General features: G+C 40.4%; 1 protein-coding gene, 3 long non-coding RNA genes and 2 other non-coding genes across 6 annotated transcripts; 3 read left to right on the top strand and 3 right to left on the bottom strand.

The window, feature by feature from the left end:
• Positions 1-10217: 10217 nt before the first annotated feature.
• On the bottom strand, positions 10218-11084 carry LOC131236370 (uncharacterized). The gene is made up of 2 exons (XR_009166714.1): positions 11037-11084; positions 10218-10426 (listed from the first exon to the last, which is right to left on the bottom strand). It is a non-coding gene; the product is annotated as an uncharacterized LOC131236370 (long non-coding RNA).
• Positions 11085-11667: 583 nt separating this feature from the next.
• Positions 11668-13670, bottom strand: LOC131236364 (uncharacterized). Its single transcript, XR_009166708.1, has 2 exons — positions 13379-13670; positions 11668-13230 (listed from the first exon to the last, which is right to left on the bottom strand). It is a non-coding gene; the product is annotated as an uncharacterized LOC131236364 (long non-coding RNA).
• A 65285-nt stretch (positions 13671-78955) lies between these two features.
• Positions 78956-79062, bottom strand: LOC131236371 (small nucleolar RNA R71). Its single transcript, XR_009166715.1, has one exon. It is a non-coding gene; the product is annotated as a small nucleolar RNA R71 (small nucleolar RNA).
• A 14470-nt stretch (positions 79063-93532) lies between these two features.
• LOC131236363 (phenylacetaldehyde reductase-like) lies at positions 93533-123860 on the top strand. The gene is made up of 7 exons (XM_058233489.1): positions 93533-93556; positions 93642-93782; positions 108791-108963; positions 109048-109233; positions 113700-113862; positions 115897-116083; positions 123544-123860. Exons 2-7 carry the CDS (start codon positions 93668-93670, stop codon positions 123683-123685), a joined length of 966 nt encoding a protein of 321 aa, XP_058089472.1. The 5' UTR covers positions 93533-93556; positions 93642-93667; the 3' UTR covers positions 123686-123860.
• A 4584-nt stretch (positions 123861-128444) lies between these two features.
• On the top strand, positions 128445-131050 carry LOC131236367 (uncharacterized). The gene is made up of 3 exons (XR_009166710.1): positions 128445-130029; positions 130258-130340; positions 130470-131050. It is a non-coding gene; the product is annotated as an uncharacterized LOC131236367 (long non-coding RNA).
• Positions 131051-142035: 10985 nt separating this feature from the next.
• Positions 142036-142109, top strand: TRNAN-GUU (transfer RNA asparagine (anticodon GUU)). The gene has a single exon. It is a non-coding gene; the product is annotated as a tRNA-Asn (tRNA).
• Positions 142110-144179: the final 2070 nt, after the last annotated feature.

The following is a 144179-nucleotide window of genomic DNA, read 5'->3' as shown; positions in this document are numbered from 1 at the left end:
GGTATACTTAGGTTATATCCAAATACGGACCGTTCCGGTCCAACGGAGCACTTCTGGTGGCCCCTTTTTCACGTGCGGTCAGACTTAAGCTCCCTGACCATGGATCTAAGTTAGGCTGAGTTTTCTTTCCAATCGGATTTACAAATCAGTCGTGGCGGACCAGTTTCAGTTCAACGGTCACGGTCACTCGATCAGGGCCACAAGTACATCGACATGTGTTGGACATTTCTCCTGATCCGAGGGTGTATTTGGGTCAGATTCTGATGGTCTGAATCCTTATATTTGGCCCACAAGCGCCACGACTTAGATTACTTAAATTCAGATTTTTTATTTCTAAATATTTTCGCGTTTCTTACACACTTTGCTCTGGGCTCAAGTTGTGCATTTCTAGACACAATCAAGACTTGATTTCCGAGAAGGTTGTCAAGTCCAGTAATACGGTCATATCCGTATAGTTTCGGGGTAATCGGACTTTCGATGTGCGGTTTAGATCCGATACGGAGTTTCGGTGTGCTCCCGAGAGCAACCAAGTTTAAGGATAGATTCTAGATTTCAGGGTAATGTAGCGTCAATGATTCTGCACATTTTGGGTCTTGCAGATCATATTTAAAGTGATTAGTGCTAATTTCACAAGCACTCTAGTTTAGCACTTGCTAACATTAACCTAATTTTCTAAAGGCTTTGATCCTGGGTAATTTTTCCCAGAGGGGGTACTCGGTCCTTGTACGGATTTTTCCGAGACGTTACAAATACATACATGCCCGAATCACCTGATGGTCCAATCGGGCTCCCACCTAATTAAAGTATTCTTCCCAAAATGTAGGTGATAGATAAGAGATTGAAAACTTGGATGAGGGAGAGATGGTTGCATGTATCATTGTTCTCACAATCAAAGCTTATTTAGCCACAGTTGGGGAATACTGTCGGGTTTACATGCTTAGACAACTAGCACGTCAGGGGGATGATGGGCAGGCGAGTTTCATCAACTCCATTGTTCATACAAATGATAGGGATTGTGTTACTCAATTGAGAATGACTCGACAATCATTTTTTTGGCTATGCAATGAGGTACAAGAGAAGACATATGGATGCAATATTCGTAACATTAGTCTAGAAGAACAACTAGAAATTTTTCTATACACGATACGACGTAACATGCATAATTAGATAATAGGACACCAAGTCATATTGTAACGCCCCGACTTTTCATGACCCGAGTATTGACCTTAAAGAATGGTCAAATTCAAGTATATAAATTTTTTTTTCTTTCATTAGAGTAAGCAGATGAGCGTAGAATGGACAAGTAAGCATAAAGGGAAATTTTCAAATTTCATTTACAATATACAAAAGGTTGCCCATAATGACTTGTACAAACCAATGTCTCCAAAATTAACAAATACAAGAATTACATGATCCAATACATGAGAAATAGCAGAATGCAAGTAAATTTGAGCCGTGAGACCCCTCAACTTCTCAAGGTAGATACAGTCAAGCAACCCTAGCACTTGAACCCAGCTCCTCATCAGCCCGAACATGAAAATCACTCAAGCCACCTGTGTTACCTTTACGGTTATATTTATTTGATGGATGAGTGGCCAACTTAGTGTGAATTCCCCTTAAGATTACACACCGCCGCATTAGGTAAGCATAGTTATAAAACAAAACATACAAAATAATACATGATGCAGGTTTTAATATGTGCATGGATGTGTGAATACAATCATCGCCCCGGAAATGCTCATCGATGAGGACAGTGGGCTCGTCACCCATGCAATCATCGAATCTGGGAAAATCATCCAGTCGGAACAATACGTACATCATGTACGATAGCAATAGATGCTGGTCTGTGCCATGTATGCATGATTAGTCAATCCGTTATTAATCCAATTACAACAAGTCATTTTAAATAAGTTCAAAGGTCACCATAGGGGCTTGTCACCAGCGTAGGCCGACAGTTCGGGCATAGGTCTCATACTACCATCCCTAGCTCATGAGACTACCATCTTAGGATGTTTAATGAAAACATGTCGACTAGTGACCAATCATATTACAGTATATGGAGCTTACTATCGCATGGTTGCACGGTATAAAACATCAAACCCATATAGGAAAAATACTAGAACAAAGCCACATAAGACGATATCAACAAGCCACATAGGGCAATTATCAAAATAGGCTACATAGGGCGAGTATCAAAATCATGCGATAAAAGACCATCCTTGAAAACCATTGAACACAACAACCCTGGATGGTAGGCCTGCATCAATGGTTAATTTGAACCACCATTCAATAACTACTAAGTCGAAGTCCATTACAATTACAACCAGTCAGATTACATCCTAAGTATGGGTGTACATTTATAGGTGAGGGTTTCCCACTGATGTAACAGTTTAAGTTCCATAAGCAATCCACAAATAATCCACCAGTATGAATAAATATGGAGGATAATATTTAGCATGTAATGTAATAATTCAATTCCAACAATTAACACATATGACTATAAAATGGAGATATCAATTATAAATTGAAATAAAAACTATAACATAAGCTAATGAGAAAATGGAAAGCTCGAGGGGAAGAATCATCACCTTATAGTTTGCATCGCCTACCATCATCGCTCAGGGAATGCGTGTTTTCTTAAAATCAAATCCTACCATAAATCAAGATGTACAATTAGATCTAAGTTCTACACACTACCTAGGGTTTAAGATTATAGCCTAGGGCTTGGATTTACTTATTCTTAGGGTTTTGATGTAGAATTAGGTTTTCATCCTAGAGTTTACTTAAATGCTTAGATTCTAGGACTTGGATCCTAAATTATTATTAATGTTATTATTATTATTATTATTATCGTATAATGGATCAAATAATATTCATAATAGGGTATTAATCCATCAATATTAATGATGATGGTTTATAAGTTCATATTTAAACGTAACGACATTATCCAATATTCTGATAATGACTAATAATTTCTTAAATAATACTAGTAATAATAGTAAAATATTTACTAACGATAATATAATAAGGATTGATACTAATAATTATATTAACATGGACTATACTAATCCCATAAGGAAGATGATAACGTTTTCCAATGATAATAGCCCTAACTATCTATAATGAATCTAGTCATGATAATAAATGCCATGGTCTACCATGAGTTATGAGTTTCTACAATTAGATCCAATTCTCACCCACTATCTAGGTTCAGGGTATTGACCTAGAGTTTAGGTTATTTAGGTCTAGGTTCTTAGGGTTTGAACCTTAGTTGGTTTGCAATTAATTTTAGTGTTAATTTAGTAATTGTAAAATACTTATTAATATTAATGTTATAATTAGTATTAGCTAATGTAGCAAAATAATTATCATGATGGTAATGAATAGTGTGATCTATTATAAATGATAACATCTAGGAATGACAGATAAATACTAATATCTAACATCTAATGGTTGAAATTTGCTGATAATAACTAATGCTAGCATACATAACCTGGTAAGGGCTACGCCTTAATTTGAGATTTGGAAATCTATTAATCGACTAAACTCTAATTTAAAATAAATTGCAAAGTGGGAGGAAAAGACATACCTAGTTGGCTCGAGTTGAACCAATGCAGCTTAGCACCCGAGTTAACTCGGCTGCCACCTCTTCTTTTCCCTATCTTCTTCTTCTTTCTTCTCCTTCTCACTCAGGATGAGCCTGGCTGAGTTTGAACTCAGTCCATCCATGCTCAGCTCAACCTACTACCTGGCCCAACTCGGACCGAGCTCGACCGAGCTGACTCGGCAGCGAGTCAGCTCTCCCTGCCTCTCTCTCTCTCTCTCTCTGCTTCTTCCTTTTCTTCTCCTTTTCTTTCTCTTTTCTTCCCTCTTCTCCTACTGCTGGAAAATCTTAGCAAGGGGACCGACCGATTCAAGTTGGGATTCAAACCGAGTCGAGTCCAGTTGACTCGCCAGCAACCCGACTCAGCTCCCTGCTTTCCTTCCCCTTCTTCCTCTTTTTATTCTCTCCCATCTGCTAGGACTCCAGTGAGGTCTGGAGCAGACCCCAGCCAACTCAACCCAGCTGGCTCGACCTGAACTCGAACTCAACCCATCAGCGATTGGCTCGGTTCGAGTTGGTACAACACACACCACTTCTCTCTCTGTCCATCTATTCTTTTCCTTTCTTCTCTTCTTTTTTTTTTTAATTTTTTCATTCGTTCTCTCTTTCGCTAGCAAGCCCAACAAGGATGCTAGGCTGAAACTTCAGCCAGGAAGACCGTCAACCCGACCTGACTCGGCCCGAACTTGGCTCGGTTCGAGCTGCTGCTGCACCGGGCAGACGCTCCACTTCTCTATCGCCCTTCTTCTCTTTCATTTCTCTGCTCTCTTTCTTCTTCTCCTGCTATCTCTCCCTTCTGCCATGTCTGACTAACTCAAGACCTAGATTAGCTGAGTCCGAGTGAGTCGGCGGTTTGGAGAAGACGGCATGACCGTCAATGGTGGATTTCCTCCCGCTACTCCTTTCTCCAATCTGGTTTCGTGGGAGGGTCCTTAGAGGTGCAATGGAGCTTGTCGAAACAAGATTTCGAAGCTTGGCCACATAGTTTTCAGTGGGGTTTGAGCTTGAAGTGGCCGGCTGTTCTCCCTCATTCTTTTTCTTTCTTTCCTAAAAACCTAGTATTAGACGGTCAGGATTACCTCCAAGGGACAACTGAGATGGGAGGATACAAGGGCACACGGATTGCCCCGCTGGCGTGTGAGCAGTTTCCATTTTTGGGAACTTTGTGTTTTTAGGACTGTTTGCGTCAGTGTTCGTGTGCACACTCGTGTGTAATATCAGGTGGTGTAACTGTGTTTTTGGTCTTCAACTTCCATCCAACAAGATGGACGGTAAGGATCTCCTAGATGGGTGATCATGGTGGCCCACGGACGTCCCAAACGGACGCTCGTCCGTCGGTTGGCAAAACAGAGGGAGAGAGGAATTTTCTTCTTTTTTGGCTAGGCACGGGTCAGCTCGTGCTGACCGGCCAGGGTCGTCTGGTGCACAGCGGGTGTACAACAGCTGTGTACATGCGGCTCGTCTAGTGGGGCCACCGTGATGTTTGTGATAAATCCACACAGTCCATCCTATTTTTTAGCCCCTGCCATGGCCTTTTACCCAAGGTGAGGCATATCCAAGGTCCAGATGGGCCATAATCTTAGGTTTCATGCCCTAGTGGTGGATTCTCATCAATCTAGTGGTCGGATCACTCCAAAATTGCATGTCGACGGTTAAAAGACCTAAATGGCCCATTTGTGAGGCTTCCATCCTCTATTTCCGACCAATTATTATAAAATTTATTACTATTGTGCATTACTTATAGTTACCTTAATTAAAACAATTTACACCCCTATAAGTATAATTTTAATATTAACATACTACTATTTACCTGCTATTGGCCATACATTTACTAGTGTGTAATTCATGGTATACAATATCATACTATACATATGGATGAATTGGAAACTGTACAACACTATATTTAAAATTGTATTGTTAAGTAATATACAACTTTATTAAATTATCTAATAATTTCTATATACGTATTTATAAAAGATATTTAATACTACACTAATATTTATAATTTAATCATATGTTGTAAAATTATTATTCATTATGTTTATTTATTATAATATTATTTTTATAATATTTTACACACATTAAGTACATACACATCACTCTATTTCAATACATTTTCATACATTATTTGATTTATAATACTTTTGATCTATGTTTGTGTAGAATTTATAATAAATAATAAAAATTAATATATTTATTAAATATTTTTCTGGATGGTTCTATTCATCTATCGAGGTGATCAACGTCCTAACGACGGGTTGTGCTGATGATGTGATGGCTCATCTCGAACGTCAACGGTCGGATGGGTCAACATATGGATGGGGGCTGTAATGTACGTGAATATTTAAGTAGGTTAGGTTTGCATTCATACTAAACTAGATTATATGGTAACACCCAAGCACTGAAAAGTTCAAGGTGTTACAATCTACCTCCCTTAAAGAGAATTTCATCCCTGAAATTCAGTACTCCTATTATGATTGGGGATGACGATAATATTTGTAGTGGTCTTAAATGTTCATTAATTTCCTATATGTACCAACGTATACCACTAGGCACTCGAAACCGAGGCCGTTACAATCTACTCCCCTTAAAGAGAAATAAACAAAATGCTAATATCGAGATTTCATAATGCACGTACCAATTATTAATAGTACAAGTGGTTCATTTATCCTAGAGACGTACCCTATGTCTACGTATGAAATCCCAACGAGTTTTATTTAAGTTTCTCACAACCCGTAAGTTTCTCGTCTAGCAACCAACTAAGGTGTCTAAGCCTTACTAAGGTTAGAAATCATTCTAAATCTAACGGATCGTTCTAATGTTTACCAACGTTAGAATCCTCGATAACATTCCATACATTTCTCTTGATTTTCCTTTTTCCTTTAATGCTAGTTCCCCACTATCTAAGGTATGACACAATCTTCTAGTTTTCAGTGTTCGAGTTATCATGAATAGATGGTCATAATGGGTTTGAGCTCAATATATTGATCCTTTGCCTACGTAGAACAGAGGATTATTTGTCACGACCCAAACTCGGAAACCGGGCTCACAAAATTCCCGATCATCAAATCTAGCGCTGACAGCCTCCATAGTACCCCATTCTCGGCTCCCGGCACCCATACACCAGGTTCTGATCCTGGGATTCTACAAGGAGGATTTCAAATATGATTTTGATTCATAATAAGCATAACTATAAGCATAACCCATGAATAATAACCACAAGAATACCATTACAAAATCCACTATGATTAAAAACTTTGAGTACAATGCGTATGAAGGGAAATACAAGATAATGATAATAACGGAAACTCTTGAAGCTCGACTGTACGCTCCTACTGTGGCGAGGCTACAGCTGTGTCCTTGCGTCACTTGCATGCATCAATCGTGCATAAGCTTATAGAAAGCTTAGATGGTGGTGTAAGTGTGTGTGTAATGTGAACGTGCTAAGAATATAATGTCAGAGTAATGCGGAACATGCTGAGCGGTACATGAATGCAAGCAGCCGTACCAAGGCTATGCGTGCAAGATATGAATGCTATTGGTCATATCAAGACCATGCGATGCGAGATGTAACTCAAGCATGTCAACCCTCATCCAAATTCACATATCAATACAGCTCATCATTAGAGCATCAAATATCAGTACAGTTCTCATTCTGGATAATCACCGGGTTTAGCACACTCCAAATGGCACTACCCCTTTCCCAGGCGCGCAGCCCAAGTGAGCATAAGAAACTTCACTATTCGCCTAGCCAATAGTCTACCAACACCTATCCGGCACGTCGATAGCGGACCCATTCATGAGCTGGTCAAACTTAGCCTAGCAATGCTCCTTATGCTCGGGCGGGTAAGGTTACACCCCTTTCCAACCGACCACGACACAGTGGGAGACGCGACCTCCTGGTATTCGGCCCTTGTGCGCTCATGTATCCACTTGGTCTCGACGTTGGAGTCATCCTCTGGTATCATCGGGTTTAGAGATTTTCACCTAAGGATATATATGGCGCCTCGATGCTAAAAACAATATTTCTAGTATCCAATCTGGCCACCCATGATGTGTCTATGGAGGCCACAGCCCTGATGTCGCTAGGGTGTATAGTAATCACAATCATACAATTGCAAAGTACATGAGTCACGCAGTCCAATCATGCATCAATCCTGCATATACCGTATACTCATGTGGGATAACTCCGCCTATCAGGAAGTCCAATAAACCACTTGCACTATGGCATATGCAATGGCCAATTGCATCTCATAACAAACATACAGATGATGCGTATGGGCATGTATCATGACGCTATGCTGTCACAACTCATAATCGGTAACGGTAGCTGGTATTGGTAATCGCACAACTCATAATCGGTAACGATAGCTGGTATTGGCAATCACACAACTCATAATCGGTAACGGTAGACGATATTGGCAATTGGCACTGATAATCGGCATCGATATCACCCTCGACATAAGGTGGGGTCCATGGATGGACGGTCGATGGTGAACCAATTAAAATCAATGGGGCCCAAGCGTTTCGGTTAACCCACGAGAGAATGATGAGGAAGGGCCTAATAAGGCCTAAGGGAAGGTCACAATGTGGACGTCTAACCATCATTGCCCATCAATGTGGACCTTTAAGCGACATTGCTCCCAAGGAATGATGCTCATAGGGTCATTCGTATAATGGGTCTACGGTCTCGTACAAGGGTCTAATACACATCATCGTGGGCCTCGCTTATGGGGCATATACGCATCACATTGGGCCTCACTCATGGGCCAATATATATATAACATCGGGCCGTATCAAATGGGTCGAATCGAATGGGCCAAATCATTGGGCCGAATCAGATGGGCCGATTCAAGTGGGCCGAATTAAATGGGCCGATTCAAATGGGCCGAATCCATGGGCCGAATCAAATGGGCCAATTCAAATGGGCTGAATCAAATGGGTCGATTCAAATAGACCGATTCAAATGGGCCGAATCAAATGGGCCGAATTAATGGGCCTAATCGAATGGGCCGAGTCGAATGGGCCTAGTCGAATGGGCCGAGTTGAATGAGCCGATTTCAATACACCATTCATCCATTGTTAGAGATCATTATAGGGCATATATAAACAAAATGAATCATATCTAAAGGATCATCTGGACCATACTACAAATGGCGGTGGTGATAATGATTCACACAATTAAAAAAATTTTAGAGGGCCCACCATAGCATTTATTTCCCATCTAGACTTTTCATAAGGTCACAAAGACCTTAACAGTGAGGGAAAACAAATATCATATTGGTTCAAAACTTCTATGACCCCAAAGGGGTTTCAATGGTGGGTGTTCAATCCACTATTTTTTGTAGTGTGGTCCACGTGATACCAGATTTGTCTTATTTTCAGTCTCAAGCCTTGAAACAAGCTCGCCAGATGAATGGACGGTTTGAATGTAACACATACCTCAATGGTGGGGTCCATGTCCCTGGGCAGTGGACGGGGTAGACATAACACATACAGGGTTAGTCCCACCTGTCCAGAAATTTGGACGGTGTGGATAAGCACCATACATCATGTGTGGCCCATCCAGCACCGTCCAGAAGTGGATGGTGCGGATACAACTCAAACGTCAGCGGTGGGTCCCACTTAGATGGGCCACCCTGACTACCCTCTCTCTCTATATAAATTATATTTTATATGCTTATACACACACACACACACACACACGCCAGTCATCCAACGTCGTGGACGGACGATTGGATGTAGGACCAAAGCATCAGGGGCCCACTGTCCTTAACTCATGGACAGTGAGGGTAAATCACATGCATCGTGGTGATGCCACGTGGGTGGGCCACCATGATTGAATCAAGATGATATTCGTGTTTTCCCTCAGTCCAGACCCAGTGTCTGGACGGTCAGGATGACATAAACATCACGTGGGCCCCACATTTCCTTCAAGCTGATATTTGAGTTGCTCTTCAACTGAGCCCGTCCAGATCCACTATCTAGATCCATCTGGATGGTGCCGATCACATGGTTCCTACATGGAAATGGCCCACCATAATGTATTAGGTAATATATTATATTATATACCTAATATAATATAATATAATAACAATCAAGCACCTAGCGTCTAGAGAGTCTGGAAACGCTGGATGGGAGTCTAGTTTCCTGCACCGATGTGGCACCTACAAGAAGAAGGATCTTTACCGGCGCTTTTAAGCGCCCGTAAAAACCCTAAAAGCATCGGCGCTTTCTTTTCCCCGATGCTATGCAAGCGCCGATAAATGGGGGTGTCAGTAAAAGCCTCACCGGCGCTAGCGGCGCTTGTCTAAGCGCTAGCAATTGTATACCCTTTTCCGGCTCTCATTCTGCCTTTACTGACGCTTTTGGTGGGTGCTAGTATTTCTGACAGAAGCGCTGGCATAAGTGTAAAATGCGCCGGCAATATTCTATCCAAGCGCCTGTAAAAGCACTGTTTCTGAATACTTTTTCACAGAAAAGCGCCGATAAAAGTCTACACAAGCATCGGTAAAAGTCTTTGTATAGATTTAAAAGGCCCCGATAGGCCAATAATATTTTTTTATTATATATAATTAATTGAAAAACCTGCATTTTTTTAATATTTGAAACATAAAAAATGATGCAATACAATTAAAACTGAATATTAAATAAAATTTATATTACTTCATAATAAAAAAAATTATAATATTTATTACAATAAATTAAAAATGGTCTCCAATAAATAAAAACAAATCCTCTACATGGTCTACTCGTAGCACGAGTGGCATCAAAAGGCTGAAGTGCTTGTAGGCCTAAATTCAGGCACAATTGATTAAAATCCTGCACACAAGAAAAAAAAAAAAAGAGTCAAAAATTAGCATTCAACAAATTGATGCACGGAAAATAATCAATCATTTAATCGTATCCTTAAAAAGTCAAAAACTATCAAGGCAACAAATGTTGTAACTTGAATTCCATTACATCTATTGGCCCTACATTAATGCATGTGTTTTATCCACGCCTGTCCATCCATATGCACCCTTCACACGTGACATTTAAGTATACACGTGACCAACACCACCAGTGAATCTAGTTCATTAATTACAATTCTATGATCTGCCAAATACCAGTTTTACTTCATTCAATATTTTTTCATAGGAAGAATATGATTTGCATAAAGATTGGATGGTCAAAATACCATAATATTTCCAAACAAGCAATTATTATGCGATAACGGTGTTAATTCCATAAAATTAAAGTTTAGCAGTTCACCCATCACAAATAAACTAACAGGAAGTATCTACATAATGATCACAATAATAGTAGTAAAGGAACAAATTTAGAAAGTTGAGAATCTATTAGCATCTACAACAACTCTTAATTTAATTACACTCTAATATTTAAAAATAAATAAATCAAAGAAAACCATTCCAAAAGATCGAAGCATTACCTCATATATTGTTGGGGTAAATGAAAACCCACGCCTTATTTCTCTGCATAGACAAAGAAACAAGGTTCAAAAACTGAATCTCCAGACAAACCAATGAAAAAGTGAAAAATTGAATTAAATATGCAAGCAGAAATTACACAAGTACCATTGATTTGGGTGGCAAGTTATACTTGAATTAGTTGCGATATTTGGGTGGCAAGTTACACCCGTCCATCCATATGCACCCTTCCCACTTTCACCTGCATTCCAAATGGCCAAGGCTAGCCTCACTTTTGCCTAGCACATACTGGGGACCCAAAAATCTTCATCCAAGAATCCCATCCGTCAATTAGTTGACTCTTCCTGTCGTGTATGGACTGTTTGCCTATGTTTATCCATAACCAAGATGCCATGCACACACATTTAGATGCAATATTAAGACACTCCCACACCACAGAAAGTAGATACACATCCCTTTTTTTGGGAGGATAAACACATCCTTCTTCTGTACAAATGTGAACAAATCCATGCATAAACAATTGCATTCTAAAAAGCGCAGACAAGTTCATGCATCAAAGCACACTGCAAACAACACTATTAAGAAGCGCCGGAGAAAAAAATTGAGGGAACAGTAGAAATTCAAAGGCAACGATTCAAGCAAGCAGAGATGAACCACTAAAACTCATGGCTTGGAGTTGCATCTACTAATACACTAAGAATATCATAACCACAACATGGCTTGGATCAGCACTTTCCAATGACATCATTAAGACATTTATTAGTACCAATCTTTAAAGTGTCATGTAGCAACCAGGAGTGTGTCAGCAAGGGAAAAACACCCAGAAGGCAGAAGTGTCTAGGTAAAACTGTCCATGAGACTACCTCCGATTGTTTTTTAACACACTCACACACACATTCATTCATTCATTCATACATACATACATACATTATATGCATGCATGTATATTCCACAAGCATCCAGTCATCAAATTAAAGGTAGTAAAAGAACTAGAGCAACGACGCTAGCCACACAACCTATCTAGTCCCTCCTTATAAGTGAAGGAATCTTCAAGGTATGGGTTGAGAACCTAGAAAATTTCTAGGATGGTTGGAGTTTGCAAAATCAGAGGAATGTTAGAACTGAAAGGTTATAGCCAAAACAAAGGGCAAAATTTCAGTGGTGGAACAAAAGCACCAGCTGTTCTGATCAACACGTTTTCAAAATGGAAATGCAGGTGCAATGGATGCTAGGATTCCACTTCCTTTGTTTTCATCACCATTACAGCCATTCACTGTAGCATTAGTTGTCAAGCTAGCATCTAAGCCATTCTCATCCAAGCAATGAGTTGGCACACATGGCTCCATGTGTACATGATCATCCATAATATCTGAGTGTATCCAGGTAAGAGACTTAGAAACCTTGTACAGACCATCTTTATCTTAAATACACAAATGTCAAATGTTAGAGCACATAAATAATAAAAAAGGTAGTTACTTTATAAAGAAGTTAAATATCAGATAGAGAACAGGGGTTCAGATGTTTCCAGCTGCTTTGCTATTCTTGGAAGAAGTTACTCATTCACTATACTCTTAAAAATCAAGGAAAAAAATTTAGAGAAAGGAACCTAATTCAAACTTCGGCGAGTAGCATACTTACTTGTATAATGGAGTTAACCTGCATTACAAAGGAAGATGGGAGTAAGAGAATGTTTCTTTAATGTCTGTCATTCCAAAGCTCTATATGAGTTGCAGATAGAAGAGAATGTCATCCGTTAATCATTTTGTTAAAAACAAGAAAGATTACATGAAAGCTAAAAAAATATCCTTGGTTCGATTGGAAATTCCAAGCAAATGGATTCCTTCCCAACTGTCACTTCTTTGAATTTTTTTTTATAAATAGGTACCTACACCATAGAATTCCTTTCAATTCTTTCCCAGTATCTAAACAAATTTTATGGATTCAACAGAATCACATTTCCCATGCCCAAAGGTGACAAATAGAATCTTTCTCCAAGGATTTGGCTTCCTACAAAATCAAGTCTTTATGCCCTTCGAAGAAAAAAAGGTTTGCATCCATACAAAAATGCCACTAAATAGCATTACAATATCCAATTTCAAGATTTATATTTTCAGTAAGCAAGTGATATTGAGAAGAAATGTTTACCTGAGAATGCATATAGCTCATTCCTTGAGTAAAAGAACCCTGATGAGCAATCTAGCAAATTCATTTACCACAGAAACAATCAGAAGACATTATGATAAGCTCATGCAAATAACACTCAAATCTACTATAACCATGTGATGTGAACATCATAATAAATAATAATAATAATAAAAAATCATAAGGGTCTATTAAATTCCACCTAGTTGCTAGGGCCAGGCTACACTGCGATCACATCCTTTTTGCCAAATCCATCGCTAGCCTTGGCAGGTCCTTTAGTATCACCCAATCAAAACTTCCACTTAAAGAATTTTATATATATATATATATATAACCTAAAGCATATACCCAAACCTGTGTATAACCAAAAAAGAAGAAGATGTAAATTTGGTTACCTCCAGCTGCAATGGCAAATCCATCCCCAAAAATCAATACAAAAGAAAACAAAAGGGTGTCAGTTTAAACTCCTAAAACCTCAAAATGCATGTAACTTCTACCAATTAAAAAAAATGAAGACCAATATTACTACTCTTCTCCAATAAAAAATAACATCAGACTTCTTCCCATCGCACACAAGACCATTGGCTATATATTACTTGCAATCGATCATCAATAGGACAATGAAAAAGAGGTGGGGACAACCTGTGTCTTTAAAATTAAAAAAAAAAAAAAAAAAAAAGAGGTGTGGACACCCTGTGTCTTTATTGTGGGTGATTGCGTGTATCCGCAGAGATTAGCCTCACTTCAAAAAAGAGGTGGGGATATCCTGTGTCTTAAAAAAAATAAAAATAAAAAGTAAAAAATAATAAAATAATAAAAATATATATATAGAGACTAAATGTAAAAGAGTCATTGCTCAAAGGGTTATGATATTGCTATATAAGAGTATCTATGTTTTGTTTGTTGCTCATCCAACCATACAAATAGCATGGCTTCATACAAAAAGGGTCTTGGTTGAAGCATTTCTTCAAATGATTAGAGTGCGGATTTGTTATAATACACAGATAGATAATGAGTCCCACAATAAAATAAAACTCCTGCTTGCTGTTTTACAAACTAGCCAGTACAAAGCAATTGGCTTTGTGAATTTGAAAACTACTGAATTCTGTAATCAGTAGGAAATGAGAAAAGATAAATGAAGAATCCTTGAAATCCAAGATAAGAGGCTCAAATTTCAATCTGAGAAATCGAGCATTGTCAAGAGGATGATGAAAGGATGGAGAGGAGAGGAAGTACACTGGATCTGAGCATATTATCAATGGAATCGGAATCCATTGTTGCCTGAAGCGAAAGCCCCTCGACAGCTAGGGTTAGAAGAAGGGGGAAGAAATTGTGACCGAAGGGATCGTTTTCAAGATTGTCGCCTTCATCTACCACCATTATTTGTGGCGATTTCATAGCAGCAGCAGAGATTCACTCTTGTGATGAAAACTTCGGCGGAGAGAGAGAGAGAGAGAGAGAGAGAGAGAGAGAGAGAGAGAGAGGAGTTCCAGTGATCAAACCCTAGCAAAGAGGCGGTCCCATGATCAAACCCTAGAGAGAGAGAGAGAGTCAGGACGGAAAGAGAGAGAGAGAGAGAGTCAGGACGGAAAGAGAGAGAGAGAGAGAGAGAGAGAGAGAGAGAGAGAGAGCGTCGGGGGCGGTGAGAGGGAGAGAGTCAGGAGGGGAGAAAAACAGGGCTAGGGCTTTAGGTACGGATTTATACCCGATTGTTAATCGACCCCCATTTTAATTAGCACCGATAAATTAGCCACATAAATCACTAGCTAATCCAGTTTTTGTTGTAGTGTGGGCCCATCTCCACACGTGCAGCACGTGTGGAGTGGTCCCCACTCCTGCAGTCGTATGATAGAGACGTACATCATGGTGGGGTCCACACGTGTGGCCTACATCAGATCCAGATTAAACTGATACTTGTGTTTTCTCTCATTTAGGCCCGTCCAAACGGACTGCCATGTGGGCCACTCAATGGACGACATAGATAAAATACATACTTCATGGTGGGCCACACACACACACACATAATCATCCATAAGAGAGAGAGAGAAAAAAATGGGAAGGAGAGGGACCCCGCCACTATTGGGCCCTCCCTTAAACAATGCTACATCATGTGGGTCCCGCATCAAGTAGGCCCTAAGATTTTAAATCAACGGTGGATCACCCACCTATATCACTCTTTCTTTAGCTCCTTGGACTCCTACACTCCTTGTATTCTATTTTAATGGAGGTTGATGGAGAATGAATGGTTGAGATGGGAGATGAGAGGGTGGAAAGTGGGCCACACTTGTTTTGGGAGGGAGAGTGTTAACGTTGGAAGCTCTCATGGGAGTTTGGGAGATTGCTTAGAGAATGAGAGAGAAAGAGAGGTGATGGATTGATATGGGTGGGTGGAATGGGTGTTAGGAAGGGGATGGATAGGCATGGGTTTGTTTGAAATTTTGGTAAAAGAGGGATGGATAGGGAGAGAGAGAGTTGACTTGTGGAAAAGAGGGAGTGGGTGTTTATACTTGGGATAGAGTGAGGTGGGATTGGGGTATGGTGGTGTACTTGACTTGATTTGATGTGACGAGTCGTAGAGATTCTCTCAGAATTCGCAACGCACGGCGTTTCTTTGGACGAACATGGGCCCACATCTCCTAACCCGGGTATTGGATCGATGCGCGAATCGCGACGTTGGAACAACGGCGATGGCGCGGTCGCTAGGGTACAAGTTTTAGGTCGAGCTGACTTCAGTATGCAGGATTCGGCTTAGGATCGCGTGCAAACGTCAGATACAGGTCAAGGGTTGCCGGAATCTGACCGAGAAGACTACGGAAGCCTACGGAACGGTACGGTCAAGGGCACGGGTCTTACATTACTAGTATCAATTCATAATCCTACTAAATCTTGATCATTTGCTTGTCAGGGCATTGAGATCATTGAGACTTGTTAGGACTTAGAATTTAGGTCAAACCGCATACCCATCGCATAAACATGATTCCATCAATCCGTGACCCCGATTACTCTAAGCTCATGGGAAATATCATTTGACCATTTATTTTCATAACGAATAAGACTATGTGGCCCATTATGCTTCCAATGCGCACTCTGATTGTCTAAACACCAAACCTTAGGACCAAGGTTTCTTCATGAAATTTAAGTTTGAATTTTTCAAGTTCACCTAGAATTCCAAACCTAGTCCCACTATGCTTAGCTTATGGTTGAAAATTTACTTAAGATTCTATAAGTTCACCCCTAACTAATCTTTACATGCCGATGGCAAATGTTATATCTAAGTAAGAAGACGTATTAGGGAATTCAAACTACATTCATGGTAAGATTTCTTAAGTTTAGGGAGTGCTTATACTCAATCCTATGTACAATCTAGGGGATAAAAAATTTCCTATGAAGTCTAAGTTCGTTCGATTCATTGGTTATCGTGACAACGTTGTTTCTAACTAAGAGATTCTCGAAAAGGTTCAATTTCTAGATACCTAAGGATTGTTCATTGAAAGTCAAGCTTTAGGAATGTTCTAATTCAACCTCAGACACATCATAGTGGGTAGTTGTCCCCCCATAATACACGAGTTTAATTCCTAAATGATAATTCTAATAGCTTTCAAGGGAACTAAGGTTAATGTTCCTAAGTTCAAATGATTGGACTTAAAATGTCCAAGGGTTCTAAATTCATTTCTAGATTCTTAGGTCATCCAAACAAGTTTCTAGCAGCTAAGTCCCTATATCCTCAATTTATCCTAGCTACAGGGGAAATTCATATAAGTTCAAATAGCTATTCTAATAATTTCTAAAGGGACCTAAGTTTATTTCTAAGTTCAAATAGTAGTTTTGGTGGTTTACATGGGAACCAAGGTTTTTGTCCTAAGTTCCGATGTCTAAACTTAAAATCTTCAAGGGGACTTAAGTTTAGGTCTTTATATTCATAATAATTCTCGTGAGTTTAAGGAAATTTCACCTAAGTTTAAATTTCTAGTTTCAAACATCCTAACTTAAGACATTTGAAGTTTGTATAAGATCATTTCCCAAAGCTAAGTTTGTCCAAACTATGCTCTAATACCAACTATAACGCCCCGACTTTTCAGGACCCGAGTATATGATTGTTTCCCAAAAACCCGAGTTTTAACCTTAAAGGATGGTCAAATTCGAGTATATATATATATATATATATATATATATATATATATATATATTCTTTCATCAGAGTAAGCAGATGAGCGTAAAATGGACAAGCAAGCATAAAGGGAAAATTTCAAATTTCATTTAAAATATACAAGACGTTGTCCATAATGACTTATACAAACCAATGTCTCCAAAATTAACAAATACAAGAATTACATAATCCAATACATGAGAAATAGTAGATTGCAACTAAATTTAAGCCGCGAGACCCCTCAGCTTCTCAAGGTAGATACAGTCATGCAACCCTGGCACTTGAACCTGGCTCCTCATCAGCCCAAACCTGAAAATCACTTAAGCTACCTATGCTACCTGTACGGTTATATTTATTTGATGGATGAGTGGCCAACTTAGTGTGAATTTCCCTCAAGATTACACACCACTGCATTAGGTAAGCATAGTTATAAAACAAAACATACAAAATAATACATGACGTAGGTCTTATTATGTGCATGGATGTGTGAATGCAATCATCGCCCCGGGGATGCTCATCCGTGCAGACAGTGGGCTCGTCACCCATGTAATCATCGAACCTGAGAAAAATCATCCAATTGGAATAATACGTATATCACTATGATAGCAATAGATGTTAGTCTGTGCCATATATGCATGATTAGCCAATCCGTTATTAATCCAATTACAACCAGCCATTTTAAATAAGCTCAAAGGTCACTACAGGGGCTTGTCACCAGCGTAGGCCGACAGCTCGGGCATAGGTCCCATACCACCATCCCCAGCTCATGAGACTACCATCTTAGGATGTTTAATGGAAACCTGTAGACTAGTGGCAAATCATATTACAGTATATACGGCTTACTATTGCATGGTTGCACGGTATAAAACATCGAACCCCTATAGGGAAAATACCAGAACAAAGCCACATAGGCCGATATCAACAAGCCACATAGGACAATTATTAAAATAGGCCACATAGGGTGAGTATCAAAACCATGCGATAAAAGACCATCCTTGAAAACTATTGGACACAACAACCTTGGATGGTAAGCCCACATCAATGGTCAATTTGAACCACCATTCAATAACCAGTAAGCCGAAGGTCCATTACAATCACAACTAGTCGGGTTACATCCCAAGTATGGGTGTACATTTATAGGTGGGGTTTTCCACTGATGTACCAGTTTAAGTTCCATAAACAATCCACAAATAATCCACCAGCATGAATAAATATAGAGGATAATATTTAGCATGTAATGTAACAATTCAATTCCAACAATTAACACATATGACTATGAAATGGAGATATCAATTATAAATTGAAATAAAAACTATAAGTTAAGCTAAAGGGAAAATGGAAAGCTCAAGGGGAAGAATCATCACCTTATAATTTGCATCGCTTATCAGCATCGCTCAGGGAATGCGTATTCCCTTAAAATCAAATCCTACCATAAATCAGGATGTACAATTAGATCCAAGTTCTACACACTACCTAGGGTTTAAGATTATAACATAGGGCTTGGATTTACTTATTCTTAGGGTTTTGATGTAGAATTAGGTTTTTATCCTAGAGTTTAGTCAAATGCTTAGATTATAGGACTTGGATCATAAATTATTATTAATGTTATTATTATTATTATTATTATTATTATTATACAATTGATCAAATAATATTTATAATAGGAGTATTAATCCATCAATATTAATGATGATGGTTCATAAGTTCATATTTAAACTTACCGACATTATCCAATATTCTTATAATGACTAATAATTTCTTAAATAATACTAATAATAATAGTAAAATATTTACTAATGATAATATAATAAGGACTAATACTAATAATTATATTAACAGGGACTATACTAATCCCATAAGGAAGATGATGACGTTTTCCAATGATAATAGCCCTAACTATCCATGATGAATCTAGTCATGATAATAAATACCATGGTCTCCTATGAGTTAAGAGTTTCTACAATTAGATCCAATTCTCACCCACTATCTAGGTTCAAGGTATTGACCCAGAGTTTAGGTTACTTAGGTCTAGGTTCTTAGGGTTTGAACCATAGTTGGTGTGCAATTAATTTTAGTGTTAATTTAGTAATTATAAAATACTTATTAATATTAATGTTATAATCAGTATTAGCTAATGTAGCAAAATAATTATCATGATGGTAATGAAGAGTGCGTTGTATTATAAATGATAACATCTAAGAATGGCATATAAATACTAATATCTAACATCTAATGGTTGAAATTTGCTTATAATAACTAATGCTAGCATACATAACCTGCTAATGGTTACGCCTTAATTTGAGATTTGGAAATCTATTAACCGACTAAACTCTAATTTAAAATAAATTGCAAAGTGGGAGGAAAAGACATACCTAGTTGGCTCGAGTTGAACCAATGCAGCTTAGCACCCGAGTTAACTCAGCTGCCACCTCTTCTTTTCCCCATCTTTTTCTTCTTTCTTCTCCTTCTCACTCAGGACGAGCCTGGCTGAGTCTGAACTCAGTCCATCCATGCTCAGCTCAACCGACTGCCTGGCCCAACTTGGACCGAGCTTGACCCAGCTGACTCGGCAGCAAGTCAGCTCTCCCTGCCTCTATTTCTCTCTCTCTCGCTATCCGCTTCTTCCTTTTCTTTTCCTTTTCTTACTCTTTTCTTCCCTCTTCTCCTACTGCTGGAAAATCCCAGCGAGGGGACCGACCGATTCGAGTTGGGATTCAAACCGAGTCGAGTCCAGTTGACTCGCCAGCAACCCGACTCAACTCCCTGCTTTCCTTCCCCTTCTTCCTCTTTCTATTCTCTCCCATCTGCTAGGACTCCAGTGAGGTCTGGAGTAGACCCCAGCCAACTCAACCCAGCTAGCTCGACCTGAACTCGAACTCAACCCATCAGCGAGTCGATCTCGGCTCGGTTCGAGTTGGTACAACGCGCACCACATCTCTCTCTGTCCATCTATTCTTTTCCTTTCTTCTCTTTTTCTTTTTTTTTTCATTCGTTCTCTCTTTCGCTGGCAAGCCCAACAAGGATGCTAGGCTGAAACTTCAGCCAGCATGACCATTAACCCGACCCGACTCGGCCCGAACTTGGCTCGGTTCGAGCTGCTGCCGCACCGGGCAGACGCTCCACTTCTCTATCTCCCTTCTTCTCTTTCATTTCTCTGCTCTCTTTCTTCTTCTCCTGCTATCTCTCCCTTCTGCCATGTCTGACAAACTCAAGACCCAGATTAGCTGAGTCCGAGTGTGTCGGCGGTTTGGAGAAGACGGCATGGCCGTCAATGGTGGAACTCCTCCCGCTGCTCCTTTCTCCAATCCAGCTTCGTGGGAGGGTCCTTAGAGGTGCAATGGAGCTTGTTGAAACAAGATTTCAAAGCTTGACCACATAGTTTTCAGTGGGTTTGAGCTTGAAGCGGCCGGCTGTTCTCCCTCATTCTTTCTCTTTCTTTCCTAAAAACCTAGACTTGGACGGTCAGGATTACCCTCCAAGGGACGACTTATATGGGAGGATGCAAGGGCACGCGGATTGCCCCACTGGCGTGTGAGCAGTTTCCATTTTTGGGAACTTTGTGTTTTTGGGACTGTTTGCGTCAGTGCTCGTGTGCACACCCGTGTGTAATATCAGGTAGGATAGTGTGATTTTTGGTCTTCAACTTCAATCCAACAAGATGGACGGTTCGGATCTCCCAGGTGGGTGATCATGGTGGCCCACGGACGTCCCAAACTGATGCCCGTCCGTCGGTTGGCAAAACAGAGGGAGAGAGGAATTTGCTCCTTTTTTGGCGGGGCACGGGTCAGCTCGTGCTGACCGGCCAGGGTCGTCTGGTGCACAGCGGGTGTGCACCAGCTGTGTACATGCGGCCCGTCAAGTTGGGCCACCGTGATGTTTGTGATAAATCCACACCGTCCATCCTATTTTCTAGCCCCTGCCATGGCCTTTTACCAAAGGTGGGGCATATCGAAGGTCCAGGTGGGCCATACTCTTAGGTTTCATGCCCTAAGGGTGGATTCTCGTCAATCTAGTGGTCGGATCACTCCGAAATTGCACTTCTACGGTTAAAAACCTAAATGACCCATTTCTGAGGATTCCATCCTCTATTTCTGACCAATTATTATAAAATTTATTACTATTGTGCATTACTTATAGTTACCTTAATTAAAACAATTTACACCCTTATAAGTATAATTTTAATATTAACATACTACTATTTACCTGCTATTGGTCATACATTTACTAGTGTATAATTCATGGTATACAATATCATACTATACATATGTATGAATTGAAAATTGTACAACACTATATTTAAAATTGTATTGTTAAGTAATATACAACTTTATTAAATTATCTAATAATTTCTGTATACGTATTTATAAAAGATATTTAATACTACACTAATATTTATAATTCAATCATATGTTGTAAAATTATTATTCATTATATTTATTTATTATAATATTATTTCCATAATATTTTACATACATTAAGTACATACACATCACTCTATTTCAATACATTTTCAAACATTATTTAATTGGTAATTAAATTATTAAAATACATCCATTATCCTTTTGATCTATGTTTGTGTAGAATTTATAATAAATAATAAAAATTAATATATTTATTAAATATTTTTCTGGATGGTTCGATTTATTTATCGAGGTGATCAAAGTCCTAATGACGGGTTGTGCTGATGATGTGATGGCTCGTGTAACGCCCCAACTTTTCAGGACCCGAGTATATGACTCGTTTCCCAAAAACCCGAGTGTTAACCTTAAAGGATGGTCAAATTCGAGTATATATATTTTTTTCTTTCATCAGAGTAAGTAGATGAGCGTAGAATGGACAAGTAAGCATAAAGGAAAATTTTAAATTTCATTTAAAATATACAAGAGGTTGGGCATAATTACTTATACTAACCAATGTCTCCAAAATTATCAAATACAATAATTACATGATCCAATACATGAGAAATAGTAGAATGCAAGTAAATTTGAGCCGCAAGACCCCTCAGCTTCTCAAGGTAGATACATTCATGCAACCCTGGCATTTGAACCGGGCTCCTCATCAGCCCGAACCTAAAAATCACTTAATTCACTTGTGTTACCTATATGGTTATATTTATTTGATGGATAAGCGGCCAACTCAGTGTGAATTCCCCTCAAGATTACACACCGCCGCATTAGGTAAACATAGTTATAAAACAAAACATACAAAATAATACATGATGCAGATCTTATTATGTGCATGGATGCGTGAATGCAATCATCGCCCCGGGGATGCTTATCCGTGCGGACAGTGGGCTCATCACCCATGTAATTATCGAACCTAGGAAAAATCATCCTATCGGAACAATACGTACATCATATACGATAGCAATAGATATTGGTATGTGCCATGTATGCATGATTAGCCAATCCATTATTAATCCAATTAGAACCAACCATTTTAAATAAGCTCAAAAGTCACTACGGGGGCTTGTCATCAGCATAGGCTGACAACTCGAGCATAGGTCCCATACCACCATCCCCGGCACATGAGACTACCATCTTAGGATGTTTAATGGAAACTTGTCGACTAGTAGCCAATTATATTACAGTATATAAGGCTTACTATTGCATGATTACATGGTATAAAACATCGAACCTATATAGGAAAAATACCAGAACAAAGCCACATAGGGCGATATCAAACAAGCCACATAGGAAAATTATCAAAATAGGCTACATAGGGCGAGTATCAAAACCATGTGGTAAAAGTCCATCCTTGAAAACCATGGACACAACAACCCTGTATGGTAGGCCCACATCAATGGTTAATTTAAACTATCATTCAATAACCACTAAGTCGAAGGTCCATTACAATCACAATCAGTCAGGTTACATCCCAAGTATGGGTGTACATTTATAGGTGGGGGTTTTCCACTGATGTACCAGTTTAATTTCCATAAGTAATCCACAAATAATCCACCAGCATGAACAAATATACAGGATGAACATTAAGCATATAATGTAGCAATTAAATTTCAACAATTAACACATATGACTGTGAAATGGAGATATCAATTATAAATGGAAATAAAAATTATAACTTAAGCTAATGGGAAAATGAAAATCTCAAGGGGAAGAATCATCACCTTATACTTTGAATCGCCTTCTAGTGTCGCTAAGTGCTGGCGCCCTTAGAATTGTATCCTACCACAAATCATGAACTTGTACAATTAGGTCTCAGTTCTAATCACTACCTAGGGTTTAAGATCATAGCCTAGGGTCATCTTTTAGGATTTTAGTGTGGAATTAGGGTTTTATCCTAGAGTCTAGCCCCATACTTGGATTTTAGGATTTGAATCCTAATTATTATTAATGTTATTATCATTGTTATTATCATTGTACAATGGGTCAAATAATATTCATTGTAGGAGTATCAATCCACCACTATTAGTAACGCTGGTTTATAAGTTTATATTTAACGTACTGATATTATCTAATATACTCATAGCAACTAATAATCTCTCAGATAATATAAGTCAGAATGATAGGATATTTTCTAATGATAATACAATAAGGACTAATAGTAATAATTATATTAACAAGTATTTGACTAATCCAATAAGGGAAATGATAATATTTTCAAATGATTTTAAATCATAACTATCAATCCCAGTCATAATAATGGATACTATGACCTACCATGAATTTGAAATTTTATAGTTAATCCAATCCTAACACACTATTTAGGGTTAAAGTCTTAACATAGCATTTAGATTACCTAAGTTTTAGGGTTTCGTCCTTGGGTTTAGTTTTAGGCTTAGATTTAGGATTGTGAACTCTAGTTGGGGTACCATTAACTATGATGTAATTTAATAATTACAAAATAATTATTAGCATTAGTGTTATTATTCATGTTGGCTAACATAATAATAATTACTATGATGTTATCTAATATTATGACCTACTATTAATGATAACGTTTAAGAGTGGCAACCAAAGCACTAGGATTTAATAATGGTATTATTATTATCTATCTATCTATCTACAAAAACTATTATTAGTACGGAAGATTTACTAATGGCTATTCATATCTACCACTAATAATCCTAACAATGATATCAACAATGTTAATGGTAATCAAAAGAATCTCAAAATGGAGGAAGACATGGACTCACCTTAGTTGACTTGGTTCGAGTTGAGTTGACTCGGCCCAACACAACACCATCACCCCTACATTCTCTCTCCTTCTTCTTCTCCTTTCCTTTTTCATTTCTGCTTCTGGGAAGTCTAGAGGTCACTGAACTCGACTCAAGGATGGCTCAACTCAACTCAGGTGAGTCGAGTCGACTCGCCAGCTACACAACTCATTCACCCTACTCATTCTCTCCCTTTTTCTCAATCTTTCTTTCTCTCTTCTCTTTCTTTCTCCTGTCAGCTGAAACGTCAAGCAACAGACGTCAGGTCCGGCCCAGGTGCAACCAGCTCAAGCCAAGACTCGGCCTAACTCGAGCGGGGGTGGGACGCTGTGATGTGAGCAGTGGCTGGGTGCAGCAACAGCACTAAAAGCCCTCTCTCCCTCTCTATTTTTCTCCTCTTTTCTTCCCTCCAGTTTCTTCCTTCCTGCCTCTTCCCTGAGAACGACCAGCAACTCACTGGTGCTTTGATCAGTTCAGCGAACTGGTGTGCCCTAAACTGAGCTCGGTTGGAGCTGCTGCCGTACAGGGCAGCCACTCGCCAATCTCCCTTCCCTCTCACTCTCCTTCTCTCCTTTTTCGGGCGTGCTCCGAAAGGTCCGGACAGGGCCAGACAAGGGCTGAAACACCAATGCTCGGGCTGCTTCTTGGTGGAGAATAAGATGGCCATTAATGGCATCTTGAAAATCTCCTCTCTTTCCTCCAATCCACTCCTTTAGGAAGGTTTGTATAGATCCTAAGAAGCTTATAGGTAAGGGTTTTCGAAGCTCAGGAGAGATTTGGGCGGTGGGTTTCAAATGGAGAAGAAACGGCATTTTCTTTCTTTCAGTTGCAAAAACGGCGATGAGAATGGGGAGATGCTCGATCCTCTCCCTCTAATAGTACTGTCCTAATGTTTCTAAGCTGTCAGATTGAGAATGAATGATCTAGATAAGGTTCACTTTGTAGCAGCTCCAAATACTGTCGATGAGATGAAACCGGTAGCTGTTTCGGTTGCTGGTTTTCTATGAAAATCCAAATTTGCGTGAAGGTCGTGATTTTCTTTAGACGAATGGCTAGGATGGGAAATGGAGGGAGTACGAGGATCGCCCTCGTGGCAGCGGTGAAGATTTCTATTTCTGAAAATGGGTGTGTTTGTGGCCTGATTTGAGGCTGACATTGTGTGCACGTGTGTACAATCCAATGGTGGATTGACCATAGTTCTGTTCAGCTTTAGGTCCTCTACAATATGGACGGTTCAGATTATCCGTATGGACAATCATGGTGGGCCATGGTCGGTCGAAAATGGACATTGTCCGCCCGCTCTTTCAAATAAGGAAAAGGAGGGAAATCCCTTCCTGTCACGCCCCAAACTCGGAAACCGGGCTCACAAAATTCCCGATCGCCGAATCCGGCGCCGATAGCCTCCGTAGAACCCCATTCTCGGCTCCCAGCGCCCATTCGCTAGGTTCCGATCCTGGGATGCTACAAGGAGGATTTTCAACATCAGTTTAATTTATAATCAGCATAACCAAAGGCATAACCCACAAACAACAACCAAAAACTCCATCACATTTCCACTATGATAAAAAACTTTACAAGTACAATGAGCATAAAGAGAAATACAATGGTGATAGACCAAAAGCTCCAAAAAGATCTGCTACGCGCCCAAGCCTCAGCGCTGCTGCGATCCCACGTCACCTGCACGCAACGGTCGTGCATAAGCTTATAGAAAGCTTAGAGGGTGGTGAAAGTGTATGCTCAAGGTGGCAATGCAGCCATGCAGTATCAGAGTAATGCGGAACATGCTGATGAAGGCTAAGAATACATAGCCGTACCAAGGCCATGCGATGCAAAGAATGATGTCGGACATAACAAGGCCATGCAATGCGAAATGCAACTCAAGCATGCAAATCCTCATCTAAGTCCACATATCAATACAGCTCAAAATCTGGAATATCACCGGGGTCTAGTACACTCCAAGCCAAATTGCCGCCCCATCGCGCGCAATAAGGTGAGTGGAAAAGACCTCACTATCCGCCTGCCAATATCGGGCTTGGCTCGTCAATAGCGGACCCATTCCTCGAGCTGGTCAGGCTCAGCCTAGCTTTGCCCCTACTCTCGGGCGGGTAAGGCCGCACTCCCTTCCAACCGACCACAACACAGTGGAAAGCGCAACCATCTGGTAATCGGCACTCAGCGCTCATACACCCACTCGGTCTAGAGGTTGGAGCAACCTCTTGGTACCATAAGGGTTTAGGGACTTTCACCCAGGGATATCTATCGCACCCCATGTAGAACAGTATTTTCGGTATCCAATCATGCCAACCACGATACGTCTGTGGAGGCTACGGCCCTGATCTCGCTAAGGCGTACAGTAACCATATCACACAATGCGAATGCATGAATCACACTATCCAGTCATACAGAAATTATGCGCGTATCGTGCGTTCATGTAGGGCAACACCCCCTGTACGGGAGCCCCTAAACAATCTGTCCAAAGGCATATGCTATGATCAGTCATTTCTCATATCAAGCATACGTATGATGCATATGATCATGAACCATGGAATTAAACATGTTATATGGGATGGATGATGTTCATAATGAAGACGGGCCTAGACGGCCTACACATTACACATATGGGCCTAACAATGGGCCCTCGGGAAAGGCATAATGCGGACATTGAACCAACACTATACTTACAATGTGGACGTCAAACCAACATTGCTCCCAAGGCACGACTGTCATAAATATCATTACATAAATAATGTTGGGATCACACATTGCAATGGACCTTAGGTACATCCCATTGGGCCTTAAGTACATCAAATGGACCAAATCACATGGGCCTTATATTCATTAAGTGGGCCACATCAATGGGCCGCACCAATGGGCCTTATGTACATTGCAATGGGCTATAACCCGCAGGCCTTAGAGTGCATCAAATGGGCCTACTCACATGGGCCTTATGTGTATCAAATGGGCCTCGCCAATTGAGCCCCATATGTAAAACAAATAGGCCTCGACCCATTGGCCCCATATGTACATCAAATGGGCCTCAACCCATAGGTCCTAATACATCTTAATGGGCCTTAACCCATGGGCCCCTAACACATCAAATGGGCCTCGACCCATGGGCCCATAACACATCAAATGGGCCTCGACCCATGGGCCTTTAATACATCAATGGGCCTCGACCCATGGGCCTTACATGGATATCAAAGTGGGCCTCAATCATGGGCCACAAGTAATTGAGGTGGGCCTCCCACCACCATTATATTATATATGATATAATATATAATATATATACATTGCATATAATATTATATATCATATAATATTATATATATATATACACACACACACGCATGCACCACACACGCAAACAACACAGTAGGCTCCACCGCTCAAATGTCAGAGTGGGCTCCACCGTCCGCTGGATGGTGGAGGGAAATCACATATCTCACTGTGGGCTTCATGTGGGGCCCACCATAACATTTATTTTCCATCCAGACCGTTGATAAGGTCGCCTGGACCTAGGTGAAGGGCAAAAATAAATTTCATGCTGATCCTAAACTTCTGTGGGCCCAAAATGGGATTTCAATGATAGAGGTTCAATCCCACTATTCCCTACGGTGTGGGCCACCTGAGTCTTAGATCAGGCTGATTTTTGGGGTGGACCCACGTCAGGTAGTGGCCCACCCTATGAACGGATTAGATGGTAAATAAACATCAAGGTGGGGCCCACGGCTACAGCCGTGGGTGGCTGTACGTACGTCCGTCCGCCTGGACGCCGTGCGCAGGCGCTGCCTGCTGCGTCTGACACAGCAGCAGCAGCTGCTGTGTTATCTTTTATTTTTTTTATTTCTGTTTTTCTGAGGATTTTGCAAGTGGGGTCCATATTTTGACAATCCACACCGTCCAATGGCATCCCATGGCTCAGCACGAGCAAAATAAGTCCAATATCGGACATATTTTAGCGTAGAGGAAATCAAGGGAGGTTTCAATGGTGAAAACCGCCATTTGGTATGGTATGGCCCGCCAGGACCTCGGGTTGACACCATCTTTTAGTTCAACGCCTAAAAGAAGGTTGGGAACGGAATGGGCGGCGTGGATTGAAGACATGCATCAAGATGGAGCCTACACAAGTGGACCACCCTCATTGGCTTGGAACCAAGCCATTTGTGTTTTCAAAAAAAAAATGTCCAGCGTCCCTGGACGCTGGACTGTCTGCCGAGCAAGGTGGGCCTCCTCATGTGGGCCACCACTGATGGATGGTGTGGTTCAATACATGCAAAGTGGGCCCCACTTGTAGGTGATTTGGATGGAATACATACCTTGTGGTGGGGTCCATTCAAGTGGGCCACACAACCTCATTATCACAAAAAAATAAAATAAATAAAATAAAAGGGAGAGAGATGGAGAGTGAGACCCGCGTGATGGAGGGACCGCGGCACTATGGGCCCTCCCTTACACTAAATCATACATCAAGTGGGTCCCATTACAGGTGGGTCCATGAAATCGAAATCCAATGGTGGAGATCCCTTCTCCACTAAAATAGACGGTCTAGATGACCCTAAGCATGCAAAGAAATAAACATCATGATGGGGTCCATGGAGAATGACCCCATCATGGAATGATCATGATGATCCAAGTGGGCCATCGGCCACATCTTAGGGTCCAAAGTGAGATCCAAACCATTGATCGGTTGGCCTCACTTGGCCCATCTTAAAAACATCAAAATCTACCCTATCAAAACACCCACCGCTTGATCTTCTTGCTCCCTAGGCTTCCTTAGCTCCTTGTGCTTCTCTTTGATGGAGGAAGATGAGAAATGGATGGTTGAGATGAGAGATCTAAGGATGGAAAGGTGGGCCACACATGAGCATTTTTCTCACCATGGGAGGGCTTGGAGAGGTTCATACGTATGAGATTTTTGCTTATGGGAGAGTTTGAAAGTGAGAGAGACTTGTAAGGGAGAGAGAGAGAGGGAGTGATGGGTGATAGAGTGATGGATGGGAGAGAGGGATGGGAGTGTAAGAGATTTTTGACTTTTTTGGCAAAAGTTGTAAGAAAGGGTATGGGTGGTGGAAGAACTTTTTGACTTTGGGGTTTGCTTGGGAAAGGGTGAAAGGTGATGTGTACTTGACATAATGGGATTGATGGGATTGATTGATTGATGTGACACCTCATAGAGATTCCCTCGAAATTCACACGCGCGGCGTTTTTGTCGCACCGAACACTGGCCCACATCCCCCAACCAGGGTATCTCCTCGGCGCGCAAGTCGCGGCATCGGAACCGCAACGACAACGCGGTCGCTAAGGTACAAGCCCTGGGTTGAGTCGACTCGGGTTGACGGCATGAGAATCCAGGTCGCGCGCAAATACCGATTAAGGGTTGAAGGTTGCCGGAATTCGACCGGGAAGACCGCGGAAGCCTATGGAACGGTACGGTCTAGGATACGGGGCTTACAGCTCTCCCCTCCTAATAGAAATTTCGTCCTCAAACATAATCATCGCAACTAGGCAGAACTCAAGAGGGAGAAGAAACATAACATCACTATATAAAATCAGAGATAACATATAACATACAACACAATCAATCATCAAAAAGATGGGGATAACGCTCTCGAATCTCAGCCTCGCGCTCCCAAGAAGCCTCCTCAACAGAATGGTGACCCCACTGAACCTTCACCAACAGAATGACCTTGGTCCGGAGGACCTGCTCCTTCCGATCAAGGATACGGACTGGTTGCTCGATGTAAGAAGCGTCCTCACGAACCTCTAACGGCTGCCAATCGATAACAGGAACGATGTCTGACCCACACTTCCTCAACATGGAGACATGAAAAACGTTGTGGACGCCAGACAACTGAGATGGCAAGGCAAGCCGATAGGCCACGACACCAACGCGCCCAGTGATCTCAAAAGGTCCTATGAATCTCGGGGCAAGCTTGCCCTTCGCTCCAAATCGCACTACGCCCTTCATGGGCGAGACCTTGAGATACACATGGTCCCCTACATCAAACTCCAAGGGACGACGCCGACGATCAGCAAAACTCTTCTGCCGGCTCTGAGCTGTGCGCATCCTCTGCCTGATAATATCAATAGCCTCTGACGTCTCCTGCACAAGCTCGGGACCTAGGAGACGACGCTCTCCAACCTCGGTCCAACAACTCGGTGATCTGCATGGTCTGTCATATAGTGCCTCAAAGGGGCCATGCCGATGGTCGCCTGATAGCTGTTGTTGTATACGAACTCAGCCAATCGCAGATGCTCATCCCAGCTACCCCCGAAATCAATCACGTAGGCCCGAAGCATATCCTCAAGGATCTGGTTGACCCTCTCGGTCTGGCCATCGGTCTGCAGATGGTACGCGGTGCTGAGTTACAAATCAGTCCCCATCGCTCTGTGGAAGCTCCCCCAAAACTGAGACGTGAACCTCGGGTCTCGGTCAGAAACGATCGAGACTGGAACGCCATGCAGTCTCACAATATCCTCGATGAATAATCTCGCAAGCCGGTCTAAAGGTCAAGTCGCACGTATCGCAATAAAATGTGCCGACTTCGTCAGTCGATCAACGACAACCCAGATGGCGTCATGACCGCGCTGAGTCCTCGGCAAGCCCATAATGAAATCTGTCGACACGTGCTCCCACTTCCACATCGAGACACTCAACGGCTGCAATAGACCAGGGGGTCTCTGATGATCGGCCTTGACACGCTGGCATGTGTCACACTCGGCCACAAAACTGGCGATCTGACGCTTCATCCCCTCCCAAAAATACTGTCGCCTCATATCGTGGTACATCTTCGTCGAGCCAGGATGGATAGAAAACCGCGATCGATGTGCCTCGGTCATAAGATCTCTACGTAGCTCAGGAATATCCGGGACACATAATCGGCCTCTGAAGCGAAGTCCACCATCTGTACCAATCTGCCAATCTGTCTGACTCTCAGATGCTGCCTCTGCTCGGTAATCCTGTAACGACTCGTCTACCTGCTGAGCCTCGATCACCCTTGCGACAAGAGAGAGTTGAATCGACAGGCTCGATAACTGCACAATAGAAGACTGCAAGCCAAACTCAAAGTCGTACTCTGCTATATCCTCGAGCATCCTCCACTCCTGAATCATCATATGCGCCACCAGGCCTCGTGGCTGACGGCTGAGGGCATCCGCCACCACGTTCGCCTTACCCGAGTGGTACTGGAGATCGAAATCATAGTCCTTTAGGAGTTCCATCCAGCGCCTCTGCCTCATGTTCAACTCAGACTGTGAGAAGAGGTACTTCAAGCTCTTGTGGTCAGAAAAGAGCTCGAACCTAACCCCATAGAGATAGTGTCTCCACACTTTCAGTGCGAAGACAACTGCAGCCAACTCTAAATCATGCGTAGGGTAGTTCAGCTCATGGACCTTGAGCTAACGAGACGCGAAGGCTACAGGCCTACCGTGCTGCATCAGGACAGCACCCAAACCAATATGCGAGGCATCGGTAAATACAATAAATCCGTCACTCCCAGAGGGAAGAGTGAGGACAGGAGCGGACGTCAGACGGTCATTTAACTCCGTAAATGCTCGCTCGCAGGCGTCACTCCAAATAAACTCCACGCCCTTCCGAGTCAACCTGGTCAACGGGGCTGTAATACGAGAGAAGCCCTCAATGAAACGCCGGTAGTAGCCCGCTAAACTAAGGAAACTACAGATCTCAGACGCAATCGTGGGCTGACCCCACTGACACACTGCCTCAACCTTCGAGGGGTCCACTGCGACACCCTTCCGTATAACCCCATTCTCGGCTCCCAGCGCCCATTCGCCAGGTTCCGATCCTGGGATGCTACAAGGAGGATTTTCAACATCAGTTTAATTCGTAATCAGCATAACCAAAGGCATAACCCAAAAAAAACTCCATCACATTTTCACTATGATCAAAAACTTTACAAGTACAATGAGCATAAAGGGAAATACAATGGTGATAGACCAAAAGCTCCAAAAAGATCTGCTACGCGCCCAAGCCTCAGCGCTGCTGCGATCCCACGTCACCTGCACGCAACGGTCGTGCATAAGCTTATAGAAAGCTTAGAGGGTGGTGAAAGTGTACGCTCAAGGTGGCAATGCAGCCATGCAGTATCAGAGTAATGCGGAACATGCTGATGAAGGCTAAGAATACATAGCCGTACCAAGGCCATGCGATGCAAAGAATGATGTCGGACATAACAAGGCCATGCAATGCGAAATGCAACTCAAGCATGCAAATCCTCATCTAAGTCCACATATCAATACAGCTCAAAATCTGGAATATCACCGGGGTCTAGTACACTCCAAGCCAGATTGCCGCCCCATCGCGCGCAATAAGGTGAGTGGAAAAGACCTCACTATCCGCCTGCCAATATTGGGCTCGGCTCGTCAATAGCGGACCCATTCCTCGAGCTGGTCAGACTCAGCCTAGCTTTGCCCCCTACTCTCGGGCGGGTAAGGCCGCACCCCCTTCCAACCGACCACAACACAGTGGAAAGCGCAATCATCTGGTAATCGGCACTCAGCGCTCATACACCCACTCGGTCTAGAGGTTGGAGCAACCTCTTGGTACCATAAGAATTTAGGGACTTTCACCCAGGGATATCTATCGCACCCTATGTAGAACAGTATTTTCGGTATCCAATCATGCCAACCACGATACGTCTGTGGAGGCTACGGCCCTGATGTCGCTAGGGCGTACAGTAACCATATCACACAATGCGAATGCATGAATCACACTATCCAGTCATACAGAAATCATGCGCGTATCGTGCGCTCATGTAGGGCAACACCCCCTGTACGGGAGCCCCTAAACAATCTGTCCAAAGGCATATGCTATGATCAGTCATTTCTCATATCAAGCATACGTATGATGCATATGATCATGAACCATGGAATTAAACATGTTATATGGGATGGATGATGTTTATAATGAAGACGGGCCTAGACGGCCTACACATTACACATATGGGCCTAACAATGGGCCCTCGGGAAAGGCATAATGCGGACATTGAACCAACACTATACTTACAATGTGGACGTTAAACCAACATTGCTCCCAAGGCATGACTGTCATAAATATCATTACATAAATAATGTTGGGATCACACATTGCAATGGACCTTAGGTACATCCCATTGGGCCTTAAGTACATCAAATAGACCAAATTACATGGGCCTTATATTCATTAAGTGGGCCACATCAATGGGCCGCACCAATGGGCCTTATGTACATTGCAATGGGCTATAACCCGCAGGCCTTAGAGTGTATCAAATGGGCCTACTCACATGGGCCTTATGTGTATCAAATGGGCCTCGCCAATTAAGCCCCATATGTACAACAAATAGGCCTCGACCCATTGGCCCCATATGTACATCAAATGGGCCTCAACCCATAGGTCCTAATACATCTTAATGGGCCTCGACCCATGCGCCCCTAACACATCAAATGGGCCTCGACCCATGGGCCTCTAATACATCAATGGGCCTCGACCCATGGGCCTTACATGCATATCAAAGTGGGCCTCAATCATGGGCCACAAGTAACTGAGGTGGGCCTCCCACCACCATTATATTATATATGATATAATATATAATATATATACATTACATATAATATTATATATATATATATATATATATATATATATATACACACACACACAGAAGCACACCACACACGCACGCACCACACACGCAAACAACACAGTGGGCTCCACCGCTCACAGTCATCACAGTGGGCTCCACCGTCCAGGCGGACGGTGGACATGAAACACATACATAATTGTGGGCTCCATGTGGGGCCCACCATAACATTTATTTTCCATCCAGACCGTTGATAAGGTCGCTTGGACCTAGGTGAAGGGCAAAAACAAATTTCATGCTGATCCTAAACTTCTGTGGCCCCAAAATGGGATTTCAATGATAGAGGTTCAATCCCACTGTTCCCTACGGTGTGGGCCACCTGAGTCTTGGATCAGGCTGATTTTTGGGGTGGACCCACGTCAGGTAGTGGCCCACCCTATGGTGGGGCCCACGGCTACAGCCGTGGTTGGCTGTACGTACGTCCGTCCGTCCGGACGCCGTGCGCAGGCGCTGCCTGTTGCGTGCTGTGTTATCTTTTATTTTATTTTTTTGATTTCTGTTTTTCTGAGGATTTTGCAGGTGGGGTCCATATTTTGACAATCCACACCGTCCAATGGCATCCCATGGCTCAGCACGAGCAAAATAAGTCCAATATCGGACATATTTTGGCGTATAGGAAATCAGGGGAGGTTTCAATGGTGAAAACCGCCATTTGGTATGGTATGGCCCGCCAGGACCTCGGGTTGACACCATCTTTTAGTTCAACGCCTAAAAGAAGGTTGGGAACGGAATGGGCGGCGTGGATTGAAGACTTGCATCAAGATGGAGCCTACACAAGTGGACCACCCTCATTGGCTTGGAACCAAGCCATTTGTGTTTTTTAAAAAAAAAACGTCCAGCGTCCCTGGACGCTAGACTGTCTGCCGAGCAAGGTGGGCCTCCTCATGTGGGCCACCACTGATGGATGGTGTGGTTCAATACATACAAAGTGGGCCCCACTTGTAAGTTATTTGGATGGAATACATACCTTGTGGTGGGGTCCATTCAAGTGGGCCACACAACCTCATTATCACAAAAAAATAAAATAAATAAAATAAAAGGGAGAGAGATGGAGAGTGAGACCCACATGATGGAGGGACTCCGGCACTATGGGCCCTCCCTTACACTAAATCATACATCAAGTGGGTCCCATTACAGGTGGGTCCATGAAATCGAAATCCAACGGTGGAGATCCCTTCTCCACTAAAATAGACGGTCTAGATGACCCTAAGCATGCAAAGAAATAAACATCATGATGGGGTCCATGGATAATGGCCCCATCATGGAATGATCATGATGATCCAAGTGGGCCATCGGCCACATCTTAGGGTCCAAAGTGAGATCCAAACCATTGATCGGTCGGCCTCACTTGGCCCATCTTAAAAACATCAAAATCTACCCTATCAAAACACCCACCGCTTGATCTTCTTGCTCCCTAGGCTTCCTTAGCTCCTTGTGCTTCTCTTTGATGGAGGAAGATGAGAAATGGATGGTTGAGATGAGAGATCTAAGGATGGAAAGGTGGGCCACACATGAGCATTTTTCTCACCATGGGAGGGCTTGGAGAGGTTCATACGTATGGGATTTTTGCTTATGGGAGAGTTTGAAAGTGAGAGAGACTTGTAAGGGAGAGAGAGAGAGGGAGTGATGGGTGATGGAGTAATGGATGGGAGAGAGGGATGGGAGTGTAAGAGATTTTTGACTTTTTTCGCAAAAGTTGTAAGAAAAGGTATGGGTGGTGCAAGAACTTTTTGACTTTGGAGTTTGCTTGGGAAAGGGTGAAAGGTGATGTGTACTTGACATGATGGGATTGATGGGATTGATTGATTGATGTGACACCTCGTAGAGATTCCCTCAGAATTCGCACGTGCGGCGTTTTTCTCGCACCGAACACTGGCCCACATCTCCCAACCAGGGTATCGCCTCGGCGCGCAAGTCACGGCATCGGAACTGCGACGATGACGCGGTCGCTAAGGTACAAGCCCTGGGTTGAGTCGACTCGGGTTGACGGCATGAGAATCCAGGTCGTGCGCAAATACCGATTAAGGGTCGAAGGTTGCCGGAATTCGACCGGGAAGACCGCGGAAGCCTATGGAACGGTACGGTCTAGGATACGGGGCTTACACTTCCTCTTTGGGTTTTTCATGATCAGACGCAGTAGAAGTGTACTCACTACATAAATGTGGGGTCCACCATGATGTTTGTGATAAATCCACACCATCCATTCTATTTCTAGGTCCCTAATCAAGGTCTTGTTTGACGATCAGGCAGATCTAAGGCCTGAGTGGGCCATACTCTTAAGTTCCTACTTCTAATGATGGGTTTTTTTTTTCGATCTAACGGCTGGATCATCTTGGGGTTGAACGTCAGTGGTTGAAAAGGTCCAAGGGGCCATCTAGGCTAGAATTAAATGGCTAGATTATGGGTTATGCAAACTATTATGATTTTATAACATTAAATAGCATGTTACCATACTTTTAATGATATTATTTACAATTATCATCGTCATCATTATTATTATTATTATTATTATTATTATTATTATTATGTTCCTTATAGATAATTGGCCCACAAAATGATTTAATTAAAATCCCTATTAGTCAATTATAAGTCTTTGAAATCCTACGGTTTTATTGGTTTCAAGTTGTTGGCCCATATAGATCCAATGGTTAGATTGATCCTGACGCGAATATCAATGGCAAGAAGGGCACTAGGGGTTTGTTTGGATGATTAGGACACTCATTGGCTGACTGTTATGTGGGCCATCCCCCACGAATGTCACATTAACAATCCTCGATCTCTTACTCAAATGATCCAATGGTTGGATTGACTAGAATGAACGTGAATGTTCACTTAAGTCAAGCTTTTATTTATACCAATTTAGATTACATGGTAACACTTGAGTACGCAACAGTAAGGGGTGTTACAGCTCGTCTCGAACGTCAACGGTCGAATGGGTCAACATATGGATGGGTACTGTAATGTACGTGAATACTTAAGTAGGTTAGGTTTGCATTCATACTAAACTAGATTATATGGTAACACCCGAGCACTGAAAAGTTCGGGGTGTTACACATGTTCAAGTGAAATTGTTAGTCGTTACTTCCACCAAGTCCTAGATGTAATTGTCTCTATCTACCCGTAAGATATTAAATAGGCTGGGCCAGAAACATCTGCTAAGATTCAATCAAATTCATATCTTGCTACATATTTTCAGGTATCATTTTTAATATAGGGCTTTTTCTATATATGGTTGTTGGCATACTTATATTGCATTAACTTATAAATCAATTTAGTCAATCTCTATATAGGATTGCATTGGGACAATTGATGGGACACACATTCCTACTCACGTACAAGCATCCCACAATGTGAGCTTCTACAAAAAAAAAAAAAAAAAAATCTTATCTCAAAATGTACTTATTGTGTGTTCATTTGATATAATTTTTTTTTATATGTTTTAGTCAGTTATGAAGGTTCTACTTCAGACATAAGGGTCCTACATAACGTTCTAACATGAACTAATTATCCTCTAACTATCCCACGTAGTAATCATTGTGAATTCGTACCACTGTCATTACTTTTCATATAATTTAATATTAAATAACCACTGAAAATATCACTACATAAAATTTGAAGGAAAATAATATCTTGTCAACGTCGGATACACATGGTCATCGAGTTTTATGACGCCCTACTGTGGTGTTCGATACCATTCGCAAGAGTATCAAACTGAGAAAGCTTCGGTGAACATTAAGGAGTTATTCAACTATCGACATGTACAATTGCGAAACATAATTGAGCATTGTTTCAAAGTAATGAAAGGATTGTTCCCGATCTTGAAGACAACAATACATTATCCTTTCGAAACACAAGCAACATTTTGCTTGTTGTATTTTCATAATTTCATACGAATGGAACATAATTCAAACTAAGATCTACATGATCTTGGTATACTTATGGAGGACTTAGAGAGCAACCCAACACCGTATGAGGTATCAGCAAATGATTAGAGACAATGATTGGTTCGAGTTACTCAATGCGAGAAATATGCATGAATGAGAGTGCATTATGAAATTGTCAAATGAATGTGAGCAGACGCCCAAAACAATATATAGCAGGAACAGATAGATATACTCTACTCTACTTTGATGTACTTTGTAAGAATATGGCTTTTTTTTTTTTTTTGCAATAGCAACTATACGTGAATGTAATAATTTTTTGGACAACAAAGTTGGGATGTATCACATCTTTTCAACCAAAGTTCTTTTGATACCACATCTGTCTTGTTTTAAGAAAATTTTACAATATATTCTTTCATAAGTGTCTATTGGATTCATAAGTGGGATGTTGGAAATGTGGACAAATCCTGTAACGACACCAACACAATCATCGGAAGAAACTCTGGTTCTTCCAACTCGATTTTCACCCCGTGAAAAGTCTAACAGATACCTTGTTAAGCCTCCATTTCGAGAACCAAAAATAAAAATGGACTAGACAAATGGATTGAGAATTGTTGGACATGTTGTTTGAGAAAACCATGCTAGGATGCAAAGTTGATAATTGCTTTAAAGGAGAAGCATATCAAGTTGCAGCTAACAAGGTGATAAAATAAACTCATGTGAGCATGACTAGGGAAAACATGCAAAACCATATGAGGTATCAGAAGAAAGAATATAATGACATAAAGGACATGCTCACCACAAGTAGCTTTGCATGAGACAACGAACGAATAGTTGTGATGGCCCCTGATGAGGTTAAGGAAGAATATTCGAGGGTAAGAATATCTCATAACTACTCAAATGGATGTACTTACATGATAGATTATTATTTTTTACTATACTATTTTCATATTACAATCCCTGCTTTCTAATCAGTTACCCACATTGTTTGTTGTAGTCCCATCTGCAACCTGAAAGACTTCGGGGCAAGAGAACAAAGAGAACGAATAATTTAGCAATAATTGTCAATTCTGATCAGGCCATGAGACGTTACATATAAGGGAATAAGAATATGACAATGCCCTCATCTTGTATTCGAAAAGATTTGAACGAAACATGGATGGACCCAGAAGAGGATATCAAAGATATAATGGATCTATCTTTTGAAAATCTAGGGGACTCAATAAGAAATTATTGATTTTCTAGTGAGAGTCAGTTCTGAAAAAATCACTCTTTCCGCAACACTCCTAACTGTATATCTAACTTTGATAACAATAGTGGCGAGAGTAGTTCAAAGAAATGGATGCGACTTGCTTGTCTCTGAGACGTACTTGGCATGTCTCTTAAGAATATAGCCAAGGTAATGCATGATTTTGGACTTAATGAGGTAAACCAAACTAGTAAAAATGTTTGATATCGTTGAAGAGGTACATGGTTTGACCAACACTAAGTTCATTAATGTCGATCAACTCTTTAGTAGAGACGAGAAGCTTACATTCTTCTTTGTTAGTCTTCAAGCAAAACGCCGAGTTGAATGGTTGAAGAAAATTACTCTCCGCAATTCAGAGAGAAATGTAATTGATGATTCTAGTTGATGAATATTGTCTGACATGTCTGTGAAACTTTGAAGCAATTAAAATATTTTGGACAATAAGTTGGTAGGTACCTTCTTATTAGAAGGTCGAAACTCCTTACTTTGCTCATCTTCCTTCTTTCAGATAAGTGTATTTTATGTATATGTAATAACTTTACATTATTTGGTGTATGTGTATCGACATTAGATCTTCTTTTTGTTTCTTCCTTGAAGCTAACATACATTACTTTTGAAGTCGACCATATGTACTAGAGGGCCCCCTATATCTGATATTATGCAAGCACTTTGATATTTCTTTATCGTAACTTTAATCTTTGTTGAATGTCTTCTTTTGATAGACTACTATTTGGTATGTGAATTGACAAACTTATATGTTTATTTCTATCAAGGTCTCTTCTGTAACTTCGTTAAGTATGCAACATGATTTTGTTCATATGTTCTATTATCTATATTCATCTCACAACCATTTCATTCAACCATTGAATTAAGATAAATAAGAGAGAGACGGTAACACAATCAACCTCATTATTTGCAAGTACATTATTATAATGTCATTCATCAAAAAATAATTTAGTATACAGGTATGTGTTTTGTAATTTATCATAATATTTTCATTGTCGATATGTGAACACAAAAGTGTATGGGTAAATATTACGTCGTACTGGTTGACCACCATCTGAGCATATAACTTTTTTTAGGGGGAAAGATTGGAAGTCAAATGATACAATGGTTGTAAACATCGATCCTTCAAAAAATGAAAAGATGCGACTGATTGATGGAATTTTAACCAAACTAATAAGATTGCTCCATTTGTGGGACAACCCATAAGAGTGAAAAATTCTCATGGATTTATAGCCCCATGTTGTGATGAGGTTATGACACCAACCTCACCAAGCTCATCAATTCAACATATGACCCCAACCATGGTTTCTAGGGGTATGTCGATAGAGGAGAGCCCTTTGTTAGTTGGGGATAGAGTGGTCGCAATGGTTGTTGGAATCCTGATTCTTTTTTATTTCGTTTTATATATTGTCATTAACCTCTAGTTCTCCTCATTAAACTCTAGTGTGACTGACCATAGATATAAGTAAAAAAAATAATAATAATAAAATTCATATTAAAATGAATCATAAGATGGTATGTGTAGATGGACTCACCTGTTAATTGGAATAGTTCTGCCTAGAACTATAATTTCATGTCATCTTATTCTGTTTTGTACTGTCATTGGGTTTTTCTCTCAGGTTTTTAGTCTATATATTGTCATTAAACTCTAGTCTCTCTCTCCACAAATATTAGTTAGATAATTCTTCTTAAAATCTATCTTAAGAAAGTACATGTGTTGTTGATGTCTTAAATATGTAAACAACAGGGTCGGTCAATGCCATCAACAGACCACTCGATGCCATCGAGCAGAGGTCGATGCCATCGAAAAAATTTAAAAAAATCTATGTTGGTTGCTGGAACATTTAGGTGTTGCTACTCGATATCACCGAAGGTGTTCGATGCCATCGACAGATCATCGATGCAATTGAAGTCCCATCGAGCGTGCACACAGAGTTGCGTAAGTGCAGGGTTTGTTTCCTATTTCGATTGGGATACTTTATATATCAGGTGTACTCGGGATTTAAGTGTAGTAAAAGAGTTCTAGGGCTTTCTAATTCATATCCTAAGGGTTTTAAGGGCATACCTAGGGCTTGTGAAGTGGATTCAATGCTTTTTCGAATCAGTAACACTATCTCTTGTAATTTCTGTTTTCATAGTGCATACTCGTCGCTTTGTGCCATAGTTTTTTCCCAAACAATTTTTTCCACACAAAATTCTGATTGTTTGTGTTTGGACTTAGTTGTATGATTGTGTGTACTTTGCTTGATTCGTCTCTGTGTACTTCCGCGGTTCCCCAACAACATGTTTATAGACTTAGTCACTTATTACATTAGTTCTGCTTGCAAACTATTTTCATGTCCATTTATTTTGCATACACACTTCACATTGATGCATTATGCCACTTATAGATATTGTGTCAAATTTAGTGGACAAGAATTTTCTTTCATTATGAATTACCTATACTCCTTAATTACTGAGCTTCTATATGTATATGGAAGAACGACAGGTACCTCTTGCACCTTATTTTCTTTCAGCATTTCACATATTTTTGTTTTTATATTTCCAACCAAAGTTACGCTTCTTTGTAATTATTTTGATGGAACATATTTTTACTCATACTTAATGCATTCCCATGCAGTTGCAATAGGTAAAGAGAGGAATGATGTTCAGTAATAGTAGGAATCTATATCTGACGTAATTACGGTATGTGTTGGTTTGAATCTGAGCTATATATGCATATTGAATAATAAATACAACCCACTGCTCCATTGAATGAAGCAAATATATCGTAGGTTGAAGGATTGCAATATTGTGTTAATCCTAGGGAATTTTTCAATATCCTCCTCGCATATACATTGCACGGCATGTATTGACTCCCCCTTCTTCTTTTTCGTTTCCACGTTTCATACATTTTTATTATGTGTTGAGGCATTACCAATGTAGTTGATTTGTGACTCTACGACACACCTTGAGGGTGAACTTCAGGCATTTTATATTCTTGTGCAGGATCTTTAACCATAGAGGGAACTCGTAGCAATACTTGGAACTACTATTCATCTTTGTAGCAATACTTGGAACTACTATTCATCTTTCATTGACACATGAGAGTTGTTATTAATATTCACTATAATTTTTTTTTCCAAGGAAATTTATCCATTTTTCCGGTAATAGTATGTAATTTATGTATTAAAGAGTGGGTTGTATGTTTCATGGTTGAATGGTGCTTTTTTTTTTTTTATTTCAACTCCATTTATTTTATGTTTCAGTCAACGGTACATGTGAACACAGTCTGTGGTTTACAATGATAGACAACCATCTTCGTGTGGCACACTATAAAACCTGCAATTAAATTTATCAGGAAAACGAGCTGGGTAGTGACGTCGCTTAAAGGTGGTTATGTGGTCATTGTTTCGTGGGCCTCAACAAAGCAATTATTTATTTTATCCATTGTCCTTCACTTTTTGCACTTATATCTGTATCTGATCCCAAAAGGCATGATTGAATGTCTACCTAACACAAACCTCAATAGGCTCAACTGTAGTTTATTTTTATCCAACAGGTTTGGAAAGTCATACAGATCAAGGAAATCATGGTGGGTCACATGGTGGGATTATTTGAAACTTCTCGAGCCTATATAGAGTTCTTTATCGTGGGCACTATTTCAACATTGTATTTTGTCATGTTCTCCATTTGTTCAATGGTAATATGTTATTTGTGCATTCATGCCTTGAAACGATGTTTGAGAATGAATGGAAGGCTTGGATGAAACGTAGCTATGTAAATGGTAGGACTATCTAACTAGTCGAGATGTGGACATGATATTAGCCAACTCCCATATTCTCGGGCGAGTTGATGTTGTAAAGGCATTCATCCAACACATATCTACTTCCGTCACTTCCACAATTTAATGCATTTCCAAATAGGAAGTGGTATGGACTCAATGGACACAACCTTCATTCCAAACATGAGATGGAATGCTTTGATGGATTGCACCCACGAACTTCATACATCCAAACATGGCATGGGTTAAGTGGTAATTCAACAAATCCACAACAATCCCTAAGCAATTATTCATTACTATTAGTCAATTTCATCCCACTCAATACCACTTATTTCCATGCATTAAACTGTTTCCTTATAATTCACCCAATTATATGAAGTATGTTGGGGGCCTTGCACAAAACCTTAGGATCTAACCTCCCAAAAATATCAGAATTATGAGATAATAAAGCAATGAAATAAATCAAAGCACAAACCACATGACACAAGAGATTTTTACGTGAAAAACCCTCAAAGAGGTAAAAACCACAGGAACTCGTCCAGATCAACAATCCACTATAAAGTAGAATATTACAACTTTCTTCACTCACGCAGGAGTGGATAAACAATAAGAGAATAAAAGAAAATTGGAGAGATCTCACTGATTACGAGGACGTGAAAGCGCTAAGATATAGAAGATCACCTCTATAAGCATAACCTCCCTTCCACAAGCTTCCTCTCTCTCTTTCTCTCTCTCTCACCTTTGATAGCCCTAAACCCTTTAGCAAACCCTTACAAAACTTTAGGAAACCCTCTTGCATTGCCTAGAAAGGCCTAGGCACCCATATTTATAGATTTGGAAACCCGCTTTCGCACCTCTTGCGAAACTGCCTCCAATTTCCGCGGTCCGCACAAGATCCGGACTCAAATTTGCGTAAGCTCGACTAGTCGAGCAGAGTCCTTGACTAGTCGAGCACTGTTTACTCGACTGGTCGAGCCAGCCCTCGACTGGTCGAGCATTGTTCACTCGACTGGTCGAGCACTGTTCACTAAGCTCACTGGACTTTGAGTCAAGTGACCCTCGACTGGTTGAGCACTGTTCACTTGACTGGTCGAGTAGTGCGGTGAATCCACTGTTTGTGGCATCCAAACCGCACCAGATCTCCTCTGACCTGAGGAGGAAAACTCCATCAAATCTCTCCCTTTCTGACTCAGGAGGAATTCAGCATCTAAGAACTTGCGCGTGAACACATAGTGGTCCGACTCCGTGCTGTCATACCCATGCTTCAACATAAATGAGTCGAACTTCTTGTACTATTGCCGTGGAGCTTGTTTCAGCCCATACAAGCTCTTCCTTAGCCTACACACTATATGCTCTTTGCCAATAACTTCGATGTACTCAGCCTCTGTCATTGATAATGTTACGACCTTCTATAGCTTGTTCTACCAAGAGTCCTCTCCCCTTGCAAACGTGAACATGAACCCTGATGTAAACTTCCTAGACTCTATGTCACCTGCCATTTCTGCATCTATGTAGCCCTCTAACACAGGTTTTTCATCACCACAGTATAGGCTCAACCTGGATGAGCCTCTTAGATACCGCAGTATCCACTTCACCATATCATAGGTGTGGTTCTTATACAAGGATCTCATTTCTTCTTGCATAGCTTTCAATCACTCCCCTTTCTGCTCGTCGGCTAGGGCTTTAGAATAATATTTTATCTCTCCCCCATCAGTGAGCGTAATGTACTCATACGGCGAGTACCTCTTGGACGGCTGTCTATCCCTAGTTGAGCTCCTCACCTGTGGTTCAACAGGTGAATCAAGTGGGGGTTGCTCCCCTGGTCCATCTTCTGAAGGAATTCCCTCGTCCTCTGCACCTTGTTGTACTCCTCCATCATCAGGCACCACGGGATGAATAATCGGATCCATGTCCCATATGAACTAGGCTGGTTCTTCTTTGGCTTACCAATGTCTTCTATACACTAATCTTCAAAGAAAACCACATCTCTGCTCCTGATGAGCTTCTTCTCGGTTGGATCCCACAATCTGTAATCGAACTTTTCATCACCGTACCCCAAGAACACACACTGTCTGATCTTCATATCGAACTTGGACCTCTTGTCCTTGGGTACATGAACAGATGCCCTGTATCCAAACACCCCGAGATGATTGTACAATGGATCCTGTCCAGTCCACACCTTCTCAGGTACTTCTCCATTCAACGGGGCTGATTGAGACCTGTTTATCAGATACACTGCCATGTGCATTGCTTCTCCCCATAACGTCTTGGGCAACTTCACATGCGATAACATGCATCTAATTCTCTCAACAATAGTGCTATTTATTTGCTTAGCTACACCATTATGCTGGGGGGTCTTGGAAACCATTTGTTCATGCCGTATACCCAAGGACTTACAATACTCATGAAAGTCGCCAATGTATTCACCACCATTGTCAGTGTGGATGCACTTCAATGATCTACCTATCTCTCTCTTGACCATAGCATGAAATAATTTAAACACACCAAAGATCTCGTCCTTGGATTTCAAAGTATAAGCCCAAACCCTCCTAGATGCATCATCTATAAAAGTGACCAAATATAATGCCCCACCTAAGGTTTTTGTCTTCATAGGACCACAAACATCAGAATAAACTAAATCTAATGCATGCACTTTATTAACATGAGAAGCAGATTTAATAAATGAAACTCTATGTTGTTTTCCTGATAAACAATCACTACAAGTTTTGAGAGGTGTACCTATCATGTCTGGAAGGAGTCACTTCCTCGCTACTACCTGAAGCCTTTTTTCACTCATGTGGCCTAGACGCTTGTGCCACATGTCAATAGTTGAATCTTCTGCTGCATTCAACCCACCCTTGCACACACTGATACTTGTCTTGTAAAGGGTGTAACATTTTTTTCCTCTGGCTGCGATCAACAAACCCTTGATGAGCGTCCAGCGCCCATCAGCAAACCGGCTTTCATAGCTATCATTGTAAGACCCGTATCTTAGTCCGTACTATTCCGTCGACTCCCATGATCCTTCCCGTCGAATTCCGGCAACCTGTGACCTATAATCGACATTTGCGCATGACCCTAAGTCGTATCCAGTAGATTTGAGTTGGCTTAATCCGAGACTTGTACCATTGCGACCGCACCATCGCCGGAGTTCCGATGCCGCATCTCGCTCACCGATCCGATACCCTGGCCAAGAGATGTGGGCCGACGTTCAGTTCGAGGAAAATACCGCGCATTTGCAATCCCAAGAGAATCTTTACATCATGTCCCATTAATGAATCAATCAATCAACCAATGCTGTTTTTCTCCTCAAGTCAACCAACCCCAAAGTCAATTCTTTCTCACCCTCTCTCTTACACACCCATACATGTCAACTACCCCATCACCTCACATCCATCACTCTTACAACCACCATTCTCTCTCTCTATTTATCAACACATTTTTCAAGCCATTCCAAGAGAGAGAAAAAATGGATGTCCAAGCATCCCAAGTGAGAGAAAAGTGAGTATTATGTGGCCCACTTCTCACCCCAAAATCCTTCATCATCTCTCATCATCTTCCATCAAAGAGAAGCATAAGGAGATCGACGTTCCATCAGACCAAGAAGATCGAACGGTGGGTACTTTATAGGCTAGATTTTCATGTTTTAACAAAGGGCCAAGTGAGGCCTACCGATTGATGGTATGGATCTCATTTTGGACCCTAGGTATGGCCGATGGTCCACCTTGATTCTCATGGTTATTCCATGATTGGGCCATTCTCCATGGACCCCATCATGATGTTTAGTTTCTTTGGATGGATAGAGGTCATCTAGACCGTCCATTTTAGTGGAGAAGGAATCTTCACCATTGAATTTTGATTTAATGGGCCCACATGTATTGGGACCCACTTGATGTATGATTGAATGCAAGGGAGGGCTCATAGTGGCGGAGCCCTCCATCACACATGTCCCTCTTCTCTCTCTCTTCCTCTCTCTTTCTTTTTTTCCTATTAAATGTGAAGATGTGGCCATGTGGCCCACCCGGATGGACCCCACTATGAAGCATGTATTTTATCCAAGCCATTTGTAGGTGGGGCCCACTTAATATATGTGTTGTATCCACACCATCCACCATTTGGTGGCCCACCTAAGCAGGGCCCACCTTAAGCATGTGTTATGCCCAAACCGTCCAGCGTCCAGGGATGTTGGATGTGAATTAAAACAAAAATATCATCTTGGTTCAAGCTTTGGGGTGGCTGCTCATGCAGGCCCCACATTGACGTATGGTTGTAATCCACACCGTCCATCCTATTCTTCAGCTCATTTTAGGCGTTGAACCGAAAAATGAAGCCAATCTGATTATCTAGCGGGCCATAGTAAAGGAAACAATGTCTTTACCATTGAAAACCACCCTGATGTTGCCATACACCAAAATATACCGAATATTGGTCTCATTTAGACTGTCTTAAGCTGTAGGATCGAATGGGTGGGGTGATTCTCCGGATGCGGGCCGTACCACAGAAAAACCTCAGAAAAACCCATCTTTTCAAATATGTGTGTGTGTGTGTGTAAGGTAGCAGGCGCTACTGACATTGCAGTAGCGTCCTGTTGCATTTGATGGACAGACAAGCAGGGACCCACAGTCCCAAGCGTGGGCCCCACCATGATGGGTGTTGATGATCAACACCGTGCATTTGTTGGGTACCCTCTGATCAGTAGGCCACCCCAAAAATCAGATGTAGGTGGGACTCAGGTGGCCCACATCATAGAAAATAGTGGGATTAAACATCTGCCCTTGAAACCCTTTTGGGTTGTCATAGAGGCTCTAGATCATTATGAAATTTGTTTTTCCTATTCATTCGGGTCTGTGCGACCTTATCAACAGATTGGATGGAAAACAAATGTTATGGTGGGCCCTACGTGGGACCCACAATGATGTATGTGTTTTATTCACACCGTCCACAGCATGGGATGATGGAACCCAACATGGTTTATGTGTGTTATCCACACCGTCCTGTTGAGGGTCAAATATTGCATATCAAACCTAGTTATTGCATGGATTTACAATCATTGATACCATTTAATAGCCTGATTTAATCGTGTTTGTGATGCAGAGTGTATTTACAAGCATGAACTGAAAAAGGGTGCTTAAACCATGGATTTGACGCTCTAATGACACCCAAGGTAAGGGACGGACTCCAGGGGACCAAGATCGATGGAATTACACACCAGGGATCCGAGGAAATCAAGCCATTCACGTTAAAGAGGCTCGAAATTGGTGAAAAATGCAAGATCACATAGTTCTCGTCATCTGATTGGTTCAAAACTTTATATATGGCCTGAGGGCCATAAATTAACCGTACATATCAAATTTCAGCCCTCAGATCATTATGGAAGTGCCCCAACTGACAGATCAGCCCATAAACCGTTGATTCTGGGCCCACCTGATATCTGAATCTGCCTCAAATCTGGTCTCAACACCTTAAATAGGGAGATTAATCGAATGAATGGTTTGGATTTTGATAGAACATCACAATGGGTCCCACTTTACGCACGTGCGTGTGCACAGCACACGTAGACTCACGGTGCATCGAACCAACTTAGGCGGGTCAGCCGTGTCTTCTTCCCTAAACGGCAATTTCTGTTTTACGCTGAAGAAACGGATGGACACTGTCCGTTTTTGCGAGCGCTAGTGGGCCCCACACATTGTCCTAGTGGACAATCCAAACCGTCCATCGTATAGAGGGCCTCGACTACTACAAAACCTTGTTGAACTTTTGGACCCATGCAAGCACACGTGCGCGATACAGAGGCCACAAACAGGTGGTCCTGCGACGTTCAAAATAATTTTTGGGGTGATTTCTTCTCTGGGCCGCATCAATGGATGTTCAAAACCACCCATTCTTAACTGAAATTTCATCCTGAATCTAATGGACGGGGTGGATTTCCCTGAAAATACCTCTGTGGGGCCCACCGATCATGTCAGCGCTGGACGTGCGAAAGGCTACGCACGTCCGCGAAATCGGATTTTCCAGGCAATTGTGGCCCATCATCTTTGATCATATGGCAGATCTGAACCGTCCATCGTGTAGGCCATACAAAATACTTCCAAGAGACGCTGATTTTACAGAAATAATGCAAGGAACGCGAGAGTTATGAAGCTCCAAACTTGGTTGCGAAAAGGCTTTCGCTGCGCTTGCGATAGCTTCCCAAATTCGATTTTCACCACTCCAAAAACTATAAAAAGAGTTTCAAACGTGGAGAAGAGGGTGTGCTTGAATAGGGGACGTCAGATAGAGAAAGAGAGGCGGAGAGAAAAGTGTTTGAAATTTTTATGTATTTTTTCTTTATTTTTCTTCTTTTTCCTATGATTATGTTAGGCTAAATCCCTTAGCTAGGGCTAAGAGGTGAAGCTTGTGGTGTGATGGGAGCTTCTATAGGTTTGATTTGAACTGAACTAATTGACTCTGTTTTGATTTAAGAAATTCTTTTAGTCATTAATGGTTTGTTGTGATTTAAATTACAGTAGATCTGTGATGGCTTGAATAATTCCTTTCTTTTTATTTTGATGTTCGGAAACCCTGTTGTTCGCCATCGTCTCATAGACATGGTTGGATGATGGAATCCTTCCTAACACACATACATCTTTTAGTTGGGTATGGATTGGTCTAAGTTCTGTTGTTTACCTTGTTTCTTAGGCATGGATTTGTGATGGAATCATACCTAATTCTTATACCTTTCATCTCTTGAAAACTATATTGAGTAAGTTCAGTATAATATCCATGAAGCAGGCATAAGATCTCCCTGATCTCTACAAGTGGATCCTCTGAATCGCTAGTTCCCTTTCTCTGAATTCTTTAAGTTTAGATTAATATTTCACCATTATTCCTCAAATCACAATTGGTTTAGATTTCATCTTAGCCTAGTTTTAGATCTGGTTATTTTCAGATAACGTACAAGTTTCAGTCCCTGTGGATTCGACCTCGGTTTTACCGAGTTTATTACTACATCACAACCCTGCACTTGGGGTGTGAACAAGTTTTTGGCGCCGTTGCCGGGGACTGACAGTTACGTTTCCTGAGATTAATTAGTTTTAGAATTAGGTTAAGATTAAGATTTTACTAACTTTAGGTTAAAGGTTTTTATTTTATTTTTAGGAACTAACTTGTTTTCCTGTTTTGTAGGATCCTGAAATAACTTCTAAATTGGTAATCCCTTTCTAATTCCTCTACTTTTTCTATTTTTAGAATTAGGGTTGAGTTTTGGAAATTTTCTAATTCTAGTATTTTTCTATTTTTAGGAACTAGTTTTTTTTTTTTAGAAACTAGGTTAGTTATTTCCCTTTTTAGAAATTCTTTCTAATTTTAGAAACTAACTTATCTTTCCTTTATTCTATTTTTTGGAAACTTTCCTTTTTAAGAATTAGTTTATTTTTAGAAACTTTCTAATTTTAGGGTTAGATTTTCTATTTTAGAAACTTTCTAATTCTGAGTCTTTTTTTTTTTTTAGAATTTAACTTAGCTTAGAATTTAAGGAACTTTCCTTTTTTAAAAAAAAAACTAACTTTCTATTTCAATTGTAGGAACTTTCTAACTTTAGACTTTCTATTTTAGAGACTAATCTCTTTTGTTTTCTTTTGCAGGATCTTAACATAGGAACTTCTCATTTGGTAACATCCTTCTAACTTCTCCTCTTACTTTCTGTACTGTTATAGGAATTTTTTTATTTTCTAGGATTAGAATCAGAATTAAGGTTCACCATGGAAGCTTGGGTACGTGTCTATGCTGAGATGGATAAGCAGTTTTGGGGAATGCCTGAGGGTTTTGGAATTCAACGTATACATCAAGATTTTTCTCCATTGAGAACCGACATTGAGAACCGACTAGAACATTATGTTCCATCGGCTAATAGGTTTGTATACGATTATAATTATGGGAATGAGGATTATTATCAACCATCATGTTCTCCCATGTATGATCAGTATGACTATAACCAATGGAACCATCAAAACTGGGAAGATAAACCAACAGCATGTTGTAATGATTATTCTCTTGGATACCCTACCTTTGAGAACCAACCAGAAACGATCCAAGAAAATTCATTTCAGCATAACATGGAGTGTCTTGCTGAAATTAGAAAAGCAATGGAAGCACTCAATTCACGCCTCGATAGGATAGAGGAAGGTCGCTCATCCCAACTACAATCCAATCCAGAAATACAATGCGAGAAAAGTGATCCTCACTCGCTTTTGAAGAAATCTGAAATTTGGAATGAGGAGTTGGATTCCATTAATGAGCATACGGTTCAATTCCCCGATGAGTCGATCTCAATGACTGTTCAAAAGAATGGTGGAGATACATGGGTGTCTTTTAAATATAGTGATGATAACACACCTTCCTTACATGACACACAGGATTTCAATGATGAGGTAAAGGTTAGTTTCGAACCTCAACCAAATTTAGGAATAGAATGTGAGGAAGGTGATCCCACCCCAAATGTGTATTGCACTGAACTAGAATATGATGAATATTGGGACGGCGATCCTGAATGTGCAGCCACAGTTCCCCTGGAATCTATCTCAAGTTTGGTCCAGGTCAATGATCAAGATGTACACAAAGTGGTCGGTCATAATGAGTCACTCCCCTCACCTGACATGTCTGATTTAAAGGTGGAGGATGAGCTCCTTACAACCGACCCTTCTAACTCTTGTGAAACATGTTTGGACCACACCTCTGAATCGAATGATGATGTGATTCAGGAGAAGGACGAGTTGCTCATTACAACCCTGGAATTTGAAACCACTCGATTGAGGCCATCATCTAAGCTGTACACGTTTAACAATTCAACGCCTCGATTGAGTAGTCTCAATAAACAAAGTGATCACATCGATGCTTACCCTATTAATTTTCAATCTGTCTGTATAGGACTGGAGGAAGAAAGCGTACATCTGGCTACTTTCAAGGATGATGGTTTCCTTAGGCAGATCATCGCGAGCTACAATGTGAAAAATAAGTCACACTCGGCTGAACTTCCCAACTCTTTGGATGATTGCTTGGCATACCTTGCAGATTCAAACGATCTCATGTCAAAAGATAAAGTGGATGCCTTGCAAGACGACATCTCGGTAGTCATCACTGACCGAGAGAACCCTTATTCTGAAGCCCCTTCTTTCCCTGATCCTAAATGTCTACCAGTAAAGGAAGATGAGCTGAAAATTGAACCGAAGTTTGGAACTTCAGAATGTGTTGAGACTACATCACTTCTTAAGAAGTTTTCTAAACTTTATTTACTTGTAGTCTTTGATTCACCATGGGATACTAACGTTGAAACTTCTTCTGTCACAGGTGAATCGTATATACTCTGGATACCTCAAGCAATTCAATGAAAAATTTCTTATGAGGTATATAAGTTTCTCTGGAAAGTCATGCCCCAGAGCGTCCAAGCCTATTGCAAAAAGGGCTTTTGGATGATCCTGTTGAGGAACTTACTAAGAAACGTATCAAGATATTGGCTAGAAGAGGAACCTTGCGGTATGATCGAGTAGTTTTTCCCTACATTCATAGGACTAGGGTAGTTTACTTCATGCTGTTCTAAGATAATTTGTTGGCTGGCTGAAGGCTTAAACTTAGCGCTCCTGGGAGGCAACCCAGCTTTTCATTCATTTCATTTTCCTAGTTAGTTAGTTCCATGTTTATGGGTAACATTACTGCAAACCCTCACGAGACTACAACTCGTCTACTAGGGACAACCTAGGGGTTTAAAGGCTTGTTGCATATGCTAAATGCAATCGAGAGCACCTGCGAAAGTGGTATAGGCAGGATCTGTTTTGTGATTTTATTTTTGTTATTTTGCTTTTGTTGATTTCTCTCTTGTGCTGACTCGTTTTTACGTTGATATTTTTGAGAAAGCCTTTTGATTCTTTCGTCCAGGTACTATCTTTCCATCACTCCTCTAATATTTTTGTTGTCCTATGTGCATTGCATGCTTATTTCTTTTACATTGAGGATAATGTAGATTTTAGGTTGGGGGTGGGAGATTAGGTTTCCTAATCAGCATTTTCTTGGTCTTGAGTAAAAATTGTGAAAATTTTTTAATTTTTCTGGACTTTCTTGTGAATTCGAAGGGATTTTGATGGCCATCTAGGGCACTTGAAATTTCAAGATACGTGATGTTGGTAAATTAAGACGCTTGGATTCAATATCTGTTGGATTTTATAGTTAGGTTTGAATTATTAATCCAAAATTAGAAGTTGTAAACATTGATTGAGTTATGATCTCACATGTCACATCTCGCTTTCACATTAAGGTTTCAGTTTGATATTGAAGGATTTACTTGATACTCACTAAGCTTGAAAGGAACCAACCTGAGAAATTGAAAGGATTGGGTGAATGGTCTACACCATAGGTTTGCTCCCTATAGGTGTAGATTTAATTCCCTATGAATGATATGTGAAAATTTGGGTGTACAGTCTATATCATAGGTTTGCTCCCTGTAGGTGAGGATTTGATTCCCCTTCTTAGCGTTACTTTTAATGGAAAAATCAAAAGCTGAAGAAATGAAAAGATGATCTGTGAGGCAAGTTTTGGTTATCATGAATCTTCTTATTGGTTACTAGTGATATCCTGAAATAGAGAAGTGAATTTTAATAATGATAAGCTGAGATTACACTGTACGCTCATAGATCTCAATGATTAGAATTTTTCTAATTAATGGAATAATACTTTGAACTTGATTATGAAGTTTACCGTGCACTTGAGTCTAGGAGAAAGTAATATCCAACATTCATGAATCTGGGAATTCTCATATCTGGATTATTCTACAAAAATCACTCGAGTTTATAGAAATTGTTCTGTAATTCTCAACTTACTTTTCGCATATTTTGCTCGGGACTAGCAAAATGCTGGTTAGAGATTGTGTTGAGGGTCAAATATTGCATATCAGACCCAGTTATTGCATGGATTTACAATCATTGATACCATTTAATAGCCTGATTTAATCGTGTTTGTGATGCAGAGTGTATTTACAAGCATGAACTGAAAAAGGGTGCTTAAACCATGGATTTGACGCTCTAATGACACCCAAGGCAAGGGACGGACTCCAGGGGACCAAGATCGATGGAATTACACACCAGGGATCCGAGGAAATCAAGTCATTCACGTTAAAGAGACCCGAAATTGATGAAAAATGCAAGATCACATAGTTCTCGTCATCTGATTGGTTCAAAACTTTATATATGGCCTGAGGGCCATAAATTAACCGTACATATCAAATTTCAGCCCTCGGATCATTATGGAAGTGCCCCAACTGACAGATCAGCCCATAAACCGTTGATTCTGGGCCCACCTGATATCTGAATCTGCCTCAAATCTGGTCTCAACGCCTTAAATAGGGAGATTAATCGAATGAATGGTTTGGATTTTGATAGAACATCACAATGGGTCCCACTTTACGCACGTGCTTGTGCACAGCACACGTAGACTCACGGTGCATCGAACCAACTTAGGCGGGTCAGCCGCGTCTTCTTCCCTAAACGGCAATTTCTGTTTTACGTTGAAGAAATGGACGGACACTGTCCGTTTTTGCGAACGCTAGTGGGCCCCACACATTGTCCTAGTGGACAATCCAAACCGTCCATCGTATAGAGGGCCTCGACTACTACAAAACCTTGCTGAACTTTTGGACCCATGCAAGCACACGTGCGCGATACAGAGGCCACAAACAGGCGGTCCTGTGACGTTCAAAATGATTTTTGGGGTGATTTCTTCTTTGGGCCGCATCAATGACGTTCAAAACCACCCATTCTTGACTGAAATTTCGTCCTGAATCTAATGGACAGGGTGAATTTCCCTGAAAATACCTCTGTGGGGCCCACCGATCACGTTAGTGCCAGACGTGCGAAAGGCTACGCAAGTCCGCAAAATCAAATTTTTCAGGCAGTTGTGGCCCACCATCTTTGATCATATGGCAGATCTGAACCGTCCATCGTGTAGGCCAGCAAAAATACTTCCAAGAGACGCTGATTTTACAGAAATAATGCAAGGAACGCGAGAGTTATGAAGCTCCAAACTTGGCTGCGAAAAGGCTTTCGCTGCGCTTGCGATAGCTTCCCAAATCCGATTTTCACCACTCCAAAAACTATAAAAAGAGTTTCAAACGTGGAGAAGAGGGTGTGCTTGAATAGGGGACGTCAGATAGAGAAAGAGAGGCGGAGAGAAAAGTGTTTGAAATTTTTATGTATTTTTTCTTTATTTTTCTTCTTTTTCCTATGATTATGTTAGGCTAAATCCCTTAGCTAGGGCTAAGAGGTGAAGCTTGTGGCGTGATGGGAGCTTCTACAGGTTTGATTTGAACTGAACTAATTGACTCTGTTTTGATTTAAGAAATTCTTTTAGTCATTAATGGTTTGTTGTAATTTAAATTACAGTAGATCTGTGATGGCTTGAATAATTCCTTTCTTTTTATTTTGATGTTCGGAAACCCTATTGTTCGCCATCGTCTCATAGACATGGTTGGATGATGGAATCCTTCCTAACACACATACATCTTTTAGTTGGGTATGGATTGGTCTAAGTTCTGTTGTTTACCTTGTTTCTTAGGCATGGATTTGTGATGGAATCATACCTAATTCTTATACCTTTCATCTCTTGAAAACTATATTGAGTAAGTTCAGTATAATATCCATGAAGCGGGCATAAGATCTCCCTGATCTCTACAAGTGGATCCTCTGAATCGCTAGTTCCCTTTCTCTGAATTCTTTAAGTTTAGATTAATATTTCACCATTATTCCTCAAATCACAATTGGTTTAGATTTCATCTTAGCCTAGTTTTAGATCCGGTTATTTTCAGATAACGTACAGGTTTCAGTCCCTGTGGATTCGACCTCGGTCTTACCGAGTTTATTACTACATCACAACCCTGCACTTGGGGTGTAAACACGTCCATCCTTATGAGACCTACCATGATGCATTTGTTGTATCCATACGTCCAACCATTTTGAAAGCTTATTTTAGGACTTGAGACTAAAAATAAGGCAGATCTAGGATTAGGTGGACCACACTATAGAAATCAGTGGGTTTGACCGTCCACCATTAAAACCCCTTTCAGGTCATTGTGACCCTATGATCAGATTGGATGGGAAATAAATGTTATCGTGGGCCTTGGGAATTTTAATGGTGGAAATCATTATCACCACTTATCTTAGGTATGGCCCATTTGATATGCATGAGGCCCAATTGGTGTGGCCCATTTGATATACATATAGCCCATGTGATGTGGCCCATTTGCCATACGAGGGCCCATTGTGATGTATTCAAAGGCTCATGGGATATAGCCCATTGCAATGTACATAAGGCCCATTAATGTAGTCCATTTGATGTATCTGAGGCCCATGGGTCGAGGCCCAATGAGATGTATATAGGACCATTGCAATGTGTAATTTCACCGTGGTATATATAATAATGTTTATGGCAGGTCGTGCCTTGGGAACAATGATGATTTGACGTCCATATTGTAAGAATAATGTTGGTTAAATGTCCACATTATAACTCTTCCTAGGGCCCATTCATAAGCCCGTACTTGTTGTGTGTAGGCCATCTAGGCCCATCTTCATTGTAAGGACAGTTCATCACTTTATAACATGCTTAGTATAGCTCCATGATTCATGCCCATACGCATCATATGTATGCTTGATATGAGGAATATTTAATCATAGCATAAGCCGTTGGGCTGAGACATTTACAGGACTCCTTATGAGACAGAGTGCCCCACATGAGCACAAGGTACGCGCGGGATTGCTGCATGATTTGACGGTGTGACTTATGCATCCGGCATATGTGTGACTTGATCATTGTACGCCCTAACGACATCAGGGTTGTGGCTCCGCAGGTCATCGTGGTTGGCCGTATCAGATACCGAAAATACTTGGTTCTAGCACTGTGGGCACTTAGGATGTCCTTGGGTGAAAATCTCAGAACCTTTTTGGTACCAAGAGATACTCCAACGTCTAGACCGAGTGGATACATGAGCACCTGAGTGTAGAATACCAGTAGGCCACATCACCCACTATGTCGTGGTCAGTTGGAAGGGGGTGTGGCCTTATTTGCCCGAGTGAGGGAGCATAAGCTAGGCTGAGTTTGACCAGCTCGCAAATGAGTCTGCTATCGACAAGTCAGGTAGGTATTGACAGATTACTGGTCAGGCGGATAGTGAGGTCTATTCTGCTCACTAAGCTGTGCGGCTAGGGAGGCGGCAGTCAGTGTGGAGTATACTAGACCCCGGTGATATTTTAGAGAGGAACTGTACTGATATGTGCACTTGATGAGTACTGGCATGCTTGTTTTGCATCTCGCATATGACATTTGGCTACATAGGGCTCGCATCGCATGACCTTGGTATGGCCGATAGCATTCATGCCTTGCATCACATAGCTTGGGTATGCTGATAGCATTCATGCCTTGCATCACATAGCTTTGGTACAGCTGATAGCATTCATGGACTTACTGCACATTTCCGCATTACTCTGATATTGTACACTTGGCGCTTGTCTTGCGCACACACTTACACCACCTCATAAGCTTTTGTAAGCTTATACATGACCATTACGTGCAGGTGGCATTGGATCGCAGCAGCGCTGAGGCAGGAGCACACATCAGATTATTTTGAAGTTTTTGATCACCTTGTATTTCTCTGTTCGCATTGTACTTAAAGTTTTTGATATAGTGGATATGTGGTGATGTTGTTTTGTGACTTGGTTATGCTCCATTACAAAAAAAAATCATACTGAAAATCCTCCTTGTAGGATCCCAGGATCGGAATCTGGCATACAAGTGCCGGGATCCGAGAATGGGGCACTACAGAGGTGGTCGGCGCCGGATTCGGCAATCGGGAATTTTGTGAGCCCGGTTTCTGAGTTTGGGGCGTGAAAATCATCATCCAACCTTCCTGTCGACATCAAGTTGAGGCGAAAGTCTGGGATATGCCCCGCATCCCTGAGAACTAATGTGCAGCCCACATTGGTCTTCACACAAATATCACCGACCCCTATGATCTTCGATACGCTAGAATTTCTCATTTTTATGGTCGCATAGTCACCTGACTTGTAGCTTGTGAAGAAGTCTCCGTGTGGAGTCGCATGAAAAGAGGCTCCCGAGTCTATCACGTAGTCGGTGTCCTGACTCGTAGCCGTGAGACAAACATCATGATCTGCTAAAAGAATAACTACAACGTCATCATCTGAAGCGACCGGAGTGAAATCTGATTCATCTTCCTTCTCCTTTCTTTTTCCTTTTTTGTGGTTCTTATTCTTACGACATTCATGCTTATCGTGGCCCTTCTTACCACAATTTCAGCATGTAACATCCTTCCTAGTACTCGACTTGCTTCTTGATTTATCTCATGTCTTCCTACCTTTCCTGTTCTTTCCTCTCCCCCGTTCCTGTGTCACAAGGACCTCTTGCTGAGTAGACCCCTGAGACTTCCTCCTTGTCTCCTCATTGAAGAGATAACTGGTTACCTGTTCCATGGATACCTTTCCGTCTAGCGTGGAGTTACTTAGAGACACCACCAACGTCTCTCAACTATTAGGCAATGAACTAAGCAATAGCAAAGCCTGCAATTCATCATCCAGGACCATCTTCATAGCGAAGAGCTGGTTCACTATATTGCTGACCTCATTCATGTGCTCAACCACAGAACCACCATCTTTGAACTTGAGATTCACAAGTCTTTGTATCAAGAAAATCTTATTATCGGCTGTCTTCCTCTCATACGAGCCTTCTAATTTCAATCATAGGCTAGCGGCTGAGGTCTCCGTAGACACATGGTGGAACATAGAATCATCCAACCATTGTGTAATAAACCCCACCACCTTCCGGTCCAACTTCTTCCAATTATCGTTAGACATATCCTTGGATTTTGCTGATATGCTTAAAATTAGACAATATAAGTCCTTGCAATAAAGCAAGTCCTCCATCTTAGCCTTCCATATGGTCGAGTTAGAACCATTGAGGCTGATCATCCTTGATGACCCACCTTCCATAATTCAGAACCAATCTCACTCCATTCAATAAACTTAGCTTTGATACCACTTTGTTGGGGGCCTTGCACAAAACCTTAGGATCCAACCTCTCCAAAACACCAGAATTATGGGATAATAAAGCAATGAAATAAATCAAAGTATAAACCACATGACATAAGAGATTTTTACATGGAAAACCCTCAAAGAGGTAAAAACCACGGGATCTCGTCCAAATTAACAATCCACTATGAAGTAGAACGTTACAACCTTCTTCACTCACGCAGGAGTAGATAAACAATAAGAGAATAAAAGAAAAACGGAGAGATCTCACCGATTACGAGGACGTGAAAGTGCTGAGAAATAGTAAATCACCTTTACGAGCATAACCCCCCCTCCACAAGCTTCCTCTCTCTCTCTCTCACCTTTGATAGCCCTAAACCCTTTAGCAAATCCTTGCAAAGCTTTAGGAAACCCTTTTGCATTGCCTAGAAAGGCCCTAGGCACCCATTTTTATAGATTTGAAAATTCCCTTTCGCTCCTCTTACGAAACCGCCTCCAATTTCCACAGTTCGCACAAGATTCGTACTCAAATCTACGTAAGCTTGACTACTCGAGTAGAATTCTCGACTGGTCGAGTACTGTTCACTCGACTGGTCGAGCCGGCCCTCGACTGGTCGAGCACTGTTCACTTGACTGGTCGAGCCGGTTCTCGACTGGTCGAGCACTGTTCATTGAGCTCGCTGGACTTTAAGTCAAGTGACCCTCGACTGGTCGAGCACTGTTCACTCGATTGGTCGAGCAGTGCGGTGATTCCACTATTTGTGGCATCCGAACCGCACCACATCTCCTCTTATCTGAGGAGGAAAACCCCATCAAAGTAAAGATCGCATATTTATGCAGTCAGAGAAGGTGCTTAACACTTTCATTCTCTATCATTATAATCCCTTAGAATCTCAGGCTGCAGATTGGGAGTCATTTAGACAAAGGAATCCCTAGATTTCCTGATTTATAGATTCTACAGGGTATGATTGACCGTAAAAATATGAGTTAATTGTCTCCAAGTCAAGCATCTAATATCCTAAGTCACAACTGGACAACTAGGAAAATTTGAAAAGGCTCCCGTGAGCACGGCCTCCAGTGTCTTAGCGTTCATAATCACATCTTGCTGACTTTACACCGCAACTGTTTTTCTATCACAAGCTGCCATAGCTATTTAATCTTTTTCTCTGCTTAGTTTTATTTTGCTCATATGACCTAAACGAGTATGCTATAAACATGCCGATGTGGATTCCACTACAGACGCTACGGCTCCACCCAATGCGGTATTCTTAATTAGCTAGTAAAGGTTACCACTTCATTACTCTTTCATTACTATGAGTGCTCCCTTTGAAACTTTCAAGACATGATCAAATTCAGTGAACTTGCACCCAAGTGCATTGAGAGCCCTCAAAGATATGCGATTCTTCCTTAGCTTAGGAACGTGTCTCACATTCATCAGGATGCGCTCCATTCTAACAAACATTGTAATTGCACAAATCCGATTCCAACAACCTTATAGGCATAGTCATTGCCCATAAACACTTGGCCACCATCGCACTCACTATAACTAGTGAACTAACTTATATGATAAGTCATATGAAATGAAGCTCCTTAATTCAAAATTCAGTCGTTACTAAGATAACTGGATTTGGATGCGATCAGAACATCACCACCATCCACTTCCTCACTAAATTCTACCACATTGGCTCCTTCAGTGTTTCATCTGATGTTTCTCCTTTCTGGGCCTTATGATTCTGACAATTCTTCTTCATATGCCCCTATCTCTCACAATTTCAACACTTATATTCCCTTTGCCTTTAGACTTAGACCATGAACATGAGTTCCCCTTCTCCCACACAGAATTTCTTTCCTTAACTGCCAATGTATCTGTTGAGGAACCACTGCTATTATCATTCTATCTCAACTACTTCGATTAAAGGGTTGAGTTGATAGTTTTAACATCTATGGTCTCCTTATCGTGGCAATTAGAATTGGAACAGGTTCGGTAGCAGATCACGAATCTTGGCAATCTTCTCTATTTAATGAGTGAGGAGTCCATTTTGAAATCATCCCCCCATCAACACAACTTGTCCTTGATAGAACCGATCTGATTCTCTAAACAATCAAAATTTTGTACTTTTGTTGAATCCTCCATATCTCTTGATCGAGCTTGTGTAGGTAGATGTTCCTGGTAGGGCCGATAGTAGTACACTATGTCGGACGAAGTAAGGGCCCTTCTCACCTCAGTGTCTTCAAAGCTATCATAAGATTATGAAAGAGAGTTCAACAAAATTAGAGCTTGATCTTCCTCATTAATCTTCACTTCCACACATAACTTTGCAAAGTATTTGATTAAACGCAATGATGTGATCGTTAAGATCAGACCCCTCTGTCATCTTTAGATTATACAATTGCTTCTTTAGATATAGATGATTCGATAGTTATTTCATTACGTACAACCTTTCTATCTTTGTCCAAAGTCTTAAGGTGGTGTTTTGATTAAGAACAAAGTTTTGCTATCTCATCTAATTCTTCTCACTCTTCATCACTCATAGATCGCATGATGCTTCGCTACACTAATGAGTACATGCTGCGACCCTTGTTGAACTAAATAGCCTCTCATCTTCACATTTCATAGTTCAAAGTTATTTTATTAGTGAACTTTTCAATTTCATACTTGATTGTATTGTTTTTACATTCTAAGTAATAAAATCAATGATCCATCCTTATTTTTAATTCTTTCCAATTTTATTATATTACTAAGAAACCTAATAAACTATCATTGTTTAAATAAAAGCCCTTGGTTTCAAGGCAAAAATATTACATTATGAAAGACTAACCATCTTCTTCTAAAATCACTTGATAGCTGTAACAATTGGTGGTTGAACAATAGCAAGGCCAAACTTCATAGGTCTGGTCTTAATCTGGCTACTTCGGCACACATTGAGTCACAAGCATTCAATCAATTCAAATACAATTGTAGCATGACCGACATTATTCTTAATCGCATACATTTGGACTCCAATAAGGGTATTTAGCATATTGTTAGTCTAAAATGGAGTAAGCCAGTATGGTAATTCAAAATTTAAATGGGGGCAACTCCAATTAACAAATAGAGGATGTTTGAGAAAAAAAAATTCTCCTACCGAAACAAAGAGGGGGTGGGGCGTGTGTCATACCTGATACATGCACATAAATATTCTCATGCAGTGCAGGCATCCCTCTAATCAAAGTTTTCAGACCGTGGGACCCATTATGCACAAGTGGCAACTGGAAACTCATGATCCTAACTGGATGATTGGAAAACAGCCAATGGATGGTTAAAATTGAACAAAAAATGGACGATCCAAATTCAAGATATAAATTTCCATTAATCTAACCTTAGGTCTAATTGAGCAATCAAATTTCAACACATTCCTCATCAACTCCGAGTCCCACCATTTGGGTAAGTTTAAATTGGCAGTGAATCAGTACCCTCAAGCGTATTATGTAAACTCCACCCTCAAGCGTATTATGTAAACTCCGTGGGGCTACCATGATTTATATCTTTTATTCATTGTACTAGCTCATTGTAGGACATGAGTCCAAAATTGAAACATATTCAAAGCTCAAGTGGTTGTAAATTGATTGCCTATCTTATCAACTCATTTTAGAATGTAAGCCCAAGACTAAAATATATCCACATCTCAAGTAAACCACATCACAGGAAACTGTGTAAATTGATCTCCTATCCTTGTAAAAGCCGTGGGGGTTACAAAAGTCTTAGTTTAAATTAGTATTTGTGTAGGTTAGGTTACATGACATCTAAATATCAGCTTGGGCCTAGGGAAGCTTCAAATGGTGGACATCATTATTCCTGCCGTTTCCTATGGTGTGGTCCACATGAGCTTTGGATATGACAGATGTATGGTAGAGATAATGCACTTACATCCTTGGCCCCACAGAGTTTACTCAGTAAGTGATGTAGAGCAGGTCGCGGAGACTTTCATGTCCAAGATGGAATAGAGAAGGCCCGATCGGAGGCGGAGGTGATCTGGACAGTCAAAACCTTACAATAGATGTATCTTGCAAGCTGTAATGAGCTATTCGACGTACCATATATAATTTTGGGGTAGGAGAAGCTACTTTAGCCAATCAACCTGCCATGTTAGGTTGCCCACATTAAATTTGCGAGATTCCACCAGATCGATGGTCAAAAATCTAATTTATTTCCATTTTTACTATTTATAGTAACTTGTAGTTTGATTATAACTCTTTATCTTTTGAGCTTCAGGAATTGCCTTGGATATGCAAAGTACTTAGAAAAATCAAATAACATGGTTAAGCCATAGAAAATTTAGGAGAAGAACGTGGTTAATCCACATAAGACACTATAAATAGTAATTTTACTATTTATAGTAAGTTAAGAATTTTAAAGAGTTTAAGTTAGAGTTTGATTATGAAACTTCTTTTAATATTTGATATCAATATTTAAAGGTTTGTGCATTCGTTTTTATTATCTATTAATGAAATTTTGAATTTTCAATAATTTATTTTTATTTTCTCATTTTCCCTCATAAATTTTAAGAATCCATGAAAGGAGTCCATAAGATATGTGGATTCGGACTACTTATCCACTCGAGCAAGACCGTCATTGACCTCGTCACGTTCATCTCACGGTCACTACGCAATCCGCTTCCGTTTAAATTGAGATGCATCTATGCTACATGTACACTGGCACGTCTATCAACCACTGCCTCATGCCAGAGTATAAAATAACTGCTTAAAATATCGCGCGCGAGACAGATGGCAGGGAGAGGTGGCCGACAGAGGGCGAGGTGGCGTCCAGACGCAATCCGCTCCCCCCGCAAAGATAAGATATCGTGGGACACTCTTTCGGTGTGCTATCAACAAAAAGTTAACGTGGCTTCAGTGAATCCGCGGATCTATCGAAGTCCGTGGATCCCTAACCCTGGCGCTCACCATGATGTATGTAACCTTAAATCCACGCCGTCCAAACGTTTTTAAAACATATTGTAGAGAATGATCACAAAAAGAAGTAAATCAAAATCTCATCTGGACCACACAATATGAAACAGTTGTGATTGACTATTAAAAACCTGTTCTGGGCCACAAGAGTTTTGGATCAAGATGAAATTTGCGTGGTCCCTTCATCCAGATCTTTGTGAACTTATCAATAAGTTGGATGGAAAATAAACATGCTGGTGGCCCTTAAAGCATTTAATGGTGGGTATTCAATTGCTACTGTCCAGGTCACCTGAGATTTGAATCTACTTCATTTTTGGAATCATGCCTTAAAATGAGCTTTCAAAACGGATGGACGGTGTGGATATAAGAAACATATATCAATATGAGCCTATAGTCAGGGATCTATTGAAGCACCACATCATTTGAGTTGTACATGTAAAATAAATTTTGAGCGAGAAATTTACGACTGTAGACCCCACCTTTTACCCATTGGATATTCTTGAAACAAAACAAACTTAGAATACGCAGTTGGAACTCCTCGTACGGACGACAAATTTCAGGACGAAAATATCCCTCCTTTTCACGGAAACCTCCTTTTCACGGAAACGGATTGGGTACGCCTCCTGCCACCCGCCCATGACGGATAGTCAGTGGTACGTGGGCCTCACCATGATGTTTGCTTTTCATCCATGCCGTCCATATATTTTTTGAGATCATTTTATGGTATGAGACCAAAAATGAGGTATATCCAAGTCTCAAGTGTACCACATTACAGGAAACAGTGTTGAATGAGCGTCAACCATTGGAAACTCAGGTGGAGCCTACTGTGATGTTTGTGAGAAATCCTCCCCATCTAAGTTCATTCATAGGGTCACAAAGACCTGGATGAAGAGGAAAAACAAATTTCAGAATGATCAAAAACTTTTGTAACCCCTGAAAGGGTTTCAATGGTAGACGCTCAATTCCCCACTGCCTTTTACAGTGTGGTCCACTTGATAGCTAGATCTATCTTATTTTTCGTCTCAAGCCTTAATATGAGCTCGCCAAATAGATGAACGGTTTGGATATACCACAAACCTCATGATTGGACCCACACATGCAACACAGTAAAAAAAAAAAAAAAAAACCACAGACAGTCTCGCAGATGTTTTTTTTTTTTTTTTTTTTTTACTGTGAGAACTTTTTCTCCCTTACATTTTTCTCTAATACATAATTATATAAATATGTATATATAAGTATATAAAAATATTTTTTTATCTTTTAATTCATTTCTTTGTCCATGTATTCAACAAGCATATCTCCTAAACTAGAATGATTTGTTTTTTATTTTAACACACACACACACACTCACACTAGTGGAATTTTACCACCTATGGATACTCAAATGCTTGACCGGCTGTTGAAACTCCTAAGAGTCTACCACCCGAGGGAGAGTAAGGATCCAAACTAGAATGATATACTTAACGTACTATATATGATTTTGGGGTAGGAGAAGTTAATTTAGCGGGGCAAGCATGAAATTTAGTGGGGCAAACATGAAATTCAACGGGGCAAACATGAAAATGAGAGGGCAAGCATGAAAATTAGCGAGGCAAACATGAAAATGAGAGGGCCAAACATGAAAATGAGCAAGGCAAGCATGAAAAAGAGCAGGGAAACATGAAAAAGAGCGGGGTAAACTAGAAAAGCAGCGGGGGAAACATGAAAAGCAGCGGGGCAAACTAGAAAAACAGCGGGGCAAACTAAAATATGAGCGGGGCAAACTAGAAAATCAGCGGGGGAAACATGAAAAGAAGCAGGTGAAACATCAAATGCAACGAGGCAAACATGAAATGCAGCGGGGCAAATTAGAAAATCAGTGGGGGAAACATGAAAAGAAGCGGGACAAACTAGAAAATCGGCTGGGCAAACTAAAATAGCGGGGCAAATGAAACATGAGCGGGCAAACTAGAAAAATCAATGATGCCAACTAAAAATCAGGGAAACATTAATGAGTAGGCAAACTAGAAAATCAATGGGAAACATGAAAAGCGGGCTAACTAGAAAAAGCAATGGCAAATCGAAATATGAGTGGGGCAAACTAGAAAATCAACGGAAAAAAAGTGGGGCAAATCGAAATATGAGCGGGCAAACTAGAAAATCGGCGAGGAAAACTGAATAGATTGAGTGTGGATTGTTTGTGTAGAACGTACACTAGTGACGTTGGGTCTCATTTGTCCATGTCATTTCCAAGGACTCAAGCTAACAAGATATGTCGGATTTCTCTCACCCAAATATATTACGTTCTATGCTACATGACTTTTTAAAGGGGTAGTCCTATATTTTAGCTTGATTTTTTAAAGAAAAAAAATGAAGTTCTTTATGATGAATAATCACGTATATAATTAATAAAATCATAGATACAAAAAATAAATCCTATATTGAAATATAATAAACTAATATAATAATGAAAATATTAGCATGAATACACCCGACCAACCCAATCAACCCATCGAGCCCTCTTGTGTTGGGCTTCGGTTGAGAATTCCCAACCCAAGATTGGGTTGGGTTAGGTCAAGGTTTAGGTATAGGAACCTTAGGTTGGGTTAGGGTTGAGCACCAACCCGAACCAACCAGCCCGACTTTCAGCCCTAATTTCATGTTTGCCTTACTCAATTTCATGTTTTGCCTGCTAAATTTCTAGTTTTCCCCACTCAATTTCATGTTTGCCTCACTTAATTTCATGTTTGCCCCGTTGAATTTTTAGTTTGACCACGAAGTGATTGAAATTGACCACAACTGAATGAAATGGATTTTTGACCATCGACCCGATGGAATCTTGGAAAATAACTAGGTTGGTTGGCTAAATTAGCTTCTCCTACTCCAAAATCATATGTGGTATGTTAAGTAAATCATTCTAGTTTAGGAGATATGCTTGTTAAATAAATAGACAAAGAAATGAATTGAAAGATAGAAAAATATTTTTATATACTTATATATACATATTTACTTAATTATATAGCCCACTATGCAGTATGTGTGAAACCACCTCCATCTATTAGGTCAAAACACTTACTTTCACCATTAGCTATAGGGTCCCACTGACCCTAATTCACTAGCTTCTTTTTCTTTTTCTTTTTTCGTTATAATTCCTACGGCATTTTGTGGGTCCCATTATAAGGTACGTGTTATATCCAAACCGTCCATCTATTTGACGAGCTCGTATTAAGGCTTGAGACGAAAAATAAGACAGATCTAGCTATCACCTAGATCCATAGCTCAACTGGCAGACTGAGTGAAAATACCTCGTTTCAACACTTGAGGTCTTGGTATCGATCCTAAGAGCGGGGCAAGCATGAAAATTGAGTGGGCAAACATAAAAATGAGCAAGGTAAGCATGAAATATGAGCGGGCAAACTAGAAAAGCAGTGAGCAAGTATGAGCGGGCAAACTAAAAGCGAGTGAGAGAAACATGAAAAAGCAGTGGGGCAAACTAGAAAAAGTAAGGAAAACATGAAAAACAACGGGAAACTAGAAAAATAGCGGAGCAAAAAAGCAGCTGGACAAACTAGAAAAATAGCGAGGAAACATGAAAAATAACGAGGAAAACATGAAAAGCATTGGGATTGATATTAGAGCTGAAGCCTTGAAAAAGCAGTGGAAACATGAAAAACAATGGGCATGTTTTTCATATTTTTCCCATGTTTTTTCTAGTTTTCCCATTTTTATGTTTCCCATTGTTTTTTCTAGTTTACTATTTTTTCATGTTTCTCCCATTTTTTTCATGTTTCCCATTTTTTTCTAGTTTGCCCATTTTTTCATGTTTCCCATTGTTTTCTAGTTTGCCCCGCTATTTTTCTAGTTTCCCCCGCTGTTTTTCATGTTTCCCCCTCTACTTTTCTAGTTTGCCCCACTGTTTTTCTAGTTTACCCCACTCATACTTCAGTTTGCCCTGCTCATACTTATATGTGGTAAGTTAAGTAAATCATCCTAGTTTAGGAGATATGCTTGTTAAATAAATAGATAAATAAATGAATTAAAAGATAGAAAAATATTTTTATATACTTGTATATACATATTTACATAATTATGTATTAGAGAAAAATGTAAGGGGGAAAAAGATCTCCATGTAAAAAATAAAAAATAAAATTTTTAAAAAAAAAGAGAGAAAAAAGTGTATAGCATTATTGTTATGGCTACGGTTATAATCCGTAGCCATAGGCCGAGCTCTGACCCAGTCGACCGGGTCCCAGCCCGGTCGACCCCAACTCACTGGCTTCTTTTCTTCTTCTTCTTCTTTTTTTTTTCCCTTTTTAATCCCCACTGATTTTTGTGGGTCTCATTATGAGCTATATGTTATATCCAAACCGTTCATCTATTTGACGAACTCATATTAAGGCTTGAGATGAAAAATAAGACAGATCTAGCTAGCAAGGGGACCACAGTGTAAAAGGCAGTGGGGAATTGAACCTCTACCATTGAAACCCTATTAGGGGTTACAGAAGTTTTGGATCATTATGAAATTTTTTTTTTCCTCTCCGTACAGGTCTTTGTGACCCTATGAATGAACTTAGACGGAGAGGATTTCTCACAAACATCACAGTGAGCCCCACCTGAGTTCCCATCGCCCGACTGTCTGTCAGCGCTCGTCTCTGCATGCCTGCACAAGGAAGGCAGGGGTATTTTCGTCCTCAAATTCGGTGTCCGTACGAGGAGGTCTTGGTGCGTATGTTAAGTTTGTATTGCTTCGTAAAAACCACTGGATAAAAGGTGGGGTCCACAGTCGTAAATTTCTCATTTTGAGCGCCCGGGAATAATTTGTCTCAAGAGAAAATGACCACTGTAGACAAAACCTTTTGTCCGGCGGTTTTTATGAAGGAATACAAACCTAAGTTACCAACTTAGACTAGCATGTGCGGACAGCGACTTTGCAGACGCCGTCCTTTTCACTGTGAAGACGAGCGCTGACGCTCCTCCAACGGAGAGTTGTACGAACGGCTTAAAAGAGACCAAAGTTACATGGCCCCACAGCTATGTATTTATTATATCCACAACGTTCATCCATATTTCGAGATCATTTCGGAGCATTATCCAAAAAAAAAAAAACCATATCCAAAGATCAACTGGACCACACCACAAAGAGCAGCGGGGAAATTGATTTTCACCGTTAAAAATGTTGTAGGACCCACCATAACATTTATTTTCCATTCAATCTATTCATAAGGTCACAAAGGCCTGGATGAAGAGGAAAAACAAATTTCATAATGATCCAAAACTTCTATAACCCTCATAAGGTCACAAAAGGCCTGGATGAAGAGGAAAAACAAATTTCATAATGATCCAAAACTTCTGTAACCCCTAAAAGGGTTTCAATGGTAGATGTTCAATTCCCCACTACACCAGTGAAAAAAACCAGCGGCCTATGGCTACGGATTATAACCGTAGCATAACTGTAATGCTATCCACTTTTTTCACTTTTTATTTTTATTTTTTACATGGAGAACTTTATTCTACCTACATTTTTCTCTAATAGATATATATATATATATATATATATATATATATATATATATATATATATATATATATATATATGTATATGTAAATTCTCTCTCTCTCTTTTTTTTTTCATTTCTTTCTTTATTCATATAGCAAGAATATCTTCTAAACTAAAATTAGTTACTTGACGTACCACATATGATTTTGGGGTAGGAGAAGCTACTTTAGCCAACCAACCTAATTATTTTCCAAGATTTCATCAGGTCAATGGTCGAAAATACACTTCATTCACTTCGCGGTCAATTTCAATCACTTCGCAGTCAAACTAGAAATTGAGCGGGGCAAACATGAAATTGAGTGGGCAAATTGAAAATTGAGCAGGGGCAAGGTAGGAATTAAGCGAGGGAACCTAGAAATTGAGTGAGGAAAGGTAGGAGTTCAGCGAGGGAATCTAGAAATTGAGCAAGGGAAGCTAGAAATTGAGCGAGGCAACCTAGAAATTGAGCGAGGCAACGTAAAAAATGAGTGAGGGAACCTACGTTTTGAGCTAGGCAACCTAGGAATTGAGCGAGGGAAGTTAGAAATTGAGCGAGGGAAGCTAGAATTTGAGTGAGAGAACCTACAAATTCAACGAGGCAACTTAGGATTTGAGCGAGGGAAGCTACAAATTGTGCGAGGGAACTTAAAAATTGAGCGAGGCAACCTAGGATTTGAGTAAGGCAACATAGGAATTGAGCGACAGAACTTAGGAAATAAGCAAGGCAACATAGAAATTCAGCAAGGAATCCTAGGAATTGAGTGAGGGAAGCTAGAAATTAAGCGAGGGAATCTAGAAATTCAGCGAGGTAACTTAGGATTTGAGCAAGGGAAGCTAGAAATTAAGCGAGGGAACCTAGAAATTGAGCGAAGCAACCTAGGATTTGAGCGAGGGAAGTTAGAAATTGAGCGAGGGAAGCTAGAATTTGAGCTAGAGAACCCAGAAATTCAGCGAGGCAACCTAAGATTTGAGCGAGGGAAGCTACAAATTAATTAAATTTATTTTTTATTATTTTTTTTACAAGGAGAACTTTTTTCCCCTTACATTTTTCTCTAATATATAATTATGTAAATATGTATATATAAATATATAAAAATATTTTTCTATCTTTTAATTCATTTCTTTATCTATTTATTTAATAAGCATATCTCCTAAACTAAAATTAATTACTTAACGTACAACATATGATATTGGGGTAGGAGAAGCTAATTTAGTCAACCTAGGAATTGAGCGAGGAACGCTACAAATTGAGCAAGGGAACCTAGAAATTGAGCGAGACAACTTATCAATTGAACGAGGCAACTTAGGAATTGAGCGAGGGAAGTTAAAAATTGAGCGAGGGAACCTTGAAATTCAGTGAGGCAACCAATAGATTAAGCGCTAGTTAAATCATCAACAAAGATGAGAACGACTTTTTTTGAGAGACTATCTATCTTCTCGTAAATAGAGGAACAGATAGACCAAAGAAGATCTCTATATCTTTCCTCATAAATATAATATAGAAGAGAGATCCCTCTCATTTTTTATCAAGAGAGAGATCTTTCTTCTCCGAGGGCTTTGGATTCAACAATTTTTAAGAGCAAGACAGAGAAAAGAAGCGTTGAGATAATACCTTTCATCTTAATCTTATCTACTGGAAAAGGGGGCCCTCTTGATCAGCTAAAGAGATTTGTAGGCAGACTTAGCATAATTATGACCGCGAGGATTGAGCTGCCAAATGAGATTATCCTCATTCCTCGGCTGGGGTTCTGAAAGATAAGATTAATGCAATAAAAAAAAGTCTTCTGACTAGAAATTGAGCAAAGCAACCTAGAAATTGAGCAAGGGAACCTAGGAATTGAGTAAGGCAACGTAGAAATTCAGCGAGGCAACCTAGAAATTAAGCAAGGAAAACATGAATTTGAGCGAGGTAAGCTTGAAATTGGGTGAGGCTAACATGAATTGGAATGAACTTTAAATGTAATTGACCTAGCCTAACAATTTGCTCTTTGGTCAATGTGACCGAGCAGTTAATGAAATTGACCAAGCTTTAGAAATTTTCTTCGATGAATTTGACCGAGCAATTAATGAAATTGACCAAGCGGTTCATAAAATTTTTCGTTACATTACATGAATCCATGGAAGTTCCCCATCATGTTTTTATGATATCTCCATCAAATTTATGAATTGCTCTGATACAATTCCTATGTTGCCTCGATCAATTCCTAGCTTCCCTTGCTCAATTTATATGTTGCCTCGCTGAATTTCTATTCCTAGGTCTTCCCACGCTCTATTCCTAGGTTGCCTCGCTCAATTCATAGGTTGCCTCACTGAATATTTACGTTGCCTCGCATAATTGCTAAGTTCCCTCACTCAATTTATATGTTGCCTTGCTCAATTTCTAGTTTCCCTCGCTCAATTCCTAAGTTGTCTAGCTGAATTTCTACGTTGCCTCGCTCAATTACTAGGTTGCCTCGCTCAATTCCTAGGTTCCTTTGCTGAATTTCTAGCTTCCCTTGCTCAATTCCTAGGTTACCTCTCTCAAGCTCAATTCCTAGGTTCCCTCGCTCAATTCTTAGGTTTTCTCGCTCAATTTTTAGGTTGCCTCGCTGAATTTCTAGCTTCCCTCGCTCAATTCTTAGACTGTCTCGCTCAATTCATAGGTTCCCTTGCTGAATTTCTAGCTTTCCTCGCTTAATTTCTAGCTTCCCTCGCTTAATTTGTAGGTCGCCTTGCTGAATTTCTACGTTGCCTCGCTCAATTACTAGGTTGCCTCACTCAATTCCTAGGTTCCTTCGCTCAATTTATATATTGCCTCACTAAATTTCTAGCTTCCCTCGCACAATTTGTAGCTTCCCTCGCTCAAACCCTAGGTTGCCTTGCTAAATTTCTAGGTTCCCTCGCTCAAATTCTAGCTTCCCTCACTGAATTTCTAACTTCCCTAGCTCAATTCCTAAGTTACCTTGCTTAAATCCTAGGTTTCCTCACTGAATTTTTACCTTGCCTCGCTCAATTTCTAGGTTCCCTCACTCAATTTCTAGCTTCTCTCGCTCAAATCCTAGGTTGTCTCGCTGAATTTCTAGGTTCCCTCATTTAATTTCTAGCTTCCCTCACTCAATTTCTACCTTCCCTCGCTCAATTCCTAGGTTACCTTGTTGAATTCCTTCGTTGCCTCACTCAATTCCTAGGTTACCTCGCTCAATTTCTAGGTTCCCTCGCTCAATTTCTAGCTTTCCTTGCTCAAATCCTAGGTTGCCTTACTCAATTTCTAGCTTCCCCCGCTCAATTTCTACCTTCCCTCGTTAAATTCCTAAGTTACCTCGCTCAATTCCTACGTTGCCTCGCTCAATTCCTACGTTGCCTCGCTCAATTTCTAGCTTTCCGCGCTTAAATCCTAGGTTGCCTTGCTTAATTTCTAGCTTCCCTCACTCAATTTCTACCTTCCCTCTCTTAATTCCTAGGTTACCTCGTTGAATTCCTACATTGCCTCGCTCAATTTCTAGCTTCCCTTGCTCAATTTCTACCTTCCCTCGCTCAATTCCTAGGTTGCCTTGCTCAATTCCTATGTTTCCTCACTCAATTTCTAGGTTCCCTCACTCAATTTCTAGCTTTCCTCACTTAAATCCTAGGTTGCCTCGCTCAATTTCTAGCTTCTCTCGCTCAATTTCTACCTTCCCTCACTCAATTCCTAGGTTGCCTCATTCAATTTGTAGGTTGTCTCGCTCAAATCCTATGTTCCCTTGCTCAATTTCTAGCTTCTCTCACTCAATTCCTAGGTTGCCTCGCTCAATTCATAGGTTCCTTCACTCAAATTCTAATTTCCCTCGCTCAATTCGTAAGTTGCCTCGCTCAATTCCTAGGTTCCCTCGCTCAATTTTTAGCTTGCTTCGCTGAATTTTTTGCTTCCCTTGCTCAATTTCTAAGTTGTCTCGCTCAATTGCAAGGTTCCCTCGCTTAATTTTTAACTTGTCTCGCTCAATTTCTAGCTTTCCTCGCTCAATTCCTAGGTTGTCTCGCTCAATTGCGAGGTTCCCTCGCTCAATTTTTATCTTGCCTCGTTCAATTCCTAAGTTGCCTCACTCAATTACTAGGAGTGTGTGGTCCTGATTTTGGATAAGATTTTAAATGCACCTTTGGCTGGGGTATGACCCTTTTGGACTGTTCTAAGCTTTAAGATAATAGTCAATATGCCACGTGGCTTAGTCCAATTCATAGCATGCTTGGAATACTGTTATTTCAGTAATTTTTTAAGGCTATTGCAAACTAAAAGAATGGGTTAAGTTGTTGTGCTAATTTGAACCTAACCTTTTGTTAGAAGGCTACTTCCACCGTGCTGGTTCTGGTTGCACTAACTTTTTGCTGATTATATTGGAATCTGAATTATCTCACAGGTGGATGGTTGCTTATGCCCAACTACTGACTGTTATAAATTTAGGCAGATACATAGTTTTTAACTACCACAAATTAAAAAGCATACTTTAACTAGTACTAAAATACATACTTTGCATGTTGTTGCTCGCATTATTAGTAAATCTTATGTTTCCTTATCTTTCATTTATACAATCTGTATCCATGATCAGCTGGGTTTTCTTATTTTATTTGTTTAGTTGAATGAGTATGCCTATCCTGCCATCAATTCATTTCTTCGGTGTTTCACATGGTTAGTTGGTTTTGATGAAGTGCCTTAGGGGTTGTTTAGATGTGTGGAACTCCCCACTTAAGTTCAATGGAATCTGATGGGGCCCACAGAGCACCGAACACCAGCCATTAGCTGGTGACAGGGGGAGTAGCTAATCCATTTCATGTAGTATATCCACGCCGTCCATCCGTTTTTCTATCTAATTTAAGGGGTTGAGCCCCAAATTGAAGCATATCAAAATATCAAGTGAATCATACCACGGGAAATAGTGGGCATAATGATTTTCTAGTTTGCCCCGCTAATTTCATGTTTGCCTCGCTGATTTTCTAGTTTGCCCTACTTAATTTCATATTTGCCGGAAGTGCATGGGTGGATGTATAGCATACTTTATAATTTTTGTGAATGATGAAATGACTTTGTACTTTGTCCCACTGTATTTTCAGTTTGTCTAACTCAATTTTCAATTTGGCTCACTCAATTTTCAGTTTGTCCCTCTCAATTTTCAGTTTGTCCCGTTCAATTTTCAGTTTGTCCCGTTCAATTTTCAGTTTGTCCCCCTCAATTTCCAGTTTGGCCCGCTCAATTTTCAGTTTGTCCCACTCAATTTCCAGTTTGTCCCACTCAAAATCAATGTTCGTCATCTCATCTGCCAATGATCCGGCCCTTTGGTTGGAAAGAAAATAGCATAATTAGAATTTTCAACAACATTCTCCAAATCCCCGATGTAAGTCGCAGTGACAACATGGATATCTCCAAAGTGTAGAACACATCTAATAAGTATAAAGTAGAAAACATACCTCTCAATGCAATGTGCTTATTGGAACGAATATTTCAGGCATCACTCAAAGCATTCCTCAGAAGATCCACAAAGTATTCTTTTGGGACACCTTTATAGTTTATTAGTGAAATTAAAGTCTTATTTAGGTACGTTTTTCATGCATTTCACAGTCATTTTCCTTCACTTCACGGTCAATCCCGGCGATTCCGTTTCATTTCACGGTCATTTCCATGCATTTCACGGTCAATTTACTTCACTTCACGATCATTTCCATGCATTTCATGGTCAATTCCGACAATTCCGTTTGGATTCACAGTCATTTCCATGCATTTCACGATCAATTCGCTTCACTTCACGGTCATTTCCATGCATTTCATGGTCAATTCCGACAATTCCGTTTGGATTCACAGTCATTTCCATGCATTTTGCGGTCAATTCCCTTCAACTTCACGGTCATTTCCACGCATTTCATTATCAATTCGCTTCACTTCACGGTCATTTCCATGCATTTCACAGTCATTCCCCGCAATTCCATATTGATATTCTTGTTATATGAATAAAGAAAGAAATGAAGAAAAAGAGATAAAAAAAATTTATATGCTTATATATACATATTTATATAAGTATGTGTTAGAGAAAAATGTAGGTAGAATAAAATTCTCCTTGTAAAAATAAATTAAAAAAAATGGTCAGGGATACGGTTATAATTGTTGAGGGTCGAATATTGCATATCAGACCCTAGTTATTGCTAGGATTTACAAACATAGTACTGTTTATCGGCCTGATTTAATCATGTTTGTGATGCAGGGCGTATTCACGAGCCTGGACTGGGAAAGGGTACTAAAAGTATGGATTTAACGGTCTGAAGTCACCAAGGCAAGCGACGGACCCTAGGAGACCAAGATCGACAGATTTGCATGCCAGGGATCCAAGAAAATCGAGAAATTGAAGCTCAAGTGACCTGAAAAGTGTCCAGAATGCAAGATCATAGGGTTCCCACCATCTGATCAGTTCGAAACTCTATATGTGGCCTAAGGACCATAAATTAACCGTACACGTCGAATTTCATCTGTTCAGTACCTCTGGAAGTGTCCCAATGGACAGATCAGCTTATAAATTAGTGAATTAAGGCCCACCTGATATCTGGATGCGCTCCAATTTTGGTTTCAACGGTATACATGAGGTGAAAAAGTGGATGGATGGATTGGATTTTGCATATACATCAGGGCGAGACCCACTCTATGAAGGTGGAGTGCACAGGAGCAGTGCACTCGCCGTGCACGGAGTGAGCCAAGTCGGTCAGCAAGCGCTGACCCGACTCCAGTTTTCTGCTGCGCGAAATCGGGCAACAGGGACCTGCGGTCCAGCCTTGTGGGCCACCATCGTGACTTAAAGGTCCGATCTGGACCATCTATCAGAATCCTATAGGTCCTCTAACCATCGCCTAGGTGGTGGAATCCCGAAAGATGATGGATATTTGATTTCATCTGTTAAAACGGATGATAGACGGTGAAAGAAAAACATCGGTGGACCACACCAAAACTCGACAAAAACCAGCCCATTCTGACCGAAAAATCGAGATAAATCTGGTGGACGGTTTGGATTGATCATTTGAAGCTGATTATGGACCCCACCATCAGACAGCGTAAGTGCGTAACGCATTCTGTTTCGCAGCCGGACGCTGTCTGGCTTTCGCGGCGGGTTGTGCGCTCTTGGGGGCGATCGGATGGCTGATCTGAACCGTTTATCATGTAGGTCTGCCAAAAAACTCCCAGAGGACGTTCTCCTTTTAGAAAGAAAGCAAGAAAAGTGGGAGTAGAGGGCGCTATTTTCTTGACTGCGTAGCAAGATTTACGCAAAGGAGAGTTTTTTCTGTGCAAGGAGTGCGGCTGACTGTATTTTGCGCACAGAGTCCTTCTCCGACTGGACCTCTCCACGCTGCCAGTGGACCGACCTGGGTGGTCTTATAAAAGAAAGACGTGAGAGAGAAAGAAGGAGAGTCAAAGGGAGGAGGCGACGTGGGCTAGAGGTGGCTGGACGTGGGCAGTGAAAGAGAGAGAGTTAGTATTTTTTTCTTCTTTTCTTCTCTTTTTGTCTATTTTGAACTTAGCCTAATCATGTTTGTGACCGGCTAAACCTCTTAGCTAGGGCTAAGAGGTGAAGCTTGTAGCGTGATGGGAGAACTTGATGCATGTACCTTTTGTTTAGATTGAAGGGATTTGTTAATTTAATTTTATTATGGGAATATTTGTAGTTTTTAATGGCCTGTTGTGACTGAAATTACAATGAGTTTGCAATGGCTTTGAGTATTTCTTTTTCCTTATTTTTTATGGCGTCAGGAAGCCCTGTTGTTCGCCATTGCCTCCTGAGCATGGTTGGATGGCGGTGCCCTTCCTAACCTTCATAATCATCTGATTGGTTGGAAATTAGTTTAATTCTGTTGTTGACTTTGTCTCCTGGGCATGGTTTGGTGATGGCATCCATTTTAATTCATATACCTTTCATCCCTTTAAAATTATATCAAAGGAAGTTCAGTTTAAGTTCCATGATTTTTGAAGCAGGTATCAAGATCTCCCTGATCTCTACAAGTGGATTCTCTGAATCCCTAGTTTCCTACCTTTGAATCCTACATATTTTACTATTTCATCATTATTCCTCAAATCCACCTGAATTAGATTTCATCTTTTTTCTAGTTCTAGTTATTTTCAGGTAACGTACAGGTATCAGTCCCTTGGGATTCGACCTCGGTCTTACCGAGTTTATTACTACATCACAAACCTATACTTGGGGAGTGAACAAGTTTTTGGCGCCGTTGCCAGGGACTGACGGTTACGTTTTTTTGAAATTAATTAGTTTTAGAATCAGTTTAAGATTAGGATTTTTCTAACTATTAGTCTAGGTTTTTCTGATTTCTAGAAACTAACCTGCTTTTCTTGTTTTGTAGGATCCTGACATGAGTTTCTAAATTCCTCTACTTTTTCTACTTTTTAGAATTAGGGTTTAAATTTTGAAAATTTTTAATTCTAGTATTTTTCTATTTTTAGGAAGTAGTTTATTTTTAGACACTTTCTTCTTTTAATTTTTTTTCTAATTTTAACTCTTTTAGAATCTAACTTTGTTTCCTAATTTACTTTTAGAAATTTTCTACTTGTGGAATTTCTGTTTAGAAACTAACTTTCCTATTGTGTAGGCCTTTAAGATAGAAATTTCTAATTCGGTAAGTTCTTTCTTTCTCTCTTTTTATTTTTCATATCTCTTTTAGTAATTTACTTTCTAGTTTAGACTTTTCTTATTTTAGAAACTGACTTGTTTGTTTTCTTTTGCAGGTCTTTAACTTAGGGACTTCAAGTTGGTAATTTCTTTCCAACTCTCTCTCCTTCTTTCTAGACTTTCTTTTCCTTTCTTAGAATTAGGTTTCAAATTTGATTGAGGGCTGCGAGTGTTTCATGCCCAAGTGGGCCCGTGATAACACTCGACGTCTCTTGACTGAAGGAGGATTGGTTGAGGGGTTGACTATCCATCGCAGGACTAGACACCACTCAAAATCCCCTGAGTTAATTGAAGTTATGGCTGAAGACCAACCTCCTCTACTTCCACCCAGGGTGGAGGATACCCAAGATGAGAACGAGGTGCATCAAGCACCCCCGCCTCGTACTTTACGCGATTATCTACAACCGGCGGGAGTGAGTACGCCCTCATGCATGATTTTTCCTGAAAACACAGGACAAATGGACATCAAGCCAGGAGTTATCCAACTCCTTCCCAAATTCCATAGACTTGAATCAGAGAGTCCATATTTACATTTGAAAGAGTTCGATGAGATTATAGCTACATTATGTTTTCCTAATGTATCTGAGGATACAATTAGGCTGAAACTCTTTCTTTTTTCCTTAAAAGAGAAAGCTAAGACGTGGTTACATTCACTGCGTCCTAGATCCATTGGCACATGGAACGACATGCAGAGGGAATTCATAAAAAAAATTCTTCCCACATCATAAAACGATTACCCTTAGAAAAGCAATCATGAACTTTGCCCAAAAGGAAGATGAAACATTCTTCCAATGTTGGGAAAGGTTCAAAGATTTGGTCAGTTCATGCCCACAACACGGATTTGAAACGTGGCGCATTACAAATTTTTTCTATGATGGACTGACATCTTCCATGCGCCAAATGGTGGAGACAATGTGTAATGGAGAGTTCATTAATAAAGATGTTGACGGGGTATGGGATTACCTCGATAGTCTTGCTGAAAAAACACAATCATGGGACTATTACCCAAAGTCGAACACCACGTCTAGGCCGACTCAATTAAAGGAGAAAGGTGGATTATATCTCTTGAAAGAAGAGGATGATCTCAAGTGTAAAGTGACTACTCTCATAAGGAAAGTTGAGGTCATGGAAGGAAAGAAGGATAAGGTTAATGAAATTGTTTGCGGCATCTATGATTGCAACATTCATACAACTGAAAATTGTCCTATAATACCCGCCTTTCGAGGAGTGTTGAATGAACAAGCTAATGCTGTAAACAACTATCAAAGACCTTTTACTGGACCTAACTCCAATACGTACAATCCTGGTTGGAAAAATCATCCAAACTTTAGTTGGAGGAATGGACAAATGGCTACCCCTCAAGGTTTCTTCAATCAAAATCCAAATCAAGTGAAACCTCAAGAGGAACTGGTTCAAAATTTCATACAAGTGCTGGCTCAGGTAATGCGGGGAATTACAGATTTTATGCAAAAGATAGATTCTCTTATGACGGTTATAGAAAAGGGGATGCTTTCTGCACAACCTCTCCCCAATCCTAAACCGCAGTAGGAGATCAATGATCCCAGCTCTTCAAATCAGATGGGGCACGCTAAATCCATCACCACTCTTAGGAGTAGAAAGATCATTGATAAAACTCTTCCGGTTAGGCCCGAAAAGCCTCAAGAATCAGAAGAGGACAACAATGATGGATCTAGTGATGCCCCACAAAAATTAGAACCGGAACTTCTAGAGAAGCCAGTTGCTCCATTCCCCCAACGGTTGGTTTCACCAAAACCTCTCTCTAACTCTCAGGATATCTTAGAGGTGTTGAAATAAGTGAAAGTCAACATTCCTCTACTTGATGTCGTGAAACAGATACCTTCATATGCCAAATTCCTGAAAGACCCATGCACGACCAAACGACGGCAAAGTATTCAAAAGAAGATTTTCTTGACCGAGAAAGTGAGTGCCATCCTAAAGCAAGACGTGCCACAGAAATTCAAGGATCCCGGTAGCCCAACCATATCATGTGTAATTGGGGACCATCGAATTGATCATGCACTTCTTGATTTAGGAGCGAGCGTTAATCTGATTCCCTACGCGGTATACAAACAGTTAGGATTGGGTGAATTAAAACCCACCCTAACCACACTACAACTTGCTGATCGCTCTGTTCGTGTACCAAGAGGGATAATTGAGGATGTGTTGGTCCAAGTTGATAGATTTTACTACCCTGTAGATTTTATCATCCTGGACACCGAACCCATCAACAACATAAGCACTCAGATCCCCGTCATTCTTGGCCGCCCATTCCTTGCCACTTCAAATATAATTATCAATTGTAGGAATGGTGTCATGACTATGTCTTTTGAGAATATGACATTAGAGTCAAACATCTTTTTCAATAACGGCAGAAACTTAGAGGAGGATGACAATTTCTACGACATTAACATGATTGACTCTTTAGTGGAAGATACGACACCTCTAACCTTATCCTTTGACTCTCTAGAGACGTGCTTGGCCCACTCCCATGATTTTGATGATGACATGATTAGGGAGACGTGCGCCTTGCTTGATACTGCACCGGTACTTGAAGTTAACCGGTGGAGGCCACAATTTGAAGAATTGCCACAAACCGATGTAGTGCCTCTACCGTCTAATCTCAAGCCGCCGAAGCTTGACCTAAAACCTTTGCCCTTTGATTTGAAATATGCCTATTTAGGTAAAGATGAGACATACCCGGTAGTGATCTCTGCCCACCTGGAGAAAGAACAAGAGAGTATGCTCATTTCTACTCTCATTGAGCATAAAGGAGCCCTGGGATGGATGATAGCAGACCTCAAGGGAATCGATCCCTCGATTTGTACTCACCGCATATATCTTGAGGATAATGCAAAAATCGCTCGGCAACCACAACGTAGACTAAATCCAAACATGAAGGAAGTAGTTAAGGCCGAGGTTCTTAAACTATTGGACGTGGGTATCATATACCCTATATCTGATAGTCAATGGGTGAGTCCAACTCAAGTGGTCCCTAAGAAGTCTGGAATCATCATCGTAGCCAATGCTAATAATGAACTCGTGCCAACTAGAGTCACTACTGGTTGGAGAATGTGCATTGACTACAGGAAGTTGAATACCGTCACGAGGAAAGACCACTTTCCTTTACCATTCATTGATCAAATCCTGGAAAGGTTAGCTGGTCATTCCTATTACAGTTTCCTTGACGGGTATTCGGGCTACAACCAGATAGAGATAGCTCCTGAAGACCAAGAAAAGACCACATTTACATGTCCCTACGGCACCTTTGCCTATCGAAGGATGCCATTCGGACTATGTAATGCCCCTGCCACCTTTCAGCGATGTATGCTTAGTATCTTTTCTGATATGGTGGGGCAATATCTAGAGGTCTTCATGGACGATTTCTCTGTTTACGGTCCATCTTTCAGCAAGTGCTTGGAAAGTCTTAAATGTGTGCTGAAAAGATGTGAAGAAAAGAACTTGGTACTTAATTGGGAGAAGTGTCATTTCATGGTTCAGAAGGGAATTGTCCTTGGGCATATCATCTCGTCCAAAGGAATCGAGGTAGATAAGGCAAAAATCGATCTTATCTCTAACCTACCTCCACCCAAGAACATCAGAGACGTGCGATCCTTCTTAGGACACGCAGGATTTTACAGGCGATTCATAAAGGACTTTAGTCTCCTCTCTCGTCCTTTATGTAATCTTCTTCAAAAGGATGCTCCGTACGAGTGGACTGAGCAATGTCAGGAAGCTTTCACCAAGCTTAAGGGCACGTTAACCACTGCACCTATCATGCAGCCACCTGACTGGAGCCTTCCTTTTGAGCTTATGTGCGACGCTTCTGATTATGCTCTTGGGGCGGTCCTAGGCCAGAGAAAAGATAAGAGGCCTTACGTCATTCATTACGTAAGTAGAACTTTAAATTCTGCCCATGTGAACTACTCGACTACGGAAAGGGAACTCTTAGCTGTAGTGTTCACCTTGGACAAATTTAGGTCCTACCTGATATGATCCAAGATCATTATCTATACAGATCATGCGGCACTGAAGTATCTTCTTTCTAAGAATGATTTTAAGCCCCGTTTGATACGATGGATCCTTCTACTCCAAGAATTTGATTTGAAAATTAAAGATAAAAAGGGAGTAGAGAACGTAGTGGCCGATCACCTTTCTCGCCTTAATACCTCTGATTCCCTTGAGGCGACCCATATCAATGATATGTTCCCTGATGAACAACTGTTTAGAGTCTCTCATTCTCCTTGGTTCGCTGATATTGCTAATTATCTTGCCACAGGTTCCATACCGACACAGTGGACTGCGCAAGATAAGAAGAAATTCTTCACCGAGGTGCACAACTTTTTCTGGGATGATCCTTATTTATTTAAATATTGCCCAGACCAAATCTTAAGGAGATGTGTACCAGACGATGAGCATCAGAGCGTCATCTCCTTCTGTCATTCACAGGCCTGTGGTGGTCACTTTTCTGCTAAAAAGACCACGGCCAAGATTCTGCAGTGTGGCTTTTACTGGCCCACTATGTTTAGGGACACTCATGAGTTTTACAAAGCTTGTGAGCATTGTCAAAAATTGGGAGCATTGTCCCATCGAAATATGATGTCTTTGAATCTCATCCTTATCATTGAAGCATTTGATTGATGGGGCATCGATTTCATGGGACCATTCCCCCAATCGTTTGGAAATCTGTATATTTTGCTCGCTGTGGATTATGTCACTAAATGAGTCGAAGCGATTCCGTGTCGAACTAATGACCATCGCACGGTCATTAAATTCCTAAAAGAAAACATCCTTTCTCGATTCGGAACGCCTCGAGCCATCATTAGTGATGGGGGCTCACACTTTTATAATAAACCATTTGAGAGCTTAATAAAGAAATACGGTATCTCTCATAAGGTGAGCACCCCATACCATCCACAGACAAGTGGGCAAGCCGAGATTTCTAACAGGGAAATTAAACACATTTTGAAAAAAACGGTTAACCCTGATCGTAAGGATTGGTCAATCCGATTGCCTGATGCCTTATGGGCATACCGTACTGCCTTTAAAACCCCTATTGGAATGTCTCCCTTTAGACTTGTCTATGGGAAAGCTTGTCACTTGCCTGTGGAACTGGAACATAAAGCGTACTGGGCGATCAAAAATCTTAATTTCAATCTGGACAACGCTGGCTCGCTACGCAAACTTCAATTGAATGAACTTGAGGAAATCCGGAATGATGCGTACGATAATTCGAGAATTTACAAGGACAAGATGAAAGCATTTCATGATAAACACATTTTTCAAAAATCATTCATGCCTGGTCAAAAGGTCCTTTTGTACAATTCTCGATTACATCTCTTTCCGGGTAAGCTTCGATCTCGTTGGACCGGCCCTTACATTGTTGTTACTGTTTTTCTTCACGAGGCCGTTGAGATAAGAGATCCCGACAATGGCAATGAGTTTAAAGTCAATGGACATCGATTGAAACCATTTGTCGAGAAATTTGATTCAGAGGACATGTCCATGCCCTGACTGCTCCTGTTTACCAGGATTGATCTCCTAGTCTGATGGAGGTATAGGTAGGTTTGTCACTTTCATAGGACTAGGGTAGTTGCTTTATTTGTCTGGCTGAAGATGGTAAACTTAGCGCTCCTAGGAGGCAACCCAGCTCTTCATTTCATTTCGTTTTTATCATTAGTTAGTTCAATGTTTGTGGGTAACATTACTGCAAACCCTCACGAGACTACAACTAATCCACTAGGGGCAACCTAGGGGTTTAAAGGCTTGTTGTATACGCTAAATGCAACCGAAAGCACCTACGAAAGTGGTATAAGTAGGATTTTTTTGTTATTTTTGTGTTGCCTTCTCTCTTGTGCTGACTGACGCCCATGCTGCGATATCTTGGAAAGTGGCTCTCAATTCATCGTCCAGGTACTATCTTCCCATTACTTCATATTTACTTTTCCTTGTCCCAAGTGCAATGCATGCTCATATCTTTTACATTGAGGACAATGTAGATTTTAGGTGGGGGGTGGAAGATTAGGTGACCTAATCAGCATTTTCTTGGTCTTGAACAAAAATTGTGAAAATTTTTAATTTTTCTGGACTTTCTTGTAAATTCGAAGGGATTTTGACAGCCATCTAGGGCACTTGGAATATTCAAGATACATGATGTTGGAAATTTAAGACGCTTGGATTCAGTATCTGTTTGATTGCATAATCAAGTTTGAATTATTAATCCAGAATTAGAAGTTGTAAACATTGATTGAGTTATGATCTCACATGTCACATCTCGCTTTTCATTAAGGTTTCAGTTTGATATTGAAGGATTTACTTGGTACTCACTAAGCATGAAAGGAACCGGCCTGAGAAAATTGAAGGGATCGGGTGAATAATCTTCACCATAGGTTTGCTCCCTATAGGTGAAGGTTCAATTTCCCAAAGTAGCCGGCGGAAAGGGGTGGGCAATGGTCTTCATCATAGGTTCGCTCCCTATAGGTGAAGATTTGATTCCTCCCCTTGGCGGTATTTTAATGAAAAAAAATATATCAAAGGTCGATTAATGGAAAGATGATCTGTGAGGAAAGTTTGAGTTATAATGAATTATCTTAGTGTTTACCGATAATATCATGAAATTAAGAAGTGAACCTTAATGATAAGCCGAGATTACACGATACACCCATGGAACTCAATATTTAGAATCGTTCTAATTAATGAATTAATATTTGAGCTTGATTATGAAGTTTACCGTGAGCTTGATTTCAGGAGAAAGTAATGCCAACATTCATGAATCTTAGAATTCGAGTATCTGAATTGTTTTTCATAAATCTCTTGAGTTTGTAGAAATTGTCCTGTAATTCTCAATTTATTTTTCGCATACCTTGCTCGGGACTAACAAGATGCTGGTTGGGGGTTGTATTGAGGGTCGAATATTGCATATCAGACCCTAGTTATTGCCAGAATTTACAAACATAGTACTGTTTATTGGCCTGATTTAATCATGTTTGTGATGCAGGGCGTATTCACGAGCCTGGACTGGGAAAGGGTACTAAAAGCATGGATTTAATGGTCTGAAGTCACCAAGGCAAGCGACGGACCTTAGGAGACCAAGATCGATAGATTTGCACGCCAGGGATCCAAGCAAATCGAGAAATTGAAGCTCAAGTGGCCTGAAAAGTGTCCAGAATGCAAGATCATAGGGTTCCCACCATCTGATCAGTTCCAAACTCCATACGTGGCCTGAGGACTATAAATTAACCGTACACGTCGAATTTCATCTGTTCAGTACCTCTGGAAGTGTCCCAATGGACAGATCAGCCTATAAATTAGTGAATTAAGGCCCACCTGATATCTGGATGTGCTCTAATTTTGGTTTCAACGGTATACATGAGGTGAAAAAGTGGATGGATGGATTAGATTTTGCATATACATCAGGGCGAGACCCACTCTATGAAGGTGGAGTGCACAGAAGCCGTGCACGGAGTGAGCCAAGTCGGTCAGCAAGCGTTGACCCGACTCCAGTTTTCTGCTGCACGAAATCGGGCAACAGGGACCTGCGGTCCAGCCTTGTGGGCCACCATCGTGACTTAAAGGTCCGATCTGGACCATCTATCAGAATCCTATAGGTCCTCTAACCATCGCCTAGGTGGTGGAATCCCGAAAGATGATGGATATTTGATTTCATCTGTTAAAACGGATAATAGACGGTGAAAGAAAAACATCGGTGGACCACACCAAAACTCGACAAAAGCCAGCCCATTCTGACTGAAAAATCGAGATAAATCCGGTGGACGGCTTGGATTGATCATTTGAAGCTGATTGTGGACCCCACCATCAGACAGCGTAAGTGCGTAACGCATTCTGTTTCGCAGCCGGACGCTGTCTGGCTTTCGCGGCGGGTTGTGCGCTCTTGGGGGCAATCGGACGGCTGATCTGAACCGTTTATCATGTAGGTCTACCAAAAAACTCCCAGAGGACGTTCTCCTTTTAGAAAGAAAGCAAGAAAAGTGGGAGTAGAGGGCGCCATTTTCTTGACTGCGTAGCAAGATTTACACAAAGGAGGGTTTTTTCTGCGCAAGGAGTGCGGCTGACTATATTTTGCGCACAGAGTCCTTCTCCGACTGGACCTCTCCACGCTGCCAGTGGACCGACCTGGGTGGTCTTATAAAAGAAAGACGTGAGAGAGAAAGAAGGAGAGTCAAAGGGAGGAGGCAACGTGGGCTAGAGGTGGCTGGACGTGGGCAGTGAAAGAGAGAGAGTTAGTATTTTTTCTTCTTTTCTTCTCTTTTTGTCTATTTTGAACTTAGCCTAATCATGTTTGTGACCGGCTAAACCTCTTAGCTAGGGCTAAGAGGTAAAGCTTGTAGCGTGATGGGAGAACTTGATGCATGTACCTTTTGTTTAGATTGAAGGGATTTGTTGATTTAATTTTATTATGGGAATATTTGTAGTTTTTAATGGCCTGTTGTGACTGAAATTACAATGGGTTTGCAATGGCTTTGAGTATTTCTTTTTCCTTATTTTTTATGACGTCAGGAAGCCCTGTTGTTTGCCATTGCCTCCTGGGCATGGTTGGATGGCAGTGCCCTTCCTAACCTTCATAATCATCTGATTGGTTGGAAATTAGTTTAATCCTGTTGTTGACTTTGTCTCCTGGGCATGGTTTGGTGATGGCATCCATTCTAATTCATATACCTTTCATCCTTTTAAAATTATATCAGAGGAAGTTCAGTTTAAGTTCCATGATTTTTGAAGCAGGTATCAAGATCTCCCTGATCTCTACAAGTGGATTATCTGAATCCCTAGTTCCCTACCTTTGAATCCTACATATTTTACTATTTCATCATTATTCCTCAAATCCACCTGAATTAGATTTCATCTTTTTTCTAGTTCTAGTTATTTTCAGGTAACGTACAGGTATCAGTCCCTTGGGATTCGACCTCGGTCTTACCGAGTTTATTACTACATCACAACCCTATACTTGGGAAGTGAACAATAATCCGTAGCCATAGATCGAGGGTGGAATCGCGGAATCTGCGATTGATCGCCGATCAGGACAGCGACTTGCGTTGGAATTGCGGGAGTCGTGATTGATCGCCAAGCTACGGTTATTTAAAAGCAAGGCTACACTGTCACGCCCCAAACTCGAAAATTGGGCTCGCAAAATTTTCGATCACCGAATCCAGCGCCGACAGCCTCCGTAGTACCCCATTCTTGGCTCCCAACGCCCATTCGTCAGGCTCCGATCCTGGGATGCTACGAGGAGAATTTTCAACATCAGTTTGATTCGTATTAAGCATAACCAAAGGCATAACTCACAAACAACAACCAAAAACTCCATCACATTTTCACTATGATCAAAAACTTTACAAGTACAATGAGCATAAAGAGAAATATAATGATAATGGACGAAAAGTTCCAAAATAATCTGCTATGCGCTCCTGCCTCAGCACTGCTGCGGTCCAATGTCACTTGCATGCAACGGTCATGCATAAGCTTATAGAAAGCTTAGAGGGTGGTGTAAGTGTGTGCGTAAGGTAGTAATACAAATATGCAGTATCAGAGTAATGCGAAATATGCTGATGAATCCATGAATGCTATTAGCCGTATCAAGGCCATGCGGTGCAAGACATGAAATGATGTCGGTCATCCAAGGCCATGCGGTGCGAAATGCAACTCAAGCATGCAAATTCTCATCTAAGTCCACATATCAATATAGCTCAATTCTGAAATATCATCGAGGTCTAGTACACTCTAAACCAGATTGCCGCCCCATCGCGCGCAATAAGGCGAGTGGAAGAGACCTCACTAACTGCCTGCCAATATCGGGCTCGGCTCGTCGATAGCGGACCGATTCTTCGAGCTGGTCAAACTCAGCCTAGCTTTGCTCCCTCCTCTCAGGTGGGTAAGGTCGCACCCCCTTCCAACCGATCACGACAGTGGAAAGCGAGGCCATCTGGTAATCGGCCCTCGGTGCTCATGCACCTACTCGGTCTACACGTTGGAGCAACCTCTTGGTACCATAAGGGTTTAAGGACTTTCATCTAGGGATATCTATAGCACCCCATGTAAAACAAGATTTTTAATATCCAATTCTGCCAACTACGATATGCCAGTGGAGGCTACGGCCCTGATGTCGATAGGGCGTACAGTAACCATATCACACAATGCGAAATGCATGAATCACACTATCCAATCATGCAGCAATCCTACGCGTATCGTATGCTCATGTAGCACAACACCGCCTAACCAGGAGCCCTTAAACAATCTGCCCGAAGGCATATGTTATAATCAGTCACTTCTCATATCAAGCATATATATGATGCGTATGATCATGAATCATGGAACTATACTAAACATGTTATATGGTAATGGATGTTGTTCATAACGGAGATGGGCCTAGATGGCCTACAAATATAGGCCTAACAATGAGCCCTAGGGAGAATTATAATGCGGACATTTAATCAACATTATTCTTACAATGTGGACGTCAAACCAACATTGCTCCCAAGGCACAATCGTTATAAACATTATTACACAAACCATGGTAGAGTCACACATTGTAATGGACTTGTGTACATCCAATTGGGCTTCGACCCATGGGCCTTAGTTACATCAAATGGGCCTCATAACATGGGCTTCATATATATTAAGGTAGGCCTCAACGGATGGGCCATAACTACATCAAGATGGGCCTAATCATATGGGCCGAGTCGGATGGGCCGAATCAAATGGGCCTCAGGCATACCAAATTAGGCCCACCCTCATATATTTTTGAGATCCAACCTATTCTCAAGCTAACATAGAGATAGATGAAATGAAAACAAATATCAACTTAATTGGAAACTCATGTTGCCCTTAGAAGTTGAGCGATGGATGTCACGGTCCACTATTTAAATGGTGGGGTCCACTTGAACTTTAAATCTGATTCACCCATTCTCCCATGCCATACAACGATCTCATAAATGGTTGGACAGTATGGATGCAACACATGCATCATGGTGGGCCCCACCATCCAAACCGTGGATGGTGTAGATAAGACACGTACATCATGTGGGGCCTGTGGGCTGGCTGCTAACAAGAGGAGCAGCTACATAGCTACTGTGCAAGCAGCTTGCTGCACTCCAAATGGCAGAGGTGGGCCCCCATGTAGGGCCCACTGTTCTATAAACATACAATATGTAATACACTATAATATATATATATATGTATGTATGTATGTGTGTGTGTGTGTAATAGCTGCTGTCACTACAGCTTTACGCAGTAAAAAGGGAGAGGTGGGTAGTTATACACGTAGGGCCCACCCTCTCAAAAGCACATATATAATATATACAATATATATAATATAATAGATATAATATATATCTATATTATATCACCAAGTGACGTCCAGGCCTTTGGACAGCCTGGACAATTACGGTGTGGTCCACACTAGTGGATGGACGGTGAGGATGGGTCCCATGGACCCCACCGTCAGGTCATACTTCGCTGTCGGCCGCCCCCACTAGGAAAACGGTGCCAAGACCTCACGTGTTGAAATGAGGTATCCTTCACTCGGTCTGCCAGTTGAGCTATGGAGCTGGGTGTGCACATGCACCAAAGAGGGCCCCATAGGGACGTGGGTCCCACCGTCTAGACGGTTAGGATATAATACATGCACTAAGGGGGCCCACCAAAATGGATGGATGACGTGGGTGGGTCCCATGGACCCCACCGTCAGGTCACACCCATGTCAGTACACACACACCATGCTAGCCACCTCCACAGGTTCAATACTAAGACCTCAGGTGTTGCAATGAGGCGTCCTCACTCAGTCTGCCAGTTGAGCTAAGTGTTGGGTGGTTCCAGCGTTGAAACGAGGCACCTTTCACTCAGTCCACCACGTGAGCTATGGGGCCCACGTCAGATCACACTTCACTGACAGCCATGCCCCACCGTTAGCCACATCAAGGTGGCCGCCCTAAGGACGGTTGGGATCACATATAAACATCATGGTGTGTCCCATATGGAAGGGGGTTCACCGGTAGGTTTGCATGGATGAAATACACACATTATAGGTGGGCCATGATCATAGAGAGAGAGAAAGAGAGAGAGAGAGAGAGAGACATTGGCGAAGATAGAGGGGCCCCGTCACTATGGGCCCCTCTTTGATACAAAGCCTACATCAAGGTGGGTCCCACCATAAGTGGGCCCTTACATCTCAAAAAGACAAAGAAATGAAGATCCAAGATCACCCACCGGCTTCTTCTTGCACCCTAAGCTTCCTTAGCTCCTTAGCTTTGATTCCAACGAAGGAGATGGGGTTTGGATGGTTGAGATGAGAGATGAAAGGGTAAGAAAGGTGGGCCACACTTGTAGCTTGGAAGAGATGGGGAGAGGCTTGAACGTGTGGTGGTTTTTAGGTTTGCTTAGAATGAGATTTGAAAATGAAGGAGAGAGAGGGTTGTAAAGAGAGAGAAGGAGTGATGGGTGATGGATGTGGTGGTGATGGATGTATAAAAGACTTTTTGACTTTTGTGGTAAATGGTGTAAGAGAAGTATGGGTGTGTAAGAACCTTTTTGACTTTGGGGGTTGCTTGGGGAAGGGTGAGAGGTGATGTGTACTTGACATGTACTTGACATGATGGGATTGATTGATTAATTGATTGAGATGACATCTCGTAGAGATTCTCTTGTCATTCACACGCGCAGCGTTTTTCTCGCACCGAACGCTAGCTCACATCTCCTGGCCAGAGTATCGGATCGGCGCGCGAGTCGCGGCGTCAGAACCGCGGCAACGGTGCGGTCGTCAGGGTACAAGTCTCGGGTTGACGGCGTGTGACGCAGGGTCGCGCGCAAATGCCGGTTAAGAGTCGAAGGTTGCCGAAATTTGACCGGGAAGACCGCGGAAGCTTACGGAATGATACGGTGTAGGATACGGGTCTCACATATGCTATGGCTACGGTTATAATCCGTAGCTATAGAAAACTGTAGCCATAGGTTCTTTTTTTTTTTGTAATCCCCACTGCCTTTTATGGGTCCCATTATGAGGTCTGTGTTATATCCAAACCGTCCATCTATTTGGCAAGCTCACATTAAGCTTGAGACGTAAAATAAGACAGATCTAACTATCAAGTGGACCACACTATAAAAGGCAGTGAGGAATTGAACGTCTACCATTGAAACCCTTTTAAGGGTTATAGAAGTTTTGGATCATTATGAATTTTATTTTTTTTCCCTCTTCATCCAGGCCTTTGCGACCTTATGAATAGATTGGAAGTAAAATAAATTTTATGGTGGGCCTCACAAAATCTTTAACGGTGTAAATCAGTTTTCCTGCTGCTCTTTGTGGTGTGGTCCAGTTGATATTTGGATATGAATTTTTATTTTTTTTTGGATAATGCTCCCAAATGATCTCCAAATATGGATGAACGTTGTGAATATAATAAATACATAGCTGTGGGGCCATGTAACTTTGATCTCTTATGAGCCGTTAGTACAACTCTCGGTTGGAGGAGCGTCAGCGCTCGTCTTCGAAAAGAAGGGAGGGGTATTTTCGTCCTCAACTTCGCTCTCCGCACGTGCTAGTCTAAGTTGGTAACTTAAGTTTGTATTTTCTCATAAAAACCGCTGGATAAAAGGTTCTGTCTACAGTGGTCATTTTCTCCTTAAAAAATAGTGAGTGATTTGAAAAGTAGGGAGCGGATTAGTTGAAACCTAGGATGCACCCAACACAGTGTAGATATTACCGTGGACCCCACCTTTATACATGTATTCCGTATCTATGCCGTCCATCCGTTTTTCTAGATTAAATTTTGGCATTAAACCAAAAACTTAAAAGATCCAATTACCAGGTAGACCATATTGTAGGAAACAGTGGTGATTGACCATTAATGGAGTAAAGAAGTTTTGGATCAAGCTGATATTTATCTTTTCCCTTTATCCAGACTTATTTGATCTTATCAACAGATTGGATTTCAAATAAACAATACAAAAGGATTAAGTTATTCCTAAGAATGTTTTAATGGTAAGGAATTCAATAAAAACTATTTCCTTTGTTGTGACCGACCTGATATTTAGGTCTACTAATACCTAAAATGATCTGAAAAAACGTTTGGACGGCGTGGATACAGAATAAATACATCAAAGTGGGCCCTAATTTAAGTGCCGCACCGTCTTGGGTCAGACCAGTGTCTCACCTAATCTGCTCCTTAAAATATCAGCATTTATTTGGTACTCTGCAAGCGTGTGACGGTTGATACGTAGGCACACGCAAATTGTACACATGAGGTCCGTTAACTCAAATTAAACCGACTAAAATTGTGGAACCCACTGTTGCTTAGTCACAGTTGGAAGCTAAATATTTCTTGAAGAATTCTAACATCCGATTCGTGAACACTTATGTGTTGAAACAGGACCGTTGAATATTTTTCATTTCAGCCGTCCAGTCAATGGTCACTGATCCGATAGTCAGATAATCAAATAATCTTAATTATTAGTTCACAGTACATCTAAACTGGACCCATAATTCAAACAATTTAATTTAACTGATTCGTATGCCACGTATGCAATTTTAAAGTAATTTCTAAGCGCATGCGTATCACCCCAAGGAAGCGGATTGGCTGGTGTACCTCACACCAGCTATACAGCTGCTGTATTGACGTCAGCAAGTTCTGTGGGTCTGATCACGAGGTATGTTTTATATCCAGACCGTCCATCAATTTGGTGAGCTCTTATTAAGGCTTGAGAAGAAAAATAAAACAGATATAATTATAAAATGGACCACACTGCAAAAAGTAGTGGGGGAGTGAACGTCTACCATTGAAACCCTTTTTGGGGTCCCAGAAGTTTTGGATCAATATGAAATTTATTTTTCCTCTTCATTCAGGTCTTTGTGACCTTATGAATATATTAGATGGAAAATAAACATTATGGTGGGCCTTACAAATTTTTTAACAGTGAAAATGATTATCTCCGCTGCTATTTATGGTGTGGTCCAGATGATCTTTAGATATGATTCGTTTTTTGAGAAATACTCTAAAGTGATCTCTAAAATAGATGAACGGTGTAGATATAATAAATACATGACTGTGGGGCCCATAAACTTTGATCTCCTTTGAACCGTTCGTACAACTCGGAGCTCGAGGAGCGTCAGTGCTCCCCTTCGCACGACACGTACCTACAGCAGCTATGTAGCTGGTGTGTGCTACACCAGCCAATCCGCTTCCTCATCCGAACAACTCGGCAACAGTATCAGAGATATTCTTTTCAAAAGGCAGCGAGTCAGTGAAAGCTGAATATCATCCGCACACCTCGGCAAGAGTATCAAGGATTTTCTTTTCAAAAGGCAGGGAGTGAGTGAAAGCTGCATATCATCTGCACATCCTAGCAAGAGTATCAAAGATTTTCATTTCAAAAGGCAGGGAGTGAGTGAAAGATTGAGAGAGAGAGAGAGAGAGAGAGAGAGAGATGGCGGAGAGAGGGAGAGTGTGTGTTACGGGAGCGAGCGGCTTCATCGGTTCCTGGTTAGTTCGTGTCCTCCTCGATCGAGGATACTCCGTCAATGCCACCGTCCAACATCTCGGTACGTTCTTCCTCCCTCTTTTTTTCGCACTCACATCTATGGTCAGATCCCACGTGCAGAGATGGTGTGATGGTATGAACCGTCCATGGGTAATGATAACTGAGCTGTGGTCTATTTACTCGTGTTGGAAGGTTGATCCTCACCATTCAACTAGTTGAGTTGAATATTAGTCATTTACAGATTATCTTAAATCGTAAAGTTTCTTACTTTAGTCTATATATATGAGCATCCAGAACATGGACGGTTCAGATCAATCATCGCTTCAAACAGGCCCAGTGAAGCGACAGATGATAGTGGTTGCCACGTAGACACAAAGGAACTTCAGTTAATCCTAGTAGAGGCTTGCTAGAATATTTTTCTTGGTTCCCAAAATGCACCGATTTTTTTAAATATAAATTTCTGCCGTACAATATAACTTTTAACAAGTGGAGCTTTTCTGACCACTGTGATTTATGTATTAGATCCACACCGTCCATCAATTTTTTCAGATCATTCTAGAGCATGAGTAAAAAAATGAGAGACATTTAGAGCTAACGTTGACCACACCATAGAAAGAAACGGTAATTGAACTACTACCGTGGAAACCTTACTCAGGTCCACCGTGAGGTTTATATGCCATCTAAACTCTTCATACGTTCACACGCACATTGATTGATGAAGGTAAATCACAAATTTCAGCTTGATAAGAGCCTTGGTTCCAGTAATCTTTGGATAACATACCTCCAACTCTCACTGTTTCCTATTGTGTGGCCCATTTGAGCCTTGGATCTACTTGGTTTTTGGTCTTGTGTTTAAAATGATATAGGAAAAATAGATGGACGGTGTCGATTTGATACACAGATCATGATGGGGCTCGAAAGTTTCAGACGTCAACATTTCCGGGTTTTATGCAACACACGGAAGTCCTTGACGAGTGAAATTAGCGTGGCCCATTATAATGCATTTCTTAGATCCAACCGTCCATCTATTATTTTAGATTATTTTAGGAGATCCAACGCTCAAGTGGACCACATCACTAAATAAAAAATAAAAAAATTAACACGTATCTTTGAAAACTTATTGCGACTGCAGAAGCTTTTATCAAGTTAATATTTGTATTTTCCATTCATTCAGGTCCATCATGTGACCTTATAAATAGGTTACATGGCAAATAAGCTTCACGGTTGGCTCTTTCAAGGTTTCAACGGAAGTTTATTTAATCCCCACTGCTTTTTGTAGTGTGGTCCACTTTACTTCAAATGTGCCTCATTTTTTTTATTTATGCTTTGGAATGATCTGAAAAATATTATGGACAGTGTGGATCTAACAAATAAATCATAATGGGCTCAAAGAAGATCCACACATTAAAATTATGTTTGTAGTACGCAATCTATTCAGCCCGAGAGAAAATTGGCATTTTGAGATGAGCTTTTCCCGACCGTATGCCTCACTTCTAACCGACTGTCCTTTCTTTGCCCCCAACAAGCTTTCTTTACCCAAATATGACCCTGTTGCACGGGCACATTTTTACCGAACTAAAATACTCTTGCTTTATAATTTGTATTTCTTTCGTGATCCAGCCGGTCCGGCGGTAGTGCTGCAGCCCCTTATCCTTTTGCACTTATTTGATACTCTGACAGAGTACAGAACTTGATACACAGGCACACGCTAACTCAATTTAAACCGACTAAATTCTGAAATCCACCGTCTTTTATTAAGTCAATCCCCAAAATTAGATTTTGAGCAATTCTAACCCTTGATTTGAGACGCTGTTTGTTGAAGTAGGACTGGAACGTTAGATATTCTTCATTTTCAACCGTCCAATTAACGTCTACTAATATGACAGTCGGATGATCAAATAAGCCTAATTTTTGTTCCTGATACATTTAATCTGGTAACATATTTTGGCTTACTTTCAGCCACGTGTGCAATTTCTAAGCGCCTGCGTATCGCTATCACACTTTGCCAGAGTATCCAAGTTTTTCTCATCCTTGGATGGGGTTATGTGATCCTCGGCCAGATGTATGCACAATATGTCGCGGTACATGTGGGGCCCACGGTTCAATGATCCAAAACCACTACTGGTTACTTGTGACCTAAGGTAGGCAGGTAAGGCTGATAAAATCCCAGCCACCAATCTTGGGAGTTCTCAACCGTTGAAGGTGGAACGTCACTGTATCTCCATGTAATGGCCTTTTCGGAGGCTACAATTTTATGGGTTAGTGTTGTCCCATCAAGGGAGTTTTCTGTAGCATCGTCTATCAGAATTGTGGCCTAACACATCAACGGTCTGGATCACATACAGTGGACCCCACTTGTACAAACTAGTATGCATTTCTTGGGGTCGAGGACCATATATACTTCCTACTAATCCTCAAATATCATATTTTGGAAGTCAAAGTGTCCATGTACAATTACTAGTCACAGCTTAGCATGGAAAATGATGTTTCTAATACACATACAAATCCGGACCAGCAGGATTCCTGCAACCCTAAACTTTGTGGGGGCCACCATGATGTATATATTATATCCACTTCGTTCATCCGTTTTGTAAGCTCATGTTAGGAAACTAACCCAAACATGGCGAAAATCCAACCGTCCAGTGTACCACACCACATGAAAAGTGGGAATATCGATGCCTATAGTTGAAACCTTCCTAAGGCCCACCGTGATGTTTATTTGCCACATAATCCGTTCATAAGGTTACTCCGACATGGATGAAGGGAAAAGGGAACTGTCAGATTGATTGAGGTGGACCATAACAAGGCCCAATAGGAAACGGAGATGATCATTAGAACTTTAAACAGACGTATCTTGCAAACCAAAATGAGTTGTCGGACGTACCCCATATGATTTTGGGGTAGAATAAGCTACTTTAGTGAACCAACATGATACACCTAGTTGCGCATACCAAATTTGCGAGTCAACTGAAATAAGCTGCTTCCTGAGTGAAATCGACCGCGAAGTGAGTAAAGTTGACCGCTTCCTGAGTGAAATTCATCGCAAAGTGAATGAAATTCATAGTGCAATGAGTGAACTTTACTGCAAAGTGAGTGAAATTCACCGTGAAGTGAGTGAACTTCACCGCGAAGTTAGTAAAATTGATCAGGAAGTGAGAAAATTTGAACGAGAAGTTAGGCAAATAGACCATGAAGTGAGTGAAATTGACCACGAAGTGAGTGAAATCCACCGCGAAGTTATTGAAATTAACTGCGAAGTGAGAGAAATTGATCGCGAAGTGAGTAAAGTTCACCGCGAAGTGAGAGAAATTGATCGCGAAGTGAGTAAAGTTCACTGTGAAGTTAGTGAAATTGATCGGGAAATGAGAGAAATTGGACGAGAAGTTAGGCAAATTGACCACGAAGTGAGTGAAATTGACCGTGAAGTGAGTGAAATTCACCGCAAAGTCAATGAAATTGACCACGAGTGAGAGAAATTGACCGCAAAGTGAGTGAAGTTCATCGCAAAGTTAGTGAAATTGACCATGACATGAGAGAAATTGACCGCTAAGTGAAACTGACCGAGAAGTTAGGCAAATTGACCACGAAGTGAGTAGAGTTCACCGCAAAGTGACTGAAATTTACCATGAAGTGAGTGAAATTAACCACGAAGTGAGTGAAGTTCACCGCGAAGTGAGTAAAATTGAATGAGAAGTTAGGCAAATTGACCGTGAAGTGAGTGAAATTGACTGCAAAGTGAGTGAACTTGACCGAGACATGAGTGAAATTAATCGCGAAGTGAGTGAAATTCACCGTGAAGTGAGTGAACTTGACCGCGAAGTCGTTAGTGAAATTGACCGATACTAATACGCAAACAAATCTCCATTTACAGTTAAATCACTATTCATAAATAAATTAATTAACATACAAGCAGGTCTTCATTCACCTTAAATTTTAAACAAGACATCATTTACAACAAATTACAATATTTCACAAAATTTTTTTATTCCTCTCATGCCTAAGACAAATATCATCTATCGTGGACACTCAAGCAATCATAAGCTATTAAATTCCTAAAGATGGGGGTGAAATTTTGCAAGTCTGTTCCTAGCAAAATTCAACCGCTGCACAAAATATCAATATATTTTATGACAAATATGCCGCAATCATATCCGTTCGTCTGCTTTGGTATGGAAATATCTTCTCTGACGGTCCAATCCTTCCCGTCCAGCGCAGACGTATCTCCTGTGGCATAGAATATAATAGGAAAGCACTCCTTCATCAGCTCGATCTGTTTCTTGTATCGACAAATATAAACTATCGAGAATAACAATCTCTTGTTCTTAAGGGTGGATGACCATTAGGTACCAATGACTGTTGTCATGGTTCACCGATACGTATGCCTGTCAATGTTTAACAAGATTAGATATCATTAAAGAAATGATAGAAATGGGTATACCCAGCATTGATAAGTTGCAACGACAACATTACCCATTCATATTGCCACATGGCCTTGGCCCCTTCTCGATATCTAACAATGCCAGTCACACCGAACTTATCGACTTGTAATGCTTGACGCTCCGAGTCGCTGCCTATGTCCCGATACATTTTCAATATCGGCATATTCAATTAGAAACATGACTATTATATACAAAATAAAAAATTATAACAAATCTCATATAAACACAAAATAAAGTAACTATAATCCAATTTAAACACTTACAAAAAAAAAAATGTAGGGCAAAACTTGCAATCTTGAGCATATAACATTGAAAGTGAACCATGCCTTCTCTCCAGGAATTCAACGTATTTGTTGATAGCCTAATTAATAAAATTTAATGATTAAGCTCATGGCTAATAAATTTTAATGATTAAGCTTGCAGTAAATTTCACTCAATTCGCGGTCAATTTCACTCACCGCGAAGTGAATGAAATTGACCGTGAACTTAGTGAACTTGACCGAGAACATCATGAAACTGACCAATAACTGAGTGAACTTCACCGTGAAGTGAATGAAATTCTTGGTCAAGATGTCAATTTCACTCAGTTTGCGGTCAATTTCTCAAGTTATGTGTTGTATATTTGCCCGAGAACATTGTGAAATTGACCGCGAACTAAGTGAAATTGGCCGCGAACTAAGCGAGATTGACTGCAAAGTGACTAAAATTGACCGATGACGAAGTGAAATTGACTGATAACTACTTGAAATTAACATCTTTAACTTAGTTAAATTGACCACAAACTGACTTAAATTAACTGAGAATTGAGCCTAAATTGACCGCGAACATCGTGAAATTGACTAATAACTATTCACACCCAAGTATAGGGTTGTGATGTAGTAATAATCTCAGTAAGACCGAGGTCGAATCCATAGGGACTGTACCTTATATGTAATCTGAAAATAACTTGAACTAGAACTAGGATAAGATGAAATCTAAATCAGGTAAAAGGAAGGGAATAATGGTGATAATATTAATCTAAAATTTGTAAAAATCAAAGGTGGGAAACTAGGAATTCAGAGGATCCACTTGTAGAGATCAGGGAGATCTACGCTTGATTCATGAACTCAATTAGACTTCGAGTCCCATCTGCATCCAGTTAGAAGATATATCACTAAAGCTCGATCTGAACTTCTTTTGATCTAGTTTTTAAAGAGATGAAAGGTATGAGAATTAGAGTTGATTCCATCACAAAACCATACCCATGAGACAAAGCAAACAACAGAATTAAACTAATCCACAACTGATCAGGAAGATGTATGAATGTCAGGAAGGATTTCATCATCCGACCATGTCCAAGGGGCAATAGTGAACAACAGAGCTACCTATCTTCACAATCAAAATAAGGGAAATGAGATACTCAAAGCCATTGCAAATCTATTATAATTTCAGTCACAACAAACCATTAAAAACTAAAAGCATTCCTATTAATCAAACTAAAATCAAATTTAGTTCAGTTTAACATGAATCCAAAGGCATAAAGAAAACTCCTCATCTCACTACAAGTTTCACCTCTTAGCCCTAGCTAAGAGGCTTAGCCCATCATAGACATGGTGAGGCTAAAAGTCTCACAAAAATACTAAGGAAGAAAAAATGAAAAACAAGGAGGAGAAACAAACTCCCAACCGGCCATTGATCTCTCTCTCTCTCTCTCTCTCTCTCTCTCTCTCTCTCTCTCTCTCTTCTCTTCCACATGCACCAGATGCCTCCACTGCTGCTCCACGTTCCCAAAGATACCTCTCTCTCTCTCTCTCTCTCACTCTCTCTCTCTCTCTCTCTCTCTCTCTCTCTCTCTCTTCTTGTTTTATAGGCAACAAATGTTGAAAATTAGTGATTTTTCAAAATAAAAAGAAAAATTTTAATTTTTCAAAATTTCAGGAATTTCCCGCCAAAATGCATTTTGAAAATTTTGAATTAAAAAGTGAGGCGTATGTGCTTTGTCCCACATCAGAAATGCAAAGAATGGTTTTGTGGTTTATATGAGATGTTGTGAAGAGTATTCTTACTAAGAGTTTTTGGAGGAGGTCGCACTAGAACACATGCATGCATGCTCGCACCCGGGCTCGAGCATGGGCATGGGCACGGGCGTGGGCAGTGTGGCTGTAGTAGCGCTAGTTGGCGCACTTTGCACTAAACCATTCCAGTCCGATTTCATCATCTCAACACACCATCTCTCCCATCAAATCAAATACAATCCATATCTCCATCATAGAATACTTTGATCATCTCTACCGTATAAGTCTACTAAAGAGATCTGCTGCATTAAAATTGTTCCAGAGTGGACCTATCGTAATTGCTGCACGCTAGATCCTGATAAGGCTTATCTTATCCTGAAAGTAATTCGCCTGTAACCCATCAGCAGTTGATAAGGGGGCGAATCATGCTTTAAGGACAACGTATTTTATACGTGATTCAGCCTAGTGAAATATTTTATTATTTTTTTTATTTTTGATATTTTCGGTGTATCCAAATGTAAATTCCCAATAAACTTAAAGCTTGATTTATAGACACCGAAAGTGTTGCATCAGTTAAACTGATGAACCAAGATCTGATCCGATTGGACCGATTCGATGATTCAAATTTCACTAGATGGCAGGACAAACTGAAATTCCTGCTAACCACTCTAAAGATCTTCTACATCCTTGGTCTGACTCTCCAGCCTCTGCCTGAAGCAAAGGACACTGACACTTCAGAACAAGTTGTTGCTAGAATCAAGCGACAAGAAGATGATCTATTATGTCGTGGCCACATCCTCAATGCTCTCTCTGATCGGTTGTACAATTTATACACGGGTACCATATCAGCGAAAGAAATTTGGAGCGCGCTGGAATACAAATGCAAGGCTGAAGAGGAAGGTACACAGAAATTTCTAATTGCAAGGTATTTCGACTTCACGATGGTAGACAATCTACTACTGCTTGCCCAAATCCAAGAACTGCAGCTTATTGTAAATAAAATAAAAGTCATAAAAATTGATCTTCCCGAATCTTTTCAAGTCAGAGCTATAATCGCAAAGTTGCCTCCGAGCTGGAAAGACTACAGGAAGAAACTACTGTATAAATTTAAAGAATTCACCCTGGAACAAATCTAAACGCATCTTCGTATTGAAGAAGAATCCCTTAACCGAAACAAAAAGGATGACGTTAATGGTGCATCCTCATCCAAGGTGAACGTAGTAGAAAGGCCATCCCAAAATAATACCTATGAGAAAGCTGATTCCCTTGAACGTAACAAAGATCAAGGGAAATTCAAGAAAACCGAAAAGAAGAAAAATGACAAACCTAAGGGAGCTTGCTATGTCTGCGGCAAGACCGGGCATTTCGCCCGAGTCTGTAGGGACCGAAAAAAGCATAAGAAAGAGGCTAATGCAGTAGATGATGAAATCGTAGCCATGGTCATAGAAGTGAACCTAGTTTAAGAGAAAATTCCTGGTTGGTGGTATGATACAAGTGCCACAGTCCATGTATGCAACGATCAATCTGCCTTCAAAACCTATGAAGACGAGACCAAAGCTCAAGAGGTTCAAATGGAAAATGAAGGACAATCGAAAGTTGCAGGTAAAGGAACCGTGAAATTACTCTTTACCTCTGGAAGAAGGTAATTTTGACCAGCGTACTACATGACCCAGATATAAGGAGGAATCTTGTCTCAGGGGATCTCTTAAGCAAACCTGGGATTAGGGTTGTGTTTAAATCAGGCAAGTTGATCTTGTCTAAGAATGAGAACTTTATGGGTAAGGGTTATGCTTGTAATGAGATTATCAAACTTTCTTTGAATGAAAAAAATTCTTCTGCTTACATGATTGGGTTTGTAACGCTATGGTATGGAAGATTAGCCCATATTGGCTATAATACCATAAAACTCATAGCTAAGAATGACTTAATATCATACAATGATAGTGATAAAGATAAATGTGAAGTATGCATACGGTCTAAAATAATCAAGAAACCATTCCCTAGCGTTGAGAGATCATCTCAAATATTAAACCTAATGCATGCTGACATATATGAACTAAATGACATTCTTATCCGTGGAGGTAAAAGGTACTTTATAACATTTATAGATGATTGTTCAAGATACGTATATGTATATCTATTAAAATTGAAAGATGAAGCATTTAATGCATTTAAGATTTACAAATCTGAAGTAGAAAATCAATTAGACAAAGATATTAGAATCATTCGTAGTGACCGAGGAGGAGAATATTTTTCTAATGACTTTTCTAATTATTGTGAAGAATACGACATAATATATCAGTGCACAGCACCTTATACACCACAACAAAATGGTGTAGCAGAGAGAAAAAATAGGACATTAGTAAAAATGGTCAACTCAATACTAATACAAGCACGGTTGCCATTAAACCTATGGGAAGAAGTACTGTTAGCTGCATGTCATATTTTAAACCGAATTCCATTTAAGAAAACCAAGACCTCTCCATACGAAATATGGAAAGGAAGAAAACCAAACATAGGTTATCTTAGAGTGTGGGGTTGTCTTGCATACTGCAGAACTCATGAACCTAAAAGAACTAAGTTGGGACCAAGAGCTATCAAGTGCGTTCTTATAGGATATGCATAACACAGTAAGGCCTATAAGCTTCTAGATTTAGATCCAATGTAATCATAAAGTCTAGAGATATAGAATTCTTTGAGAATTCTGTATTCACGGAGAAAAAAAAATGTTGAGATTCAATCTCTTAATGAAACTATAAAAGAAATACAAATAGAAGAGAAAACTCCTAGTGAACCTCGCAGGAGTTAAAGAGCAAGAGTAGAAAAGAGTCTTGACCCTGATCAAATAGACTCTCAGTGACTCTCTTTTCATCTAGTTGAGGGTGATAGAGGGAAGGTGATTAAAAAAATACCTATAGGTTTAACTATAGAAGATGAATCTAAAACCTTTAGTGAAGCTATGACTTCAAGAGACTCCGCTTTTTAGAAAGAGGCCATTAATGATGAAATGGATTCCATAATATGTAACCAAACATGAGAATTGGTAGATCTACCTCCAGGTTCTAAACTAATAGGTTGTAAGTGGGTATTTAAGAAAAAATATCACACAGATGGTACAATTCAAACTTTTAAGGTAAGGTTAGTTGCTAAAGGTTTCCGATAGAAAGAAGGAATCGATTATTTTGACACTTATTTACCAGTAGCTCGAATAACATCGATTAGGATCTTATTCGCTCTAGCATCCATACATCATCTTCATATCCATCAAATGGACGTGAAGACAATATTCCTGAATGGTGATCTCGATGAGGAGGTTTATATGGAGCAACTAGAAGAGTTTGTTCTACCAAAAAATTATAGAAAAGTATGTAAACTTATTAAGTCTTTGTATAGATTAAAACAAGCACCAAAATAGTGGCATGATAAATTTGATTTTAAAGTTGTCTTATGGTTTTGAACATAATATTGCTGATAAATGCAAATATTCAAGAGTGTATAATGATTATATTGTAATCATATGCTTGTATGTAGATGATATGTTAATAATCACTAATAAAATGGAATGTGTAACTGAAACAAAAAGTCTCTTTTTAGTTTTCAAAATGAAGAATCTTGGACAAGTGGATACCATATTAGGTATCAAAGTTAAAAATATGGTGGGAGTTTTGCATTATGCTAGTCTCATTATATTGAGAAAATAATAAACAAGTTTAATCACTTGAAAATTAAAGAGGCAAAGATCTCGTTTGATCCAAGTATCAAGTTAAAAGAAAATAGTAGAAGAGCAGTTGCATAACTAGAGTATGTTAGTATTATAAGCAGTCTTATGTATGCAATGTAATGCATAAGATCGGATATAGCATATACTGTGAGTAAACTAAGCAGGTTTACGAGTAATCCAAGTGTTGAACACTGGAAAGTAGTAAGTAGAGTTCTACGTTATTTTAGAGAAACCAAAGAACTAGGGCTATTTCACTCGAAATTTTCAGCAGTATTGGAAGGATATACTGATGCAAGTTGGATATCGAGTACATGGGACAATAAGTCCACTACAGGGTGGATATTCACCTTAGGAGGTGCAGCTGTATCTTGGGGATCTAAGAAACAAACTTTCATAACGCACTCAACTATGGAATCTGAGTTCATAGCTTTGGCTGCTACAGGCAAAGAGGCTGAGTGGTTAAGAGATCTTCTATTAGAAATATCATTCTATGCGAAGCCTATACCGGCTGTTTCACTTCATTGTGATAGTGAAGCCACTCTAGCGAGATCCTATAACGGTACCTATAATGGGAAGTCCAGACACATAAGTTTGCGACATGACTATGTAAGGCAATTGATTCAAGATGGAATAATTGCGATCTCATATATAAAGTCAAGTAATAACTTAGCTGATCCTTTTACTAAACCTCTAATGAGAGAGGTAGTAAGGACAACATCTAGAGGGATGGGGTTAAAACTCTTTACTCAAAGTTTCACCAGTGAAAGAAACACAACCCTAAATTAGAAAATCTCTAAATATTGAGTTTAATGGGTAACAACAATTCACTGATAAGTGAAAAGTTTCAGCAATAAATAAATTAATAACTTTATCCAGGATGATAGTGCTGGCCGTTATAAAAGAATGATGAGTATTAAACTCTTAATGAAGTTTAGTCAAACAGGACAAGTGTTTTAAACGGAAATATTGGAAAGATTTCACCTATATGAACGTAGAAGTGGTGCCGCTTCTCATGAGAGTTAGAGTTATCTCAGGATCGTTCATGAAACAGGATAAGCATAAGGCCATTAAAAGTGCTAAGGGAGATTACAAAGGAACACGTAACGTAAGAGTTATTATATGTGTGATATTTTCAGTTATATCATATAGAAATAACTAGTTCAATGCTACGGCAACCAGTAATTTTGAGATAACTTTAAAATACTTACACTAAGGAAAGATTCAAATCGTAAGATATATTTCTTTATGCATAATAACTGTTATTATTCTGGCAGAGTTTTTTTTTTTTTTTTTTTTTTAAAAAAAAAAAAAAAAAACTAATGGAGGATTGTTGAAAATCAGTGATTTTTCAAAATAAAAAGAAAAATTTTTAAATTTCAAAATTTCAGGAATTTCTCGCCAAAATGCATTTTAAAAATTTTGAATTAAAAAGTGCGGTGTGTGTGCTTTGTCCCATATCAAAAATGCAAAGAATGATTTTGTAGTTTATATAAGATGTTGTGAAGAGTATTCTTACTTGGAGTTTTTGAAGGAGGTGATACTCGGGTTGTACGCACTGGAACACATGCACGCACGCACGCGCTAGCGCTCGGGCTCAGGCGAGGCCGTGGGCAGTGAAGCAATGTGGCTGTAGTGGCACTAGATGGCGCACTTTGCACTTCGTACGTGCACATCGTGTCGAAGAGTGGTCACTCCCTCGCGACCTAATGCGGACCGGCGCGAGACGGTGCGATGGGTCTGCTAAGAGCCTTAGGACGGTGTGGATCTGAAAATTCGAAATGAGCCTGGGTTTTATAGGTGACTAAGAATGGTCGGATCTTAAATCCAAAACGTCTAGGCATTTTTAAAAATGGATAGCTACCTTAAAAGTGACAACAGTCCGAAAACGAACAGGCCAGGATGATCCAACGGTAAGATCTTTTGATCTAATGACCAGAAATGTTTGGGATTAATTGATAATGGCCATAAATGTTTTCAAACGTTCTAAACCATTGAATACCACACAGCAATGGTGTTATACCTGATTCCTAAATAAACTGGATCATTCCAGTCCGATTTCATCATCTCAACACACCATTTCTCCCATCAAATCAAATACGATCCATATCTCCATCATAGAATACTTTGATCATCTCTACCGTCTAAGTCTGCCAGAAGAGATCTGCTGCGTTAAAACTGTTCCATAGTGGACCTATCGTAATTGCTGTATGCTGGATCCTGATAAGGCTTGTCTTATCCTGGAAGCAATTCACCTGTAACCCATTAGCAGTTGATAAGGGGGCGAATCACACTTTAAGGATAGCGTATTTTGTACTTGATTCAGCCTAGTGAAATATTTTATTTTTTAATTTATTTTTGATATTTTTGGTGTTTCCAAATGTAAATTCCAACAACAAAGGTGGTGGAGAGCTTGGAGTTGGTGGGAGGTTTACGCAGAAGAAGCTACGTGCACAACAAGTAATGACGCAAACCAGCTTGCATTTGGAAAGATGTTCGGGGCGCTGATTGTCCCAAAACCTCTTTTGGGCTTCATGGTTAGGGTCAATACCACCCTCTGAATCCTGTGGACGGCTCAGATCATCGATCCGACCACCTTCAAGGTCTCAGAATGGCCCACCGTGGGCATCAGCGTCCGCGCGTGCTTAAAAGGAAGAATCTTGCGTTGTAATGCTCGGTGGGCTCCACAGTGATGTTTTTGGAAGAATTCACCACGTCCATTGGATTCCTGACGATAAACCAGTCAAGAAGGGGTGGTTTTGGTAGGTTTTGGCAGGTTTTTGCGTGGTCCACTGAATCAACTTAAGCTGCCGTTCATCCTGCATTTGACGGTGGAAATCGTGTGATTAGGTGCATGGGAGAAAAAAGTCAACATGGATAGGGGCGTGGACACCCTCTGGACACGTTAAACGGTTCAGATTGTCTTGAAGGGTGATGATGGTGGCCCACTACGCAAAAATGGAGAGCCAGCGTCTGTCGCTGGACGTTTTTGCGTTTTTGAGAAGAAGAGTTGGCCAGCACACTGACTTTTGGAGTTTCGGTGCACGTCCGGTGCACTTGTGCACCTTGCACACGCACTGTACATGTGGGTCCCACGGAGATGTTCATGAGACATTTGCTCCGTCTATCCACTTTTCCATCGAATTTAAAGGGTTGAGACCAACTTTGAGGCATATCTAGATATCAAGTGGGCCCCAAATCAGGATTTTAGGGGATGATATGTCCGTTGGGACACTTCCACAAGGATCTAATTGCTGAAATTTGACGTGCATGGTTAATTTATAGTCCTTAAGCCATATATGAAGTCTTGAGCCAAATGGATGATGGGAACCTTATGATCTTGCATTCTAAACAGTTTTCAGGCCCGTTTAACGTGAGTGACGTGATTTTCTCAGATCTGTGGCATGTAAATTCTTCGATCTCGGTCCCCTGGGGTCCATCCCTTGTCTTAGTGACTTTGGAACGTTAATTCCATGCTTTTAGGACCCTTTTCCAATCCAAGTTCCTAAATACACCTTGCAACATTAACACAATTAAAATATGGGGTTAAATGGTATCATACTTGTAAAATCAGGTAATAATTGGAGTCTAATATACAATATTTGACCATCAACAATAACTAAGTGAAATTGACGAAGAACTTGCTTAAGTTGGTGAAATTGACCAAGAACTGACTGAAATTGACCATGAACTGAGTTAAATTGACTGCAAAATGAGTGAAATTGACTAGTAAGTGACTAAAATTGATCGAGAACTCGCTTATGAAGTTGTCAGTTAATTTTTGTAAGTTCTCGATCAACACGATGTCAATTTCATGCAGTTATCAGTCAATTTGACTTAGCTCTCGATCAATTTCACACAATTATCTGTCAAGATGTCAATTTCAAGCAGTCCTCGGTCAATTTTACTTAGGCCGCGATCAATTTAACTTAGTTCGTGGTCAATTTAACTCAGTTCATTGTCGATTTCAGTCAGTACTCGGTCTATTTCACTCGATCTTCGTTCAATTTCATTTTGATCTTCGTTCAATTTTACTTCAATATTCGTTCTTTGATTAAAAAAAAGTCTCAATATGGGCCATTTGAGCATTGAATTTGCATCATGTTTCAACTCATGCTATAAAATGTATAAATAAAATAGATGGACTGTGGATGGTACAGATATATCATATAAAATACGGTGAGGTTCACATAATGAAGTCAAGATATTGAAATATACCTGTCATTCGTAGCTTTTTTGATGGGGCACCATTTTTATCCTATATTGGGTTGACAAAACTCAAAAATAACGTATGTGGCAAGTGTATTGTCGAATGAAAGAAGAAATATAAAGAAAATGAGAGTTTTACTATTAGAGTAGATAGTCACAAAGCGGCGAGAAGAAATTAAAAAATGAGAGTTTTACTGCTAGGGTGGACAATCATAAAGATGAGAGAAAAAATTAGAAAATTGGAGTTTTTCTGTTAGGGTGGACAATCATAAAGAAGAAAGAATAAATTAGAAAATGAAAGTTTTACTATTAGGGTTAAACTATATGAAGAGAATAATAACTTTCAAAAATTGCATTTTGATAAAAGTGGATCATTTTAATTGGGTAAAATTTTACCAACAAAGAAGGATCATAGTTTGATGAAGTTCGAGGCGCGGAGAAAGGCGGGTGGCTTAAAAGTGAGGCATTAAGTCGTAAAAACTAGTTTTGAGATGGTTTCATCGGGAAGTGGATTGAACAATAACACGGGCTCCTGTGGATCCCACCGTGATGTATCTGTTTATCCACGCCGTCCATCAATTTTGTCGAACCAAAAATGAGGTATATCCAACGCTCAAGTGGACCCGGCCCAACTCAACCCGACAGAAAGTTCGCGGTTAGACTTGTACATATTTCATTTTTCTTTACTTCTTGTTTTCTGGTTTTTCAGACGATGAGAAAGAGACGAAGCATCTACAAGCGCTGGAAGGCGCGGAATCGCGGCTCCAGCTGTTCGAGATGGACCTACTCGATTACAACTCCCTTCGCCCTCCCATCAAAGGAACCGTCGGCGTCTTCCACCTGGCATGCCCCAACATCATCGATCGCGTCCAAGATCCCGAAGTCACTTCCCCATCTCAAATCAACGGCTATAATTAATTAATCCAGATCCTTTTTTTTTTTCTAATCTTTGGATGTTGTATACAGAGAGAGCTCCTGAAACCAGCCGTCCAAGGGACGCTTAACGTTCTGGAAGCAGCGAAAGCGTGCGGTGTCAATCGAGTCGTGGTGACGTCATCTAGCGCGGCCATCATACCCAGCCCTGGATGGCCTGCTGATGTAATCAAGAACGAGGATTGTTGGACCGACGAAGAGTACTGCAGGAAGAATGAGGTAAGCCAGTGCGTGAGTGAGAGGAGTCCAGCTAAGGACTTGTCAACGGGTCGCGGATTAGGGTCACGTGATGTATAGATTTCATCCACACTGTCCATCCATTTTTCCACGTCATTTTAATTTAGAAACCAAAAATTGACGCGGATACATAGGTAAATTGGGCCACAGAATCGATATTAAATTCCTTACCGTTGAAAAATTCTAGGGTCCACAGAAGTTTTGGATCAAGCTGATATTTGTATTTTTACTTCATCTAGTTCTATAATGACCTTATGAATAAGTTGGATGGTAAATAAACACGATTGTGAGTCCTAGGAAATTTCAATGGTAGGCGTTGTTACAAACACTATTTACTATATGGTGTGGTCCACTTGTACCTTGGATCTAAGTCATTTTTGGGCTTATAAACTAAAATGACGTGAAAAAAATGGATGTACGGTGTGGATAAAATACATACATCATGCTGGCCCCTCGGGAAAGAACCCAATCCGCGTCCTTATGCACGGGAGAGTATTTGAGATTTACTTTGTAGGGGCATGTGCAGGAGCGGATTAGGTGCGGTGCCGCTGTGGACCCTACCTTGATGTATGTTTTGTATATCCACTCCGTCCATCCGTTTTTTCAGCTCATTTTAGGGTATAATTACAAAAACGAAGGAGATCCAAATCTCGGGTGGACCATACAATAGGTGACTCATGATTGAACGCCTACCATTAAAAACTTCCCATGGTCCACCATAACTTTATTTACCATCCAACCTGTTGATAAAGTGACATGGACGTAGATGATGGAAAGAAATAAATATCAGTTTGATCCAAAACTTGAGGCCTACATGAACCGCAAGAAGTTTTTAATGGTCACTCACAACTGTTTCCTGTAGTATGGTACACCTAAGATTTGGATCTGCTTCATGTTTCGGCTCATGCCCTATAATGAGCTGGAAAAACGGATGAACGGCACATCAAGGTGGGCCTACTGTCATGGCCGCACTGTATCGTGTGAGGCCTGACTTGACTGGCATGATGTGATGCTTGATAAGCGGACATCCTGTAAACGGTCACGATGAAAATATTCAACCGCAAAGAATCGACACGTTAATAACGGGGTAGGATTATTCAATCTATATCAATTTTGAATTATAATGATCTTCTCGTATCAAGTAAACTCACTTGGGCTCACTTTGGGTGTATGTTGTTTATCCACTCTGTTTATTCATTTTTCAGCTTATTTAAAGGGCTGAGCCCAAAATTTAAAAATATCCAAGTGGATCATACCACATGAAATACTAAGAATAATGATTTTCACCGTTGAATCCTTACTGGAACCTACTGTGATGTTTACTTTTCATCTAAACCTGTTCATAAGATCATACCGATATAACACTATCATCCATAGCTCAAGTGGTAGACTCAGTGAAGATACCTCGTTTCAATACTAAGATTTTAGTATCGATTCCCTAGCGTGGCTAATAGTGGAGGTGGTGTTGTTAGTGGTAGACCGAGTGAAAGATACCTCCATTTTGCCTGATTATTTGTCACAGGTATATGGATGAAGGGATAACACAAATATCAGCTTGATCCAAAACTTCTGTGGCCCATAAGAAGTTTTCAGTGGCAGTCGTTCAATTTCCTTGGTGTTGTCCACTTGAGCTTTAGATTAATTTTGGACCCATGCTTTAAATTGATCTGAAAAAATTAATGAACAGCGTGGATGGGATAAATACATGATAGGTCTCACAGAGTTTACTCAGTAGGCAATCGGGTCCGAATTGAGTAAGTGCATGCCATGTGCAGAAATAATGCCTGCGGATCAACCATCACACTCTGCCAGCGTATCACATTACTTGTAAAGTTTTAGGCCTGAATCGACTAGTTCGGGCCTGAGTCCCCCGACTCACCCGACTCGGGCCAAGTCCCAGTCACCTCTGACGAGTTGCATCACATTGCTCCGAGTCTGCAACCGTGTCTTTTACACTTGCAACGAGGATCCAAGCGCAGCCCAACATAGCCCCTAGGCTATTTGAGTCGGGCCTGAACTAAGACACAACCCAAATTCAGCCCTCTACAAATAAATATAATATACTAACAATAGCAATAATTTAATAAGATAATTGATCATTGACCATGAAAATGGTATGCCCCACCATGAGATCACATGGCACAAAAATCAGGCCAGTGCACCAATCAGGTGGGTCACACCATCGTAATCAACGGACAACTATGGTCTCACTTAATATACAGGTTAATGTTGGTAGTGAGCCACCTACCCTACACGCGGAAAGAAAAGCGAGGGTGCATGAAGAGAGTGAGGTGGCCTTGGTAATATACAACAAATACTATGCTCATAGATTGTGTGCCATATGAGTGTGGTTGCAACATATGAGCCTGTATAAGTGTTTCATTAGTATATTGCAAAGCTGTTCGGATTTGTTATGTGTGCCACATTTATTGTGTTGTCACCTAATTATTTCCATCAAGGTGTTCCAAAATGGTAGTGGTGGTCATACCAGCCACCACTGTTACTGTTATGATACGGGTTGTAACCATGGCTGGTTTTTAGTTTTTGAAAAAAAAAAAAAAAAAACTGTCACTAGATTGTTACGGACTGTTACGGCCTGTTTCTTTTTTTTTTATTTTTTTATTTTTTTATTTTTTATTTTATTTTATAAATTTTAATTAATTATTTATTTTTTAATATTTAATGGCCGTTATATCCGTTTTGACCCCGTAACGTATAATGGTTATGACCGTTACTATTACGTAACAACCGTTACGGCCGTTACATAACCGATTTTGAATTTAGAGGGATTCCTTTATTGTCCTCTTAACTATGATTGTTTCTGCTACGCTCAATTTAGTAAATGGAACTTTTGAGTCAGACTAACATTAATTGTATTGTCCTTGTGTCAATTGATTTGTGTGATGTCAGTTTGGACCTTTTGAAACATTATGATGATTACCTATGAATATTATTAAAATTAAGTGTCTCATATATGTTTTTCAATTGACTTATATGAGACTCTCTCACCTAAAATACTGACAAGAAATGATGTCCATAACAGTTGTGAAAGATCTCTCGAAATGAGATAAATTTGATGATAATAATTTTGATGACCAGCACAGATCTATTAAGATCCTATTGAATAAAGAAAATATATTGCACATACTGAAAATCATTAGGAGAAAGCCGGATATAGAAAATGAGGATATTGCCATAAGTAGTCTGAATTTGCACAACAAAAATATAAGAAATATAAAAAATAAAAATAAAAAATGTAACAGAACAATTAGAAATATCATTCGTAGCTCTATGCACAAAGATTTTATCCTCATGTACAAAATCTATAACACTACGAATGAAATGTGGGATGCTTTAATTGAGTCTTGAGTTAAAATATCGAATGCCAAGATTAGGACAATGCATATAGATTCTATGAAGAATTAATCCTTTTCCTGAGCCAAGAGGAAAACTTCAACCGATTTAGCCCAGCGAAAATAATTCTTCACATTCAGTTTCACGAAAGTTATGGACACATTAAACGAAAGTCCAGACACCTCTCTCAATGATGAAGAACCACTAACAGCATTTTTCGGATCCTTAACAAGTTAGTGACTGATTTACTTCAATTTAGAATGACAAGTGCTGATCCATAAATAGGTCCAAGCAGAACTATCCCTTGTAACAATATCACATAAAAAAATTTAGCCCCTCATCAACTAAAACACCCATCAATAACATCAACACATCTTAAACAGCTTAACAGATATGTTAAAATATCAAAAAGTGCTTCCAACACAGGAGTAATTGAAGGAAAAACACCTTAACAAAAGAATAAGCAAGCATTTCATCTTCAAGTCGATAATCCAATGCTTCCTTTTTGCGAGCAATTTCATTTACTTGATGGAAACCGTAGAAAACAACACAAACGCAACGAGAACCACCTTTTTCTTAGGTCCAATCAGCCCACTAGGGTTTGGGGACTTCCAAGCTCGATTCAAATATTAGGGATTTGAAAAAGAGAGGTTTGTGGCTAAAATCACTCCAAGTTGAGCTTTGATACCATGTGAAATAAAGAAAGAAAAATGGTTTTAATAGAAACTAGAGAAAAAAAAAAAAAAAAGAAAAAAAAGAAGAAAAGAGGGAAATATGAGAAAATAGAAGAAAATGTGAAGAAATGAAGAGAAAAGGAAGTATGGCTGCTCACTTGCTACTAGCCTCACATTTTTTCATCTTATTTTATTAGGGTTGGAATCATTACATTGAAATTGCAAAATTGTCCTCCTTAAAGACCAACTAACCAAACACACTCATATGATCCCAAACTCGGGCCTAAACTAAATCCAATAAACAAAACAAAGCCCAAAAAGGCTCTAGGGCTAAAAACCTATGAACCCATGATGCTTTAACACAAATATTTGGATTCTTGATTGTGATGTTTGTATTTTTTTTTTTCATTGGTGGGCTAGCTATGGTATCCGCTTTCGAAGACATTGGCAGAAAAGGCAGCATGGGAATTTTCGAAGGAGAAAGGACTCGATGTGGTTGCGATTAATCCTGGCACAGTCCTGGGTCCGATCCTTCCTCCAGCTATCAATTCGAGCACAGCTGTTGTCATTCGCCTTCTTCAAGGTACCATCATATACTTCTACCACTCTTATATTGTCCTTCTAAGAATGGAGCAGAGTGCTTTGTTATGCATTGAACTGTGTAAATGCATACACTCACTTCAACAAATCATGCCATTTACTGCTACAATTTTTTTCATTGAATAATGATATGCCTCCTACAAATACACATGCTGCGCAAGAACAATGGACAGTGATGCATGATGGGTCATGTTTGTTCCTAAAAAATTTCATTGATTTCAATAGCCTTTGTACCTGAATACGCATTCGCACCATGAGCTTGAGGCTATGAGTGTGAACACAATGACCATAAATCAGACAGCTACAATCCTATAAACCAGATGGCTAAAATGAAGGTGAACCTGACTTGGGTTTGAACTACATTTATGGTTAAAAAAAGAAAGGATAAAAACTAATAATAATAATAATAAAAGATGGCGTTTCCCCTTGTATCGTATCCATCGACACAGCGGCATTTGTGACACGGCCATGGGATACAATCAAAATCAGATGCTTCCATGCCCTGGTTGTGTTATGGGGGCTTTACAGGCTCGATCCTCGTTGAGCTTTATTGGTTAGTCTATGGGTTTCATGGGCTAGCCTTTGGGTTGTATTAATTAATCAGTCTCTTGAGTCAGCTGGGCTAGCCCTTGGATTGTAAATGCTATATTGGCTATGCTTTTAGTCCTTTATGTTGTAGCTTCTAGCTCCGTATCTTGTATTTGTATCTTTTTTCTTCTTCAATAAAATTATTTTACCTAGCAAAAAGAAGAAAAACAAAACAAAACCGGGCGATTCACAACAATGTCTTTTTGTTTTGTTTTTTTTCCATTGTTTCAGTTTAGAATGAAATGTATCATGTATTATCGTTTTAACTTCCAACATAGAGTGCTTCTTTTAATAGTTCTTTTTATAATGTAATGTATTTCTTTAACTCCCAACATAAACAAATATTAATTTTGTGAGTTAAATGATACTCGGTTGTATGTAATGCTCGATATGCAGGCACTCTGAAATTGTTCCAGTGGCATATATTAATGCAAATAAAACCGACTAGATTGTGCATTCCACTGCTGCCAAGCCAAATTCCCAGGATCAGATTGGTTGAACAATCCTAACCTCTGTTTCATGGACGCTTGTTTGTGAAAATAGGACTGTTTGATGTTTTTCATTTCTAACTGTCCAATAAATGTCCACCAATCCGATGGTCAGTAACCAAAGATGTTTAATTTTCTTTCATGATACATCTACACTTTGTAGCATGATTTGCATGATTTAGTTAAACTACTTGTATGCCACGTATGCAATCTCTAAGTAATTCTAAGTGTATGTGTATTCCATGCAAGCTGTTAGTCAACCTTATTGCATTTTTTAATATTTACCATTTGCTCCATTGGAGTTAGACTTCTTTCTAGCATCCACTTGTTATCCTCAAATCTCCTCCATTGGGTAGATAGGATTATCTGTGTTGGGAGAAAGATCCCTTCTCAACGACGGGCACAACAATATTAAAATATATAAAATATATAAAATAAAAACAGAGAAAAAGCTGCAAACCACAAAGTGATTTACGTAGTTCTCTTTCAGTATGTTCAAGGATTCACGTTAATCCATTATGCTCAAAGGCAAAAGACAAAGCAACTCTCAATACATTGATGGCTCTCTTTCTATCACAACAGAATATATATTACCCAAACGAACTAGAGTTTGCATAAAACTCCTTGTGAAATTATGAAATTTCCCTTTGGACCGGGTGCATACCCCCAGACCCCTAGTCAGCTCAGTGCGGATTCTGCAGGTGTGACTTTTCAGGTAAGCCACATCCACTGTGTGAATGGTCCAGATTTTGTAGATATGTGCCATATGTATGGAGATAAAGGGCTTCATAACTAATTGAAATGTAAGAGAGAGACATGGATTGGATGAGTTGACATTTTGGATTATGGTTTATCTACTGGAAATGATTAAATTTTTAGAAGTATGCTACAGTTAGTACTTCATCACTGAGGCTTGATACAGAACACTCACATTGTGACAGGATGCACTGATACATTTGAGAATTTCTATCTGGGAGCTGTTCATGTTAAAGACGTTGCATTAGCCCATATACTGGCGTATGAGAATCCATCTGCATCAGGAAGGCATCTCTGTGCTGAGGCATTAACACATTTCAGCGATTTTGCAGCAAAAGTGAAAGAACTTTATCCAGAATACAACGTGCCAAGGTAAAGAATCTGACTCTTCCTTTTCTTAGTCTTGATGGCTGAGGTGTAACAAAACCTTATAACTAAGGGTTCAGACATTGGACCATTGCGAATTTATTGAAATTTCAAGATATCTGAGCAAAAATTGAAGTATCATCGAATACGGTGTTGTGATTTGGGCCAGCATTCTATAAAGTGGGGCATATGTTTTAGCAATCCATACCATTCATCCAACACGCCCCACCATTGATGAAAAGAGAACTCCAGTGAGCAACACTGACAGTCTGATCCATCCTACTGCATACATACTCCATTCATTCACAGGCCAATTATGAGATTGCCAGGTGTCTCATGGGGGAGTTCTTTTCAGGTGCGAATTGCCTGCGCCCCCGTCTACTGGAAGTTCCTACTACATGGGTCCCACTGCAATGTCAGTGTCCCACTGCAATGTCAGCGTGACATTCACACTGTCCATCAATTTCATCAGCTCATTTTATGACAGTCCAAAACTCAAGTGGGATACACCAATGGAAAAGATTTGTTGCGCAGCACGCCAACAACAGCACGCCAACAATGCAGTGAACCGATATTCAATCTCCGGTCTCACCCACAAACGATAAACATAAAGAAATATAATCTATAAGTAGAATCAAAACATATCAAACAAACCACAAGAAAAGATATATGTGGAAAAACCCCAAACAAGGATAAAAAATCATGGGTGCAAACTTCCACTATGAAGAAAACAAGATTACAAGCAATGTACTAACCTTTTTCCTTTAGATGTATAGAGAAAACCCTTTGCCCACACCTTAAAATACCTTTTGCATACCCTAAAATAAACCCTAGGACCTCTATTTATAGTTTAGGCAACTTCCCTTTCGCACCTCTGCGAAACCGATTCAAATTTCTACAGTCCGCATCAAATCCGCAAAACGAATCTGCGTAACCTCGACTGGTATAGCAGGCTGCTCGACTGGTTGAGCAAGGGCCTCGATTGGTCGAGCATCGCGGACCCAAAAAACTGATGCTCGCTGGATTTTGAGTCGAGCCAAGCCTCGACTGGTCGAGTGGGCCGCTCAACCGATTCCACATCTCAACAATTTTTCACTTGGAGACACATTACCATAAACCTTCGTCTTCTACATTCGGAGTGCACCACCTCCCTGACTTAAAGCCTGAAGACCAATCAAAACTGAATAGAGCTTCAGCTTCTCCCGTGTGACCGCCTTGGTCAGCGTATCTGCAGGATTCTCACTTGTATGAATCTTCTCCAGAGCAATCGATCCATCCTTTAGTAACGAACGTATAAAGTGATATTTGATGTCAATATGCTTGGTCCTTGAATGAAAGGTTGAATTCTTAGCTAAGTATATTGCACTCTGACTGTCACTGTACAGCTTGCAATTTGCTTGCTTCTTACCCAACTCTTCCATGAAACCTTGCATCCATACCATCTCCTTACACGCTTCTGTAGCTGCAACATATTCTACTTCCGTTGTACTGATAGATACTATTTTCTGTAACTGAGAAACTCAACTAACTGCAGCACTATCCAGAGTAAAGACATAACCTGTAGTGTTTCTTCTGCTGTGAATATCTCTTGCCAAATCTGAATCTACGTAGCCTTGTAGCTTCATTTCCGATCTATCATACCACAACCCTATATCCACAGTAACTACCAGGTATCTGAGGATTCACTTCACAGCTTCCCAATGTTCCTTCCTGGGGTTGTTCATGAACCTGCTAACAACTCCCACTGCTTGATCAATGTCTGGCCTCGTGCTCACCATAGCATACATGAGACTCCCAATAGCTGACGTGTATGGGACTTTAACCATGTAGTCTCATTCCTTCTGCGTCTTTGCACCTTGCTCCTTAGAAAGATTGAAGTAGTTGGCTAATGGAGTGCTAATTGGCTTAGCACATCTCATATTGAATCGATCAAGTACCTTGGTCATGTACTCTGCATGTGATAAAACTAGTTTCTTTTTTTCCTTGTCACGCTTTATCCTCATGCCTAGGATTTGTTTTGCAGCTCATAAATCATTCATGGCAAATTCTCTAGACAGTTGTCTTTTGAGATCTGAGATGTTCTTCATGCTTGAACCGGCCATAAACATATCATCAACGTATAGAAGAAGAATGATGTATGACGTATCAAACTTCTTCAAATAGCAACAGTTGTCTACATAACATCTCCTAAAACCGTTTCCCGACATGAAACTGTCGAACTTCTTGTACCACTGCCTCGGGGCCTGCAGACCATATAAACTCTTCTTCAGTCTACATACGTTGTTCTCCTTTCCTGGTGCCACGTATCCTGTCGGCTGATGCATATATATCTCTTCTTCAAGGTCCCCATGAAGAAAGGTTGTCTTAACATCTAGCTGCTCTAGATGTAAGTCCTCTGTTGCCACTATACTCAAGACCATGCGAATCGTTGAAATTTTCACTACCGGTGAAAATATTTTAGTGAAGTCGATACCTGCCTTTTGTTGAAACCCTTTCACAACCAATTTATCCTTGTACAATTTCGAACCATCGTGCTCCTCCTTCAGACTGTAAACCCACTTGTTATGAAGAACTTTCTTACCCTTAGGTAGAGTGACTAGCTCCCATGTACGATTAGATTTAAGAGAGTCTCTTTCATTATCCATTGCCTGCTCCCACTTAACTCATGTATCTGACTGTAATGCCTCTTCAAAATATTCTGGTTCACCATTATCTGTCAGCAGTAGATAATGTAAGAAGGGTGAGTATCGGACCGTGGGTCTCCTCTCCCGAGTAGACCTCTTCACAACCGATGTCTGTGGCTCTGCCTTATAATGCTCCTATGCATGATCATCCTGTGGCAATGTAACGCCCGTGTTCGGTAACTCTTCCAACTTTACGAATTCTTTCTCCTCGGCCTTGTTTTGCTGCACATTGTCATTATGTATCACTTTTTCATTGAAGACTACATCTTTGCTTCTGATGATTTTCCTGTTTTCTGTATCTCAAAACCTATAGCCAAAATAATACTTGCCCATAGCCTATAAATGTGTACCTCCTGGACTTCGCATCCAGCTTATTTCTGTGCTCTGCATCAATGTGAACATATTAAGTGCAACCAAATACTTTGAGATGTGCAAGGTTCACTTCTTTCTTAATCCACGTTTCTTCTGGTAGCCCACCATCCAATGGTGCCGAGAGACTTCTATTGATGAGATATGCAGTAGTATTCACAACATCTACCCAAAAGGTCTTGGGCAACCCTGCATGTAACCTCATGCTCCTGGCGCGCTCAAGGATGGTCCTATTAATGCGATGCACTCAGCCACACTGTTTTGCTGCGATGTCCCTAGAATCGTTTTCTGATGTTTGATTCCATTTGCTGCACAATACTCTTCCAACCTCTTATCACAGTATTCTCCCCCATTATCTGATGTGACACATTTTATTATTTTACATGTCTCATTTTCTACCATTACTTTCCACTTCTTAAATACATAAAATATATCAGATTTATGCTTTAAGAAATAGACCTACGGTTTTCTACTAGCATCATCAATAAAAGAAACAAAATAATGTGACCCACTAAGAGATAATACTTGTGCCGATCCCCACGCATTAGTGTGTACAAGCTCCAACAGATGTGGCTTTGGAGCGCATCTTGTCTTCTTAAAACTTATCCTCTTTTGCTTGTCATACACGCGGTCCTTACAGAATTCCAAGTCAATAGACTTCAGCCCTGGTAACTTCCCTTTTGACAATAACACTTTCATCCCCTTCTCACTCATATGTCCCAACCTTTGATATCATAACTACCCATTTACTTCAGTTGATGCGACTGCGAGTGAACTATACGATCCTTAAGTCACGTACAAAGTACCTTCCTTCTTGCCTCGAGATATCACCAAAGCACCTTTTGTGATCTTTCAGGAATCACTAGTAAATGTCGTCACATATCCGGTATCGACCGGCTATTTCACTGAGATCAAATTCCGTTTCAAACTTGGTACATATCTGACATCCTTCAATTTCAAAGCTGTCCCGTCTTTCTGATTTATATGAAGGTCTCCCTTTCTAACAATATTGCACGGCTCATCATCACCTAGGTAGACTCTCCCGAAGTCACCTGGCATATAATCACGCAGAACTTCCTTACACGAAGTGGCATGAAACGAAGCACCCAAGTCTATGACCCAAGATTCATTCTTCACATCAAGAGACAATATCAATGCCTTTGTGTCGCTCTCATCAGATAGATTCACTGAATCCTTCCCGCCTTGAGAACTTCCTTCTTGTTTCTTAAGCCCACTGCAATCACGTTTCATGTGCCCCTTCTTGCCGCAATGCCAACACCCGTCGGTCCCTTGGACTTCTTCCTCGACTTAGAACGTCCATGTTTATTGTCTTATTTGTTCAATGATCTTTTTCTTCCTTCAACATTTAGAGCATTCCCTGAGTCCCCTAAAACTCCTGATGCTTTTCTTTTAGATTCTTCGCCGAGAATTAGACTGGTCACATCATCAAATTTAAGCTTTGTCGACCCTGGAAAATTGCTCACAGCAATCATCAAACTATTCCAACTGTCTGACAAACTGGACAAGATCAATAACGTCCTGACCTCGTCCTGAAAAACAATGCCAACGGATTTCAACTGGCTCGTGACTGTATTGAACTCGTTTAGATATTCAGTCACGCTCCCACCATTTAACATCTTCATGTTGAATAGCTGTTTCATAAGATGAACCTTATTGGATACTGAGGGTTTTTCATACATCGCAACTAGGGCTTCCATTAATTCTTTTGTGGTCTTTACTTTGGATATATTGAAGGCGACGTTCTTAAACAAAGAGAATCAGATTGTTCCTAAAGCCTTTCAATCGAATAAATATCATTCATCATCTGTCATCTTTTCTGGTTTCTTCTCTTTTCCTCTTAGAGGAATACAGAGGTCCTTCTGATACAGATAATTCTCCATATGCATCTTCTAGAAAGCAAAGTTTGAACCATCAAACTTCTCAATTCTATTATTCCCTTCTTCCGTTATCGCTCCCAATAGAACTAAACCAATAGCTCTAATATCAGTTGTTGCACAGCACGCCAACAACACAGTGAACTGAGATTCAATCTTTGGTCTCACCCACAAACGATAAACAGAAAGAAATATAATCTAGAAATAGAATCAAAGCATACCAAACAAACTACAAGACAAGATATACGTGGAAAAACCCCCAAACAAGGGTTAAAAACCATGGGTGCAAACTTCTATGAAGAAAATGAGATTACAAGCAATGTACTAACCTTTTCCCTTTAGATGTATAGAGAAAACCCTTTGCCCACACCTTAGAATACCTTTTGCATACCCTAAAATAAACCTTAGGACCCCTATTTATAGTTTAGGCAACTTCCCTTTCGCACCTCTATGAAACTGACTCAAATTTTCGCAGTCCGTATCAAATCCGCAAAACAAATTTGCGTAACCTCGACTAGTCTAGTAGGCTACTCGACTGGTCGAGCGGACCCTCGACTGGTTGAGCAAGGGTCTCGACCGGTTGAGCACCGCGGACCTAAAAAATTGATGCTTGCTGGGCTTTGAGTCGAGTCAGGCCTCGACAGGTCAAGTGGGCCACTCAACCGGTCGAGCAGGCTACTCGACTGGTCGAGCGGCCCTGTCCAGATGTGACTCCACATCTCAATAAGATAAACATTGAATGCTCACTATTGAAACCTTTATGGGCCAACAGAAATTTTAGTCAGGCTAATATTTGTATTTTCAGTTCATCCCAGTGGTAATTACCTTATGAACTATTTGGACGACATATATAAATTACAATGGGCCCCAAGAGGGTTTTATTGGCTGGCGTTTCCATCCCCACTGTTTCTTGTGGCATGCCCCACTTGAGTCCAAAACTTAAGTAGGACACGCCATAGGAAAAGATGGGGATTGAATGCTCACCATTGAAACCTTCATGGGCCAAGAGAAGTTTTGGTCAGGCTAATATTTGTATTTTTAGCTCATCCATGTGGTAATTACCTTATGAACTATTTGGATGGCATATATAAATTACTATGGGCCCTAGGAGGGTTTTATTGGTCGGCGTTTCCATCCCCACTATTTCTTGTGGCGTGCCCCAGTTGAGTCCAAAACTCAAGTGAGACACGCCATAGGAAAAGATGGGGATTGAATGCTTACCATTGAAACCTTCATGGGCCAACAAAAGTTTTGGTCAGGCTAATATTTGTATTTTCAATTCATCCTAGTGGTAATAACCTTATGAGTTGTTTGGATGGCATATATAAATTACAATGGGCCTCGAGAGGGTTTCATTGGTTAGCATTTCCATCCCTAATGTTTCCTATGGCGTGCCCCACTTGAGTCCGAAACTCAAGTGGGCCACAGGAAAAGATGTGGATTGAATGCTCACCATTGAAACCTTCATGGGCCAACAGAAGTTTTGGTCAGTTAATATTTTTATTTTCAGTTCATCCCAGTGGTAATTACCTTATGAACTATTTGGATGGCATGTATAAATAACAGTGGGCTCCGGGAGGGTTTCATTGGTCGGCATTTCCATCCCCAATGTTTCCTGTGGCGTGCCCCACTAGAGTCCAATACTCAGGTGGGACACGCCACATGAAAAAGACGGGGCTTGAATGCTCACCATTGAAACTTTCATGGGCTAACAGAAGTTTTGGTGATCAGGCTAATATTTGTATTTTCAGTTCATCCCAGTGGTAATTACCTTATGAACTATTTGGATGGCATATATAAATTACAGTGGGCCCCAGGAGGGTTTCATTGGTCGACGTTTCCATCTCCAATGTTTCTTGTGGCATGCACCACTTGAGTCCAAAACTTAATTGGGACACGCCACAGGAAAAGATGGAGATTGAATGCTCACCATTGAAACCTTCATGGGTCAACAAAAGTTTTGGTCAGGCTAATATTTATATTTTCAGTTCATCCCAGTGGTAATAACCTTATGAACTGTTTGGATAGTTTGGATAGCATATATAAATTATGTCGGGCCTGAGAGGGTTTCATCGGTCGGCGTTTCCATCCCCACTGTTTCCTATGGCGAACCCCACTTGAGTTTCCTATCTTACCTCTTTTGGGGCTCATGTCCTAATATAAGTTAGCGAAGCTGCTGGACTGAGTGGATGTCCCACAGACATTGCACATAGCTCCTGCCTACAGGAACTTTCTGTAGGCAATTTTCTTCCATTATTTTCAGCATTGTCTATTCAAGGATGTGTTCCACCAGATGAACAGTTCAGATATTGAATGAAAGACCCAACCTGTGTGGACTATGATTGTCCTCCTGATTTGATTTTTGGGGCATGCCCTATCCAAAAGGGCATTGCAGATGAACAGTTGAGATCCCATGTCTTCCAACCACAGTTGGAGATAATGATTCAAGTGAAAACACCATAGCTTTCTCTTACAAGAACATACACATTGTGTAACTATCTGTTTGTTTGTGGTGTAGCTTCCCTAAGGACACTCAACCTGGATTACTGAGGGCTCAGAATCCAAGTAAAAAGCTGATTGCATTGGGCCTCAACTTCATCCCCATGGAAGAAATTATCAAGGATTCCGTGGAAAGCTTAAAGAGCAAAGGCTACGTCTAAAAGATAGTTATTTGTATGGGAAATGCAATGTACTTATATTATGTCAGTGTGTGTTTATCTGTCTGCGTGGACACAGTGTTGTGTGCTCTTGAGGAGCATGTATGTGTGTTTCTAGTGTGATAATAATGGGGTCAGGACCTTATCTCCGGCTTCATGAGTCGGATCAAGTCCTTAATTTTAGACCCATAGAATAAATTGCAATTATTAGCATATGCAATTCTACATATTCTTGAATCCTAAAACCAGTAACATGACATGCATGGTATTGTTATATACTAGAGGTTGCCAAAAGGCCCAATAGGTCAGTTCTGGCTAGCCTGCCATTTTCAACAGTTAAGCTGAGTATTTGCAAAGCGACCTAGCCCAACTTGGCTGGAGTACGGTTCCTTAGCTCATGAGCTGGGCAGGGCCTTTTTTATTTTTTTTATTTTTTTTATTTTTTTATTTCCAGGTTTATACATGATGGGCTAGGCCTAGACACGCTTTGGACCAGTCCAGATGCAACCGTACTAAAATAATGCATGCTTGTTTGGTCAAGTGGGCCCATGGTTCAAAGTTCCAAAACACAGACATGATGGGACACGCATTGGATGGCCCGTAGACCGAAAATCCCCCATACTAATATGATCATAGCCACAGAATATTTCGACGTAATGGTGGAATGGGAATCATTGTTCTATCTTCTGTCTTAATTGTGTCTTTGTTGACCACCTATGTCACGCCCCAAACTCGGAAACCGGGCTCACAAAATTCTCGATCGCCGAATCCGGCACCGACAGCCTCCGCAGAACCCCATTCTCGGCTCCCAGTGCCTATTCGCCAGGTTCAGATCCTGGGATGCTACAAGGAGGGTTTTCAACATCAGTTTGATTCGTAATAAGCATAACCAAAGGCATAACCCACAAACAACAACAAAAACTCCATCACATTTCCACTATGATAAAAAACTTTACAAGTACAATGAGCATAAAGGGAAATATAATGATGATAGACCAAAAACTCCAAAAAGATCTGCTACGTGCTCAAGCCTCAGCGCTGCTGCGATCCAATGTCACCTGCACGCAACGGTCGTGCATAAGCTTATGGAAAGCTTAGAGGGTGGTGAAAGTGTATGCTCAAGGTGGTAATGCAACCATGCAGTATCAGAGTAATGCGGAACATGCTGATGAATGCCAAGAATACCATTAGCCGTACCAAGGCCATGCGGTGCAAAGAATGATGTCGGCGATACCAAGGCCATGCAAATGCGAAATGCAACTCAAGCATACAAACCCTCATCTAAGTCCACATGTCAATACGGCTCAAATCTGGAATATCACCGGGGTCTAGTACACTCCAAACCAGATTGCCGCCTCATCGCACGCAATAAGGTGAATAAAAAAGACCTCACTATCCGCCTGCCAATATCGGGCTCGGCTCATCAATAGCGGACCCATTCCTCGAGCTGGTCAGACTAAGCCTAGCATTGCCCCCTACCCTCGGGCGGGTAAGGCCACACCCCCTTCCAACCGACCACGACACAATGGAAAGCGCAACCGTCTGGTAATCGGCACTCAGCGCTCATGCACCCACTCGGTCTAGACGTTGGAGCAACCTCTTAGTACCATAAGGGTTTAGGAACTTTCACCCAGGGATATCTATCGCACCCCATGTAGAACAGTATTTCCGGTATCCAATCCTGCCAACCACGATACGTCTGTGGAGGCTACGGCCCTGATGTCGCTAGGGCGTACAATAACCATATCACACAATGCGAATGCATGAATCACACTATCCAGTCATGAAGCATTCCTGCGCGTATCGTGCGCTCATGTAGGGCAACACCCCCTGTACGGGAGCCCTTAAACAATCTGCCCGAAGGCATATGCTATGATCGGTCATTTCTCATATCAAGCATACATATGATGCATATGATCATGAATCATGGAACTAAACATGTTATATGGGATGGATGATGTTCATAACGAAGATGGGCCTAGACGGCCTACACATTACACGTATGGGCCCAACAATGGGCCCTAAGGAAAGTCATAATGCGAACATTTAACCACACTATACTTGCAATGTGGACGTCAAACCACCATTGCTCCCAAGGCATAGCCCGACGTAAACATCATTACATAACCCATGTTGGGATTGTACATTGCAATGGACCTTAGGTACATCCCATTGGGCCTTAAATACATCAAATGGCCATATCATATGGGCCTTATATTCATCAAGTAGGCCACATTAATGGGCCGCACCAATGGGCCTTATGTGCATTGTAATGGACCATGACCCGTGGGCCTTAGAATGCATCAAATGGGCCTAATCTTATGGGCCTTATGTGTAACAAATGGGCCACCCCAATGGGACCCCAAATGTACATCAAATGGGCCTTAACCCATAGGCCCCAAAACATTTTTAATGGGCCATAACCCATGGGCCCCTAATACATCAAATGGGCCTCGACCCATGGGCCAGAAGTAAGCTGAGATGGGCCTTAAATACATATCAAAGTGGGCCTCGACCATCAATAAGTTATATATAATATAATATATATATATATATATATATATACACACAATACATACAATATTATATAATATTATATATATACACACACACGCACACACCCACACATGCACGCATAAGAACCCCACCCACCATCCCTGGACGGTGGGGATAAATTAAAAACATCACAGTGGGCTCCACCGTCCGCCTGGACGGTGGTAATAAAAAAACATGTACCACGGTGGCTCCATGTGGGGCCCACCATAATGTTTACGCTCCATCCAACCCGTTGATAAGGCCACGTGGGCTTAGATGAGGGGTGAAAACAAATTTCACCCTGATCCAAAAGTTCTGTGGACCCAAAAAGGGTTTCAAAGGTAGAGGTTCAATCCCACTGTTTCCTACGGTGTGGGCCACCTGAGTCTTGGATCAGGCTGATTTTTGGAGTGGGCCCACGTCAGGGAGTGGCCCACCCTATGAACGGATTAGATGGCAGATAAACATCAAGGTGGGGCCCACGGCTACAGCCGTGGGTGGCTGCCCGACCGCCCGTCCGGGCGCTGTGCGCAGGCAGCGCCTGCTGCATCTCTGACATAGCAGCAGTAGTTGCTGTGATGTATTTTATTTTATTTTTTTGATTATCAGTTTTTCTGTGGTTTTCACCGGTGGGGTCCACATCCAAACAATCCACTCCGTCCAATGGCCCTCCATGGCTCTAGACAAGCAAAACAAGCCCAATATTGGGCATATTTCGTCGTATAGACAATCAGGGGAGGTTTCAATGGTGAAAACCACCATTTGGTATGGTATGGCCCGCCCGAAGGTCTGATTGATCCCATCTTTCGGCTCAACGCCTAAAAGAGGCTTGGGAAAGGAATGGATGGTGTGGATTGAAGACATACATCAAGGTGGGGCCTACATGAGTGGGCCTCCTCCATTGGCTTGGAACCAAGCTTGTATTTGTGTTTTTCAGCAAACGTCCAGCGTCCCTGGACGCTGGACTCTCTGGCCGAGCAAGGTGGGCCTGCTCATGAGGGCCACCACTGATGGATGGTGTGGGTACAATACACGCAAAGTGGGCCCCACTTGTAAATGGTTTGGATAACATACTAACTTCATGGTGGGGTCCATTCAAGTGGGCCACACAATCTCATTATCATCACAAAAATTAAAATAAAAGGGAGAGAGATAGAGAGTAAGACCCGCGCGATGGAGGGACCCCGGCACTATGGGCCCTCCCTTGCACTAAATCATACATCAAGTGGGTCCCATTACATGTGGGCCTATTAAAATTAAATCCAACGGTGGAGATCCCTTCTCCACTAAATTAGACGGTCTAGATGACCCTAAATATGCAAGAAAATAAACATCATGATGGGGTCCATGGAGAATGGCCCCATCATGGAATGATCATGATGATCTAAGTGGGCCATTGGCCACATCTTAGGGTCCAAAGTGAGATCCAAACCATTGATCGGTTGGCCTCACTTGACCCATCTTAAAAATATCAAAAACTACCCTATCAAGGCACCCACCGCTTGATCTTCTTGCTCCCTTAGCTTCCTTAGCTCCTTGTGCTTCTCTTTGATGGAGGAAGATGAGAAATGGATGGTTGAGATGAGAGATGAAGGGGTAGGAAAGGTGGGCCACACTTGAAGCTTGGGAGATAAGGGAAGGGACTCATACGTATGAAATTTTTCTTGCTTGGGGAGAGTTTGAAAATGAGAGAGAGACTTGTAAAGGGAGAGAGAGAGAGGGAGTGATGGGTGATGGAGTGATGGATGTGGTGGTGATGGGTGTAAGAGGCTCTTTTTTGACTTTTGGGGCAAAAGTTGTAAGAGAGGGTATGGGTTGTAAGAAACTTTTTGACTTTTGGGGCTTGCTTGGGAAAGGGTGAAAGGTGATGTGTACTTGACATGATAGGATTGATGGGTTGATTGATTGATGTGACACTTTGTAGAGATTCCCTCGAAATTCGCACGCGCGGCGTTTTCCTCGCACCGAACGCTGGCCCACATCTCTCGACCAGGGTATCGCCTCGACGCGCGAGTCGCGGCATCGGAACCGCGGCGACGACGCGGTCGCTAAGGTTCAAGTCCTGGGTTGAGCCGACTCGGGTTGACGGCATGAGAATCAAGGTCGCGCGCAAATACCGGTTAAGGGTCGAAGGTTGCTGAAATTCGACCGGGAAGACCGCGGAAGCGTATGGAACGGTACGGTCTAGGATACGGGGCTTACAACCTATGGAAGGGTTTAAAATTTTGGACCACTTACATTGGAGCCCGTAATATCAATTATCCCGAGTGATTGAAGAATGAGACCTACTCATACAAACTGACTGTTGGGGAATTGTAGAAGCACACAAAGATGAATCTAAATAAGTAATCCAATCGCACCAAGCAAGCACAAAAGTGAACACAATGATTTAACATGGAAAAATCCTTGCGGGAAAAAAACATAGCACAAAGTGACAGATAACATTATGAAAATAGAAATTACAAGTGAAGAGAGCTTACCCGATTTGAACAACCTCGAATCAAACCCTTGCTACACCATTAAAACCCTTCGAGCAAATTAGAAACCCTAGAATTACCTCACAATCTTGATTACACTCCAATATATAGTTTTTGGAAGAATCACAATCAAAATAGGAAACAAATCCCACAAAATCGCAACTGATGTCATCGAATACACTTCGATGTCATCGAAACTTGTCTTTCGATGGCATCGAAGTCATGTCGATGGCATCGAACTAATACCCAATTAGTCCAGAGACAAGACATGAAAAGTAAGAGTGTCCGTTTCCTCTACACCCAGATAATAAGTAAGAGTGAATTTGTTGGGATCTTGTTCTGTTTCCTCTACACGCAGATGATAAGTAAGAGTGTCCATTTCCTAAAATTGTTTCATTAGGTTACTCATTTACCCTTCTTTTTTTTGCTGGCACCATTAGTATCAGGTGATCTAACCAAAAAAAAAAAAAAAAAACAGTTATATTATGTGTTGTTCGAAAACTGCATTAGTCAATAAGTCCTCTTGGTACTTCGCTAGAATATTTTGAACATGTACATATGAGAGTGCTGATGGTTAACATTTGCATTTACTTCCTTTCACAAAATGCATTCAACAGTACTCATCTTATCTGCATATATAACACAAGTATAACACAAGTATCATTTGGACCAACCCCTTTATCTTTATTCCATATATGTTTGTTTGTGGGGTTTTTTTTTTTTTTTTTGATGAATTTCAATTCTCTTTTTCACTCCTTGGATGTATATATGCTGCCATTAAAGCAAATTGGAATCAGGATATTAGCTTAGCACTTGTTTGGGTGTTACACAAAATGTGGACAGGACAGATGAACCAATCCGCAGGTGGGATGAAAGCCAACACTTCCATCTCATCTGGGATTCGGGGTCCGTAATGTTCTGCTTGGAGAGCAGGGCTAGACAAACAGTTACGCTTCTTGACTCATCGGATGACTGGATTATGGTGTTACTTTACAACCCACCAGACTCGAATACTTTTAATTTGCTCATGACATTCACTATATCAATGGATGGATTCTTTATCATATTAGAAATGTTCTCTCCTGCTAATATTTGTTTGTATGGGTTAATACATTTCTTTGCTTGATTTGGTTGCAGATCAAGTTTCATGTATCTGTTTGTTAATACAAAAGGTCGGTTGCATCTGTTGAATACATATCCATTATAGTTGCCAGTTTAGAGCCACTAATTCAATCCATGGATGGACAAAGTCATTCAGGGAACTTGCTTTTGCTTGAACAGAATTGTAGAGGAAAATTTAATGTGCAAATGAAGCGGCGCAATGGAAGAGTAAGAGTGATTGTGAGCTCTCTCTCTCTCTCTCTCTCTCTCTCTCTCTCTCTCTCTATATATATATATATATATATATATATATGTATGTATGTATATATATATGTGTGTGTGTGTGTGTGTGTGTATATATATATATGTATATGTATGTATGTATGTATGCATCCCTCTTATTGGTTGTAATTGAACCTTCTAACATGTTAGAATTTGTGAAATTTGTTATTTAGTGAGAAGAGTTTCATATGGAGCAAGCAGGCATTAAATTTGTAGTTGTTTCTTCTAGAAGTGTGGTGATCAATCAAACCCTTTTGCCTAAGGTCAGTCCATGATCAGTCAAACCCTCCCACACCTACAGGTTCAAACACACATACAAGTGCAGAAACAGGCACACCTCTGTGTCTTTTACTGGGTTGATTCCAGTTTTTTTAATGAGTCCCCTTCAACAGGTACAATTCAATCTCCAGCTATCATAAAAGGAACGGGTAGATAAGGCAAATGTTATACTTCCATTTAAACACCAAGGTATGCATACTGTAATTGCTGAACTTTGCTTGTTAAAAAATATTGATTGGCGTTGATTAATTAGAAATATTATCTTTATTCCTAATTTTATTATCAATTTTTATTTTTTCATTAACAACAGTTTAGCCTTTTTCTGTTTATTCGATATTTTCATTCTTGTCACTTCACATGAAAAAGTTTATAAATGATTAAAGAAAAGAAGAAAAAAAGCATTTCAAATGTTCATATGTATTAGCTAATTCAGCAAACAATTAAGTAGATTGACCAAATCATGCTATTTTAAAAACCCATTCTCAAATTCTGCTAAAAATTTGATTTTTTTTTTCCTTGTATTCACTGTTGGGTGTTCATTGAATGGAATATACCAGGTGGAATGGAATCATCAATGAAACAGTGGATCAACATAAACACCATTGATTTTTTATGAAACATTTACACGTGACATTGAATTCTCTTTCTTTCAATGCTATAATTTGAGTAAATACCAATGATTTTTGGGAAATATTTACACGAATTTTTTATGTTTGGAATTTGGATAAGTACCTAAGTTTGATTTTTTTTTTAAAAAAAAATTTTTAATTTAATTTATTGTTTTAATTTTTTTTTTTATATTTTTAGACTTCCCTTCTCGAATAGGTTGGTTGGTTTAGGGCTTTAGAGAAATGGGTTATCTAGTTTTGGCTATGTGCGTTGATTAGGTAATAAATTATTATTATTTAAAAAAAAAAAAATATGAGAAACGCCGATGGCTAAAACCGTCAGTGAATGGCCGTCGGACTTGAATTTAGGAAAGCTAAACCGTCGAAAACATCGACGGTTTTTGCCGTCGCCCTCAGTCGTCGAAAATGCCGAGTGTTTTAGCCATTGAAAACACTGACAGCTAAAACCGTCGCCCTAAGCTGTCAGAAATGTCGACGGTTTTAGCCGTCGTAGACGCTGACGGTGAGCAACGCCCTTGAGCCCTTTCCCGACGGCCCATCCGACGGATTTTAGCCGTCGGGAAATCTCATTGCCGACGGTTTTTAGCTGTCAGTGTTGCTCTGTTTTTTGGTTGTAATTGTTGATAATCAAAACATGAGCAAACACCACATATTTTCTCTTCTTTTACTTGTCTTTTGCTTTTTGTTTTTCCTTTCTTCTTTTTTAAGAGAGTATGAGTGAGAAAGAGGGGATGGGGGAGTGAAAAAGAGGGGAGGGGGGAGTGAAAAGAGTATCAAAGACTAATAGCAGCGAGAGTGGAGAGAGCATGATTAGAGATGAGAGAGAAAGAGAGGATAAGTGGGATAAGGGTGGTGGTGAAAATCGACCCGAGAGAGTGGGCCTGCAAGATCCGATGATCTACACAATATGGGACCTTCGCAAAAAACCGAAGATCTATGAAGCACATCTAGCGGTCTACCAACTACCACTGGAGTAGAGAGGTCCGATCACCCCTCTGACTGTACGGTTAAGATAGCCCCGGATTATGAATTATGGCTTTGATTGTGTAAGGGATGGGTAGGATGGATAGAATCTTTAGAGTATTATATCTCCGTTTTCTCTCTCAAACTCTTGTAACTTTTTTTTTTTTTTAATTAGCTGGGTAGTACACCCCACTGTCAGTTCAAACTCTTGTAACTATTAAAATGCCTTTAAGGAGAGAACCCCTCCACATTTATAAGAAAGGGTCAAAGAGTCTGAATGAGGCTGAAAGATGATCTCATCCGATCTCACTCTTATCCAATTTGTAGTTCAAAGTTGAATTTTAAATTCAACTTTAAACAAACGAGAAAATAGGAAAGAGTAAATGAGGTAAACTCTCGTAGGACCCACCAACTAGTGATTGCCCACAAGTGGGCCCCACGGGCCCATGTCCAACATCTCCCAGTCAATCACATTATATATAGGGGATAGGCATAAAGTACATTGTCTATTTAACTATCTCATAACAACAAAAACCAAACACTGTGATCAAAAGAATAATAAGTGTGGATCAGCTGGAACACCATTGTTTTCTCATAGGTATTTTAGTACTACGTGACCACCTAACTAGCACTCAATAACCCAAGCTTTATAATGTCCATCTTAGTAGCATGACCACAATGGATGGAGAACTCTCAATCTGGAGTACTTGTCCAATATACACACTTATTCAACTTATCGAGTTATTTTGAAATTTTAATTGTTTACAAATATCAATCTAAATCATTTTAAAATTATATATAATAATATATACTTTTAAAAAGAATATTATTTGTAAAAATCTATCAAAAATTCGATACTTTCGGTAGATAAGTCTTTAAGTGCGTATTAATAGGTTTAGAAACTTAGTGAAGCTATCACAAGATCTTCTCTACATAAATGTATAATTTAGAATCAATCAAGTAACTTTTCTAACGTAACCAAGTCTGACCAATCAACGGCCCTTTATCATCGCACACTAAAGTAACGACACTCAATCTCATTCTCCTGTATACAAAAGGATGGTGGCTAAGGAAACAAAGAGTCACATATGAGAATGGCTAGTAGCTCGCACGTTACAATGCTTATATTAAATCAAAGTAATCGGTAGGTAAAAAGGTCCCATCACGTAGCTACAATTCACACCGTAAAGTAGATATGCACATCTCGGGTCTACAATACGTAGGTCGTCTCACATGAGGTATGACTCATCTCATATCCTCATGACTTGGCTTTTATTCTGGCCATAACATTTATTGCATGAAGAGTAAATGAACGATTATATTATTTGACGTGATCAGTCTCATCTTCAATCTTTTAGGACTGAAGGCAGATATGACTAATTCATACTTTGATCCTCTATCATTCATAATAAAGAATGGTTCACACCTCAGCATATGAACATTACCTCGATTGTACTTCTCTTGTATATTCAAGGTTAGTCAACCCATGTGAGTGAGTGACCGACCTGCTGACAAAGGTAAAAATTTTACATGATCTCAAGGCAAATGTTGCTGATCTACATACTTAGTTAATATTAGTGCCCAATACTGAATAAAAATAATTTATTATTCATAAATGAAAAATCAAAGGTACATGATATACGGATATCACGCAAGCTCTCCTTAATCCCATCTGCCTGACATGAACTTAAAATGTATCTCTACCTAAAAGGCTTCGTCATGGGATAAACCAATATCTCTTTTATGGAAATGTAGCTGAGAGCGACCTTCTTATCCGTCACTTGATCATAAATATAATGATACTTGATTTCATTTTCAATATAAGGACAAGATTTCTTGTTTGGCTTGCTAGTTTCTTTATAGGGGTTTCAACAATTTTTGTATTTTTCATCTTGAACCGTTTTAAGATCTTTTGTAGGTAGGTGGCTTAAGACAAGCCTATAAATTTCCTAGGGTGGTCCCTGATAATCTTTACCTCAAGAATAATATTGGCTTCACCAAGATCTTTCATAAGAAAGTTCAAGACAAGTCAATATTTAGTCTTCATCAGTAGTTGCATATCATTTACCAACCAGGAGGATATTGTCCACATAAAAATATAATATCTAAAAAGATCTTCATGGCTATTTCATATATACACAATGTTCTTCTTAAGTTAGTGTGAACCCTAAAGTGATGATGGCTAATTGAAACTTTATGTACTATTATTTTAAAGATTGCTTGAGTCCATAGATAGATTAGACAGGCAATCTTTCACTAAGTTCTTGGAGAGTCCTGAACGCTGGATTTTCCAAGAACATGTGAAAGGATTTGAGCCAAAGGTATAAGGGAGTTTTGGAGGTGCCCGGCAGCTGTGGCTGTTAAGGTTAATAGACCTTAACAGGTTAGGTTCGGTCGGGTCCTATGGTACTCATATCAGGGTTTGGGTCTTCACAGGTTTCGTGTCCTTTCAGGTCGCGATCTTGTTCTTAAAGACCCTGAACTGGATCCAATTGGGCATCCATTGTGTATTTAAATCTAAGTTTTTAGTTGGTTTAGGTCAAAAGGAGCATTTACCAGGCCTGGCCTACTTGATGGACGGCTTTAGATCACACGCACATGTGCCACATGCGTGGTAAGTGGATCTCTTAGATGCCTGTGGCTTGGGAAACCTTGTTCTATTCCTAGAATAAACAATATATTCAATGAGGTCTCACTTCCAAGCGGTTTGGACCACAAGCACCTACCCAGATGATAACTTCCAACCTGTTAAGTGTATGTGAAATCCAACCCTTCCAATTGGTTAGCCCCACCATGAGGATGACATAATACAAAAATCATCCCTATCTACTTATCAGATGGGACACACGATCCCAACTCTCCCCTGCCAATCGAATTGTGTTATTGGACTGTCATGATTTTTGAGTTCCGAAGTCTGGCGTGGATCAGGTGAGTCCGGGGAAACAGGTTGGTGGGTGAGTCCTTGACTCCAGGCCACCTCAAAGTATGTGTTGTATATCCGTACCGTCCATCCAATTTCCATGCTCATTCTTGGACAAGAATGAAACTGATATATACAAATCTCAGGTGGAACGCACCAAAAGAAGCAATGGTCATTGAAACGCCCACAATTAAAAACTTCCTAGGGTTCACCGTAATGTTTATTTGCCATCCAACCTGTTGATAAGGTCACAAAGAGGTTAAGGGAAAACACAAATATCAGATTGATCCAAAAATTTTGTGGCCACATAAAGTTTTTAATGGCCAATCACCACTGTCTTCTGTGGTGTGGTCCACCTGAGATTTGGATCTGCTTCACTTTTGGGCCCACGTCCTAAATTGATCAAGCAAAACGGATGGATTGTGTGGATATACAATTGGTACACTGAGGTGGGCCGAACGGTCAGGGACTCACCCACGCACGACGTAGTCAAGATGAGGCAACACCCCCGATGGACGGTGGATCTGCATGCACGTTAATCCAGTGTGCTTCCCACCTCCTCCAGGCCCACATCATGCTATGGTCTATTGATTTGAACAGTCTATATTCTCTAAATTAAACTACCACAAGACACAAGATATTTTCCTGCAATCATGCTTTAATATAATCCTCACTCACCTTTGATTTTTGACTTTCACACGAGTTATTGATTTATTTATTTTTTATTTTTTATTTTTTATTTTATTTTTAAAAAAAGAGAATACCCCGATGAAGCCTATATTTTGGTTAAATTTCAAAAAAAATAAAAATAAAATAAAAAATAAAAATAAAAATTCTACTTTTAAACTCTCTTAAATCCGTTAAAAGTTTTCAAATACAGTGAAAAAAAAAAAAAAACCCACACATTCTGACTTTGTCTAACGGCAATCATATAATTTGGTCAGTGATATTTCAAAAAGACTATTATGCCTCTTTAAATTAATTATTATTTTTTTAATTACGTAGGGTTACGAATCACTTATGCGATGGACTACACAGTGGGCCCCAGAAGGGTTTGGTTGATTTATGCCATCCATCCTTAATAGATTATAATTTGAGGGCATGTGCTAAAAAGGAAAAAGATCCAAATCTCAGCTAGACCCCACAAGAGTTAAATTAGCAATTAAATTCTACCATTAAAAAATGCTAGGGCCCATTATAATTTCTTTTTTGCTTACCAACTTACTCACTAAATGACGTGGACCTAAATTAAAGAGCCCACTAAAATTCTGTTTTTCCATCTAATCAGTTTGGCCCCTAAGAAATTATCAAGGGTAGGTGTTCATTTCCTTCCATTTCCTGTGGTGTGCTCCAATTAAGATTTGGATCTGCCTAGTATTTGGGCCGTGCCTTGAAATGACCTTGAAAAATGGATGGATGGTGTGGATATACCACATATATCATGTGATGTGAGCGGTTCAAATTAGTTCCATCTTTCTCAATTATCTTGGCCGGAACTTAAACCAGATCCAAGTCAAATAGCAATGATTTGAAGCTCTTTCTTAAGGATTATCGGCTTACCAATTGTTTACCATATCTCCTCTCTCGTTCAGATCATGAGCTAGAACAACTAAGATGATTTTTCGAGTATCAATGACCATTACCAATCAATGGATTCATGGTCAAATCCATCTACGATAATTTTTTTATTTCAATTTTGACTGAGTGAGAGAGGGATATATAGTTTCATTTGTTGGTAGTTTGGGGGATACATAAATCATAATGATGCCACAACTTTTGAAAAACTAAGGGGGAGATGGCCAGCATATGTAAATTTTGGTGGAAAAAGAAGGTAAGTAGGGCCACCATGATCTTTGTGAAAATTTACCTTGTTCAACCATTATGAGAGTTCATTTTTGGAGACGAGAAAAAAAAAAAGAGCCAAATCCAAAACTTAAGTGGGCCACATGAGAGGAAACAATGGGGATTGAACAACCACCGTTGAAATATTTGTATGGCTATAAAAGTTTTGTATTAATATAAGCCTTTTTTGTTTACTGTTCATCCTAGTAGGAATGACCTTATATATGGTTTGGATGGCATCTAAACATTAACGGAGAGCCCAGGAAGGTTTCAACAGGAAGGTTTCAATAGGAAGGTTTCAACTAATAGGTGAGGCCCAACTATTTTTGTGTGGAGCCCACCCAAAAATCTAGCTTGTACATTTGTTCTTTCTTAACAAAGATACAGGGGCATGGCTTTTCTTATGAAAAAAGAAAAAAAGAAAAAAAGAAAAAAACAGGGAGGAAGGTTTCAACTGTAGTTATTTCTTTCCAGATTTCCCTCTCATGTAGCTCACTTGGGTATAGGATTCGGTTAATTTTTGTCATGTCCTAAAATGAACTCACAAAATAGGTAGACGGGATGGATTACTCACATAGATCATGGTGGGCCCCACCTAACTTCCCATCATAAGAACTTCCTGCAGATAAGGAAATATGCTTCCGAAACCAGCAACGAGTTTGGCTTTTATCGTACCGAGTAAACTTTGGTGGGCCCACCGTGAATGTATGTGGTTTATCTATGCCATCCATCCATTTTTCCTGCTCATGTTAGGATTTAAGCATAAAATTAAAACATATCCAAAGTTCCAGTGGACCACACCATAAGAAATAGTGGGAATAATGATTTCCACCATTGAAACACAGTTGAAACTTTCTTGGGGCCCATAGTGATGCTTATTTGTCATCCAACCTATTTATAAGATCACACGGACATGGATAAAGAGAAACCACAAATATCAACTTGATCCAAAACTTTCATGGCCTCTAAGAATTTTTCAACACTAGACGTTCAGTTCACACGGTTTTGTGTGGTGTGGTCCACTTGAACTATGTATGGATATGCTTCATTTCTAAGCTCAAGACATAAAATTATCTAGTAAAATGGATGGACAAAGTAGATAAAATACATACATCATGGTGGGCCCCACAGAGTTTACTCGGTACACAGCGATACGAGTTACTCTGTAAGCAATCCCTTCTGGGACGGGCGCCCATTGGGTACTACTCCCACCTAGGGGTGTACATACGAGCCAAACCAAGTTGAGCTGAGGCAACTTGGCTCGGCCACTAGCTGACCTCAGCTCGAACTCGTCTCGGCTTGGTCCTCGAGCTTGATTGGCCAGCTCGACTCGGTTCGGTCAGCAGCTCAGGCCAGTTCGGGCTGAGTTCGAGCTAAGATTTAGCCGAGTTTTTCTATGCGGCATTTCCACAAACACCTAGACTGCACCTTCAAAATCCCATTGTTTGTAAAACGGCAGCAAAGATTGTTCAGGTATTTTATCAAATACCTTCTAAGCAACATAATTTATTATTATTATTATTATTTTTAAAGTACTTGTTTCATATACATACCTTCCCTGCCACCAGGCACACTTCGTTGAGTCATTTCATCAAACACTTGGTGAGAAACATCAATATCAAAGTAGCCGAGTCACCGAACTGGTTCGATCCAAGTACGATTCGAGCTGGGTTAGATCCGAGTTGAGTCGAGTTGGGGCCAACTCGAACTCATTTTTGAGCTAAAAAAACGGCTCGACTCGGCTCGAACTCAGCTTCGAACCTAGTCGAATCGAGCTTTTTTGAGTCGAGTCGAGCGTGGTTCGTGTACACCCCTACTCCCACCAAGACCTAGTTGGAGATGGATGGTCCAGGGTCTCTTTTTGGCCCACCATAATGTATATGTTTTATCAACGTTATTCATCAATTTTAACATATTATTGTAGGGGATAATCTAAAAAAAGAGGTAGATTAAAGGCTCAAGTGGACCACACCACAAGAACTAGCAGGGATTGAAAGTTGACCTTTGAAAATTTCTCCGAGGGCATAAAAATTTTGGATCAAGCTGATATTTTTACCGTTCATATAAGTCTACATAACCTTATTAATATGTCGGATGGCAAATAAACTTCATGTAAGTCCAAGTAACCTTATGAATAGGTCGGATGGCAAATAAACATCACAGTGGGCTTTAGGAAGTTCTCAACGAACGGTAGGAATTCAATCCTCTGCTTCCTGTGGTGTGATCCACATGACCATTAAACCTGCTTCCTTTTTGGGCACATGCACTAAAATGATATGTCAAAATGGATGGATGAGTGGATAAAACATCTACGTCATGGTGGGCCTCACAAATCCTCTGATAGGACCTTTCGTCCATAGCTAGGTCCTGGTGGAGGTGATACCCAATCCACGCCCTTCCAAACCAGCAATTTGGGTGATGGTTTGGCCCTAGGAAGGTTTCAACGGTGGGTGTCATTATCCCCACTTTCCTAAGGGCAAATAAGAGGAGCCTCCGCGTACTAGCATACCGAGTAACTCTATGGGACTCACCGTGGATGTATGTCTTATCCAAGCTTTCCAGTGATTTTTATTTTATTTTATTTATTTTCACGTATCCTTTAAGTTCATGGGTTCTAAATGGAAGAATATCCAAAGCTCAATTAGACCACAACGAAGGAAATAGTGGAGACAATGATATCCACTGTTGAAACATTCTGAGGGTCCACATTGATGTTTTTTTTTTTTTTTTTAACCATCCAACCTATTCATAAGGTAACATGAATAAAGATGAAGGAAAAACACAAATATTTGCTGGATTCAAAACATTTGTTTCCCAAGAAGTTTTCATTGGCAAGTAAAAGGCATTCAATTCCTACAATTTTGTGGTGTGATTCACTTGAGAGTTGTATATGGTTCAATTTCGGGTTTAATGACCTTAAATGATCTTGTAAAATGGATGGATGGCATAGCACTATGCCAAAATAGCAAAAAAAAAAAAAAAACGAACAACTTTCCATAAATCGCTGTTAACAATGGATATAGTCCGTCGTAATGTCCATCGAATTTTGTTGTCATACATAAATCCGAAACCATTGATATGGTCCGTCGAAAATATTTGGCAGATCTGATCCGTCATAAAAAACAATGGATTATCTCCATTGTAAAACTTAAAATGTCCATCGCAAAACTTTGGAAAAACTCCATTGAGCGTTCTAAAATTTTATGACGGATATGGTCCATCGCTACTTATCGGATAAGTAACGTACCAACTTGTTGATTTAAAACATCTGAAAGTAGTAACGGATTTGGTCCGTCATCAATTTTTTTGCAAAAATAAAAGCTTTTATAGTTATTATTATTATTATTTTTTGAATCTATTACACCAGATAGCATATCTATACACATCAAAATCTTAATACGAAGGCATATATAAAAGCGTTCAAATGCATGGATTGTAAAAACTCATACAATATCTATATACATCAAAAACATATCTGAATCACATCTATTTGTTCACTTGGGCAATCCATTAATAAAATTTATGCCAAAATAAAAAATAATATTTACATTTGTTATTTTATGAATCTATTGCACCTGATAGCATATCTATACACGTCAAAATTATAATATGAAGGTATGTAAGACCATTCAAATGTGTCGATTGTAAAACACATAGAATATCTATACGCATCAAAATCATAATATAAAGGCTAGAAAGCATATTTGAATAATGTCACCTGGGCCGTTTGTTGAAACAATTATGAAGCAAAACCACTACTTATTTTGTGACGGACGAGGTCCGTCGTAAATCCAAGCATTTTTGTGCCACTTTCACATCTTGGGGTAGTGGATGACATAGTTTACTCAATATGCTTAATGTACTGAGTAATACTCAGTATACTTGGTGTACTAACTTAGTAGACATATCCGCTTCTGTTTATGACATAGGCTATAACATGAAATAATAATGAGAAAGATCATCGTTTCTCTCAAGTAGTAACGGCCTTGAATCCACAAGGTAGTTTTTTGAATCTGTAAAAGAAAAAGAACAAGATAAAGCTTAGATATTTTTTTATTAAATAATGTGGTGTGTATTTTTTCTTAATTACACCCTTAATAAAGAAAAAATAAACTAAAATTTATAATTATAAAAAATAGTAAAATTCTAACTTTAATAGAATCTACCCAAAATAGTAACTCTTCTAAAGCCTAATTTGCTAAAAATAGAAAGTATCAATAAACCTTATCAGATGAGTCCTAGTATGATTACAAGTAAACTTTTAAAAAGACGAAAATTTAAGACCAAAAGTAGGGAAATATGATAGAAATCGATTTTACTAAAAATAGTAAAAAAAATTCTAAAATTCTATTTGGAGCTGAAAACGTGTGTTTTCTCAAAAAACAGATAGATGCAACCAACTATAAATGTGGGTTGGTTCATACCAAATAACCTGTTCTACTCCAAATTCATATGTTATGCATCTTATAATGATACCGAATCAAAAGTTATGCCTAATTTATGGTTCACACTTTAAACAGTAATTTCTCTCTATTCAAAATAATAATAATAAATTTTTTTATTTATTTGAATAGCCCTGGGACTCAATTACATCATGCCATAGGACTCAGCTGGACTCAGCTTGGATAGGATGGATTACTTTTGTTTTCCTTTGGCCTTCTTCTAGCTCAGTTGTGCTAGAAAAGTATACGCATCACATCCTACATGAGGTTACTGCCCTTTGTCCCAGCTCGGCCAAGACGTGCCTCTGAGGGACCATCGTGATTCATAGGTTTTATCCACACCACCCTTTCATTATGCCATATCATTTTGCCAAATCAACACCACAGGAAGCAGCTTTAATAACGATGACCACCATTGAAGCCTTCTTAGGGAACATCATGATGGCCATCCAACCCGTTCGATAAGGTAACATAGACCCGGATGAAGAGAAAACACAAATAGCAGCTGATTCAAAACTTCCACACCTCCTTAAGAACTTCCACTATGTGGTCCACTTGAGCCTTATATCTGCCTCATTTTTTGGCTTATAAACAAAAAGGACATGGAAAAAGGGATGAACAGTGTGGATGAAACCCATGCGTCATAGTGGCTCCTCAGAGGACCTGCCTTTGCCGAGCTCTGTACAGCTGGGGGTAGTAGCCAATTCGCGCCGCTTGATCATCTGTCTACCTTGAATTCTCAGTAGGTTGATACACTGACGGAGTAAAATCATCTGTGCAGTCGCATGCTATTATGGTACATGTACAATGAATGTACATCAATCCTAATCGTTAAAGTTGCATGTCAATTTCACTAGAATAATGCCACTAAAAGTGTCAACAAGCTGGAATAGCTCAGTTGGCTAGAGCGTGTGGCTGTTAACCACAAGGTCGGAGGTTCAAGCCCTCCTTCTAGCGATTGATTATTTCTACCAGAATATTGTACCGGCCTACCTTTTTTTTTTATTTTTTGGGTCATCCAGTCACTCTGTCAATATTTCTATCAAGTATTGTACCGGCCTACTTAATTTTACTGCAGCCATCCAATCACTCTCTATCAATAATTTTTTTGAAGTATTGAACCGGCCTACCTGCCCACTTGTTTTTTTATTGCGGTTACCCAGCCACTCTATCAATATTTCTACAAGGTATTGTACCCAGCCCACTTGTTTTTTTATTGCAGTCATCCAGTCACTCTCTATTAATATTTTTACAAAGTATTGTGCCGGCCCACCTGTTTTTTATTGCGGTCAACCAGCCACTCTCTATCAATATTTTTAGGGAAATTGATTATACTCGCCTGGAAGTTTGGGCAAATTACCTAGAATGCCACAACACTCCATATATTCCCAGAAGGGCTTTCTGACATGCTTCCAAAATTTACTTGGACCAAAATGCCCTTGTCCTTGTTTCAATAGTTGTACAGTTTTCCAGGAAAGAAGAAATTACGTCGTATTTAATGCCAAAAAAGTGATGTGTACGGAATCCTTTTTTGTGTGCTGGCAACGACCAAGCTCGTGGGGTCCCTATTGATGTATGTGTATAATCCATGCCACCCATCCTTTTTGCCCTGTCATTTTAGGGCTAGGGCTCAGATATCAGCCTGATCCAGAGCTTGGGCAGGTCACATAATAAAAAATAATGGTGACAATGGAACCCACTATTGAAACTTTTCAGGCTCACTGTGATGTTTGTTAGAAGTAGACACTGCCCAAGTCAGGACTTTTTTAGGCTTAAGCGGAGCAGGCCAACAAGGTGGATGGAATGGATTACCCCATTGTGGGCCTTAAGCTATGGTACCAAGGGTTTGGTAGAAAACGATGTGAACACGTTCAAAACCACGATCCATACAACATGACAACCACGACCTATATAACATGACAACTACGACCCAAATGGGCCGCAGTTGTATGGATCGTAGTTGTCATGTTATATGGGTCTTAATTATTATGTTATATGGCTCTCAGTTGTATGGATCGCGGTTGTCCTGTTATATGGATCGTAGTTATCCTGTTATATGGGCCGCAGTCGCGGTCGCAGTTGTTTTATTATACGGGTCTTAGTTTTCCTATTATATGGGTCTCAGTTGTATGGATCGCAGTTGTCTTATTATATGGGCCGCAGTTTTCCTGTTATATGGGTCGCGGTCGCAGTTGTCCTGTTATATGGGTCTTAGTTGTCCTGTTATATGGGTCTCAGTTGCATGGATCATAGTTGTCCTATTATATCGGTCGTAGTTATCTTGTTATATGTGTCACGGTCGCAGTTGTCCTGTTATTTGGGTCTTAGTTGTCCTGTTATATAGGTCTTAGTTGCATGGATCGCAGTTGTCCTGTTATATAGGTCGCAGTTATCCTGTTATATGGGTCGGAGTCGCAGTTGTCCTGTTATTTGGGTGTTAGTTGTCTTATTATATGGGTCTTTGTTGTATGGATCGTAGTTGTCCTGTTATATGGGTCGCAGTTATCCTGTTATGTGGGTCACGGTCGCAGTTGTCCTGTTATTTGGGTCTTAGTTGTCTTGTCATATGGGTCGCAGTTATCCTGTTATATGGGTCGCGGTCGCAGTTGTCCTGCTATTTGGATCTTAGTTGTCCTGTTATCTAGGTCTCAGTTGCATGGATCGCAGTTGTCTTGTTATATGGGTCGCAGTTATCTTATTATATGGGTTGCGGTCGCAGTTGTCCTGTTATTTGGGTCTTAGTTGTCCTGTTATATGGTTCTTAGTTATATGGATCGCAGTTGTCCTGTAATATGGGTCTCAGTTTTCTGGATCGCAGTTGTCCTATTATATGGGTTGCAGTTATCCTGTTATATGGGCGCGGTTGCAGTTGTCCTGTTATATGGATCGTAGTTATCTTGTTATACAGTCGCGGTCGCAGTTGTCCCGTTATATGGGTCTTAATTTTCCTATTATATGGGTCTCAGTTGTATGGATCGCAGTTGTCTTGTTAAATGGGTCGCAGTTATTCTATTATATGGGTCGTAG

Source organism: Magnolia sinica, unplaced genomic scaffold (genome assembly GCF_029962835.1).
Source record: "Magnolia sinica isolate HGM2019 unplaced genomic scaffold, MsV1 ctg429, whole genome shotgun sequence".
NCBI lineage: Eukaryota > Viridiplantae > Streptophyta > Magnoliopsida > Magnoliales > Magnoliaceae > Magnolia > Magnolia sinica.
Note: the sequence above shows the minus strand (reverse complement) of the source record. Positions and strands in the feature narration are given on the sequence as shown.

Bases quoted from the DNA above. Each gene is read 5' to 3' on its own strand.
- LOC131236363 (XM_058233489.1), top strand. From the start codon at position 93,668: ATGGCGGAGAGAGGGAGAGTGTGTGTTACGGGAGCGAGCGGCTTCATC. The intron at 108,964-109,047 runs GTCACTTCCCCA...TGTTGTATACAG, and splicing joins ATCGCGTCCAAGATCCCGAA to AGAGAGCTCCTGAAACCAGC. The intron at 109,234-113,699 runs GTAAGCCAGTGC...TTGGTGGGCTAG, and splicing joins AGTACTGCAGGAAGAATGAG to CTATGGTATCCGCTTTCGAA.